The sequence below is a fragment of the Strix uralensis genome, chromosome 1 (genome assembly GCF_047716275.1).
Source record: "Strix uralensis isolate ZFMK-TIS-50842 chromosome 1, bStrUra1, whole genome shotgun sequence".
NCBI classification, from domain to species: domain Eukaryota; kingdom Metazoa; phylum Chordata; class Aves; order Strigiformes; family Strigidae; genus Strix; species Strix uralensis.
The window spans coordinates 2250513-2358539 of NC_133972.1; the positions used below are offsets into that span (position 1 = coordinate 2250513).

Sequence of the window (108027 nt, forward strand, 5' to 3'; positions counted from 1 at the left end):
CTCCTAGACCCTTATCAGGGTCTCACTCTCCCCTCTTCATGGCTGGGCAGAGGCAGACCCAGGACTAGGACCCTCAGACGTACTTGGGGTGATTAACAGAATCCACGCAGGCATTTTTCATTGACTTTAGTAGCAGCTGCTCAACCCCTTATATTATATCATCACGGTGGATGACTGATTACATAATAGAACCAAACAAGTATGCATAGGCTTCATTAAAAATCCCTTGAATGGGGTGGAAGTCCCGAGCCACTGAAATGTTTCAAGCCTGACCCCAGATTTGAATGAAGGGGTACACTTCCAGCCCATCTCAGCTGATTGTAGCTTCACCTCCTTGACTCATGGTGGACTTCACATCATCAGACTGTGCTCATCTAAGAGCTCATCATCTAGTATGATCTTATCAGCTAAAGTCAGAGGAAAAACTGGGGTAGACCCAGAGGGCAATTTAACAAACAGAGCTTAGATACCATTCTAGGCTATAGTGAATCACCTTCTGGACCTGTTTGTTTCTTGCCATTGATCCTAGCAGAAAACTAGATAAATAACTTAGACTAGATGACATGGCCAGATGAAATAAATTCCAGTGCTGCAGTCAAACTCTGTATGTTCACCTTGAGAAGCAATTGCTCAGCAAATGCCTAGTTCATTTTTTTTTTTTTCCCCCATGCTTCCCAAAGAGATTCACCTGATAGTGATGTTGGGCTTGGTTCTGGTTCAAAAGCAGAAACGGTGGATGTTAGAATGCTGTGGATGGGCTGGGGTCAGTGTCCAGCTCCCTTGCACGGAAGCCAAATTCTTCAACCCATTTCTTCACTGGTACGGTATAAAAGAAGGGGTTTGAAACTGCCTTGCTTAAAAACATTAGGGTAAAATTAGTTGTGGGTGTGACCCTGCTGAAGTCAATGGATTGTCAGGGACTGTGACCTGCAATGATTTGCATCTTCGCTGTTGGGGCACCATTCTCTGACAGAAGTACCTCGTGGGAGGTGTCTAACATCTTGCTGTGACTGCTAGCACTGCATCATATTAAGTAAATCAGACATATCTTCCCTTGTCCCATCTTTTCCAATTCATCAATGTCTTCCACCACATATGTGGTTTTCTTCAGTGTTTGCTTTCTTGACAGCTTGTATTTGAATATTGGTTATTGTGGCAATTCCCCCCTGCAGTGGCTTCCTTCTCTATTTGCCATAATGATCAGATTTTCCTTTTCTCCCAGACTGTATTACAAAAATCAGTCATGCATCCATTAATCGGTCCATCTTTCTCTCAGTTTTTAGTGGTCTATTGCTTTCTACCAGTTGGTGTGTGGCCATCCATTGGGTGAAAAATTTACATGTAAGATATGATTGTTTGGTTTTCTCCCCACTTCTGTTTTTGTCTCTCTTGATCTCTTTCTCTCTCCTTCTCTCCCTTCTGCACCTCTGCTCTCATTTCATTGCAGCTTCTTCTGCAGAGCGTTGATAGAAGTACCTCCATGAATAAGCAAATCTTGCTTGAACCCTTAGGCACAGCCCTGAGACAAGTGGGTGATACATAAACTGCACCAGCCTAGGAGTAGTCCCAGGAGACACCATGACTCAGAGTCAACCCTTGGAGGCATCATTTCTTCCTGTTTTCTCTCTGATGGGATTAAGCTCTGTTTGTTCCCTGCCTCTTCTGTGTACTCCCTCCTTTAGTTCCCGGGAATAAACTGACATGCAGGGACAGAAGAGCACTCTGATTTCTCTACATAGACATGCAGGTGTGAACTAGCCAACAGCCATGAAAAGACTCTTATGGGTCACTGGGACTTAGATCATACCACGTTTCCCTTCCTGTACTGAAGAGGAAGAAAAAGGATCAATTCATTGTCCTTTTCCTAAGACAGGAGCCCAAGGTATGGGTAAGGTAAAGAGGACACAGGACAAGTGCATCTGAGGCTAAATGGGCTACAACTCTGCTTGATTCACCGTTTATGCCAGTATTGACCAGGAATAACTCAAGCAGAGTTACAGTGCTGTAAATACTGAGGTGACGGGCTGAGATTAACGCCAGGTACCCACTTGGCTGAAGGAAGCTCTGATGCTCGTGGAGGCGGTGAGAGCTGTTTCTGTAAACTGGTAGTCCTGATCTGAAATCAGAAGTTGAGCAGCATGCAAAGATGGGTAGTCAGAGGTGAACAGCAGAGATGGGCCAGTGCTGCAAAGTTGGGATTTGACTCTGTGTCCAAACTTGCCTAAACTCTGGGCTGGTTCAGAGTCTGGCTTTTGTGCATTTTAATCTGTGACACTTTTAGGGAAGAGAATGGCTGTAGAAATTAGGTGCAGAACAAAATTTGACTTGAGTCTGAAACTATTCCAGCTTGTGGGGGGTGATGGTAGTGGGTTGGTTCACCGTCATGGAAATTAACGAATTAACAGGTGACAAACAGTCCTTCAGAGTCATGATCCTGACAGGTGTGTGGTCTAAGGCTTTTGCTAAGTGCCCAGGGGGAAGCCTGCATGAGGTGCAGAGAGTGGATGGACTAAGTGCACTTTCCACTGTTGGTGACAGCATTCTCTAACGAAGTGGGAGGGGTAAATACTTTCCTTCTTCTCTACGGGAACAAGCTGGGATGCTGAGGAGCTGGATGTCCCAGTAGCAAGTGTCCAACCCCAGAAGACTCGCTCTCCACCACATGTTTTCAAGGAAGACTCATTGGCTGAGCCACATACCAGGGCACAGCTAGAGCAACATCTCTATTCGTGGGACTGTCTCCTTCTCAATGCATACACCAAGTCCTCTTCACTTCATGTATCAGGCACTGAACTTTTCTGTACCGTGCACATCATCTGTGTGCCAACAGGGCATCAGCAGTTTTCTCTCTTTCTCTCCTTCTCCTTCTCCCTCCCTCCCTCTCTCTAGGTGTCACAGAATTCTGTGTCAAATCTGGCAGAAGCTACTATGCTAAAAAGTTCATGCATAGAGCCTGCCCACTCTACAGCTCTATTATACATTTGTAGACTTCTCTGGTTCCAGGGCAAAAGCAAAGGAGTATTTGTATTATTTTTTTAAAAAATTATTAATTTATCTGCTTTTATTTCTTTTGGTGCTGTTGTTGTTGCTCATATTATACAGAGTCTGGCCATTTGGGCATGTAGATAGATCTCAGAAAGCTTAGTGCTGCTGTCCAACACAACCTCTGCCTGGCTGAGGGAAAAGGAGATACTTAGGAAGATGCAAGTCTTTCAAAGGACACTTAATCACACGAGTCACTTCAAGTGGGTGAGAGCAGAGTAAATCCATGCTTTTGCTAATGCTCTTCTTTCCAGCTCTGTGTTGTTCACTGGTTGAAAAACTGCTCTCTCCTACAGGAGACATTGTTGGGGCATAACTTGTGTGACTGCCAGGTGTACCTCGGGATAGCCCAGAAGTCATTAGACCTATTCTATCCAACCAGTTTTAGCCTTTTTTAAAGTTTTTATTATTTTAATATCAAAAAAGTAGACTTCTCTCATGTCTGCAACCTCGGAGGAAGTAGGCTCAAATCCGTTTCTCCACTTGGAGCCCAGTGAAGGGTTTTGCCTGCTTTATTTGCACGTGTGGACATCGTAGACTCGTATGCACTCCTGGCAGCGGACGTAGCAGCACCAGTGGAAGATACAGTGGCACTTCTCTTTCCGTTTCTCAGTCCTTGTGTTGTGCCCACGGCCGCAGCACAAAAGGTCGCAACCATCAATCCCATGGGAAGTGACATTACAGATCCTGTCACGTGTCCCAAAGGAACCTGTCTCAGGGTTGGGCTCACAAAAGTTTGGTGAGTTCTCATAGTAAACTAGGTCCTTCTCAGTTGGGGCTTTGAAGAAGTTGTATTTGGGCCTTAGGGTCTCAACCCAGCCACGGGATTCTCGATGTTTTTCCACCACCATCTCAGAAGCGCTGTCATACTTGTCCTTGAGGTAGTCACCGATGACCCTGAAGTCTGGCTGAGACCACCAGCAGGTCTTCACTTCGCAGCTGCCTGAGAGGCCATGACATTTGCACTTAAGATGCATGAGTTCAATAATAGACTGAAAAAGAGGAGAGGAAAGGCAAAGAAGAAGGAAGACATTAGCCTATATTCAAAGCACATATTGCATTCTGCTATTTAGCCAGGATTTCCTAAAGAATTGCAGTGTTTTCATAGATATATTCACACACTTGTGAACAAAAGCCACCTTATCTTCCAGTCAATGCCCTGCACAGATGCTGGTCTAAGGCAGATAAAACCTCTGTAACTTTATTGTTTTCAGTGACTATCTCTGATTCCCACCCCAACTTTAAGCATCTAGCAAGTGCTTTCACTAAAGGCTGAAGAGATTTCTGTGCATACTAACTTTTATCTTATCAATGTTCATGTGTGAATATTACATTAGGTCATTCAAGAACACAGTTCAGACACATCTAGGCAGAGAAGCAAAAAACACACAAACCTACTAAAACAATGTCTTCGTAAATGAAATGTGTATTTATTCCACTGGAAATTAAAGAAATATGAATAATCCTAACCGTCTAGCACAGAATTCCATCTTTTACATATGTTTCATGTTTACTTAAGCAAACAAGGTTCTAGCCTTGCTGCAGCTATGTTCAGAAACCTAAAAAGTAATGTATTTTTATTTTAAAGCCAGGCTCATGATTTTTCTAAAGCCATTTCAAAGAAAAAGAATAGCAGCCCAACTTTTGATTTTGAAAGGCTCAGACTTCAACATAAAACACTGTCCTGGAATAAATGGAAAAGTGATTACTGATCCCAGAAGTCTGCTATTTGCTTTTACCTCTTATTAAATTAGTCTAAAGGTTTCTAGAGGTGCTGCCCTCCAGTATTCTGAGGTGGGAGACAGCCTTATGCAACTTACTTGATAATCTGCTTTTCAGACTGATCAGCAAATTTCCAGGTACATGAACAGACTAGTGCCAGCCTGAGTCTAAAAGATTTGCCATGAATCAGCACCTTGGTGTTCACCAGGTGCTTTCCTGTGTTATTTACAGAGTATCACCCGCCGCAAAGGAGGTTGTAATTAGCGATCAGAGAGAACCACAAAATGTTTGGTTCATATAATCATGCCGAACTTAATCAAAGTTTCTGGCAGAGTCGTAGGGTTTGAGTTCATATGGGAACTAGTATGAAACATTGTCTATGTCTCAGGTTCAGCTGGAAACGCTTGAGTATGGAGGCCTGGAAGAGCTGTCCTATGAGTGCTGGAACGGTGATGATGGAAAACACTAGTGCTTTATAGAACAATAGAATTTCAGTTAATGGTGTGACATCTGTTCTCTAATCTTTGACATCTGTAAAACATCTGAAAATAACTCAGTGTCAATAACAAGACTTACAGTAAAAAGACCTCTGCAGGCCTGTGATCACAGGGATGCTTGTTCAAAGCTCAGTTTTTCCAAGGAATCTCACTTTAAGGTAAATCCCTCCTTTCCACTCTACCCAGATTCTCCACAGTCCTATTTGTATCATTATTTATCCCAGCAATTGCCACCAGCAATGCATGATACCTTGGGGTACCTGGGATAATTTGGGCCAGTGCTGGAGGAAACCACATTATTGCCTGTAGTCATCTACATTGAAGAAAATGTATTGTTTCTGGTGATATTCCATTTTGAAAGTTGTATTCCCTATTTCAGACCAGCTCTCCTGCGGTGTGAGGTGGAATAACTCCACTGGAGTTTGATGGTGTCTGCCTGAGGAACTGAGACCGAAGTCCTAGCCTGCCTGAGGACAGTTGTTTCCTAGAAGAGTACTACTGTGGTGGCTTTGTTATAGCTCACTGCACAGTCCTATGTCCTGCTAGACATGTGTAAGGCCTTCTGCTGAGGGAACAAGGCCACGTTAATTTATTCTGATAACAGTGAGATATCTTTCCTCCACTGAGGGATAAGCTATCTCAAGTTTACTATATGAGAAAAAATGCTGTTATCTCAGAAAAGCTGCAGCATGGTCTCCATTAGCAAGAGCTCTGTGGTTCAGTTTCACAAATTGTTTCCCATAGATTACATTCTTCTGGTACTGAAGGGCTATTCTTGAGATGAAAAAGAGAATGTCCTCTTTCTAGGATTGTTCCACCTTATGGAAAAGATTCACTGTGTATGAGACAGTCACTGTGATGAGATTTTGTGCTTTCTGTTCCCTGATACATTTTGGTCCATGACTGAGCTGAAAACACAGTAGCTGGCTTTGGGGCATGGTCCAAGTTTAATCAGGAGGTACCAGTCATATTCCCTTTTATTTTCTTTAAATATCCCCTGGGAAATAGAACAGTGTTGAGAAGAGGGGTGGTGGGAAATACTGTCCTGCTCTTCCCCACCCTCAAGCCTACGGAGCAAGGTGGTGATCGCAGGGAAATGGACAGCTGCGCTCAAACTAGGACTTGGTTGCCTAAACACATGCATCTAATGCCATTTGTGAACTCCAGGGCTGTCTAAGACATCAGTCCCAAGGTGGCGGAGGACCTGCAGGAGCCACACAGTCTTTCCCAGTAACAGCCCAAGGACAGACTGGCTACTTCAGGGTATCTCAGTTTATATTAAAATGCAATTGCTTAAGCAGCTGAATCCTCTACATAAACCCTGGTCCATCTCTCTTAACTTCAGATGTCTACAGTACAGACGTCTCTGGCTGTACAGCTCACCTTCTTCCTACAGCCAATGGAGGGGAACGGGCACAGTTAGAACATCATTGACTGAGCTATTTCAAATGGTTCCTTCAAGCTGGGATGAAATCCCAGCCTAGACCTGTCTGTCTTGATCCGTTCTCTGTAAAAGATGTCTGGACAACTGACTCCAAGGTAGACATTTACATCTGGGTGGGTGAATTTACTTGTAGGTTTCATAGATCAGGTACATCCCTGACAAGAACTTTCATAAGGCAGGTATCATCATTTCATGATGTAAAACTGCCCAGATTTATGTTTCGTTTTTCCCCTCAGTTCCCTCCCACCGTTTATCATGGCAGGTAAGAAAAGATTAAAGGGAGATTGGAAAAGGTGAAACTAAATGTCCTTACGGTCCTTCCAGCTTCGTTGTTGTGCCTGTTCATGGCAGACCGAGCATCTGGTCTGTTCTCTCGGGCATCCGCAAACTCCCGAGACACCATGCTCCCAAACTCCACGTCCTCGCTGCAGCCCCCCCATTTCCAGCCTTCCCCGGGAGAGCCTTTGTGACGGGTGTCACAGCCGCAGATGGTGGCCGAGCCCTCGGCACAGGATCTGGTCACTGCGAAAGCCACTCCAGCAGAGGCAATGGCATGGACAAAGGCTGATTCCCTGGTAGCTGTGGAAGAGAGAAATCAATGAATAGTGGCCAGTGAAGGGACCACGCATGGCTTTGATCAGCCCCGTGAACACCTTCTCTCAAAGGCATGGCAGAAGACCAGGAAAATCTCCTCTTCCCTATGGTCTGCCTTGGACCTCCTCCAAAGATGTTTTCCTATACTAGGAAATAAGCTCCTGTGCAGACAGGACCAGGCTTGATTCAAAGTCAGCCAGGAAGTTTTGACTAAGGTCATCCTAAGGTCTTAGGATAGGGTCACGTCAGAACAAAAAGCAGTGCAAACCTGAGTTTCAGGGGGCATATGGAATGGCAATGCACCGCATAGCTGCACCCTGAGCTGCTGTCTTGGCTTCAGATGCACGGAATTTGGGCTATGTTCCCATAACATGGAAAATGCAGGTCTACACTTAATGACAGCCTCCACCCTTAGTGGTGGGACCAGCAACCGGTAAAGCACCTCCTCCTCCTCGACTGAGAGAGCTGCTGATGTCTGGAAGGTGGGAAAATGCCAGGATGCCCAGATACTCCTTAATCCTCATTATGTAAACTAAGCATTATCCCCATCCTGTGGCCACTTTCTTTTTCCTAGGCTGTCTAGCTCACTTAAAGACAGTGCTCAACATATGGCATCTTGTATCTATCCAAAGTTTTGCTCACTTATCTAATTAAGGGCCCTGTCAAGGGGACTGGAAATGAACTTTCGTTTTCTGCCCATTGCCTCAGGATGCTGGGTGGAATCAGACAAAAGATGTCATGGTTAGGGACTGAGGAGCCTTACTCTCTGTGAAGACCTTCCTTCATAGCCTTTCATCCTAGCTGGAGATGGGTGGGGAAGGGCAACTCAGCATTATGCTGGCTTTCCTGTATGACAGTGTTTTTTCTACACTGTGTCAAAATGAAAACCAAACATTTCAAACTGCTTTGAAAATGGGGAATATACCAAAATACGAGTTTTTATTCCCCCCCCCCCTCAGTTTTAGTCTCATTATGTTTCTTCACTCACTAGAAATGACCCTAGAGTTCAACATCACACCTCAGAAAACACCATTGCAATGCTTTTTGACTTCAGAAAAATGGCATTTTTGTCATGAACAGGGCTATTCTTAAACGCTTGAGGCAATGCTAAGATGTCACAATGATTCTGATAACTGGCCTCCCTTAACATCCTATCCCATTCCCCACAAGAGCTCACCTTGTGCCTTAGCCAAGAAAGCATGTTGTCTCTGACACCTTTCAGATGATTAGGCTAGGACAGTGTTGAAATATGAATGGATCCATAAAGGCAGAAGGTCAGGTTTTCAGTTGATGCAACTTCACCAGCTTCTCCTGAGCTTTGCATCAGCTGATGAGATGCCTACTCAAAACCGCTCAAACCTTCTCTGCACCGTATTTTGCTGATCTGAGCTTTCCCTGGGCATTTTGGCTTAATCTTTAGATGCTTCCAGGCTTTACTAATGCAAAGAGAGTTTAATATGCCAAACAAAAAAGCCAACATGTTCTTGGGGAGAAATCAAAGCTGCATGCTTGCAGAGCAGTCCCAGCGGGATTGAAGGCTTAAGCAAGAACTTGTGCAGCACTGCTACACTTTGGGAAGACTACCAAACACAACAATATGCAAATCAAATAATGTGCATGAACTTACAAGCCGAAGATATGAGCAATGTTCTGGAACATGTTGTCAATGCGCATCGTGAGGTTAGTAAGTCACTGAGGGCTAGAACCAAAAAAGGAAAATGCAGGAACCCTCAGTTCCACAATGTGATTTTGAAAAACCCTTATTCAGCATCTGTCCAGCCTAGAGGATCTCAGCTTCCTGCAAATGGTGACCATGTAGTTTCTGAGCTGTGTGAAAGTTTAGCTTTTGAGCTTGAACAGATGAATTCAGTTCTAACAGGACTGGGAACTTGATATCTCACACTTGCCTAAGCCCAGGTGGGATCCAAAAACCAAATTTTGGGGGTGGGGATCTTTGTATGATGTCTCCAAGGACACTGATGACCAGACCTGGGGTCTGTGAAAGGCAAAGGCTTCTCATAGAAGCCAGTTAGATAAGTTGGTAGGATGAATGCCATTACCCTCTGGCAGGGAGGTAGAAGGTATAATACCTGACCAGAGGATAGCTAACACACCTTCCACTTCCTCCCATTGTGGCCTAATCTTGAAACCTTTTGATATGCTGCTGTGCCATGGACAGGAGAGGAAGATGATAATAATTCTTTCTCTTCTTGTTCTTGTTCTTGTTCTTGTTCTTGTTCTTCCTCTTCCTCTTCTTCTTCTTCTTCTTCTTCTTCTTCTTCTTCTTCTTCTTCTTCTTCTTCTTCTTCTTCTTCTTCTTCTTCTTCTTCTTCTTCTTCTTCTTCTTCTTCTTCTTCTTCCTCTTCTTCTTCCCCCTTCTGTCTCACAGCTGTAATGGCTAAAGCACGTTGCTTGGATAGGTTAGCTCTCATGTCTTGGGAACCACCCCTTCCTCTGCTCAGGAGGAGAGACCTGATCCAAGGCCTTTGGCTATTTGGGAAGGTGCTGTAGGTGCTGAACTGATGTTTGCAAATGCCATGGAGAGTCCCTGTGCCTTGCCATGCTGGGACTGAAAAGAAAGCATCTACAGCCATGGTGTTTGTGCAGAAAACCTTCTCCTGAGTGGGTATGAGAGCGATGGCCTTGGCTTAGGAGTCCACAGGTCATGGATCCCACCTGGGCTTCAGCAGGAGCCATTAGCTCAGAACAGAGGTGCTTCTCTGTGCATACAGGTGCAGAGCTCACCAAACCACAAGGGAGCTTCAGGCAATGCAGCCAGAGGGTCTGCAGAATTTGTGCATTTGCCAGGACTTGGTCGTAGCTAAACAAGATATTACAGGACAGCTTTGGTTGTAGATACCCATTCCTAAACCCCAGACCTGTTACCTAAACTCTTCACTGTTGCTAGATATTGCAGAAAACCTACAGCTCCAGGAGGGTATTGATAGGATTTGCCTTAAGGAACACCCATTATACTCAGCTCTTCTCTTCCCAGAAAGATCCCAATGCCTTTTACAGCCTGTATAGGCTGTAATCACTCCCCTGCTTTTGAAATGCAGCCACCCCTGGGGTGGAGTGCAGCCACCACTTAACAGCACACAACAGGAAGCAAATAGCATTGTATCTGATTGTAACTACCTGGGGAATGTAGGCAGGCAGAGCAAAGAACCTGAGATCTGGCCCCGGGCACTGAGGTTAGGAGTTTGTCTCTTGAGAAAGTTGCAGCTGATCTCTTAATGACTCCATGAAATTAGGGCACTGGGTTTACATCTCCTACCCCTAACTTAAGGCACCGAGTTCAATATTGACGCAGATGGAAGAGCGCCATCGCGTGAATCACGTCCTGCCACCTCCTAAGTTATAGGACTGTCCTCCAATTACTGAGCAGACCTGACCCTGCTGAGCTCTGAAGAGCTCCTCAGGTAGCCGGAGGCGGTGTGGCTGCAGGAATGGAGAAGGAGTGTATAGAGATACAGATAAGCAGAAGGAAAGCATGCACTTGTAATGGAAATGAGGGGTTATTAAGGTGCCATATAAAAATGCAAGAGACTTAGCAAAGATAACAGGAAAGTGCAGTATATTTGTCAGGTCGCCTCATTCCTCTCTGGGTGGTTCTGGTAGCAGGAGACAAGCAGCTCGTTAGGACTTGAAGAGAGTTTCTGGAAAGTCATCTGGCAAGAGAAGGTTAATAGGGACTAATACCTCACAGGGATGTTGACTTAAGAGCATTTTAACCACTTTGTTTTCAGTGCAGCACTAGGTCACCAAAGCTCTGGCTTCAGCTTGTTTAATTCCTGCCTGCTCCCGAATTTCCCTGCAGGGCTTAGAGACTTGGGCGGCTGGCACTTCAAGGTACTCTGTTCTGGACCCTTTTGTGGGGGTTGGCTGTCAGTGTAAAAAGTGCTGAGACTTACAGAGGGTCTTTAGGGATGCTTTATAGACGGCCCCTAATACAGAGCTCTCCAAGTCACTGGTCACTTCTGGAAACTGTTTCCGAAGGAGCCCGGCCTATGAAGCTGAGAGACCGAATGTCCTGTGCAGAACACCTCTGACCACCCTGTCTAAGCAGCAGAAACATCTTGGGATGCAAAAACACATGGCTGAGCAGTATCAATATGAGAATTCAGGGGCCTGAGGATGAGGGCATTTTTATGTGAATTTGGGCAAATCCTTTAGTCAGCCTGTGCTTCTGCTTCCTTATCCATATACCTGAGGACAATCCTGCTTATCTCCTCAGGAGCCTGCAATGCTAAATTCAGTGATGTCTTCAGAATTCTGGGTAGAAGGTGTTGGAGCTGAGCAGAGGGTCCTCAAGTTGTGGGATGAGGAAGGCAAATGAATAACTGCATGAATATATGAAACCTGTTCTCAAGTGTTCTTCTGTCCAGACAGTGACTTATTTTCCCTAAATCTTCTTCTGCATGACTAAATGATTAACCCCAGGTCAGGTAGATATCCCTGATAGATATGTGGAAGGAAGGACTACAGTAATGTAGAAGGATGAACATAATGGTTTATTTTGGTCTTAAAAAGCTACAGTCCCTTTTAACCACTTTTTACCATAGTATTGAGCCCTGTTGTTCCCACTCTTGACACCCTAAATCTTTCCTTCCTCCCTGCACAGTGGCCTGGTGGGAACAACAAGTTCCTGGGACAGGGCAACACAACCCACCTTCAGATGTGTTGAGAGATGAAGTTGCAAGTCTTGTGTCCTGGTCCACAGCTTGAAGAACTAAGGGGTATTTTAGAAAGGGGGCACTGCTGTTTCCACTGATTGCTCTTTAAAAGAAAGCAGTGAGATCTGTGCAGTCTTGGAAGGAAGGAAGGAAGGAAGGAAGGAAGGAAGGAAGGAAGGAAGGAAGGAAGGAAGGAAGGAAGGAAGGAAGGAAGGAAGGAAGGAAGGAAGGAAGGAAGGAAGGAAGGAAGGAAGGAAGGAAGGAAGGAAAGAAAGAAGGAAAGAAGGAAAGAAGGAAAGAAAGAAAGAAAGAAAGAAAGAAAGAAAGAAAGAAAGAAAGAAAGAAAGAAAGAAAGAAAGAAAGAAAGAAAGAAAGAGAGAAAGAAAGAGAGAAAGAGAGAGAGAGAGAGAGAGAGAAAGAGAGAAAGAGAGAAAGAGAGAAAGAGAGAAAGAGAGAAAGAAAGAGAAAGAGAGAAAGAGAGAAAAAGAAAGAAAGAGAGCAAGAGAGCAAGAGAGCAAGAAAGAAAGAAAGACACTGCAATGGTGTGGCTGCAAGGTGTTTCTGACACCACAGCCTTCTTGAGTGCTCTTGGGAGAGTCACCTAGGAAGCAGGGTAAAATGGAGAAAATATCATAGCAGGACTGTGGGAAGGAGACATGCTGTTTTCTCTGAGCTTTGTTTTTCAAAGTTAAAAGACAAGAGAAAGCTAGCTGTTGTTTCAGCTACTTCAGACACCAGACACCCATCTCTGAGGGGTGGAAGTTGTAAAGTCTTTCCAACACTTGTCTAGTCGGGCATGTACCCAGGGAGTGTGAGAAAGGGTTTCAATTCCCTCCTTGGCTTGAGGGGATACAAACCCACAACTGTCATGCTAGGATTTGCACAACAGTTGACACTACATTGACTCTGGATTAAAAAAAAAGAAATAAATCTAAATAAACCTCAAGAACCAAGAAACTGGAAATAAAACTGGGGGCAGACTAGTACTTCTGGTATTTGGAGCCAGCACAGCCCTGACTCTTACACTGGGGGCTTGTCCTAACAGCTCAGTTTCCCCCTGATTACTATGGTTGGGGTTCTTCTTGCAGGTTAGACATCATGGGGATTGCAGGGGAGGAAGGCGTTGTCCAATGGAGGAAGATGGTGAGGAATATGTGAAGTGAGCTTTGAGAATTTTGGAAACCCAGTCTTTGACTCAGGTGAGGTAAATTTTATTTTTGACTATAGCATAAAGAGGACTACCCAACTGCTATCAGCACACTGTGGTCTCCTTGAATCCATCAAGAGAGTCACATTACTTAGATGCGGGAGGAGAGCTGTGCTATTCCCTTGTGGGGAGGGTCAACCATGAACACCTCCATGGTGAAAACTAAGCCAGAAGGGTTTGAATGAAAGGCCAATGTTGCACCACTTTGGATGAGAAAGAAGGATGCCAGAAAGACTAATACCAAATGCTCCTCACCATGGATGCAGGGGCTGAAGCACTGATGGTGTAAAAGTCAGTGCCTGCTCCTTATTTGCAACTACACTGAAGCCAAGGCTGGAGGAAAGCCTCAGCTCTGAAGGGTACCTCTCAGAGCTACTTTGAGCCCAAGCTTCATCAGTTGCTAAGTTGATGGTGACCCCCCCCCAGAGAAGTGGGATTCTTTAGGCTCACACTGACAGCCTTGCAGGCACAACTACTTTCTGAACAGCAGAAGTGAAATCCAATGGGACTGGTGAGTCAGAGCTCACAGAAGCTGCAAAAATATGCAGGCATCACTACTGGTTTATACTAACATGAATGGCCTGCTGGCCCTGAAATCTGTGAGCAGGGTAAGCAAGGACCACCTGCAGCAATGCAGCCTTTCTTGTCCCAGATACCAGCAGAAGGTACTCCAGTCCCTCAGCCCAGCTGGCCTCTGTGCTAAACTTGCCAACCACTAGATCTCTCGGAGCCAAGAACTGAGGGTTCAGGACATGGGGATGATGCCCCCGCCTTATGATGCTCTTTGCACTAAAGGGGGTTTATAAGAAAGATGGGGACAGACGTTTTAGTAGGGCTTGTTGTGATAGGACGAAGGATAATGGTTTTAAACTAAAAGAGGGTAGATTCAGACTAGATATAAAGAAGACATTTTTTACAATGAGGGTGGTGAGACACTGGAACAGGTAGCCCAGAGAGGTAGATGCCCCATCCCTGGAAACGTTCAAGGTCACATTGGATGGGGCTCTGAACAACCTGATCTAGCTGAATATGTCTCTGTTCATTGCAGGAGGGTTGGACTAGGTGTCCTTTAGAGGTCTCTTCCTACCCAAACCACATCTGGTTCTGAAAAATGAAGGGTCACATCTCATAGCACAGGGCATGTTTCTCCCCAGGGAAAGGAGGAGGGAATGTGGGAAAAAAATGTTAAAAGATTTTGTGGGTTTTTTTTATGATCACAAAGAAGGAAATCATTTGCCAATCAGAACTATTAAATATTGGCACGGCACCAGGTGAAGACGGAGAACAGGGAACCCCTTGGCACATGCCAGCTGACAGATCCATCTATGGTGCAGAGACAGTGCCCAACTGCTGGAGGGGAAAAAGCATTGTTCCCATCATAGAGGAGGAGGAGGATCACAGTGGTGTCACGGCTGCTGAGAGCCTGACATTGCTTGTGGGGAAAACACTGGGAACGTTGGAAACAAAATATTGGCGCTCACAGACTTGGAGGCAGGCGAGCTTCAGTTTCAGCACATTCCTCTCGATTGTAGCAATAGAGGATCCCATCTCAGATAAACCAACTGAAAGGGCTTTACATAAGCTGTCTGGCTCAGCCTCAAGCTTCCTTCAACTCGTCTCTGGAGAGGCCCTTGTTTCCAGTGTTCATATTTCCCCTGGCCCATCCTCACCAACCTCATCATGTTGGTTTCCTGCAACAGCATCTTTTGGCCTGACACTGAAGGCTCTCCAATTACCCCCTTACTTCTCAAAAGGGGATTCTTGTACCATGCTTGTTGTTTGCTTTCAAAGATTCACCTTCTACCCATTAGGAAAGGTGGAGAAGAGCAAGCTGTGGCCTTGGATGCTCTCAACACAAGGATTACAAAGGGAGGGGACAAGTCAGGCTTCCTGGTGGGAGGGTGAATCATTCCACAGAGCACATTCCTAAACTTCACAACACCTATTCTTACTAGGTATATTGGAAAATGCTTTCCAAAGTCCAAACTTCAGGAAGAGATCCTGAGTTTCTTTAAAGCTTTCATTTCTTTACTTGGTGTCACTCCCAAGTCTAAACAGAAGCAGCCAAGTGTCCCGACTCTGATTTTCTTCTCAATCACAGCAGTATCAGACAGAAAGTCCTTGTTGTTACTCTGAGAGGACTCTGGAGACTTTAATAAGATCAGAGTCTGGTGGCTGCCTTACATGACAGAGGAGAGGGGCAAAAGGGAGGACTTTTCTCCTCACCCAGTACTGCATGATGCCTTATTACCCTAGGAATGATGCTTATGCTTGGATCATTCGTTTTCCATATGGCCTTCCATAAGAACATCAGTACCTCAAGCTGCCTCTGTGCTGAGCTGTGTGGACATGGCTACTTTCTTATCAGCACCTCATCTGGGCTTATATCCATTATAGGTCTTGGCAGTACCCCCAGGACTTTCCAGAGCAACTCTGCATTGCACAGAGAAGACATGTCCAGAGCTATATAATCTTGTCCAGAAGATCATGATTGCATGGGATCCTTTGGACAAGAGTGGAGCCTAAATGATTGTCTGGGATCCCTTGGATGCAGAAGGATCACTCAGTCCATTCCTCAAAGGTCTGTTTGTAAGACTACAGTCTCAGTGTAGATTCGAAGAATGACCTGAATGGTTTGGAGACATAGACCAGTGAAACCCAAAAGCCTGGTGCTGTTTCCTGTTGTGTAGGCTTCTCTCAGGTCCCCCAGTCTTTAGCAGCATTTCCCAAGTGGCTTTATCTCCAAGTCTGAGGAAGCCTGTTTTGCAGAAACAGCAGTTCTTGGGGGCTGCAGGTAATTGAGGCTTTCAGGTCTAACCCTGGAATGGGGTGGGGGTGGCTCCAAGAGCAGATGTAGCAGTGGGAGAAATGCAGCTTCGGAGCACCCACACTGCAGCCGGTGATGCGAGCCAGGAGCTGTCCCCATGAATCCGGGCTCTGCATGACACCACAGCCTATGCCCTTCTTCACAGAGAGCCATGCCAACTCCATGCCCAGCTGATTCTGCACTGTTTCTCACCAAAATCCAGCTCCGGGGTTTGTTTGACTTTTTTATCCTTTTAAAAATCAGGCCCCTAAATGCAAAGACTTATGCAAATGCAAAGCATAATAACAAGAAGCTAACCACACTTTTGCATATCTTAAAGGAAAGGTTAGGTTTGGGTCCCATCTGTGTTTTGAACGAAGTTCTGATTGAGTTCTTGTTTCCTCTGAACCAGCGTGCTAGTGTCAACACATCCCTGGGAAGATGAAAGGCCCTAAAAAGACATTTGATCAGATTAGCTGTGATTCAGATCATTGGAGGGAAATTATTAAATGGGCAATTCCTGCCAGGGAACATGAAGGCGATACAGATAAGAGAGAATGTTGGATTGAAGGAGATTGGATTAACAGTTTGTAAAATCCTGAAGGGCAAGTTCCCCTAAAACATCTGAAAGATGGGTTTTTTCTTTTTTTTTTTTTCCTTCTTTTTTTTTTTTTACTTTTTTTCTGCTGGTTGCTTATGATTATTGTTGCACCCAGCACAACAGACCTGCAACCTCCAGCGCAGTGCTTGCACTTCCAAACCTTTCATGCTCTACCTGAAACAGGTAGAGCCAGATTGTCAGACGCTGGAGCAGCCCGGGAGCCTTGTGCAGGGCTCTGGGAGCAGGGCCGTTGCTCCCTGCCACCCTCCCAGCCCTTGTGTGAGCCGAGAGTGGGTTGAGGGCTGGCATGCTCTCGCTAATTAGCTACTGTCAAAATAACCCCAGGTCTACTGTCAAAATAACCCCAGGTGATTGCAGGTAAACAGACCCCCAAGATAGGCAAATCAGCAGGACAGTCTGGTATCAGTAACCCAAGTCTGATACCTGCAAAGCAAACATCCCTCTATCTCTCTCTCTATCGCCCTATCTCTCTGTCAATCTAATCATTACCATGTATGTCTCCCTACCTACCCTGCTTAATGCAAGCACGTTTTATCTGTCTTTCTGTTGGCTTGGTCATGTGTGAAACACTCGGCGTCTGATCCCCTCCTCCCACCATCCCGTAAATGCCTCCTTCTGAATATTTCATTGCTGTCTCGAGTCCTGAAACAGCATGGTCCTCCCGGCCCTTCGAACCGCCCCAAATTACCCCGACCCCTCATCTCCCCAATGGCCCCATGTCCCTGGGACGCTCTAGACAAAAGGACGCTGTGTGCCAATTGAGGGTTATTAGCAGAGATACAGCGTGCTCATTGTGGCAGGACCAAGTCCTTAATGAAAGGATAAGGTGGAAAAGGAGCAGGGAAGGACTGGGGTGAAATTGTCCAGGGTGCCTCCCAGGTTAAAGGATCATCAGGGTCCTTTCTGGACTCAAAAAAAAAAAAAAAAAAAGGCAAGAAAAAAAAGGCAAGCCCCAAAGACTTCTATGCAAAACAACCCCTCTGGTCAATAGGATACAGGGAAGAAAAAAAAATAATAACTGTATTCTGTTATCAGAAGCAACATGGTTGAACAAAAGGATCGCCTTCGCCCACCTGAGAATGGAATGTGAGGCTCCATTTCGCTGCTCTGATCGTATTTGACAGCCCCCCTCGAGACTGCCTGGTTGGTATGGCAAATCGTCCTTATTACCTGCTGGGGTGAATGAATCCCCCTTTGTGCTGGCACTGTCACGCTGCATTAGGTTGACAATGGCCTGAGATATTTTATATGAAATTTGCCCTCACTTGTGATTAGCCAGCACCAACTAAGTCATAGCAACCTAGAACTATGCATTGGCCGGGCCCCGTTGTCGGCCGAAAGGGAAATCCCTATTCAAATGGTTTAATAAAACAATCTAAAGGGCGTGTGAATCGTGAAAAGCATTTTCACTTTTCTCTTTAGCTTAATCTCATGGTCGCTGGGATATTGTGCTCTGAGCAGACCCCAGCAGGGTGTGGGCTAAGGTCCCCCATCAACTTCTTTTACAGCCTCCTTTTCTGCGAGTTAATGATATACCGGTGTGATTGCCTCCCGCAGCAAGAAGAAACACGCATTTGATGAAAAGGATGGACCTCCTAACACATCCTAAATGGCAACAATTTCTCATCCAAAGGTCACAGGTCATAACCTGGATTTTGAATCACCACCCAGATCTTTTTCAAAGCCCTGCTAAAGCTGGGGGATTCTGCAAGGCCGTTTTACACACAGACACACACACACACACCCCAAGACACTGCGTTATCTCCAGAAGTTCCTGCTCTGCTTGAGTGCTGAGTTTAGTGTTTGGAAACAATTGGATTTTCCCCTAGTTTTGGGCTACAGTTTGCTGCTTTTCACGTCCTCTCAACCCTGGGTTGCAACACAGGAAAAAGCACAAGATGGAGGTGGGCAATGCAAAGATGCATGGTCTCTCTGCAAGCCACCTCCTGAGCATCCCCAGAGGGTCACCCAGAGCTCAGCAGCACCCAGGGTACAAGCAGGACCCTTGGCTGAATCAGCAGCTGGCCATTCATCCAAAACCTGTCACACTCCCATCCCTGAGCATCACCTCCAGCAAGGTTCAAGGTCTGCAAACTCTCCCTGCTCTCTTGCAGATGTGGAAAAGCCTCCCCAGTGCTGACCCCCTCAATAAGCAAGATCTCCCATGCACGCCAAGATGCAGCCGCAGAGATCTGGCTGTGGAGTGGGAGGAGGGGGAAGGAGAAGTGCAGGGTTCCCCTTTTGCATTTTTGCTCCTCTTCCTTGCCCAGGCTGGGAAGCAGAGGAAGGCAGTGGCAGTGGGTGCAGGGTCTCCACAAGACTAGCTGAAAGCCGGGTGCTCATCTTAACGTTTACCTAAACAGAGAAACACTTTGAGTCTGCAAAATGAGGCTGGAAATCCCCGGGGAAACAAGCTCCCTCATGAACCTCCCACAGCCGAGCTTCCAAGCGCAAATGAAAGGGGAAAGCAGCAACAGGGACCTGTTTTGTTTTCACCACTTTCCTTTCCTATTCTGCATTTCCCCCTTTCCCATCATGAAGCCTTGGGCCAGGTGGGGGGTTCCTCTGTCGGTTGTACGTCAATATTCTCGCTTGATTTTTTCCCACCAGAGCTCAGCAAGAAGAGCAAGGCTGCAGGGAACACGCACAATGAAAGCAGCCCGGGCTCTCACGAGGGATCCTTTTTGCTTTCAAAATCCACATTAGCCTCTCCTAAAAGGTGTTCACACGAGCTGTGGTATGTTTCCATTGCAGTTCTCCACATAATTGTAATCTATGTGGGGCAAGGAGTGATTTTGTTATTATGTGCTTGTACAGTATTTAGCACAATGGGGCCCTGATCTCTGCTTGGGGCCTCAGAGTCCCCTGTAATACAAATAATTAACCATAATAGAGCTGGGAAAAATATCTTAATAAAACCATGGAATCAATTTGAGGCAATTAAGCAATTTTTCTGCTTGCAGAAGTTTTTGCTTTACAGGCTCAGTTTGGAGAAGGGAGGGGGTTTTGGGTGCTGGGGGAACTGCAGGAAACTGCTCATCCCCCTGAAGTAGGCTTTGGCAATCTTTTTTTTTTTTTTTTTTTTTTTTGTTGTTTCTGTGGGTTTCAGTTTCATCCAGTTGGGGAGGCAGAAAATTTTTATGCAGCTCCCAAAGCACAAAAGCCACTTTTTATAAATAGCTTTTTATAAATAGGAAGCATGGTTTGGAGGCTGGATCTGTGGTTCCTGAGGGAGAAGGGGCTCAGTCCTAAACAGCATGACTTTTGAACAGCTCATCTGCCCTGCCTCTGCCCCAGCTGCCCACCTGTGAAATGGAGAACAATCATTATCTTCCTGCTTTCTAATCCCAAGTACTTGAGGATGCAGCTAGCTGCTAAAGCAGTAGGGATTGCAGATCTATTTAGACAGTAAGGAGTTTCAAAGCCGTGGACACAGACTGGATGATTTACAAGCAATTAGAAGTCAGCAGATAAGCTTTGGATGACAGATACTCTGATTATAGTTGAAGCTCTTGTATAATTTGCAAAGGGAAAAGGGAGCTAAATATATTGAACGCTTGTCTAAAGTTGTATTCAGTTCTGTACTTGTCCATCACGGAGGGAGTGCATGTGAGGACTACAGCAAGGAGCACATCTTCTAAGGGTGGGCAAACTAACAAATCTACTGGCTCACTCAACCAAAACAGTAGCTCAAGAGCTGAACTACACCACCCTTTTCTGAAGGAAACAGCTATACCCTCCATAAACGCATCTGTGGGCCAAGGGCGTGCAGACCCCACACTTTGTCATACATAGATCTTTTCTGACCAAGTCTTTGCAGGAACTCTTCTTACCAACAGTCATGTTCTAAGCGGCATTCCCTTAAATCTTTTAGTCCTAGGAAGACACAATCAGAATAATCACAACAGAAAAAACGAAAAAGATATCCCTCCGTACACCATTGTGCATTGACAGTATGGCTAAGGCAAGTCTGTGAACTGCTGATCAGCCTGGTGTTGGTCCCAGACATGGATAAATGAGTCCTAGAACTTAAAAATTGAAGAAAAAGATCTGCACCACAATGATTTCAAAGTACACCTCACCCTCTACTGCATGTATGTCCTAATAATGGTTCAGTTTAGCTGCCACAAAGAGTTAGCCTGTTTTCCTACCGGACTGAAAATGTCATCAGTTTGATTTGGGAAGCCAAGAAAAAACATGCAAGGTGAATACTTGGCTAGGAGACCACCTGGTGATCTGTCAGACCCAGAGTAAGAGAGAGAGCTTGAGTTCTTGGTGAATATAAGAGCACAGAAATTAACTAAATGGATGTTTTCCATCAGCTTCAATGTCAAGTGATACACTGGGGTTAAAAAATAATAATATCAACAATAAAATAGCCATAATTTGTATCTACTTGTGATTTAAAACAGTGAAGCTCTCACACACACAAACAGCGAAGCTCTCACACACACAAACAGCATCTACCTTGCCCCCACCAAATCGGCTTCTTGTCATGGACAACCATCCACCCATGTGCCTGTGCCCACACTAGTGAAGTGGGTGACATGCAGTTCCCATCCTGCTGTGTGGGCAACTGCCACATGTTCTTACTGCAGGGATAAGGAGCCAGCTCAAGGAGTGAGCTGTCTTCAACTGGAACATCCAACCTGGGTTAGGAGAATGGTCTGGGTTTTCTTATGCCCACCAAGAAGGTCTCAGACATGCCGATTTCTGTTCCTCACTGACCCACGTAGATTTTTGAACCAGTGACCCCAAAACAATTTCGAAATTGTGGATAGATGCTGTCAAGACTCAGTTCTGCTGCTGCACGATCCCTCCCATAATCAGAACTGCAGCACAGTTGTTGCAGCATGAGATACCTACTTGACCTCAAAAAAAAAAGCCCTGCTGTTGAAGAAAAGGATACCAAACAACTCCAGACGACTTTCTCAACCAGTCATCATTTGTATTCATAAGACAAGCCAAGTTCATTAATCTTATGCGTACCTTATTTTGCCCAGGTTTCTTAAGCTCGAATAACACCCACCTACCTAATTACAGAGATGCAGTTTTCTCGCCCAGCCCCGTGCCATACACTTGTCAGCCCTCGTGGCAAGCAGAGCTGGAAGTGTGCAGAGATGCCCTCTCCTATGGAGATGATCTCTTCCAGTCTGAACTGCACATGGGTTTTGCCCTCCCAGGCAAGGAAAATGGTGGGAACCCAGAATGTGAATAACCTCCAGGTAGGGATTGGAGTCTCTCTGAAGAGAGATGGGGGCTGTGAGCGAGTGGGAAAAAGAGGCAAGTGCTGTGGGTTTTGATCCAGCTTCGATCTCTGTCTCAGGGCTCACCCATTTCGAGACAAATGATAACATATCCTTTGATGAAGCATTCCCTTCCTCAGGCTATATGTCATTATGGTGTTTTTGCTTCTTCTCTTTCACATTGTGGGGCTTTTCCAGAGCTTTGCCAACCTGATAGCAAGAAAACTGGCAATATACTTCTCATTCTTGCTGCTTTTAATTCACCAAATGCCTGTTTGCTCTTATGTCAACCCTACCTTCTTATTTGACAACTGGACATGATGTTATTCCTGATTTTGCATCTGCTGTTCTGCTACAGGTTCTTAAAGAGCATCCACACCCCATGGCTATGGGTGTGTGCACTCAAGAGTTGGTGGGAACAACTCATGGCTCCTTATCCAGCATATTAACTTGGAGGGGAGGAAGGGTGATGACCTGTTCTGCCTACACGGTCTTTGGTGACTTTAGTGGGAGTGGAAGGTATTTGCCAAATGCTGGAGGAACCTAGTACCTTAAGGGTTTACTGACAGTGCACATCGCTTTCATCCCTGCCTATCTTACAGCAACAAAATCAAAGCTACGCATCCTGTAGTCTCTTGGGATGGGAACTGCTAAAGATTCCTCTCTTGTTGTTAAATGTAAGCTCCCTCGGTGACAACACTGCTGCTGCCCTATGTAATGAGTGGGGATAGATGATATGTGAAGTGCAGAAAAAAAAAAAGAAGAACCAAGAACCCTTAGGAAATGTCTTTGAAAATCAGTTACTGAATAAATTGGGTAAATTAAAAAGTATATTTTGGCCACCAGCAGAACAACATGTGGCCTGATTCTCCTCTTGGCCTGATGCAAATCAGAATAACCTTTATCTCATTCACTGGAAGTAGCAGAAAAGTTAAGTCAGCGTAATTAGGGGTGCATCTTGGTATAGGAGTATTTTTTTCCTACAGAACGCTTACTTTTTCTAAGGAGACACCTCACTTCTTGTTATTTTGCATGAAACTGATATCTAGATGCACTGGCAGGTTCAACCTCTGTTCCAGAAAACCTTAAAATCATAGATATCAGACTTGGACCTCGCACCCTTCTGCCCAAAGGCAGGATCCACTCTGCCTAAACTATCCCTGACAGATGTTTGTCTAACCTGTTCTCAAAAACCTCCCAGGTCGGAGCTTCCACCCCTTCCCGAGGCAATTTATCCTCATGCTTCACTACTCTTACCGTTAGACCGCTCTTCCTAAAGTCTAGTCCCAGTCCCCTGGCTGCAATTGATGTGGACATGGGGGAGAACTTGTCAAATTAACCTGGGCAAACCAAAGGAGGAGGTGGAAGTGCAAGGAAGAGAGGAAAACAAAGTAATGCTGTGAAGTTGCATAGCAGATCAGTGGCAGAGCTGGAAATAGAGCTCAGTTCCCTTGAGTCCGTGACTTATGCCTGCGTAAACGAGGGAGTCCTTACCTTATTAATCCCACTGGGTACCTCGCTTTTCTTCTGGCCTTTTTTTCTGTGCTCCCTCTTCGCACTCGCTTCCATCTCTCATGTTAATTTTCCTTGCCTTTCAGCATCTCACATGTGCCCTCAGAGGGAGAGGCTGTTGTAACATACGCAGTCTTTGACTGATTCATCCCTTTGCTTATTCATGACTAACACTCATGCTATTTGTCTAACTATTTCGCTTGATGTACATTTAATATGTAAAAGTTTAATTAAAGTGTTATTCATAAAAAAATATCTGGGCCAATTTAATATTTTTTTTTTTTTTAAATACCCAAAGGGAATATTTCAATTAGGGACTAAATGCCAGAAAACACTGTCAGATTTTTTCCCCCATCTCTAATCAAAGCAGCAGGTTTTGATATTACAAAGAAAAAGCCACCAAAACCACAACAATATTTACAGGAATTCACTCTGCAGGTGCAGAGATCAGTCCTGAGAGAAGCTGAGAACTTCCAGCTCTCGATGGAAACCCGTGGAAGTTACTCTGAGGAGAAGCCAACTACATACCCAGAGCCAGCTCCTTACCTAGTGGATCAGAACTAATGCTCTGATTGGAGAATCTGCTGAATCTTTCTAATCAGCTTGGTCCTGCAACCTTTAATCATGCAAATGGCTCACGTCTTCAGTGCAGTTCCAGACTTGCCAGCAAAAGGCTTGTAGGACTGAGTATGGCAAGGGGAATTGGGATCTGTACTGGCACAACAAAGTTTCTGACGGTTATGGGCCTGAAAATGCATCCCTTCTATTAGATGCTTCTCCCACATTAGCTGGGAGGGGTAAAAGCTCTTGGGCTTGCATATTACATGGCCCAACAAGTCTCTTTAGTGGACGTCATTCAGGAGCTTAGCGGATATATTAGTATTTCCTGCTTCCAGATAGGCAGGGACTACCAAAATGAAAGAGTTAGATGGAAACTGTGGCCCCAAAAACCACAGCAAACATCTGAATTTGTTTATCCTAAGAGGACCAACTTGGTTTGGGTCTTGGGAAAAGGCCGAGTTCAAATCACCCAATCTTCAGTTTAACATCATCCAGACCTGATTTACAACCTTGGTCAGAAAGTCTTGTCTCCAGCAATTTCAGGTAACTGTAATAGTGGTTCAGTTCAAAAGTCTGCCCAGGACAACACCCCACAACAAGGCTAGGTGTGTTATATGCAGTGCACAGTGGGTGGTATAATAGTGAGGACACAGAAGTCTTGCGTGACTTCTGGTGCTCACAGCGTGCAACACCAGTCAGTGCTGATGGTGACCCTTGGCCTCCCTACTCCTTCCCAATCTCCTGTCATCCACCACAAGCCACGAAAACTTGTGCTCCCTAATACTCCTAGTGCTCCCTATCAAACTTAAGACTTTCAGCATGAAATAGGAAAGCCTCAAGAGCAGTAACGACCAGAATGTCACCCACATCCCAAGTGGACTTCACTCCATAGCTGACATCTACTTATAGGTTTTTGAGACCTTTTCAAGGGTTTTCAAGACTTGTGAAAGTTTTGAAAGGCCTTACTGTCATTCCAAGGCAAAGGAGCTGCAGAAACCTCAGAATTTTCTTCAAACTGAAGTACCTATTTCCTACCTACACCAAAGAAGTCACAGTTGCATGCCAAAAACAAGGCCAAGGGAAATGCTGTGTGTCACATGTAAGGAGCGATTCCCAAACTCTCTAGCAGAAGGCTGTGGATGAGTCATGAGATTAATTCTCCAGGAAGATCTCCAAGCCCATTTAATCCAAGTCTTCATTTCAAGCATTTTTATGAGGTTGTTGCAAAGTCAATTATGTCTTCAGAGGAAGATAGTAGGGTACCTGAAGTATGTGTTGGTGTGTGATTTACCTCCATGAAGCAGTAGCCTTGCAGTGCACGTGTAGGAGCTGTTAGATATGCTAATATGCAAACACAGGCATCATCTTGAAATCTTAAAAAAGGATTAGAGAACATGAGTCCTCATTTAGTTTTCCAGAACAGCAGCAGAGATAAATCTGGCTGCTCCTTTTCAGGGTGTTAAAGGGGGATTTCCTGGTGGGTGGATCTCCTCAGTGGGGTATTATTGTATTGACAGTGGGGCAGGAAGGAATGGATTAAGCAACAGGCAATGGGATATGGAGCCGTTGCATGTGCTGACAATAGATATAAACTGGGGAGAGTGGAAAGCTCTCAGTGGGCTATAGGAAATCAGGTTTGGTTCCTGGCTTATTCCTGGAGACCACGCTGTTGCTCTTGAACTGAGCATTACTCTTCAGAAAATCAGCCATGGCTCCCATGCTGGGTATGTATGTCACCAGTGGCCAGTGATAGGGCTCAGGTGTTGTGGACGCTGCTGGACCTCCTGGTGTGGAAAGCAGTCAACCAGTTGGAACTGTTGAAGTTGGATCGCCCGTATACTACCCAATCCTATCCTGCAGTGGAGCAATGCCAATCCTGGTAAGAAATGTTATCTCCTGCCCATAAATCACTCCCAGGTCCCACCATCCTTTTGGCTTTCTTGAATATGTGCAATTTTTCTACTATGTTTCTTGGTTATGGTGAAGATTTTGTCATGTTTTTCACCTAATTTGCATGTTTGGTCTTCTATTCTGGATAAGCACAGGTGCTATGGGCATCATCATCAACTTTGGTGCTAATTTTGGAGGCTGTTGGAAGACTGCAGAGAGTTCAGGAACTGAGAGCAGACCTGAGCAAAGCAGAGCTGAGAATGGGTTTCCACTTCACCCTGAGATGTCATTTCATTTGAAGCGGAGAGATTTTGGAAAGGCACTGCATGGATTCTTCAAATTTCAGGGCCTGCATTTGCCCTTATTTTCATGCTAAATGCAACATGCCAGTCTCCAAAGCTCCAAGTCCTGTTGACTAAATACATTTAACTTAAGAAGCAAAATGCCCGTGATCTGCAGATTCCCACAGTCTCACCGAGCTGCTTGGAGATCAAGCACAGAAACGATGAACTCCAAGCTGGTAAGCCCTACACAAAGAAGACACATACTTCACTCAGGTTGGTTAACCTCAGTTGGCTAAGTTGGGTTAAAACAGTTTTTAAGGCAAGACAATTTGTGTATTAGTTCAGGTGAGCAGCTTAAGTTCAAGCAGGTTTGGGTATTAGCTTGGGTGAGTAGCTTAAGTTCAAGGTGTTAGAGCAGCAGTGGCTCCCCAGCAGCTCCTGAATCACATGTGGCTCTCCAGTGGTTTGCATATGGTCCTTTGCTCTGGTTACGGCACGTGGTTGGTTAGCAGTAGGGCTATGCTGCGTGGGGGATAGAAGCCCAATATCACTGGGCTGTATTACTCTGGGATGTGGCTTGCTTGCCCAGGCCAGCTTCAGAGGGCCACTGTCACCCTCTGAGGTAGTCCTGGTACACTGCTACCCCGAACTCTCTGCTGTATGTCACATGTGACTCATAGAGTGAAGAAGATCCACCATCCCACACTGAGGCTCATCCCAAACTGTCTGATCCCAATCAGCATCAAGCTTAGCTCTTCTGTCATTTTAAACCAGGCTAACTGTCTCAGTTGCCCAGTCTGAATTAAGATCACCCTTCTTCTGGCAGGGTTGATGGAACCAAAGAAAAGTCTAAAACATCAGGAGACACAAACGCCACAAAAGAAGGTGCAGCCCTGGAATAACAAACTAGCAGTCAGTTCCAAGCCTCTCAGCTATCAGAAGACCCAGTCCTAGCAAGAAAATCCCAATACACTTCCAGCATTTGGTCAACCACATTATTGGTCAACCCCATAAAAAAGGCAAATACGTGCAGTTAATAGTTCAGAGTACTCGATGCAGTGACCTCACTGAATTGCAACACCTGTGATTACAGCCTCTTTTCCAGTAATGCTGTAATGCTGATGCATGTACTTTTAAATTGGATCTATCCTGCTCTGCAGACTTTGAATAACCATTATTCTGTAGCCAACACCAGTGTACAAGGCTTACATCAGAGTTGTAATGGTGACTATAGTCGTTAGAGCAGAGTATCATCCATTTCTAAAATATCTTCATGAAAAGTCAGGTTGAACATGGAGATGTGTTTGGATTCCTTAAAAATAAAACAACAAACCAACCCACAAACCAAACATCTTTTTCACTTTTCCTTCTCTGTTCTTTTTGAAAAAACACTGACATAAATCAGTGGATTTAAAGATTTCAGGGAAGCCACCGTAGCCTTAACATGAATAACGAACAAATGAATTAATGATTGATGGGACAGGAATATTCTGAAGGTTAGCAGTTAGCTTTGGTTGAAGTGAGGAAGATTTAGGGAGAGTTTTTAACTCTTACGTTTGATTATTCTTACATATTGATTATTGATTTTTGATATATTTACTGAAGCCTTGGGACAAACACTGGAAACATGGAACTGAAAACCTAGATGGTGCTTTTCTGCTGGCTGAAAATTTCAAAAGCTTCAGCATCCATCTGGCCTCTTGAGAACCAACACAAGAAGGCAAGACTCCATTGTCTTGCTCAATGGAAGTATAAAGTATTTTATGAGAAGAAATTTGTATCCTCTTCAACCCTTTCCTGGTCCACAGGGATCGATGACATGATATGGGGATGTGTTTGGACGAGGATCATTATTAATAAAGCCATAAACAGAACTTTACAACCTATTATTTGCCAGGGTCTGGCCTTCAGAAGCTCACTAAATCATCTCTGGTGTGTTCAGGCACAAGTGATGTCCACATGAGCTTTTGGTTGAGTAGACACTGTGCTCAGGTGAGCTAAATACAGAGAATATTCTTCATTTCAGATGCTGGGCACAGATGATCATTCTATTACAAATCTCACTACAGTACCGCTGTGCTGGGCACAGACTGAACATCCAGCATAGACTGGCTGCACTCCACAGACCTCCCATCTACCTCTCTCAAGATACATATATGACTTCATCTGTCAAGGAATCTATATCTGAAATGCAGTTAGAAAAGCAGACTGAAAATGTTCTATGAACAGAAATATCTCTCTCCACCAAAACCAACAGCACTAAAATACTTTCCCACCTTTTGTTTCTTCTCTAAGAAGTATCTGTGAAATTTCCTGTTGGAGCATCTTCATGACAGGGCTCAGTGTTTATAACCGGAGAGAATAAGTCACAGATTTGGGGCCTATCTATTACAGCTCTCATTTTATAGAGCTGTAAGGCTATTTTATGAATTTAGAGGGGTCCTTAGGAGACCACTGCTAATACGTCGTTCTCAGTTCATCTGGATTTAGGCAGCCTGTCAGAATGAAGGGGTTTGGAGAGTATGTCATGCCTAAGGCTAGTAGTGAGGGCCAAAAAATCAGATTACCCTATTATGGGAAATTCTGTTTTGTTTTATTTTTAAGAGCTGAAAATCAGATGGAAAATATGAGTCTGAATTTTTCCATACGATAAAAGACAGGCAAAATAAGATATTTTAGGCTGTGGAAGTATTTTATCTTGTTAATGTCAGAATTTTTTGTTTGACAAGATAAAATCATTCAGCTTCAGTAATATAAAAACCCCTCCAATATTTTATAAAATATTGAAGGTACAGCAGTGTACTTCTTTGATGGTTTAATGACTTTCTATTTTGATGTAAGATCATGTTCAAAATAAAAAGAAGTAAAATAGCTTCTTTTCAAGAACTCAGATGCAACTATCTGAAATGTGCAAAACAAAACAAGAAAGCCAAAGCTGTGCATTTTTGCCTTGAAATTGAGGGGGTCCTGCAAAACATCTCCATTTTGATGCAGCTTCCTTTTCTGATGGAAAACTGGCCCAGAAAATAAATAAGTACATTTTTGACAAGATATAATATCTTCTAAGCTGGATCCTGCATGCCTAGCCTAAGGGGTCTCCAAGTTTTTTATGGCTCCGGGTGAACAGAAATATCTCCTTGTGCCCTCCCCACCCATTCACACTCCCACAACATCCCTGTGGCAACAGCTTCCCTGGGAAAGTAGCATGATTAGAAAAGGATAAACCATAATTATTAGCTATCATTTAATGTGATTTAGCACCTGGAAATAATGGAGAGGAAATTGTGCCAGATGCTTAGTCAACAAACTGCAGTCTACCAGGAAGCGTTCCATGAAGCATTACTGTCCTGTCTATCAAACTTGAGAGCAACAGTCATAAGTAGGCCAATAAAACTACCTAAATTATGTTGCAAGAGCTGCCGGGCCCTACATATGACCTACTTTGGTATCACTTCCTTTGAAGTATTCAATTGTTTCTGTGGTGCACTCTGCGAGAAATGGAGATTCAGAGGAAGCAGGACCTGCTCCACTGTCTCTATCACAGTCAAAAGCAGAGCCAGAACCAGAACCAGAAGCTCTTTACTGCCTTTCTCCCCATCACTGGTCCAGGCTGGGTCTGGAGAAGCCAGTCAAACCACACGTATGCTTTGTAAAATGTTTTTGTTCTCTAGGAAGAGTGAGATGAGTCAAGATGAAATAAAAAGTGAAAGACACTCTCCATTCCTCCCCCCGTGACCTGTACCTCAAACCATGTGGACAGATTTCTGTTTCCCAGGATCTGGTGGGCTCTCTGGCTTTCTGTCTGTGCTTTGCCATCAGGTTTTAGGGTCACCTACAGCCAAAGCTCCAGAGCCTCCCTGAGGTTCACCATGTTGCCTTTTACTTCCTAAAAAAGCCTCCTTAGACCAAAAAGAACCACAACAGTTTCCTTCAAGTCCTTCCCTAAAGTATATCCATCCTGTGACATATCTATAGCCCTCTTTTATGGGCCCCTCTGCTGTAGGCAACGCTCACCAGAAGCACCTCAGTGACCCATGGGAGCACACTGAAGCAGGAGACCCTGCGTTTCCCTGCTTAATGTCTTGGGGGTCTATTCCACACAGTCCTCGGCTACCTCAGCTTCATCCATCTCATGCTGTTTTTCCAAAAAATGCCAGTTCTGTGTAGCACCTCTGGCTATCCTGGAGTGGTGGAAGTCCTGACCTACTTCAGCTGAGTGCTGCCCCCCATGAAGCTCTCTGATTCTGTGACTTTGCACCTCCCAAGACTTCGGAGCCCCCAAAAACCTGCTTTCCTCATGCTCCTGCTTTTTCTTCACTGCTCAGCCTTAAGCCAATTGTGCCCTAATCATTCCTATGAGCACATAGTTCGCATGCACAACAGAAATACAAACACAGTCACAACAATCCTTTTGAACCATTCCTTCTCCTGGTGTCTGACCCCTGCCTCTTTGTTAATCCTACGGATCTTCCTGGATGATGAATCCTTCCTTTGAAGGAGGTGCTCCGTGAAAGATGGGGCTGAGGAAGCAAGGAACGAGACAAGTGGATCCATCAAGGCGCACACTTCCTCCTGCAGCAGACCTTAGCAGGGAGCACGCTAACCTAACTCCTGCCAAAAAGTGCCTCGGCTCTCTGCCCTGTCTGCTCTGCAGGAGACAGCCCCGTTCCCCTGCTGTGCAAGCCCATAGTTCAGAAAGAAGCATGCAGGGCATCTTTATATGCCCTGTTTTTCCTCTTGTTGCCCTGTCATATCTGCTTGGGGAGGGATAGGAGGAAATTCTCTGCTTGTTATACATCCAACCAGATGATCCCACAGCCCCTTCTGGCCTTAAAATCCCCCTGTCTATTCAGCACTGCCAGCTCATAACACATCTCACAGGGAAGAAAAGCCACATTCATGGGCTTGGATCCCTCTTTGTCAGAAGACTTTCCTTGTTTTGGTTGTTTGGTACATAGGAGCGCGAGCAAACACACGTCTAGCTCCTCAGCTGGCAAAACCCACCCTTGCGGACCTGGGGACGGTGCACCCCAGCTCAGGACCCATCCCATAGCAGTACTTAGGGGTGAAACCCACCCTGTCCCCCTTCCCCCCAGCGCCCGGATGAAGGTGACCAAGCCTCCGCCGTCCCCACTTCCCTCCCTGGCTCCTGTCCATGCGTGCGTGTGTTTGTGCCGCCGGTTGTGCGCCAAGGGCCCATTTGGGGCCGGGATTCTCCCGGGACAAAGGGATGCTAATCAGCTCCCTCTACTGTTCCCTTTTGTCTAGGACTAGCTCCCACGCTTGGACTTGGCACTCTGGGATGCGGCAGAGGGAGCTCCTTGTTGCAACCAGGCTGAGCCCAGTTGGGGAATGCAATATACCCAGCAGGGAAAGCGGAGGAAGGGGAGGGGAGGGGGAAGGAAATAAATCTATAACACCGTGCAGCCCACTCTCTGCCAGCCCATTGCATTGTGCACGCCGCCCGAGGCAGAAGTTTCCAGTGCCTCCTGCTGCCGGGAGAGACGTCACCGGTTTTGTAGCCATGGGCTGTCTTGTTCCTTCTCCCCTCCCTGATCCCCCGTCTAATGTTTTAGTCGCCAGAAAAAAACTCCATGTCAAGGTTGACAGATGAGAGTTGGTGCAGTGGGAGGTAGAGGGAGCACAGAAAGCAAACAGGATCGTCTCTTGGCATTGTTGCATTTTCTTTTCACCGTCACTGCTCTCCCAGGTTTGCAGCCTGCGTCTGGGTGTTGGCTGTTTACAGCTGTTTACATGGGCTGTCTCATCTCCAGAGAACTGTACAGATGCACAAGAGCCTGATCTTTATCCTGGGATCACTTTGCAGGTGGAGAGGTGATGAGGTCAGGGCCTTTCACTAAGAAACTCAGAAAACCCTTAAGCCCACCAAACCCAGGCCACACGCAGCCTCCAGTTGCAGTGGGAGTGGGGAGGCAAATGCAGCCAGATGTGATGCTAACTATAGTCTTCTGGGTGCTCTCCTACTGTACCACAGGGCTGCCCAGTGCTCGCCCTTGAACACCTCTGAAGTCGTAAGAGGCTGAAGCGACCCCTTCTGATGGTGACCTGGCCCTACCAGCAGCTCTAGCAGTAAGAGAAGGACCTCCTCTACCACCTCACTGGTATCCTGCTCCCAGAGGCTGAGGGACTGACACGTTGACAAGCTTCCCCAGCATCTCTGTTTGTTGCCATTGCAACCTGCAGCTCTTGACAAGGCTCAGTGGAAGCTGCTAATCTCCCAGTCCTGATGTGGGCTACAAACCAGAGATGTGGCTACAGCTCATCTAGATCTCCCCAAACTGCATTTCCCCCCACGATGCTGCTGCCTGTACTGAGTTAGCTACATAAAAGCCAGTTCAAGAAATGCTGCGATCATGAATATGGGCTGTTCTCTACCAGTGGGCGGGAACATGGACTCAGGCAGGGAAGCCTTACGCTGGCACTTACAACTGTCTCACCCTCTGCAGTAATCCCCAGCTCCAAGCTCAATTTACACTGTCACTAAACACAACTGATGCTTCTGTCCTGAACCAGGATCTGCACCTTTTTCTCAGCAGCATTGACAAATCTCTGGCCTACAGCATTTATACATCTTGACGGCTGAGCGGAGCTTGCATAGTCACATTTTCAATCCTGATCCTTCCAGTTTCCTTCCCCATAGTTACAGGGTAGAGTTTGTAGATCTCCGTTGTTGATACCAGGGCAGCTGCCCAAATTGCCATTAGCGGAGAGGTAGACGGGGTGTGGTTGGAAATCAGATCCTCTTGGGAAGAGTTTCATGAGAGAGCAGAGAGTACCTCCTACATGTAACTAACCTCCTGGATGGATCAGTATCTTGTGGCTTTCTGCTCATGTCTTACTTTATTGCAGAAGTGGAGAAGTCTGATCAAGAGCAGGGAAAGGGGGGGGAAGAATTTGGCACAGAGACAGTTGAGATGCCAGAGTGTCATCAGGAAAATATGATGAGGTCGGCTAAACATATTAATTTTAAATCATGGAAGACGTTATGAGATGGTGTTATACCTGAAATAGCAAGGGACTGACTGTATGCTGTGGTCCAGGACATCCTTTTCAGTGCCATGCTCTTGCATTAGTAAAATGGCCTCTCCAACAGAGGTTGGATGTCAGGACCACTTTCTAACAGGAGAAAGAGGAAGGATGGGAACTGTTTGCCCCCAAACTGGGCCTCTAAGAAGTACACATGGAAGTATGAGCCTGTAGCCCTAGGCTCCCTCTATAGTCAATGGAGAGAAATAAACATCTTGGTATGATTCATGTTATCCTGAGATAGGTGTCTAAGATAGGTCAGATGAATTGCTCTCTGGAGATGCCGATTGCTCTCCACTGACTACAAAGGGAGCCTGGGGTGACTAGCTCAGACCTTGACAACTAACTTTGGTAGATGAGATCAGGCCTATCAGAAAGCCTGTGGAACGATATTGTTACGACACAGCAAGAAAAAAATACAGAGAAGACTTGTATCTCCGAGGTATTATAACTGAATTTAAGTCTTGTTCTGTTCTTGCTAAACCCAGGGAAAAGCTCACACGGATTTCAATAGACACAAGACAAGCTTTCTCATCCACAGTAGTAACAGCAACAGAAGAGAACCCATGAACACAGCTATGTTTTGGCTTTATTGAGAGAGACAAGAGATGGGGCTTATCCCCAAAAGGTCTGGAGTCCAAAATAAGCCTAGCTGCAAAATAAGCCTAGTCCAAAATAAACCTAGTTGCAAAGGTAAGACTGCTCATCATCCCATATGAAACTGGATGTGACCTGAATCCCACATCTCTCATGAGCTGGACAAATGCCTGCTCTGCCTTTCACATGTTTCTTGGGAGCAGGAGTCTTCTCATCAAGAGCTGGTCTCCCTGGATTCCCTCAGTGATTGATGGAGAGATGTAGAAACTTCAGGATGTGAATAATTTAATCCTAACTGTCTAGAATACATCAGGTGAATCATGCCCTGGAGGACCCCAGCATCAAATGAAACTCCCTCAACCTGTTTCGCTGCTTGACATAATGGACACAAACTTTTGCTGACCCACTGGTCTTCTGCAGGCCTCAATTTTAACTTTTTATAAAATGTAATTAACAAGCAAGATGCTCTGTTCTAGAACAGTTATTCTGAATCTAGCAAAGAAAAATAAAGTGGCTGGTTGTCAACACCAGAGCCATGTCGCATTAGAAATGAGGAGACTAGTAAAAGGTAGATAGATTGTCTCTTGGTGCTATGTCAAGGCAAGATGTCCTTTGGCAATAGATGTCATAGTCAAATCCAGATTTAGGTTTCATTCCAGAAGTCTTGAGGTGAAATTCTCCAGTCTGCATTGTGCAAGAAGTCTGCTTTGATAACCTGACAGTCCTGACAGGCTATAAACATGCAGTGTGAGCAGTACTGTGAGAAGGAAAGAGGCATCTGAGATCCAGAGATCTCATGTTTCTACCAATGACACACTGTTATTGCTGCCCCTTTCCACTGCATTTGGTATCATTTTCTGAAGGACACTCTGCCATGTCTATAAGACAGTGTCATCTGGAGGAACATCATGAGTGAAGGTAATAAAAATTCTTTAGGCTTCACAGATAAGATGACAGGGAGATACCATCCCATCCCACCCCATCCCATCCCATCCCATCCCATCCCATCCCATCCCATCCCATCCCATCCCATCCCATCCCATCCCATCCCATCCCACCCTGATTTGAGTTGGAAGTGTTGGAAGGCAATGCATCTACCCAGTTTAATAATGAAGTAATCAAGTGGTCTCAAATACTCCCTATTTCATTCCGTGCTCATGCTGGTAACTGCACAAACAGGAGATGAATCAAAAAGGACATCTCTTTGCTGGACAGGAATGGGGTTAACCCAGGGGGGCACGAACAGTGGGTCACTCCAATGCTTTTGTGGCTCTCATCAGTTGCCTTCTAGCAGGGGCAATGACCAATGATTATTTCCGGAATTAATTTATGCCTCCAAGCCTCTGCATCACCCATTAGGCTCTCATTTGTCCAGTGGGGAATTTGATATATGTCCTCAGAGGGCACATCCGACGGGCGCAGACACTTGACAAAGCAACGGGACGTGCACGCACCCGCCCCAGCTCGTTCAAACCCCCTCGCACGCCAGCAAATGCCCCGATGTACAAAAAGGGACGGTGTGGCTTCCCAAGGTTGCATGAGTGTTAAACTCTAATAAACAAGACCCATCGGTGAAAGCTGAAAGAATCTGAGCCCTCCCCAACAAAGCATTTAATCCAGTTTGGCGTAACCTTTGACATTATTAGGGATCGCAGTGACCCTAATCCAATCAGATTGATTAACTAAAGCGGAGACCCCATAAGCTGACCCCCCTCTGGCCTCTGCTATTTAGTCCTGACCAAACAGTGGGAGAGACGTGCCGTATTTACACCACAATGGGTCCGCGCTGAGAACCTGTTTCATTACAGAGCGACTTAAACTCCCATTACTCCATCAATGTATCATTCTTCAATAGTTCATTAAAAGCTGCTCCTCCACAATAACTATTAACCATTTCTCAGTCCAGCTGGCAGGTTTAAAGCCTCAGCCAGTCTTTAGCAGAAGGAGGTGGGAGTGAGTGAAAGAAATAGATAGACAAGGGCTCCCTTTTTAAATTTAAACGAACTGGGGGCTTAAATAGTTTGAGGTAATTTACTTTTATTGAATAGGGGAGGAGAGGGAGGAAACTTTTATTTTGACTTAATTATGTGCTGAGGTCCTTTAAAGACACAGGGCCGTGATAAGCTTTTATTGTACTACTTCTCTTGAGATTGGTTCATATTTCTGCCCAGAGGAGTTTCAAAGAGAGCTTGCATGGCATTGAGAAACTATAAAATGCACCACAACTTAAACATGAACAGTGTCTTCAGTGCACAAAAGCTAAAACCAGGGCAAAACACAGGATTCCCAATATGTAGCACTTAAGTTTGAGATGGAAAATGCCTGTTAGATTGTGCCATTCCATTTCTGTTGTCAGTGATGGCATGTCCCTCTACTACATCCTCCAAAGTTTTATGCTGTATATTCTTAAAGGCAACTCAAAAATCTTCCCTTGTCATTGGGAAACTGAAAGATACTGCAGCTGCCTTACAAACTGCCAAACCTCTCAGGTAAGTGGCTGGGCATGAGCTGTGGCTAAGGTGATCAGTTAAGGCTGTGTGGCTACAACCATGGCCTGCTCCGCTGTCTCATACAATACAGGTGAAGTAACAAATGAGAACAAATGTTTTCCTCTAGAAATTCCTCTGTTAGAAAACTTCAAGTGAGGGGTTCTATCTGCTGTCCAGTAGTTGAGATTTGAACTTCTGGGAGACTAGAAATTACTTGAACTGTAGCCTCTTATATATGTCTGATAAACAGATAGGTAGGTTTAGCTAGGGGGAAAGAGATCAGACTCGCTTCTTTTTCCATATAAACATCCTGTTCTCTGCATTCCCAATAGTCTAGGGTACCCGAGACACCTTTTTCCCAGTGCTTTGCAAGAAAGTGGCACCTATCTGACTGTTTTTCCATGGAGCTGCACAGCTTCTTATACTCTCCAAGACCACAAAGGAGGAGTAAAATACCTGTTCCAACAGCCCTGTAGTAATTTCACCTCCTGCTAATTCCTGAATCATTCCCCATATAGGTAGCACAGCATAGCGAGGCAGGTGACTCTGTTCCCTTTGAATAGGGAACATTTATTGCACAGTCAAGGACCTGCAAAACAGATTATTCAAATAACTGCGTGGTATGGGGTATTTCTGCTATTCATATGTGCCGAATGACATACGAAGAGCTGGAGGGACATAGGGTCAATTCTGTCAAGTATTGCCTCCAAATAGCAGTAGGTCTGGATCCCTGAACATCACCACTCCCTTGTAGCTGAGCTCATGAATACCATTGCTGTTTAATATGTGATTCATTAAGCCTGGCTATGGAAATGTTAAAAAAACGCCCCCATAAGTAGAGTTGTAGCTAAGACATGTGGGATTTCTTTCATAAACAGGCTGATGGGGAAAAAGAGTCTGATTTTAGATGAGATATCAGAATATGGCTCTTAACAGGACTAGAGTCTGGTGACAGTTTGACACTGCTGAATCACAACTCAAGCAAAGCCCTGAATTAGCAATGAGATACAAAATCAGCAAGGGCAGCCCAGACAGTGAGACAGCCTCAGTGAGTTTTGGGCCTAGAAAGTATTTCCTGAAGGCATTAAAATCCATCCTTTTCAATGAAAGAATTGCAGATAGTCATGTAAGGCAGAAGGGAGTGACTACACTGGTTTGTGCTGAGGGAGGATGTGGTCCCTGTTGACTCAAATGAGAAGCTGCAGTTAGATCTTAAGTGACTTAAAATCAAAGCTGCAAAATAGAGTTTTGCTTGCTTGCTTACTTTCTTATTCTCCTTTTCTCCTTCTCTCTTTCTAGGTAGGAGCTCAAATATGTTCCTACCCTGGGGGATCTGCCGCACAAGAATGCGACTGAGCTGTTTTTTTTCTCCCCCCTCCTGCTGTAGGTGAAGTAAAACTGAAGGGTGGTTTGATTCTCCCTCAAGGAACAACATTCTTCAGTTATGAAATCGTCCCAGCCTTCTTTCCCTCCCTGAGCCTGGCTACTGAAAGCCTGCCGTCTCAAGCAGGGACAGACCCTTGGTGTCGACACCATTGTGAGATAAGAGGGTTTGGCAGCTTGTGGGATTGGGGATCCTTCGGTCAGCAAGGAGGTAAGGATCGCTTTCCTCATGCACAGGGTATAATTGCTACAGGAGACGTGGAGTATCTAATCCGAGACCATCTGGGAGCACGAGGTGCTCCATGTGTCCTTGAGGACATCCAGCCTCGTGATGAGGCAAAGACATTGGGTTATCTGGTTCACTTACTGTCTGTGCCCAGTGAATGATCTTGGGCAAGTCATGTTGGGCTTCTATGTATGGGAAAAATACTCAGTTTGGCTGTACTGGTGTAATTCAACTGCTGTAGTCATCCAGGAGTGATGTACCCAGAACGGGTACTTTAATCGCATGCAAAACGTGGTATGACACTTTGATATGGGCTTAAGTGCATCACACTGCAGATCTTACAGGCATAATTATTTTGGGATGATCTCTTGCTACTAAACCCAAATAATGACACTAGCTTTAATATGGTGCTCCCCAACTCTAACAGCGTAACCCCACCAGCTGAAACCACCCATTCTCCTGATGGGTGCATGTAAAATGCCTGTTCTGTCTGGTGGAGGCCCTGCCATGATACAAATCAAGGCTTTGCTCTCTCTTGGCTGCCCTATTCTTCAAAATTCTTGCAAGAGGAAATGCTCAAGTCTCAGAATCTGAGTAATGCAACAGGGGAAGAACAAACAAAACCCTGATCTCCAGATGGCAAGCAGTGGAAGAATGTGCCCCAAGGTGGGTGTAGATCAGCTACATACACCAACTCAGGAGATTCCCTGAAACTATCCCAGATGCTCCCTCCTCTCTCATACGAGGTCAAACAGTGCTACTCCACTATTCAGACTGTCAGGAACCTGTAACTGTTACTGTTTTGCAAAAACAAAGAAAGAGAGAAAGAAAGAAAGAAAGAGAGAAAGAAAGAGAAAGAGAGAAAGAGAGAAAGAAAGAGAGAAAGAGAGAAAGAGAGAAAGAGAGAAAGAGGAAAGAAAGAAAGAGAGAGAAAGAGAAAGAAAGAAAGAAAGAAAGAAAGAAAGAAAGAAAGAAAGAAAGAAAGAAAGAAAGAAAGAAAGAAAGAAAGAAAGAAAGAAAGAAAGAAAGAAAGAAAGAAAGAAAGAAAGAAAGAAAGAAAGAAAGAAAGAAAGAAAGAAAGGAAGGAAGGAAGGAAGGAAGGAAGGAAGGAAGGAAGGAAGGAAGGAAGGAAGGAAGGAAGGAAGGAAGGAAGGAAGGAAGGAAGGAAGGAAGGAAGGAAGGAAGGAAGGAAGGAAGGAAGGAAGGAAGGAAGGAAGGAAGGAAGGAAGGAAGGAAGGAAGGAAGGAAGGAAGGAAGGATTTTCAATCCTCTTCTGCTGGTGCTCTCCTAAGAGAAAGCAGCGATATTCCTGCACAGCTCTGCACAGAGCATCTGGACTTACCATCAGGGCAGGAATCAAATGCAAAGTGAGTCTACCTCTTGGATGAACCCCTTTGTGCTAAAGGGAAAGGCTGAGCTTGACCCAGACTTACTGAGACTGGCAGGAGCAGACTAGACTTCAAAAGGCATACTACAAGGGCAAAGAAGGATAAAACAGTTCTTACGGGCTAAAATAGGCTCCTGCCAACTTATAGGGGATAAGTTACAGATACTCAGATTTAGCCAAGTGCTTAAACCCCACTGCATTCAATGGCTTAGGGCAAAACATTTCTAAGAGCTCCCACTTATAGCAATGGGTGCTGTGTCAGAATTAGTTGCCTGAAATAGCACTCTGTCTTAATTTTCCGATGAAAACAGAATCATTAATTGAAGGCGAGTTCCTCAGGCCTTTGCTCTTCATTGTATCCCATTACGGTATCAAAAGTGATGTGAACTGATAAGTCCAGCAGCTAGGAACCATCCCCAACAGCTCATCATTTCCCCTCTGCAATCATTAAGAGCTGAAAATACGGCATGAAATGCCATGGGGTTAGAAAAGGAGCCAGACGTCCAGCTTGACCACTGAAAACACAATAATAATCCTTTGTGTTCCTTCCAAGGGGCATAGGATCATAGGATATTTCATGTTGAAAGGGGCCCTGGGAGGTCTCTAGTCCAACCTCCTGCTTCAAGCAGGGTCAGAGATGACCTCACTCTCTACACACTGCCGCATGGGGCACTTCCCAGTTCTCTGGGTCACCTATACAATCCCAGTAGAGGTTTGAGATAGAAATAGTGTTTACCTGTGCTTGGACATTGGCTGTACAACGGAGATGGTGGATAACCACCCTCCTTACACTGGTGAGGCACACATGTACTTGCTATCCCTATAAGAAAGATTAATTATCTTCTTGTCTCTACAAAAGACATTCAGGGTCAGGTTTGAACTGCTTGCATAGGGTCCTGGGCCAACAAAATTTTCCCTGACTGCATCACATGCCTTCTTTACCAAGCTCAAGTCTTATCTCCAGCCCATTTTACATGACACTTTATCAGAAACAAATGAGTTCACAGTAGGTTTCTCAAGATCTCTGCTGCTACTCCACCATGAATGTTGCTGTTGCCAAGCCCGTAGCACTGCACTCACCTTTATCTAGCACAGGCCCAAAGATGGCTAAGCTGTCGTTGACAGTCGTGCAGTTCCACCTCCTCCCTCGAAATTGGTGTTGGCATTCCTGGATTCCAATCTTTACCCCTTCTGCTACGCTGGGCATGATCTCCACATAGTTCCGACAGAAGCGTAGCTGCTTGGGTACCAGCCCTGGGATGCTCCCACAGAGGATGGGCTGAGTCCCCAAGGAGGAATACTGGTGACCAATTGCTAAGGACCTAGAAAAAAAAAAAACAAGGAAAAAGACATGCTGTCAGGCTGTCTTTCACCTTTGAACCTGGTTCACAAGCATGGGGACAGAAAATCAGTATCTTAAGTTCCACTGCATTCCCCTCTCCAGAAAATGTCCTTTCCACTGTCATCCCTCCCCAAAACAACATCATCTCTCTCCTGAAGTTCCTTACAGGCCCAGCAAGGCAAGCAGTTCTACATTTAATATCTCCCTTCCCTTTTCTTTGTCCTCTCAAAGCCTTAATCCATCACTGTGCTGCTTCTTCCCAAAGATGCTCAGCTCATACAGCTAGTTTCCTTTGTAACCAGAGGGTCTAACCTGTATTTATTTGAAAGCCAAGCAGGTAGGTTTTATAGGAAATTTTGGCCGTTGAGGAGGCCCAGGGATTAGATAGTCAAAAGCACTTTCAGAGCTACACAAAGTAATAACATCAACAGCAGAAGACACCATGTTCCAAGTCTTTGGAAGGGGAACACCAAAACTTGACCACCATCACATAATTCAGCAGTGTGTTCTATAGATTTGCACCTTATCAGGTAACTTCTGTGCACCGAAACGGACCCTAAAGACTCAAGCAGTTTGGACTTTGAGAACTTAAAATACTCAACTCTGAGCTAAACGTTGTGGGAGCGCTACATAGGCTCACTACCATAAACAGTTAAATTTTTGGTGCTATAGAGGAAAGGGGATGGAAATGTAGCCCTGCTGGAACAGAAACATCTTGGGGAAAAACTCTCCTATGGCTTAGTATGGGTCCAATATCAATGCGGTTCTCCCGTGTGAACAGTACTCATGGTACTAGAAACACTTACGCACAGGTGCGTGAGAGTTGGGAGCCATGCCTGGCATACTGGTAACATCCCTGAAAGATGGTCTAGAAAATATTTTCTACCATTTAGCAAAGCATTTCCACACCTGCTTAATCCAAGCATGTGCTTTGCAAAGCTTGATACTGGGGCTTTCTACTCAGTTTGAAGTGTTTCAAAAATAAATTATTAAAATGGCTGTCAGTGTCCCTCTGGATATTAGTTTAACACAGTTTTCGCTTTACTTTCAGACCAGTTTCAATTCGGGAATTTCAAAAGTAAGGCTGTATTTTCACAAAACAATGCCAGCTTTGCTGTACTGCCACAGGGATGTGGAAAGCCTGCTTTGACCATCAGTCTGTGAACTGCTTTGGTTAAAGTGAGGAGAGTGTAATAAAAAAACCTAAAAATCCCCAACAAAACTTGAGTGCAAATTCTGTGCTCAGCAAATGGAAATCTGTTGAAAGGAGTGTCCATGAACCATTATGTTGGTTGAAGCCTTAGCAACAAACAAGTAAGCTATGCAGAGAGATCAGCAGATATGTAGCTAATTAGATAGATTTTTAAAGTGTTTTTAACAGTGCTTCTAACAATAACCTTGATTACTAAAACTGAAGGGATTTTTAGAGTATAATTTCCTTTTCTTCTAATTAAATCTCTTGATTGACTTTTCTGCTCAGAAATAATGACAGAGGCCTGCCTGGGCAGTGTGTATTTCTGTTTACATTCATTTTTGCTATGTGGTTTTCATTTGGGAACAGCCTGGTGTGTTTGAATTATCAACAGGGCAGTCAGGGAATATGCCTTCACTCTCTTTTGCTTTGACTGAAAAAAAGCACAAGAATTCTATCATCGCTGGAGTTCACAAGAAAATTAGCTTGACTTTAGCACCTCTCTACCTAGGATAAAAAATATTTTAAAGTGTCTGTTCTTTTTACGGGAGAAGGGTCCTTGCAGCCAGTTAGCTCCTTTCCTGGTGGGTACCTGGTCAAGAGGGGACAGAAGAGAAAAGGACATGGACATTCAGGTGGTCAGGTACCACATCTCAGTGGCTTTGTTAACTGTGCATAGACTAGGCTTTACAAATCAGTCCTTTCCAGGCAAGTGAGACATAGGGACATCAATTTCTGGATCCCAAATAACTCTAGGTAGGAGTCTAGAACCGAGGTAATCAGCTCAGCCAAGAATGTGCCCTCCAGTAAATGAACTTTAGGTGGACAAGATAGAAGGTGCTGGGGAAAGCAAAGGATTTTCAGCTCACTTCCTAAACTTAGATGCCTCTTTCCACCTCAGTTGCCCTTTTGGGAGAAGATCAATCTCTCTTAATATTAGAGGACAATTCATCCTGCCCCAGGGAGGGAAGATGAGACAAACAGCATGAACTGCCCTCTCTTCCCATTGCATTAAAAGAGGGAGGAAGACAGCTCATACTGACCAGGGACTGTGTTCATCTCACCTTACCTTCTGATGTCTGCAGCATGGACATCTCCAGCTGATCTACTCACCTTAGCCTGCTTTTGTAATCAGTCAGTGGAGAGAAACAGGCACTTCTAGGGCACGATTCATCTGCCCCATTTTAGACATCTGCTTTGGGATGAGGTGAATCATGGCCTTGCCTCCATTGACTGTATTGACTAGACTATCAAGACAGCCTGGGTGACAGGTTGAGTGGGATATGTCTGCACTGTAAAAGTCTCCAGATGAATCATGCCATGATACCTAACAATTGGGATGGTTAAATTCCTTGAAAAAAATCCCACCCAGGAGAGCGAAGTGCTGTGTTGAAGCCCATGCGAAGAGCTCAGCTGTAGGAAGGAGGCAAGTTCCTGCAGGAGCCTGCAGGAACCCACAGGAGAAGACCAAGAAGAGGACCCAGTTAACTTGTTTTCCCTAAGTGGCTTGATGTGGGTTTTCTTCAGCTTTAGATTAATTCAGGGAACAGCTAGTGGCAGAAAAGCACCTGTGAAATGGAGCCCATGCCAAGCCGAAGTGTGTTTTCACTTTGATTGTACTGTGTACATTTTTGTTTCAAAGTTATATACAAAACACTGGATCACAGTTTCTGGGCTAAAGACACCTTCTAAAACACTGTTTCAGGCTTCAGAGGAATTGTTGAGTTGCCCCTGTGGCCTTGATGGGAAGGGGGAGTCTTAGGGTGCCACATCTCCAAATCTCAAGCCGTTCAACCCCCTGAGGAGTGGGAGCTAGGAGGTATTCAGAGATGCTAACTTTAGGCTCGGGAGCCAGGTGGTCCTTATCTGTACAAACAGTGGGTAATAATAGATGTCTTCATTCAAGCCTCCAGAGAAGAACACTAACTTTGTTGCTCTGACTCCTCTTTCAGAGAATAGTTCAGTCACTCACTATAAAAGGAGTCCAGGATGGCTACTTGCAGTGTCTAAAGTTAACTTTGGTGGAAACATCTGCATCAACTAGAGTCACCAACATCCTTCTCAAAGCTTTCTGAAGTGCCCCATCCAGTTCCCACCAAAGACAAAGTATCCACTGAGTTAGAATCAACCTGCCGTAGGCTCCATCCATCATGTTATGAAGCCAGGAGGACTTTCTTGAGCTATTTCAACAGGACCTGGATGAACCTTTAGGATTCCAGTCTCATAAACTTTCATTTATGTGAACAGCCAAACTCATGTCTGTGTCTATGTTTCTTGTTGGTTACTACAGTGGTAGAGTGAAAACACCAGTCATAGGAGTTCATAGGTTGATGCCCTCAACTATTCATTTCCGTTGCTGGGAAGATCATCTAAGATTAGGAAAAAACCCAACAACAAACCCATGTAGAAATACTTTTAATTGCTTTTCACACTGCTCCCTTCTCAATACAGTAGGGAAACAGTCACACCTTGCTTTGATCTATGTTACAGTCTGGGAAGTTTAATCTGCAAAAGACAATCTCCAGCAAGAGTCTTGTTCTCAAGGCGTCATCAGGCACTGAGACAGTGTAATGTAAATTTGGCATTTCATGGAGGAGTGTGTAGTCACTTGACTTTCAGCTGAAGATATGGGGTGGAATCTCAAAACATCTCTCCATGAACAGTGCCTCTGCTGTTAAACACAGCTAAGCACAGTCCTCTTCCTAGCTCATTTGCAGACTCTGGAGTGTGATAACATCTATCAGAGCACCCTTTTTGGTCTCTACTTTGCTTTCAGCTTCCAGGTGTAAACACTTTCTCCCTCTCTCTAAAGTCAATTTATCTTTAGGAGAACCAAGTTCTTCTAGCTTCCTGTCATATTTACTGATCATGAGATACGAACCTTATGAACCTTCTGACCCTCCCCCAAAAACCAACAACAACCCAACAACCAAAACCTTTAGAAAACATTGGGAAAGTCTATAAAGATCAGAATCTCAGTTCAGTGTTACTCAACTCTCTAGTAGCTCCCATCATTCATTTTTCTCACTATTTCCAATGAATAAACCCGTCTTTTGCATTTTCCACTCTCCCGCGATCTGCTTCTAAACTGTCTTCTGCACATGGTGATTTTGAAAATGTGCTGTTGAGAAATGGGCCAAGTGCCATCTACTGCAGTCTAACCAGGCATCATCTTCAAATTTCTCAAGGACCAACACTTCCTGGACGCATTGAGACCAACCTCTTCTTTTTCACTGTAGAATTCGTGAAGCACTCAAGTTTACAAAAACATGCATCCCCAGAACAGGTACAGCTCAAGTTTGAAACAAGGAAAAGGGTCAAAGAGCTGTTCATTTCAAACCAATTAGCTTTTTCTTCCCATTAGCTCAGGAGGAGTCATGAAAACACTATTCTGTATGTCCACAGCCAAAGTTCTTGGCTTATCTTTAAGCCTTGCATGCCCTGAAGTGTTTAATTCAACCTTCAGTGAGAACTTTTCTTTGCCAACACACCTAGAGAGCTCTTCATTTCCCTTATCTCAATTTATCTGCTCCTTCAGCAGAGCCGTTGTAAATAAGTACCTGGCCACCTTCTTAATAAATTACATGTACCCTCCCTTTTGGAATGGACACCCCAGCCAGTCTATGAGGAAGAAATATGCAGGAAATATATGCTCATAGCTTTTTCAGAAAAAGAGGAGGCTTCAGTTCTTGATGACCTTGCTGTACAGCACCACTCTACTGACATTTCAAGGTCCCTACCTTCTCAGTATGGCTGTCAAAAGTCCTTGACACATCAATAGCAGCATGTAGAGGTGCATTCACCTACTTGCCTCTTCCTGAATTCTGTTATTCTTGAACTCTGTAGGAGCTCTGTTTTGTTATTCATCTTGGAGAGGCCTTTTGCTGGCTCCAAGTGTGGCTGAGAACTTCCTCAGTGGACGTCCTTCTGGGGTCCCCGACACAAGTAAAATAACTGCATTTATTAACGTCGTACAGCAAGAGTGTAAGTTGCCTAATGACCCAGGATAAGACCCAGAGAGCACTTAAGTCCCCACTGAGTATTGAGAACTGCAATAGCAGTGACTTCGCTCCCTTTCCCTTACACAGATGCAAGGTGGCAGCCAGTCCTGCTGCAGAAGTTAAGTCAAGGGATGTCCATCTGCTTGTGTTTGCTTGCAGATGACCTAGGTTTTCTTCCACACTGCTCCCTTTCTATGGGATCCCCTAACAGGAGGATGTCACACCTCCTCCAAATCCTTTCTCATAATCTGTTCAGATCTCCAGAGGTTCGCCTCACTCTCTTTTCCTTTCTCACTCATTTTCTCTGCCTCTTGATAGTGCCACATCTAACTCTTTGGAGATGAACCTCAGCCACACTATGGAGAAGGGGACAAGTTGTGCAGACTGACTATCTAAGAAAGATGCATGATCAGAACACAGCCTTGGTATTATGACACTAAAATATGGAAATGAAGAAGGTGGCTGGAGAATTCTTCATAGGTCCTGTCAGGCTATACGGAAAGCCCAGCAAGGGTTGACTCACATCTCCTACTAGGACAGAAGGGCTCACTGGGAAGCTGCCTGCAAGTGATAAGTGGGCAGCCCTTACTCCATCCCTCTCTGGTGCCCTCCCCATAATCCCCCATGGGCTGCTAAAGTTGAGCAGCATGAACTTCATGGATCTGATAATGCCTGAAAACACATGTGGGGAGAACTGAGATACAAGGAGGCTGTGAAATAGAGACAGTTGTGAATGGCCGATGGCACCTGAATGTTCGGGAGACTCATGGGGTAGGATCCATAAGTCAGCCTTGATTCAGTTGCCACAGATCCTCACCACACAGGGCTGGCATACATGACTGAAGAGCAATGGTGCCCACCTAACATGGACAACTGGAAGCTGGGAAGGAAACTCTAGAGCACCTCAACCAGAGCAAGGGACCAGACATAGGAGATGCAGTTGAGCCTGCTGTGTCTTCTTTTAACACTCCTAGAGCACACATCAATTCCCAGTCTCCATGAAACTCTTCTGTAGAGTTGAACTACCAGCCTAGAAGCCAGGTGGGTGGGCAGGCAGAAAAAAATCTGCATTCATTTAATGGCATTTTTTTTCACAGAAAAGCACCAATATTCTAGTATATGTTGTGATTATTTTTCTGTTTTTTCTAAGAAAATGAAATAAAACCCGGAGAAATTTTAGAACGGAAAGTAAAGAAATGGAACTTGCCAAACCCCATCATTTTAAATGGAAAATAAAATAATTCTGCTAACTAACGTCCCTCCTGGATGGAGGTGATTTTCTTCTATGACATTAAAACTATCCCAAATCCAAGCAATGACAAAATTTGGACAATAATGACATTTTTAATTTTAATTAATGTATTAGCTGAAAATATGAAAACCACGTTAGCATCGCTCAGCAAAACAATAAGTTTAGCTCTAGAAGACACGAATCAAGTGATATTTTTTCAGTTTGAGGGTGGGTTTTGATTATGTATTGCCCAGTAATAATCAAACCCAGGCCTAAACAATCTAACACTAATTACAGAAGTGACATATTTTAATTCAGAAATTTTGAGTGTCTGTGACATTGATTGCAGAGGGCCCTTCAACTTTTGGTCTCTGAGCACCTGGCTGTTGACAGACTATTCCTAAGAGGTGCACAAAAGAACTAAGAAATCTAAGCCTGTTAGACCGATCAAATTCATTGTGCAGGTATCTGTCTTTCCAGACTTTTTCGCTTCCAGTCTGGAAGAAAAAAAAGACTGAAACGTACTGGATTAACTGTTCTTTCCACTTATCTTGTTAGATATCTCTTCTTTCACCTTAAAGTAGAGCACAAGAGCCATATTTAAAATTTTTTCTTTTCTAGCCCAGAAAGTATGAACACAATTTTGCGTCTGGGTCCGATCCTGCAAACATGCAGGCATGGAGGTAACTTTTCTCCCATGAATAATTCCCTCACCCTTGCCCCGCATTAATAATAATGATGGTGATGATGATGCAGCATTGTATTTCTCTAGCACCTTTCATCAGAGGATCTCTGAGCGTGGGACTCATCTCACCCAACTTTGACCATTTAAAAGTTAGGCATCTTGGCCAAGTTAGCCGTCTACTAGAGTCTGTGGAGCAAGATCAGCATCTCCAGAGGGCAATTCAGCCCATCCTAAGATAGGTGACTCAGATGGGTGGGCTGAATCACTGGAGATGCCTAGGAGGCGACACTAGCTGTGGAAAAGTGATGAGCATAAACTAGACACCTTGTTTTTAGCAAACTACAGATAGGGACCAGGAATATCACCTTTTTTTTGATGAATCTCAGAAATCCCTGGGGGGCTGGTAAAAGGACACCAGGGAAAGTCATTGTTGAGAGATAGATGGCAGCTATCTTTAACATGGACCACGGCAGCTTATTTATAACACCCAGCAGTAGTTCGGGTCTGGATTTGGAAAATAACATACTCAATGGCAACTTTGAGTGGATGCTAAAATATGGAGTGTAATTATCTGAGTTGAGGTTTGGCCAGGACAGTGAATTCCCACAGGAACTAAGGCACACCGCAACACTCAGCACCTTCCACTCTAAGTGAAAGATATTTCTTTGACTTTGTCTTCCCTTAGGATCTACAGAACAGAATAGAAGAGGAAAGAATATGAGTATTAACAACCCGGTTCCTTGCAAAAAGTCTCAGGAACTCTTTAATTACCCTAGGCAATTAACCCCTCTGTTACACATGTAATCTGAAAAATAACCCATCCAGTAGAATAATGGCCCCTCAAACCATGTTTTCAAGCCTAGCTCCAGGACACAGTGACCCTGATATTGTTTCCGCACCACATCCTACATCTGGGTTTCTCCCTGGAGGTCTCCCTGCTGAGATCTGCTCTCCATCCAGCTCCATTTATCTTGTAAGATTTGCCAGGATCACGGTACAGGGTATTAGAGATGTATAAGCCTTAACATTTTAATCTGCCACCTACACTGCAGTTTATGAGAGCTGTAAATCTCGTGGTTATAATGAACTCATCTAATGATATTGCTGATGGATAAATTTACCTGGGATGAGGAACAACAGTTACTTGCAAATGAAAGAAGAGTAATTTAAAGTTTCATGTAAACACCTTTGCTGTCTTACTTCTGACTTCTCCCAGCCTAACCCCTGTCAGGGTTTCATGACAAATGGAAAGAATGTATATATATGTGTTTGCAATGAGACAACTGACTGGCCTGCCAGAGAACCTGCCTCTTTCTACCCAGGATAATGCTTCTATATCTTGGGCATTGACATCAAGTTTTAGACAAAAATAGATCAAATTTTCTGGGTCAGGTGTGCTAAATTAGGGGAACGGAGGGAAGAGAGAAGGCAACATATTAAGACATGAAAAATGCATACAGTGTTTAAAGATATTTAGACTCCTGCTATGAATTTCAATAATAATTGGGAGCGTGGCTAATCCTCCTAGTTTCCCCCTATCCCCAAAGCATTCCATCTTGAAACCTTTTTAAATGATCAGCAATATAAATTATATATTGTGGTTTCAAACCACTCATTAATGCTCATCCCCCTGAACTGAGGTCTGTTCTGGGCTATGTCAGTGCTAAATACCTTGGAGGACTGGGCTCAGAGACCTCAGATCCTTGCGAAGATTGGATTTGGACTTCTAAATTGCTTAAGTGCTTAAGTGCTTGGGGGAATTTTGTCCTGAAACTCCTTAGTGATGAAGCCAATTTTGAAATGAGAACCATGGATAGAAAGCTCCGTTGTTGTGGTGTTTAGGTAACTATCAGAACAACAGGACTTTCACTGTCCACTGTTCCAATACAGCAAGCTACTTATATTTCTCACCTTTTCCTCCAATAATGTAATTTGAATATGCATTTGGTCATGCTAAACACACGCACATACCCTCACTCAGTTGAGAACACACACACACACACACACACACACACGTCTGCGAGTTACTTCTTTGGCTTTCACTGAGTCATCAGGCTCACCAAATGTGTGAACTCACGCTATAATGTTCTCCCAGAAAAATAACAAATTGATTTCATTTTTACAGGCTACAGCATGCTATATAATTGGAGACACTGCCTTGTCAACTCAGACCGGTCTGACCCGACCAGAGACATTGCTTACAGCTGTTTACGGAGCCATAAAGTTTCCTCCTCTTTGTTTTTCCTTCCTTTTGCACTCTCTCTCTCTTCTTTTCTTCCCTTTCTCCCTCCAATGAATCCTACAGCTACTTTTGGTTCTGGTCATAAAATACTGTTAAGGAAAATTCAGGAAGCCTTGATTTAGAAAAGCACTTCAGTCTATGCTTCAAGGTAACACTGTAATCAATGGGACTTAAGCACATATTTAAAAATGAGCATGTGTTTAAGGACTTTTATTGTGCCAAGACAGACAGGAAGGTACTTTCTGTTACACTTATGTGTGCTTTTTTTTTTTTTTTTAATTATCGATACCAAATTAGCAGTTTTGATTGAGCAATCACAGGCACTGTTTCCTTTTTAGACCCAGAGCACAGCTCCAGTTGTATCAGGCATTTTGCTGCTTCTCATTGTCACTGTGTCCAAACCCTGATCCTATGAGGAAGAGCAAACTCCTACACTAGTTTATCTACTTTACTGAAACTGCCAGTTAAGACTGGGCACAATTTTTTTTTTTTTTTTCATGACTCTATTTCCCATAAAAATACATATATATAAAAAAATCCACCCTGAAATCTTCTGAGTACTTTTCACGTATCTATGTAGTTTGCCACGTTTGCCAAACACTCAGAATAAGTTTAATTTTTCTGACCATTCTAAAAATACAGTTTTATAGAGGGTGGTTTTGGATACAATTTTACTTTGTGTAAAAACCTTTTATGTTTACCTTAAAATACTCAGAATCTCAAAATTTAAGTGAAATGTTTTGATTTCTGTGGAAAAAGAATTTCTGATCAAATGCTTTGATTTTCCAGCCATGAAGAAGATGCTTCTATTTTGAACTACTGAACTGAAAAATAGAAAAAGATCCCAAATTCGAAACTGCTTTTCATCTATCAAAATACCATTGAAGTACTTTGCAATAAATTATGGTTATGCTTCCTTTCATATCATCCATTCATCACAGAATCTGCTCCTCCTTTGGTCTGAAATGTCACAAGACTCATCTCATTCAATCCCTCTGGAAGCCTCAAGGACTGATCAATACTGAATCAACTGTTCCGAAGTCATGCATAGATATGAATACAACTTTGAGGATCATTCCTGTACACAAGATGGACTTGGGACTAAGGAGAATATTTATCTGCACCTTGGTCCAAATATATATGGGAAAGGAACATGACAGCTGGTCAGGGAAGAACTTCAGAAAAATACCTTGAAGACTCTTAGGGCTGTATTTTTCTTTTTAGAAAAAAATGGAAAGCAGCAGAGAGAAGAGACCTCCTTAACTTCCCTTCCTTCTGTTTTGGAAGGGTTGCAGCAAAAGATGACCTGTCATTAGACAACAGAGAATCCACATGGAGGAAGGCCATGAGGAACCTCCAACCCAAAAGGAAGTCAACTTTTACTTAGAGATGAACTCTTGCAAGACTGCCATGAGACAAAAGCTTTTTTTTTTTTTTTTGCTTATAAAACTATTTTTTAAAATGAAAAGGCAATTTCTGCTGCAACAGAACAACTGGATTTTTTTTTTTTTTTTTTTTGGTGAAGAAACTACTTTGCATGGGAAAAAATCCTCATGGCTCCTTGACATGTTTCAGCTAGATCTCAGTAAAATTAAGGAGGTACAGACTGATGAGTCGCTCAAAGGTACAGGAAAAATGCCAGTGTATGTCCTGGCATTTGTATACACTTGAGAGAGAAAAAATCTCTCTCAAAGATTGTCTCTCACAGCAGAAAGAATAGCAACAGAAATAAAACCTGATGCAGAAAAAGAAGAGAAAGATTAAATTTGCTTTACAGCACTGGCTTCCACGATTGTTTGAGGGTATCTTCCCTCTCCTGAAATGGATGTATTGGGTCTCCTTCAGCCCAAAATTTACTCTGATATGAATGGAACAGGCAGGAATGTTTCAGCCATAAGGCAGCTTAATTTTCTCGGACTGCTAAGCAAAACCCTTCCATTTCCTACATCTATGGCAATGACCTGATGTTAAGCCATGGTTTTGTAATCTGTTTTTGAGATAGGAAGCCCTATATATATGTAATGTGAATCTATTCACAATCAGTTTGTTTTTCTTAGCCATCTTCTGTGGACTCTTAAATAATACACCACCCACTTCAAGGGTCTCCAGACCTCTTGGTTGAAAAAAGGTGATTTAGGTGAAAAGCTCTTTCTGTCTTTCGAGTGATCAAGCAACAGACCCCGCCTGACTTCCTGCAGCACGGCTGGAGAATTACAGCACCATGTGTGCATCACTAGACAACTCAGAGAAGGAACAAGATTTCTTCTCCAGGCTTCTCTCCCTAAACTTGCTGGAGTTTGGTGTTTGCACACCAGCAGTCATGGCTCAAAGAGTTTCTTCTCCAGGTGACTCAGCAGATGCAGTGCCTTGATTTTCCTCAGAAAAACATAACTGTTCTCCAGCCTAGTAACTTCTCAGTGTGACTGGTGACTCAGTGCCTGGCTGAGAAAAGGCTGGTGGTGGTCAGGCTGATGAACGGGGAAGAAACTCAGGTGAGAGAGGAAGTGTGTAGGAGGGGTAGGATTTGGAGGAAAGAAAGTGGGTAGGGAGTTATCCCTGGAACAGGAGACACTAATCCAAATCTCTGACATGGAGGATGAAATAAGATGCTGGGTGAAGAGCAACTAACCTCAGCAATGGGCTTGTTTTCCCTGGTTGGTGAGGGTAAAGGACCCCTCAGTGCTCAGGGCAAGGACCCTCTCACAGAAGGACTCTCAGAGGGTGGCAGCAGCCAGGAGCTGTACCTGCAGACCTCTCTGCGCAGCATCAGAGCTTTAATGATTTCTTTCTGAAAGTGGCTGGGGAAATGTACACAGGCTGCCAGATAGTGATCAGCTCACAGAGGGGTGATCACTATTAGGCAAAGATACCAGCTTTGACATGCAGTGAGGGAAACAGCCAAGAATTTGAGAAAGCAATCCCAGCTTTCTGCTACACGTTCCTCTGCCAAGATACCTCCTGTGTTTACTTTAGAAACCAGAGACAAGGCCTCCTCTTCATAATAATAATAATAAAGCTGCAGGGTCACTCGACTTAGCAGATGGATTCCTTCCAGCTTGGATTTCTCCTCGTTTACCTGAAGAACTGATGTATTTGGGGGATTATGCAATGTTAATAATTAGGTTTCACAGGAGATCTGAGCCGTGACAATAGGAGGCTGTGGGAAGGAAGCTCCACTGGAGAAGATAAAATCAACTCGTGGATCTCATGTGGAACTTGTGGACTTTGCTTGGGTCTAAGGAGCCTGAGTAGTCACAGGGACCACGCAGCCCTCTGCAGCAGGAGCCCACTGCTTGCCAGCAAGCTGCTCTCATTCATGCAACAGAAGCAGCTCCCTCTCGCCAAAGAGCCGCAGCAGCAATCAGCCAGACTGATCACTCACACTTTTGGGCTTTCCCATGCTCATAGATCCTAAATATCTAGTGGTGCCTATCGTAGCAGGGAAAGAGACAGAAAGTCTGCAGGAATATTCCCTTGCATTCTATTAGTAGTGAATCAAAGCCTTAAGCTCTGGATGTGATTGTGCTGAAATCCTCAAAAGCCTAAGCCCTTTCCAAAGCTTTTTGTGTGTTTTTGCAATTTTCTTCCATGGTGCACAGGTAGCATACAGAACACTAAACCTGTTCCGTTGTTGGGTTTAACCTGCTAAGGTTTTATTTTTTACTTTAAAAAACCAAAATGTTTTGTTGCAGTACAAATAGCTTATTTTCCACATTGAAACAACTTCTAGCATTATAATTTTTCACTATAGTCCTGCATGCATTAGAACATTGAAAATTAGACATCTGAAGGAAATATTTTGACTGGTCAGAAATATTTAACTGAACAAACCACTCAGAATTTTAGCAAGTTTTTTTGATTAAGAAATAAAGACATTTCCAACTGGAAATTGCCTGGAAAAGAGAAATTTCCGTTTTCAAGGATTTTTACAGGAAGAACATAATAAGTGGTATACAGATGTTACAACTACTGTCTTAGAAGGCCCTGTACAACTCTGAGTTTTACTACAATGCTCAACTAATTAATTAATGGAACTCAGTTTCACAAATTATTATCAAAATCCAGAGCTTAGCAGGAATAAAAAGGGATCAGCTATTTTACACAAAGCAGGAACACCTGGAGTTTTGACAGCACAAAGGTTTCTGAGCACTTAATCTACAGGACATTAGCCCATTTATAACCAACCAGGAAAGCAAAGAGGAAGCTTTCTTTGGAAGGAACAGTCTATTCCTTAACTGCAGGGCTGAAAATGGCAATGGAAGCAAAACCATGAACACAAGCACATGTTTACCCTTGATGCCACCATCAGATGTTTTCTGCCTTCTATTCCCTTCCCTTCCTGCATGTGCCCACGCAGAGACACACCTATTGACACATCCCTGTCTGTGGAGGCACAATTTAAAATTTCTCTGCTCTAGTGCACCCAAGCATTGACCAGAAACATGGAGTGCCCTCAAGGAACTCTTTACTACATCTTTTTTTTTTTTTTATACTAATACTAATAATATTTGGAAATCAGAAGCTCAGAATACTTGAATGGCCTTGAATGATTGGCTGGTACCTCCATTTGTGAAGAGAGAAGTGGAGCTTCCCATAATTACAGGTTGATAGAAAATCTGCTTAATTACTTCTCAAGTTCTGGAGAATTGCAAAATGACAAGTAACTTTAAATACGCACTTATATACTTGCCTATTTTCAAAAAAATGTTTGGGGAAAAAAGGAAGGCATAAAATAAAAGCACCTCTGCTATGAAGACAGGCTGAGAGAGTTGGGGGTGTCAGCCTGGAGAAGAGAAGGCTCTGGGGAGACCTTATAGCGGCCTTCCAGTGCTTAAAGGGGGCCTGCAGAAAGATGGGAACGGACTCTATCTCAGGGAGTGTAGGCACAAGATGAGGGTTAATTATTTTAAACTGAAAGAGGGCAGATTCAGAGTAGATATAAGGAAGAAACTTTTTCCCGTGAGGGTGGTGGGACACTGGAACAGGTTGTCCAGAGCAGCTGTGGCTGCCCCCTCCCTGGAAGGGTTCAAAGCCAGGTTGGACGGGGCTTTGGGCAACCTGGTCTAGTGGAAGGTGTCTCTGCCCGGGGCAGGGGGGTTGGAATTGGATGATCTTTTAGGTCCTTTCCAACCCAAACCATTCTATGATTCTATGAACTAGATGGGTCAAATTTCCAAAACCTGGGAAGGTATTTCAAGACATGGCAGGGTCAGTTTGGTTGACTGCACACTGGCATCTTACACCTTTCCAGCTATGCTTGGGGATCATACCTGTCTCCCAGCTGCCACACCAAAAGGGCACAGGTCTTCTTCTGTAGGATCTGAGTGATAACTCCCAGCCCCACTTGGGTGTCTTGGGTACCATGGAAAATCTATGACAGGGTGCCTTGACATGGCCCGCTCAGCTGGGTGGGATTCAGCTCAATACCTTGTAGAAGGCTACAGCATACACCTGAGCTAGTCATCCTACATTTCCATGTGTCCAATGGAAAGAAAAGGGCACAATTAGGACACAAGTAATTGCCCTAGTGTAGGTGCCTGTTTCAATATGAAGTTAAGTCATGTGCTGGACTCCACTGGCTATAGAAGAGTTATACCTCAGGCGTGAATTATGGACACTGTAGGTGTTTAGTTAGATGAAACCCACCTTGAACTCAGGATTATGTGGTCAGGTGATAAACAGGAGGTTTGTATTCACCTGTACCAACCCCTTTGGTCAAAGAAAGACCTGGTTCTGGAGGAGCTGCAGAGAGACTTGCTGAGAGGAGAAGGGGAGTTGCAGTGGGGTAGGAACCCCCTTCATGAGAAGTACGATAAGTACAGGAACAGAGACCCAAATCCAGTGATTTCCACTGTAGCTCAAGCCAGGACAGGGGGATTCTCACAAGGGCCACAAAATTCAGATCTGAAATTGAGCACCGTTCCCTTCATTTGCCTCCTTGTGAGATAGCTTTCCTCAACTGGGGCAGGAGAACTGGTGAGAGGCAATAACAAAGGTCTGGGAATTCTGCCTAGTTTATCTTCAGCAGCATTGTAATATTATTGATTCATCAATGTATATACCTTCCAAGCTAGGCCACCCATTAGCTGGTCTCCTCTATACCACTGGCTATTGCTGAATCATCTCCATCAGAAAGGTGCCCAGTCTTGATCCAGAGATATCCAGAGATAGGGAACTACCAGTTCCCCTGGGGACGTGCTAATCACCCTCGTTGGTAAGAGCTGCTGAAGCCAATCACTTGTGGCAGCAGTGGCAATCATAGACCATGGTGCAGAGACTTGTGCAAAAGGAATATGGCTTTCCAGATGTGGGCCTTGCAGGTGCTAATTTTGACTCCACTGAAATCAGTGAGACCTGAATCCTGTCTAGAATAGAAAGCAAGAAGGGGAAGAGAGTCAGTCCCCCATAATTTTTAATCTGGTTTGGCTTTACTTCCTTAAAAATAATAATAAGAGGTTTCACCCACTCCCTACAAGAGATCATTTATTCTGTCTGCTGAAAAATGAGTTTGCAAGAAAATATGTTGGATCTCTCCTGGAAGTGCTTCTGCTGGGTATTCACTTTAATGAGGGTGATCTCACCAACTGAAGAGGTAGCTGGTGGTGGAGAGGAGGGAAAGGTTTGCACTGTTTAAGGAGGCTCGTGAGGGAGGACGTAGACCTGACTCCCCTCCACCCCATGCCGCTTTCCTCTCAGCTCCCCACCACGCTAACCTCCTTTTACTTTCAGAGCAGCTAGCTGTTGCTGCTGCTGCTGATGTTATTGACACATATTTCAAACAAGCCCGTGCAAGGGACTTGAGACACATTACATTGCACACGGTGCCCCGGGCCACAGATTTGCCTCCTTACACCGACAGCACGTTTTGCTTCATAAAGAATGTGCAGGCCTTCACCTCCAGCTATTTATCCGGTGTGCTCAGAAGAAATGAGAGGGAGAACACCCGACATGCCCATGTTGGCTGTTAACCCTGTACTACATACCCCATAAGTGGCCAAACATTGACCTCTCTCTGCATGAGATCTGGGCCACTGCCTGCTGATGAGCCTGGACGGATGCCTGCAGTCCATTCCTCATCTTTCTGTGCACCTGCATTTAGGAAAAGGGCTTCTTGCACCTCTTTGTAACTTCACCAATGCATTCATACAACTCCTAGCACATGCTTCATCACTGAGCACAGCCAGGGCTCCCAGACTAGTATCATCCCACACTGGAAGAGGAAGACTATCTGGTGAATAAAAGTTGCTGATACACACCTCTTTCCAGGATCAGAATAATCTTCCCTTGCTGTTAGCAACATTTTTTTCCCTCCTTTCTCTAAATCTTTCCATCATTGTTATTATAATGATAATAACAATAATTATTACTATTATGCCTTGAACTTGAGTCTAAGATTAGGGTTCCCATTGTGTTAAGAGGTTGATGGAAGAATGTCAAGCAGCCGATTCCTGCTGTAGAAAGCTCATTGTCTGCATTCAGGCAGAACATGAAGGGGTGAACGAAACAGAGAAAAAGGGCCAGGAATGAGGTAGGATGAGAAGAAGCAGTAAGTAGAAAATGAAGAGCAATGAGCAGAATAGCAGGAGTCAGCACTGGTGTCTTGCCTAAGCAAACCCCGCTCCTTCTCTGTGTACACACATGTCAAATCTCGGCAGGGAGAAGGGGAATGCTCCCTTAATTTACCAGCTGCAGAAATGTGGATTTTTTTGACACGGCAGTGGGAGAGCCCTTAGCAGCTGCACACAGGTCTGATTGCTGCCATTGCCTCTTCAGTGGTAGAGCTCTGCTCCAAGTACATCAAATGCTCAGAAAAAAGCTTCCTCTGTGACAAAATCACGGCAGAGAGATTTCCACCACAAAAGCCCTACATTGCTCTTACCCTGAGAAAAGATATATACAGTCATGTCCCTTTTGGGGGCTGGAAAGCTGCCAGGGATCTGGGGTAAGGAGTTGCTAACATCGTGCCATACTAATAATTCTTCATTTCACCCACCTTTTTTTCTGTCTCTTTAGATTAGATTTGAAGCGCTTCAGGGCAGGGACTGTCTCTCGCTATATGTACATACAGTGCTTAGGACAAGGAGCCTTTCGACTTCCTTGGAACTGCCAACTGCTAATGTATTGCAATTAATAAATAATTGAAAAGATCTTGAAAGGTGAGATGTGAAATGACAACGGACTGACTGAGAGGGGCTGGCAGGGTTCTAAAATTTTTTGAAAGCTTTTTGTTTTGGTAAATGGTAAAAAAAATGCATACATTTCCTGGCTGTATAGAGGATAAAGCAATTAATTCCTCTACCTGGACTGTGACAGGAGCACTGAACTACAGCCTAAGTCAGGGAGGGTAAAGGAAAAGTCTGTTCAGGTGGAGTGACATGAGAAGTTTAGGTAAAGTGAATGTAATTCCCTAAGTGAATACCTTTGCTCTTACAAAAAAAATGACAATGTTGGTGAAATCCCATGGTTAAAAATCATCCATCAGCTCATAGCACTGCCCATGAATCTCAGACTCACTCCATTGCTACATGCGCTAGTGCTAAGAACATGAGAATGACCAATAAATGTTTAATGTATTGCTAGAGAATATACAGGAATATTCACACACACAAACATACATTTATAGTCCCTAATACTATATTAACCATATGTAGATAAACAAAGAGATAAAGAATGAAGGGAATCCAGGATACTTCTGGATAACTGCTGTTAACATTTGTAATAAATCTCTAAGTGATGATGGAAAACAAGAGAATGCCAAATAGGTTAGGAATCTACTGTGTTGTTAAAGAGCAAATGGATAACTGTAAATCTGTTATCTGGCCCAAAAGGGAAATGGATGATACAAGACTGAACCCATAGAGAATGAAAGAGTTGTAATATAATTAGTGGTAGTAACCACAGTTATATGGAAAATTAATTTCATGCAATTTTTAAATGAGATTGTTAAACATAGGTGATAAAAGTAATTCTGTTGATATAGCATTGTCAGAATATAAAGAAAAAGAGTGAATAAAGAATTCAAAGTGGTAATATATAGGGTCAATATGGTACAGAATAAATAGATGCACAGCTGACAGCTCTCCAGTATCATTCTGCTAGGCAATCATTATCAGATGGAGCTGTTTCTAAATGAAACTCTCTGAGATCACCTCAGTGCTATTTAACTTTCTTACCAACAGTCCAAAATACTCTCTATCACATCATTATTGAAAAACTGTGTAGGATATTGAAGCACCAGAGGAGAGTGAAGGATATGGACAGGGCAGCAACACAAAGTGAGGGATGAGGATGTGTCCACCTAAAGGCACCTTGATGCCCCAGATGCCAAGCCAGCCTTGCAGGAGTGACATAAGCTGTGTTGAGACTCCAAGAGGATGCAGGGATTTGGGTACTGACCCCCGTGATGTGAATGCTGAACACAACAGGGCTGGCTAGGAGAGCGAAGACAGAGGAGGAGAGTGTAACTCCTGCATGCAGCAGGAGTGCTACACTACCAAGATACCACATCCAGATGTACTGAAAAGCTGGAGAAGGCCCGGAGAAGCAGGAAGACACCTAAGTTTGAGAGGAATGACTGATTCATACCATCTGCAGTCCATAGCTGCTACATCATTCCTGCCTTTATAGATAACAAAGAAAGTGGACACAGAGTTGAAGCCAGTCACACACAGGAGATGTTTTGAATATTACCAAAGCTTCTTGCTGGTGACTCAGAGAGAGCTAGAGTTTTGACCTGAGTTATTCATTACTTTCTTGATCTTGGATGCCATGATATGCACTGATAAGTTCCTCTAAGGTCTAAGAACAGTGGTCTGTATAAGAACTACAGGAATTTTAGGAAAAGCCACCTTGAACAGCTTTCTAAATGCTCTAGCTCAAACACAAGTTATTAGACCTGATAAAGGAGTGACCAGGTGTAGGTCTCAGACATAATGGTCATAATGGTCCCGAACAGACAGAATCATACCAAGATTTCCTTGAAGGCTTCCCACCCAAGTAGTGATTCAACCTCCTTATTGTTTTAGGTAAAGACTCTGACACGATCAGGCCCAAGACGATCCATGGCTTCGGGCCATAAAGTCCCCTATCATCAAGTGCTATAAAATTCTCTGATCAGAGGAGCATTTACCACAAGCCCTCAAAGGGCTGAGTACCAAGATCTGACTTAGACAATGGGATGTAATATATCTACAACCATATAAATAGCTAGTTGGATGAGAGCTGGATAAGATCATGGCTTTACAATGCTGCCCCTCCTGCTTTTAACCCATCCCAGCGTTGGCTGAAACCAGGATGTGGCAAGCCTCAAAGGGATTTATGCCTTGAAATTACCAGCCTTCTTCAGCCTTACAGGAATAAGGATGTTGATTCTCACCAGCAAATTGCTCCCACTCAGCACTGATTTTTCTCGTTGATCCTTTTAGCACCACCTTTTTGTTTAGAGCATCTAATCACTTATCAGCAAAGGTCTTAAACTAACATCTCCCTTGTGGCCCTTTCATTCCATTGTCCTGCAGCATCCTGCTCAAGAAAGGGTTTTGCACCCCAGACTCTCCCTGTAAGTGATACTCTACTCAGTTTGGGTCATCATTGTGAAAGGCACCCTGTGCCAGCAGAAGAAAAGGAATCACCTTGCTGCAATTTCTATGCTGCTTGCTGTGACAGGACAGAAATGTGTCTTCGGTACCCAGAATTTGGTTGGCGCCAGAGCTCTGGGAACAGACTGGAAGGCGTGGGTTGTTTTTGGATGAATCATGTTTTTAATCATCAAACACTGCCAATCAGAACTGCAGCAGATTTCACCCCCCCCCCCTTTTTTTTTTTTTTTTTATTTTACCTTAAGAATTATAAATTCAGACTCAAAACTCTGGATTACACACAGATAGGAACTTCACAAGCACTGACTAACAAAACCTCAGAGCCCTCTTGTTTCCTCAGAGCCCTCTTGTTTGAGATGGACAACCTTCAACAACAAAAGATTAGGTTATTTATGAACCTGTCCTTAATGGAGCTGACATTAGATTTGAGATAATAACCCTTCCAGCGTGCACAAGGATCAATTATCTCAGTGACTAACTTTAATTAGGAGAGAAGATGGCATAGTTATTAAGGCATGGGTAGAGGACTGTGGGTTCAATACCTCATTGCACAAAAGATCCCCTGTGGACTTGAGGCAAATCAGGCATTTTGGTTTGCCTCAATTTCCCATCTGTGAAGTGGGAATAATATTACCATACACATTCATGAAAATAGCCATGTATTTAAGGAATTAAAGACAAAGGCCATTAACACTTAAATGATGGATTATTAATAAATGAGCCATATTGCAGTGGTAAACTGAGTCTCATGCCAGCCATAGGAACACAGGAACAGAAGATGGATCACTGAATGTATTTTCTTCTAGAACGGCTGCAAAGATGCACATCCTGTCTCTGCCTATAACCAGATGTTTAACAGTATGATAGAGTATGCAAACCTGACTTGCAAGTCACTGTAGCACCTGCGAACACTGTTTTGGGTGGGAGAGGCTTCACTTCTATTTCTATGTAGGAATCCCCCTTACCTCATCCATAAAGTTTTCTCCTTGTAGTCTTCAGAGCAACACCAAGTGCAGTTGTTTGCTATGGTTCCAGTAAAGCCTTGTCTGATCACTAGTGGATTTTTGTTTTCAAACTTTCAACCCACTTTACTAGATAGGGGAGATGGTGGGAAGCTGGAAATTTTCTTCTCTCACTCCTAAGTCAATTACATTTGTTCCCAATTTACCCAATGCCCCAATTGAGCTATTGATCGATGAGACGTGAGCAAGTATGTAAGGACAGGCTGTCTTAGGTGTTTAAACATGTGGCTGCGTTTGGCTGAACCAAACTTTTCATAAGGATTAGATTTAATGCAATAAAAGTGAGTAATCCCATGCATGACCCAGGTTTTCCTGTGTTAGATGCTGTAACACTCGACCCGACCCTGAAGAAATTGCTGTTGTGTTTTAAATGAAGACTTTCAGAATTTAAAAGCATGAAAATTTTCAAATGTTTAAAAAAAAAACCCCAAAACAACCCAAAACAACAAATCACAAAAACCCCTTTCAGGTAAAACTTTCAATAAATCTATGTTCAGCTCTACTTTACCAACCACAATCACCCATTTATGGATTTAATTAAAAATTTGTTTACTGAGGGTACTATTTCTTCACATCAGTTACTAAGTCAGCAAAGATCTATGGGGATACTTTAGAAGTCATGGACAAAAGTGGGCACATCATGCACTCACATTAGATGGAAGGCTTGATCCATAGCCCGATCCATGGAGTCCAAAGATTACTTCTGAGTAGAGATCTCCAATAAAGAGACCTCTAGGAAACCTCTGCCCCTGCAGCTGGTTGAAGCTGACTTAAAGGAGAGCCCAAATAGAAACATGATTCTGAAGCCTGAGTTAGGAAATGAGAGTACCAAGGTGGAATGTTTATGTCTTTGCACAATGGATATTTTAACTGACATGTTTTCACCTATTCTTTCTATTACAACATCTTCTTGAATGATGGCCAACAGGCCAAATTCAGCCTGCAAAGCACAAGTAGATAGGAAGCTCAGATGAACCAAGAGAAGAAGCAGCTCGCTAAGATCTGGTACTCACAGAGCTGAAGGCAAAAGTCCTGACCAGACACTGACCTTCAAGACAATCACACAAATACAAGGCAGATGAGTCCTGAGCTCTCATATTCACTTTAACTCCCCTCAAGCACTGTTGCCTGTGGCCTGCATACTTTCAGTGTCTTCTTGTATCAGGTCCCCTTCAAAACCAATTGAGAGCTTCTGTTTCTATTTAATTTAAAGGTTACAGGAGAAGAAAGCATTGGGGCAGCCAGGTCAAGCATTGTAGTTTTGGAGAATGTCAATCTTCAGGTTGCTTTTTCATCTATTTCTTCTCTTTTTGACAGAGAGAGGTAAGGAATCATGTGATCAAGCTGTCCCTTGGGATTCAGGTGGCCACAACTGTCATATACACTGTCCCAGGAGAAGCAGGTCCAGAACAGACTGTCCTCATCTGACCCAGGAACTCAGTTCCTAAAGAACAGTAAATGAAAGCCATTTTGCATGTTCCGTTCTGAGTGAAAGCAGTATTTCCTAGCAAGAGCTGGCTTCAGAGCTTTATTAGGGCCTCAGATAAAATGAAGCAGGATCTATCTTGGTCATATTTTTACACCCTGAGTCCCATGTATAGCTTGTCCCAGCTAACTGCTCTTGGGTACCCATACAGTGTAGACAAGATCAACTTAGCACACAATCGATATTCAGGGATTTGATCAAAGTGAGGAGATAAGAATCACAAAGGCCAACTTTATGGCTCTGTTGCTGATAAGGTGACAGAGCAGGGACTAATCTAGATACTAGCATAATTGATAATAACCTTGGAGCTTCTCAGAGTTGTTTAATGACCCAGGAATCTGGGGAATGTTGTTGCATGGCAGAACTCCTGCCATGTGCCTAACTCAATCTCTACCTCGGGCTGTGAGAGGAGGCATTAGGTCAGTTAGATTGGATTGATAGGCCAATCCTGAGCGAAAGGATTGCTTCAGACACAAATGTTGGGTGTCTCAGATCTTGGCTTCTGGTGCCCCCCAGATCCTGGAATACAACATCACAAAGGTGAAGAAAAAAGAATATATATCTTGGATAATTCAGCAACTGGGAGGTAATCCAAATTCATTAGGCAAATTTGCTTCTACGAGCTAGGAACCTGCATGTCACGCCTCAGCCTGGAATCAATCATATTTCAGTAGCTATGGTAAAATATGCAAACAGTGACTTCCAGCTGAGACAAGTTCAGCACAGCTTGGCCAACGAGGTGGAGGCTCCGTTTTTGACTCACCTAATAGAGTTACAGCCTAAGGACCATGAGGGTCTCTGTGCAGCGTGCACATGAGCCATGAAGTCCAGCCAATGCTGGGAGAAGGGGTGGGGAGGATCCGCTCATGTATTTGGCCGCCAGCTGGATGGGAAGTATGAGATTCTGCTCCTGAGCTTGTCTCAGCTGGAAGGAACTCACCGCAGACATAATTCATCCAGACTCTGTCCTCTGCAGCTTTCTGTATAAATCTCATCCCAAGGCATTTTGGAGCAGTACATAATGTAACATGACAACACTGCTGAAATCCAGTGATCTGTATCAGCTCTGAGGGAAGACAGATCCTCAGGTGGTGTCAAACAACAGCAGTCCTGGACCTCCAGAAAACTAGGACTCAGGTCCTTAAAGACATTTAGCAGCCAGTCTATCTCTAAAGCTACTTACCCCTCTTTGACTGTTATGACAAAAACCTTCTTCCTACCAGCTGTATACCTGTGTATTTACACAGTGATCTAAGTATTGATGGCAACTCCACAACTAATAACATACTGTAACTTCAGCACAGTCTCGGGGACCCCAAAGATGAGTTTGTAAAACATATTCCCTTCTTCTATCTCTATCTTGTTAAGTCAGTCAATAAACTCTGACTCTCTGCACCATATATGTGCATTCCTTTGGCCATTTTATATGTCCTGTGAGGAGCCTCTTTTTTAACACCAACCCTTTGACTGCATGAGCATGCTAGTCGCCCAACTTTTCAATAGGGTGCTAAAGAGAGTAGCACAGTGCTTAAATAATGTTGATCCTGAGAGTCTTTTTACATTTGCCCTTTACACACTCTGTAAGACTGGAAAGTTGAGAAAATGTCCATCTCTCACTGAGGGTATGTCCAAAGGAGGGGAATATCTAAGTTCTACTCTAGCAAGCAGCAGAAGACCACTCCTTCACTTCATCTTCACTTATGAAAATCTAAAGTAAAGCATCGACCTTATCTTAGGGTCTCTGACATATTATTATTTGTTGTCATACACTCCACAGTTTCTCAAATACTCATTTGCAGCTCAGGTAGGACCCATCTTACCTAACAAAAGCCGTCTAAAATGTAGATATCTAGTCTCACCTACTCATTGAGTTCCTACTAGATTTGACATAAGGAAAGGTACTTTCAGGGGACAATTCAACCTGCCACATCTGAGTTATGATAACCTCAGTGAGAAAAATCCCATTTGTGGAATCATAGAATCATCAAATGGTTTGGGTTGGAAGGGACTTTTAAAGGTCATCTAGTCCACCCCCCCTGCAATAAGCAGGGACATCTTCCACTAGACCAGGTTGCTCAAAGTCCCGTCCAACCTGATCTTGAATGTTTCCAGGGACTGAGCTTCTACCACCTCTCTGGGCAACCTGTGCCAGCACCTCACCACCCTCATCATAAAAAATGTCTTTCTTATATCATCAGATTCTACCCTCTTTTAGTTTAAAACCATTACCCCTTGTCTCATCACAAGAGGCCCTGCTAAAAAGTTTGTCCCCATCTTTCTTACAGGCCCCTTTTAAGTACTGAAAGGCTTCAATAATGTCTCCCCTGAGCCTTCTCTTCTCCAGGCTGAACAACCCCAACTCTCTCAGCTCATCCTCACAGGACAGGTGTTCCATCCCTCTGACCACTTTCGTGGCCCTCCTCTGGACCCCCTCCAACAGGTTCATGTCTTTCCTGTGCTGAGGACCCCAGAGCTGGATGCAATATTCTAGGTGGGGTCTCATGACAGCGGAGTAGAGGGGGAGAATCCCCTCCTTTGACCTGCTGGCCACACTTCTCTTGATGCAGCCCAGGATACGTTTGGCTTTCTGGGCTGTGAGCGCACATTGCTGGCTCATGTCCAGCTTTTCATCCACCAACACTCCCAAGTCCTTCTCCCCAGGGCTGCTCTCAACCCACTCATCCCCCAGCCTGTGTTGATATTGGGATGCAGGTGCAGGACCTTGCACTTGGCCTTGCTGAACCTTATGAGGTTCACATCGGCCCACTTCTCGAGCTTGTCCAGGTCCCTCTGGATGGCATCCAATCGCTCAGGTGCATCAGCTACACCACATCTGCAAACTTGCTGAGGGTGCCCTCAGTCCCGCTGTCTATGTCATTGATGAAGATATTAACAGCACTGGTCCCAGTACGGACCCCTGAGGGACACCACTTGTCACCAATCTCCATCTGGACATTGAGCCATTGACCGCTACCCTCTGGATGTGACCTCATCCACCGAACAGTCCACCCATCAAATCCATATCTCTCCAATTTAGAGAGAAGGATGTTGTGGGGCACCAAGTACAGTTACTTATTGGACTGGAAGATATGTTTAATGATTAACACTGTGAAGGCACACAAACATGGTCACAGCAAATTTTTGAAGTTAATGTGAAATTAGGATTTTACACACTTTGTTACACCTAGTACACAAAGTCACAAATTGGCAATGTCACCATTTTATATCTATATATGTGAAAGTCCGAGTCCTCGGGTTGAGTACACAGATTAATGCCTAGAGATTCCATACAGCCATATCCTGAATTCCAGCTCTTCAGTAACCTCTTCTGTGTCTTTGGATATCTGCAACAGCTTCACTAAAGTCAGGGGAGCTGTGGTGATTCACGCTAGCTGAAGATAAGCCCTCACTGAATTCCATTAAAAAAATTACTGATTTACTTTGGTTCCACCCAGCCGTAAAATAGAAACCTCCATCACACATTCCCCATGGTCTTGCTGGGGATCATGCTGAATAAGTGAAATGATGATACTTCCATCATTTTAAAAACACTCCTCTATACTCTGACAAGTTGCTTTCCCTATCTAACTGGTATCCCCTTTTCTTTCTTTCTCCTACTTATCCCCACTGGTACCCTGTGAAATAATTCCTCCTTGCTTTCCTTTACTATATACACCTGACAAATGCTTGAGAGCTATTATCATATCGTTATTTGGACTGGATTAGTACTTGCTAATCTTTGTTCATCAGCACCAGTCCTTCCAGCCCTCTGGCTCTTTGAATACCCTCCAGTTTGTCAATAACTTCCTGGCATGAGCATGGGATGAAATACAATAGTCCAGGTGCACTTGCTCTGGAGCCATATCATCATATCTACTCAATTCAAGGGCTCAGTGCACTGGATCATGTGGATTCTTCTTTCCTGTCACCTTGCATTTCACACTTAGGCTGAAGGATGCATGCCTGTGCATAGCTGATCTGTTCATGTCTATCTGTGTGAAGTTGTGCAGGTTGACATGGCAACGCTTCTCATAAATGTGGAGGTAGGGGCTCTACCTCCCTCTGTTTACTCACCAAGGTGACGAGAGGCAAGGTATGGGCACACAGTGAATCAGACCAAGTAATTGGCAAGTTTCTGCCTGCCAGCAGAGCTGCTGCAACTGTCCATATGAGTGCTCTTAGCCTACATCAGCTGGGAGACATATAGGCTTTAGTCTCTTCCTTTGACATTAGATTAAGTTGAGGTCATGTATAGGTGCTGCAGTGCTGCTGATGGCTGGTAACGTGTCGAGCCAGAGCAACTATACTGCAATTAGTCATCTGAGGATGATGCATTTTTTTACCACAAAGGAAGTTAAATGCTAAAATAACCCACCTGTCTTTAGCTTTAGTGCAGCTGCTGTGGTAGTAAATTCAAGATTATCCTATGCAACACCACAGCTTATCCTTCTAGGTAAGACTAACATCTTAATTTTCTTCCTCAACAGTAATCAATCACAAGATCTAAATCAGTAATACTGGATTACTCTTGAAAGTGAAAAGTATTTGTAGTTAATTTGAAATTGGTGACTGGGACTAGATTATTAGTTTCTGGAAACTGTGGTCTTCCTTCATCATCACACATCTACTGGCAAAATGCATTTCTACTTCCCTGAAGACAGGCTAAACCTGATCCAAATTAACCAAACCAAAACACAGGAGGTGGTTAATTCTTTTCTCTTATATTTCAACTTACTGACTCCATGATCATTGACTCCCAACATGTCCTGTTAGAGTCAAGAGCTCCATGGCCAGGCTAGCAGACCTCTCAACTATCATTCCCATTACCAAGATAAATGTTCATTTCTGTACATAATGTAGATAACATTATTTTACATACCACTTTTAGTCATGAAACAGACATTCTGTAACAAGCCTGCTAACAGCTGCTTTTTGGGAGAAATTTTATGTGCCTGCTTGAAATTATCTTGGTATTTTTTTTCCTTAGTTTATAACACTAATTCTATTACTTAAGCATAGGTGTGTTTAGTACCATTTGAGGTGTTTTACAGAATCCTCCTGGCTTCAGCCTGCCTTTCTAAAGCATGTGGATACCTCAGATGACATAAAGCATCCCAAATGGCACTAAACAATTCTCCGCACATAACTATATTGAACCTTAAATCTCCACTAACTGTAATGGAACTCAGAAAACTAGCTAGGTATTGATGTCCGTATTGTAGAAACTCAAATGAAAATATCTGAATCTGAAGCTCAGGAACCAATTCAATTGCCTAAACATTTCCGTATGAAAGACCCTATACAAGATACCTACACAAGATATGATATGGGACCTATGGGAGACCTATACCCTTCTGGAGCAACACATGGACTCCAGGGAAACCTCAAATGTCTTCAGACACCTCTGTTTAGACAAATGTATCAAACTCTCAGTGAGGATTATTACTGTTCAGTTTGAAAATTCACTGTGTGCAGCACAGGACTAAAGTCTTCCTTCTTTTCTTTGCTTAGGATTGTACCAAAAATAAGGAATCACAAAACTGAGATTACAGAAAGGATTATCTGTGTTAGGGAAAGGAAACTTGTGGCATTGTACAGGCTACTGAAAGACACCGATTTTTTTTAAAAAATTGCTTGCTCGGGTCATTATTTCTACAACTCTCAGCCTCTCCATTCATCTCTTGCGGGCTCAGGTACCCAACTACCTTGGAATTTGACCAATTCTATTATTCTGGGCTGCATGAAGGCAGGAATTGCATGCTGCAGAGTATCTGCAGTTCTCTGAATTATCATATACACCTATAGAACATGTATAGATATCATTAATGATTTACCTACGTGGGACATCATTGTGTAGCTACCTGGATTGTAAATATATTAAGTGCTACCTGTTCCTCACATACCCTGAAATACAAATAGGCGACAGTACGTGCATTTGAATGATCTACAGTAGAATGTCTCAAAAGTAACTCGTTCTTCTTTTAGGGCATAGTTTCTGAGATAAGCTTGTGGGATTAGTAGATATGACACAGGATTTTGGGGACACCTGGCCCTTTTGGAGGGGCAGGTGGAGGCCCCTCGGGTGCACTAGACCCTTACGGCCTGCAACAAAATTGATCCCTTGGTGTGCACTGGGAGGTAGGATTCATTTGTCCGGCTGGTGACATCTGCAAGGTAGTGATCTACATCTGAGCAAGTCATCCAAATTTCCTTTTCAGCAATTGAGAGAAATATGCCATTTTCGGGCACAGTTCAATGTGTTTTCATGTAATTTTTTTTCTAAATCTTTAGGGTGAGAAAAATATCTCACTATAATCATCTATTTCTCCTCTTTATCAACTATAAAGGAGACAGAAAAAGATGTCTCTGTTGCAGGTGTCTGAACATGGATGTCCTAGACTGTGTCCTGAAGGAATCAGTATGCAGACACCATTGAACAATAAATTCAAATCTCCACTTAGGGCTCAATCTCATGGTCAAGCAAGTGAAGCTCAAATTACTATGTGCTAGTTGACCCACAGCAATCCTACATATGTGGATTCCTAGCCTACAGCAAATGCTAGTGAATGTGATTTAAATTAACCCTTTTTTATTGTGGGTAAGCAAAGTCTAATTACCTCACTTGCTGCAGGCTAGCAGTGAGCACACAGACGGCTAGCAAGGGTCAGCTGATGTGTGGTAACTTGTTGCACCGCAGAAACTCGATCATGAGTTTAATTTGCTATAACTTCCACACATAGGCAAACCCTTAGACCTGGATTCTAATATCTTTTAAAGCCTCAGGCAGTACAAAATTGAGTAAAAGTTGTATTAAGGAGAGGGAGCAGTCATACCAATACCCCTCTCTGCCGGGAGGTGCTACGACACGGTGGGTGTCAGTCTGTATTCCTCCAAAAACTTCCATTTTGCACAAATGAAGTATTTAAGTGGTAACAATAAACCAGCTTAAATTCCTGAATCTTTTTCTGGCTTAAAACATTAAGAGCTACTTTAAACAAATAGAACAAATCTGTTTCAATGGAGGCAGCCAGCATCCCTTGTACCAGAGCCATGCTTAATAGAAAACAATAAAATGCATTTATTTCTTAGAAATAAATTAAGATATAAATAAGTTAATAGTAGTCTTGCTTCTGAGCCAGGAAACAACAAATAGAGGACACCAAAGGTCCTTAGTCATAGGTACTGTGACAATCCAGCTAGCTCTAAGTCAGAAACACAACTTCTTTGCTGTTAGAAGAGACCTTCCCCCCCCCCCCCCCCTCATCCCATCTATGCTGTTTGCTGCCCAGGTAGAAGATAGACATGGTCAGCAGCAATCTCAACATAAGAGACCTGATCACCTCACCAAGCCCAGGACAGAATACAGAAACGCTTGTTTCCCAGACCTCCAGTGGTCCATAGGACACTCTTGAAATGACTTAGTAGGGGACAAACTTCCAACCAGATACTTGGATTATACGAGGTTTTTTTTACATCAAGCAGTGAAAAGGAAACCAGTGACAGTTCACTGAAACCAGCCAAATTCAGCTCAGAGGTAGACCTGAAGTATGGTGAAGTTGATGAATGCCCAACTGGCCAGCTCCACCAAGAGAAAGGATGGATTCCTCCTCCCTTCTGACAGCCTCAAGATCACAACTGAAAGCTCTTCCTGAAAACACATTGCAGTCCAATACAAGTTGTTTGGATCAGTAGGGGGAAGTATGTTGAAATCTTCATTGTCATCTTAAGAAATGAGCCCGTAGAGCCTTACATTCCAGGCCCACTTTCAAATGGGTCTGGGTATCAATCACTTAATGCTGAAGTTTCTCAAGTTGGGACTCAGTTCACGGACTGAGACATATATACATAGACGTCTGCATACAGAATTGTCCAATAGAGCTACTTCTGGCTTTACTGAATCCACTGCACACACAGTATTCTGCAAATAAATCTTGTCTGTTCAGGACTGCAGGTGTCCCCAGTCACCTCCAGGACCAAGCTTTCAGTATTTATAAGAAAGCCCTGGAAACATAGACCAGTATTATGCTAAAGAGATGAGCTTGCTACTCCCACCATTCCCTCTGGCTTCCTAAATAATGCATATGTGTGGATTGCACTGTACTGACAAATGAAAGAGTTTCTTAAACCCGAGGTGAAACATGATGCAAAGAGCAGGAAAGTGAAGGGAAAGGTGTTCAGACGTTGTAAATTTACAGGAAAGTAGATGAATGTTTCAATTAGAGAAAAATTACGTCAATTTTGTTTAAATTTTGCAAAGATGAAACTTTGCATTTACTCAGAAATTCAATAGTTACCATTTTTGCTATAACGGTACAAATAGGATAATCATCATAAAAACAAAATGCCGTGGGACTTTGGAGACCGGACCTGTAGTCTGCAAAGCCACATTAGTTGCAATGACATCTCTTATTTGCTCGGGGTGCTCTGAGGAAATCTCCCCGTTTCCAGGTTGCCTCATCTGAATACACATCCACCAAAGCCTAATGAAATGTCGAAGTTTACGCTTATGAAATCAGTCTGAAGACAGAGACTTTCTCACTGTAGAGGTTTGAAGCAAAGCAAGAAGGAAGCTTCCAGAGATTCATAGCTTGGTTAAAAACTTCCCTGGAGTCAGGGTTGCTATAGAGTTAGCACAATTAGACTTTGAAAAGACATGTATGTACTAGTAAATTGCTCAAAGTCATAACACTGTGCAAGCAGCTTCCGTAGCTTCTTCAGCCACAATGACCTCACATTTCATCTCTGCACTGTAATACTGTTGGTGTGATATTTGTCAGCTAAGGTCCCCATCCTCTAGGCTATAGAGCTGTGCCAGTTCACACCATTTCAGCTTTCAACAGGTTCTCAAGGCTGCAGGACTTTGATAGTTTTGCAAAAAACTCTTGATTCACCGGGGCTGAATTCTCATGCATGCTCATGGCAGAAGCCAATGCTCACACCAAAGCTGGTCACCTGGAATAGAGTTCATCTCATCTCTTTGTAGCCACCTAAAAGTTAGGAATGCAGTTAATGATATTCCTAGGCCCCCTCTGTCCTCATAACAGGGAGATCAAGGCAAGTTGCTCTGTCCTAAGACAGGTGTCTAGGATAGGTGGCCTGAATTGCCTTCTGGGGGAATTAGTCCCTACAAAAGCCTACATGAAAGCCATCAATCAGATGTTTAATTTTTAGATGGCAGAAACTTGTTAAGATGAATTTCACCCTTCTCATGAGCCATATACACACACACACAAAATTCAACAGCGAGTTCAGAGGGAGAGGTTTTTAAATCACCTTTCAGCATGGTTAGCATGCACTGTTGGCAACTCAGCTTAATATTTCTCCAAAACATCGTCAAAGTTACACTGAGCCATTGGCCAGTAACAAACCATTGGTTGCCCTCTGAAGGGTACAGTGGTGGAAAATTGCTTCTATTTTCTCTACAAAGCTCTTGGTGTCCCCATTGCAGCCATAAATGGATTAGCACTTTGCACACCAGGCTGGTAACAATGCTCCAGCCCTATAGAAAAATGTGAATTAGTGGACCTGAGGCCAGTGACCCTTTCCTAGAGTGGCCAGAACCAGCTGCTCTAGAAGAAAATTTAAGTACCCTACACAGGACATTTGTGGACATTGTTTCCTTGCATGAATCTTATTCTGGTCTTCAATAACCAGATGTCATCTTAAACCCAGATATAAAACACCCAAAATACTTGTTGTCATTAACTATGACAATCCTAAATATTTATAATATCTGTAAATATTGCCTTGAAAAATTCTATTGAAAAACACTCTTGAGCCTTGTTAAGATTTTGGACTGATTAACATCCTGTTGTTCACCCCAAAACTAAAAACTGACAAGTTCTGCTTCTACCTCAGGACAGAATATAAAACTCACTTTTCACGGGAAGGGAGGTAATTTTCATTTCGTTCTGATGCCTTTTTGGTATTGGAAGTAGGCCTGCCTTCCCATTCAGTTTTCATTTTTTAATGGCAAGCTTTTTCTTTCTCCTGGAGTAACTCTGCAACACAGTGTCTACTTCATTTTGTTTATGCACTTAAATTAGAAAAGTTATGCTGTTTGCACCAGAGAGGATTTGGGTCTTTTACCTCTTATCTCCAGGCAAAATCACCAAGGAAGGTCAACGACTTGACAAACACTTAAGGTTTCTCATCAGCCACTCTTAAAGTAGGGATAAAAACCTTCCAGACACCAACTGGCATCACATCAATGACATTTTTTAGTGTGTTCAGGCACTCTGTCATACCTCCCAACTTCAGCTGTCTAAAAGGTAGGTGTTTAGGCTGTTTCTAGAGTGGATGAAGAAAGATAGGCAACTCCAGACAGTGATTCACCACATCCACTAAAAAGATACCTATCTCAGGAAGGTTGAATCCCCTTCAGAAGATTCCCATCTTTCTAGAGGGAGGTAAGAAGATTAGCTCAGATAGTTAATCATTACATGGCTAGCATTAAGTGAGTGAAATCCATCCACAGCTCTCTTAGGGGAGTGTGCTGTCACCCAGTAGAGTACAGATACAACTCCTTGTATGCTTGGAAAGAGAAGGTGCCCTCAAACTTTCTGAGAAAGCACTGTTTTCGAAACAGAGTTGTCCTCAGTTGGTGGAACACTTCCTCAAGGATGAATTGGATCTTCCCAATCTAACTTGAAAGGAGATGTCTCAAGATAGCTTGAGTCAGACAGCCTTTGAGATCATCATGAGACAAGGTCCCAGCCCATAAACAAGTAGGGGTTTTTTGACCGGAGCATTGAGTCCAGATCCTGGAATATTTTAAAGGCATTTTCTCCTGTTCAGCCACTTGGGCTCATGAACAGCTATGCTCAGCCTGCTCCTAGGCAAAGTCACCTATCTCTGCAACCCTGGAAGGCTCCCAGACCCACATGCCAAGAAATGAAATCGAGGTCTTCTCTTCAGAGCTGCTGCCTTCCTTTATGGCTATTTCCCAGGCCTATGGGAAATGCAGGAAAAAGTGCTGAGCACCCAGTGACCTCAAGGCAACCTGCAAACACTGCTCATCTCACAACCACACCACCTTTTCTCCACATGGCTAAATAGTGTTTTATGTGCCTAACTTCATATCTCCACATGTTTAAACCTCTTCAGGGCTCAGGGGCTGGCTGTAAGAAACAGGGATATTAACATTATGTCAGTGCCCAGAAGGTCTCTGACTACAAGGCAAGCAATGCTCGTAAGGCATCAGTAGACTGTCTGCCCACACTGGCTAAAGCTGGCCGCAAGGATTTCAGGTGGAACTGTTCTCTGCCAAAAGAGTGCAGTGGAGTCAAGCTCAGCAAATTATTCCTGGCAAACCAAAAATACACTAAAATAATTATAATTGGAAATGTAGAAATGGAAGATTGTGGGGGCTTGTAAAATAGAAGAGTTCGATTTATTTTCTTTCAGGATGTATTCTCAAGGGTACTGAGGTTAGAGGCATAGACCCAAGTTACTGGGAGTCAAATCAGGGTGTGATCCATGTGAACACCCATGTGAACGTTGTTACCCCCTGGTATATATGAGCCATCTTCTATTTATTGCAGGGTAAGAGCATTCGCACAGGCAGTTACCACAGAAATCCTGGCATCTTATTAGTTCACACCCTAACTTACCTCGTGGTAATTTGTTCATGTGCCCATCCCCTAAGGTGCCATTCCCAAGAGAAGTTAGAGGACACAATGTCCCCTTTATACTCATAGTCAGCAACTTAGTGGTTATGGCACTTACCCATGGTATGGAAAAAGGAGCTTCATAAGTTTCCTCTGCTTGATTTGAAGCAGGGTTTTAAATCCAAGTTTCTTAAATCTCAGTAGCACACTCTAGCCAACAAATTATCCTGTTCCACAGAACTACCAAATCAATTATTCACAGTGATTGAGTCTTGGCCAACATTGGGGATTCAGCCAGAAGCCTCTGGACCTCAGAGCAGAAGCTCTCAACACCTGTAGTATCTGAGACCTGGGTGCAGATCAGGATAGGTAGTATATGGGTGGATTTTGCAAATGCTGAAGCCCATTAGGATACACACAGAAGTTCTGCAATTCTGCCTTTGCATGCCCCAAACCCCCATCCAGCTCCTAGCAAAATTTTGCTGCATGTTGTCAGATATATACAAGCCTTAACTGGGCCTTCTCTCTCCTGCAATGGGATAGGAGATGGGACTGAGAGATATGCCTGTAATTTACATATATTATTACTGTATGTCCCTGATAGCATGTATAATAATGTGCTATGTATCAGCTCTACATAGGAAAGACTCTCCCTGCTCTTGGGATTGATCTTAACCTGTGTGACCCAGCTTGGTGCTTGTGCATAAAAAACTGCCTGGATATTTAAGGATAAACACAAGGCAAAGCAGCCTTTCCTGGCCCAGAATCAAAGTATGAAGCAACTTGCAGGATCAAGACCTAAAGGAGCTCAGAGTCTAAGACATGAGACAAAGAGATTGCTCCACAATATGCTGAAGTCAAGGGAAGATTTCCCTTGAGTTCAAACTTCTTTTGGAGTAGAAGCTAAAGCTGAGGAGAGGGATATATGCAAGTACCTGTCAATGAATATATGCATGTACCTGTCAATGCATATTCATACATATACCTAGGTGTATGTATTATATATGTATATAACCATCTTCCTTCATAATAGGTACTTTTCTAAAGAATCCTCAAAGTAGTCATTAACTAGACTTTTCTGGGAGACGCCACTGGGAGCTGCTAACATCACTCCACCAAGGAAGTGGGCGCATTTCTGCAGCTGTCTCGCTCCTGTGCTCACAAAACACAAGCTGAAGGTTCTCATAAACCCTTCGTCGCTCTCATTCACTCTGTCTTGTGACCCTCTACCAAAATGTCTGCAATGCACAGCTATGCTGCGAGGTGCCTCCCAGGTGAGGAAAACGTGGTATGAGTTGTCCTGGTATGAGAGGCAAGCTGTGGCTGGGAACCATGGACCTTCCAAGAATTGGAGCCCTCCACCCTTCCACCTTGAACCTAACGAGAAGGTTCATTCACTTCATCTCTTCCTCAGTCATACAATGCAATATGTCTATCAATAGATTCATCACAGGGCCCACATTCTCCATGTTCTCCTTCCTCCCACAACTCACATAGTTAAAATGAGAAGGAAAGGAGAAGAAACAGAAGACAAATTGATTTTTAAAAAGTAAATAGAGCAAGCAATAATTCTGTGGGAACTGAAACTCATGAGCACTGACTTCTCTGTCCTCCTGTCTGGATTTCTGATATCTGGGGAACATTGTATACACACACGTATGCAATGCACACACACGTGCAGGCTTACTGACATGCACACACACTGCAGCCTCTCCCTCTGGGAGGGCACTAGTCACAACTCTCCTCTACTTAACTGCCCATTTTTGTGAGACTTATGGGTATCCAGTAACTCTGAGAAACTACCAAACCAACCTCCTCGGGTCAGTAGGTTCAATCGTCATTATGGGGACAAACAGACAAGCAGCAGGATTGCTTAAGCCTTGGTTCGTGCAGAAACCAGCTGTAAGAAGAGATGGAGTAGGGGAGTGATGTATCCGAGAGCCCTTCCATGAGGCCCTCCCTGCCCCTGGCCTGACAGCCCCTCTGGGGCCACAGAGCCCATGCTCTGAAGGACATCAGTCCCTTTGCAGAAGCTCTCCCCTTACAGTTGCAGGTCTGCATTTTAAACACACTTTGGAAGGGGCTGCATTTCACAGAGAAGGGAGCCAACACTTGCTGAAAATTACACAAATTACACCTGAGGTGTCTGCATCTATTCTCACCTAATATTAATAATAAAGTCTAATTTAGCATAGTGGTGCCTAAGGCTAAGTTCATGCCTAACTTAGCACCCAGACAGTTTTAATAGCAAAACCTACTTAGAGACCTGAAATTTAGCCAGTTTAGAGGGATGTTCAATCACTTCTCTCACTCTTCCATTATATTGATGCCACCATATTTTCTGGCATCAAAGAAAATCCTAGGCATCTTTCCTGACATCTTTAAGATCAAGGAAATTTAAGATAAGACAAACTCTTCATCATTCACAGTAACAGAAACAGTCTGGGAATTTGAGGACTAGACAGCACAAGTGTGTGAATAAATTTGTACAGATCTTATCAGCAAGGTCAGCAGAATCTTGAAAATCCCAGCCTCAGGAGAAGACAATCTGAGTTGGTGACTTGTTGCAGTGATTTCAGAATTGTTATTGACCTTGAGGGTGGTCTCTGTCACAGTACCTCCACTTGGCAACTCGTTACTGGTTAAAAAAATCAGTCCAGATGACCATTTCTTTGATGAATAATGCTTCTGCAAGAACAGGTGTTTTTTTTTTTTTTTTTGAATCAGCCTTTTAGTTGTAGGCTAGCATCACAGAAAACCAAAAGGGATAGATGTTTGCAGAAATGCAAATTCCTTGTCCAAGGGGTCCCACAGCTGTGGGCAGGATGAACATAAGGATTTGGGCATGATGGAGTTAGAACATTTGACCTAACTTTGTTCATCCAGAAGTCAGGTGCCCAACTAGTCAACTTGGTTCTCTTGATCACCGACATAGAGAGATCAGCTGGTACAATGAGAGTCATTGCATCCAAAGATTGACATCAAAGATAGGTCTGATGAATCACAGTGAGGAAGTGTCAGACTTCATTCATTGACTAGAAAGAGAGCTTAGATGACTACCTCAGATGAGATGTCCAGCTCTGAGATGGAGTATGACAAATCCTGCCCAGCGTGGCTGCAATGCGTAAGCATTATGTATGTCTCTACAATAGTGAACAAACTTAAACTCTTCACTCATGGTCTCTGTTGTACTGACTCATGTGTGTCCAGCTGCCCTGGCTGTTATCCTCACCCCAAGTGAGGTTTTCTTTGAAACAGTGAGTCAAAGGCAAGTCCAGCACAGCTTTTCTTCCTGTACCTCAGCCTCTGCTCAATGACCCTATACCGTCCACTGAAATGGGATGTGTACAGCCTGCCTCTGCTAGAGACTGTAGGAAACAGCCTTGTTTTCCAGCTTTCTGGTTGTCATCTGTCCAGGTCACCAAGCTATTTGTTTAGGCTTGCAGAGGGCAGAGAAGGAATATGACCAGAGATCTCATGTCCTAAGGATGTGCTTTAGCCCTTGAGCTATCTTTTTCCCCTGGTTTATTCCAGAGTCTGCAGTTCATTAGATAGCCAATGTCTTGCATATTGACCTACCCTTCTTGTACTAGAGATGGGCAAAACTGTGCTCTGGCATGCGAGAATCCAAACACGAGCCTGTATCTTCCTATTTCTGCAGGTTGTGTGCAGGACAGAATTTCTCAATTTATTCTGTCTGAGTACCAGTGTCAGAGGCAACAGGAGCCACCACTAGCACCACTGCTGGTGGCAGACACCACCACTGTATCTGTGGCTGCAAATATATGCTAGACTATATAACCTTTGAATTAGTTTCTGTACTACAGTTTGGAGACTCTTCTGGTAAACATGACAGTTTACTTGTAATTTTAGTAGAGCTGTTAGAAAGCTGTACTAACAACACACTGCCTTGTGTTACAGCTGAGCTTGAACCTTTCATTCACCAGGAGACTGAGACTACGTATTGCATCAGCAGGACAGATGGACTCAACGCCAGTTTCTGTCACAGACTTCCCATATGCCTGTGGGCAAGTTGCAACAAGGATTCCAGTGGCTACTGAATTAGCATTTCGCTGTCTGATTCCCAATCTTCTGCTAATGTATCTTATCGGTTCTCTTTCAGCTCAGTTGTTTGCCCCATCTGTCTGGACCCTATACTCTTTCAGGCAAAACTAGTTCTTACCATACCCTTAGTCTTCTGTTGTAAGCGACTTCTAGGTTTTGCAATCAACCCACTAATATCCATGACCTGTCCTGTTAGAAGAAGGCTGTGATCCAGTAAGTTCCTTTGTTATCCAGATGATATTCTTGTTAGCAATGACTCAGTGCTAACTACCTCCTATATCCATTACTTCTTCACAATTCTGATTTAGGTATATTTAATCCAGCCTGGGGCACGTGAGGATGGATGAGATGATTTCTGGATCGAATGATTTAATGATGGTAGAAGCTGTTATACCTATTACTGCAAACCCACAGTGGGATACACCTCAACTAACCTAAGGTGTCTAACAGACAGCTCAATGTGTGCTACTTCTGTTCTCTCTGCGGCATGTGAGGAGAAACAAGCACTTCAATAAAATCCACTTTTCCTCACATTCGGAATGAGCTAAGGGTATTCATGGACCGGTCACTGCAATCCACTGACAAGGGGCAGCTCAATAAAATCAGTTAATTGATCAAGTTGCAGCAATGCAGTAAGTCTAAGGAATAAAGCAAGAATTATGTGTCTAAATAGTCTTACATTTCACTTCTTCTGTCCTGTTCCACTTAGCCTCTTATTGTTTTGTCTGAGCACTTCCACTATAAAATCTTTCCAGACGAATCAGCTGCCTTTTTTTTTTTTTTTTAATTTTTTTTTTTTTTGCTTTGAATACACTCCTAAAGGCTTGGAGCATCTAGGATTTTTATGATCTACCTAGACATGTAGAACACTGAAAGAGGGCACTGTCATTGGAAGATCCTTTTGAAAATCCTCATGGGTGTTGCTGTAGATCTTTAGTGGCTGAATTACGTTTAAAAACCCATCACTTGAAGTCCTGGTGTTGCATTCCACAATGTATGGAAGAGCTGAGCAAAAATCCATATCTCAGAAGGGTGTTTGAAGGGAATTCTTATGAAGTATCAATTTCTTGCATATTCTTCCATGGGAAGAGCAGTCCAGATGCATTTGGCATGAAATAATTAGCCTTACTGATCCAGACCAGGAGAGCTGGGTACCTCATTAGATCCTGCATACCACAGGAGTGCTGCCTCTCCTTGTGGATTGTCTTTGTAATGGTGGTGGAGAGCCGTCCTAAAGGCTTTGAGAACAATACCCTTCTGAACATGTGTAGATGTTAGAAAGATGGACTACAGGTGTTTGGAAGTGTGTGCTGATATAGTCTATTATTTCCTGGCAGTGAGGGATCCAGGGATTGGGAAGCTCAGTCCAGCCTAGCCTATTCACCAACTGTCTTGAATCTTGCCGATTTTTTTCAAGGCCTGGATACACTCCCATTTACAAATAGTGTAAATCTACAGAGAAAGAAAGTGGCAGCCTTATCTCCAGGGCCTGAAAGCTGTTTTGCTGCAGCATTAGCAGAGGTGTGGTGTGGAAGGAGATATCTTTGTCTGACCTAGTTATCCAGGGTCCTCTTGCAGGTGATGGTAAGAAAACTGACACAGCTGGGATGTGATTCTTCTCATCTGAAAGTAAACGTCTAACATGCATCAGATAAGTTGCATCTTAGTTCTCACCAATAGCTCTAAAGGAAACTTGGCTAGTGACTGCTAAAGCTTCAAGATGATTGGAGGCGTAGAAACCAAACCTGGATCTCCCCAGAGCCACCATTAACCATATTTTTATGCCTCTAAAGGAACTGTGGGTCTCCCAGTAAATTCTACAAATCTTATCTGATGCCCCATGGTCTTTCCCCAGTCTTTACTGGGCTTTGAATGGGGTCCTACCTGTCCAGCAAGACCTTAGACTGTCCCATTTTTTCCTGGCTACCGTAAGCTCATAAAAAAATGGAAAGGCTCCCTTAAGTGTGTCCCTCAGCCTGCAAAGGATTTAGAGCTGCTTTCTGTCATGCCACACAACACTGTCTAGCAACAGGCTCTATTGTTGTTATTCTGGGGGCAGAGGGACAAACTGAATGGTAGGCTTGGCAACTGTTCAAGGAGTTTCATTCCTGCCTTCCCACTCCTTAGTAAATATCTCTATTAGACAAGGTGCACCCTTTTAGAAGCAGAAGAAACTCCTGCTCTGCTCAGTGCTGTTTGGCTTCATTTCACAGGCTTGGCTACAGCAGAGATGGGCTCTGCCTTTTCTTGCTGCTCCATCCCACAATGTGAATTCTGTTGAATAACAGTGACTTCCTTGGAAACCTGAATGTGCGTAACCTCTGACATAAAACTGCATCTTCTAAGAGAGATGTAGAGGAAGTACGAAGTGGGAAGTGCAATTAAGAGATATAGACTGGGAAAAGAGAACACGTTTTGATTTCAGAGAACTGAAAGTAAAACAAAGTCAGAGGAATTCTCTGAAATGCAGATACAACTCTTGCATTAATAAGAGTGACCGTGTCCCCTGCTGAGATAACTGTCATGATAGGGAAGCAAGAAAGCCATTTTATATATATTTTTTAAAGCTTTGAGTTAAAGTTCTATTACAAACTTGAGCCAATGGCTTGTGCATGTGGTTGGAGAATGGTGGGAGACTCTGGGTGTGTTTGAGGATAAGGAGCATGAGGAAGATATATTTGTGCTCTGGAGTGTGTTGGGTTTAAATATGTTACAGAGAAACCTGCAAAACATTCAAGCTGCTTAGGCTATGCTGAGACATGACAAAATATAGGATGGGGTGAATTTGTTGAGGAGAAGGGTGGCCTAGAGGCTTTTAGTACCAGACTGGATGGCATGCACATTCCTGCAATAGCATACCATGGCTGCACCCATCCCAATACACCAATGAGCACTGTGCACTAAAGAACTTATTAAAATACAGTAAAATGGTACAGAAAAAGTCCATGACTTGATTTTAGCCATGTGAAATCATGCCAGGCAATGGGAATATTTTAACAGCTAGGAAATAGGCAAATGACCAAACTCTCAAAGAGGATTCCCTGTCTTGTGTATTGCCTAACTAATCCTAGATGACCATGGTGGAGATACTTTTGAACTGGTTGCCTTAACTCCTCCATAGTCGCAGAGGATTTAACCAGTCAAGCTCAGTCGAATGATTGAGATGTGAATTGCACCATAAGAAAGTGCCCGTTTATGCCCATCGATGAAAGGAGCCAAGAGTCTTGAATGGAGACATTGAAATTGCACACATGTAATGTGCAAAATGAATTCCACCCCAAGACTTTGTTCAGTTGCCTGCAGATAGGCATCAAGTGCCACTGAGATGCTCTGGGGTTTTCTTGACTGGCCTCCGTCTGCTGCTGAGAAAAGAGTGTCATCAGTGGAATGCATAAAATCCCTGCCAGGCTTGTGAGGATAACCAGGACACCATATGGCATTTTAATTGGGAGTAAAATCTGTGCATGGGCATCTGATGGGAACCCAGGCATCTTCTTTTTTGGACTAGATGTCTTTCCTGGAAGACATGCTTAAACCGACCACTAGGATTGATGCATGGTGACCAAGAGAGTTTCCATAACCTGTGATAGACATGAGGCCAGGCCAGAAATGTGAGAGTCTACCATGATCTGAGCTCAAGGAACCCCTGAGGCACTCTCTAAGCCTTCTAGGAAAACCCACTGCAACACACTTTGAGCCTACAGAGCCCCATGGAAGAGGAGAAATGGCCATCCCAAGCACCTGGGATGCCTTGTGAGGCCTGCGATGTGAGAAGGGAACCAGCCCACAAGCTATGACGTGACCTTGTTGATGAAGCCTGAGAGTGTTCAAAGACGCAGCAAGAGAAAAGCATTTCACACCAATAGAGTATGGAGGAATATCCATGTTGGAAAAGAGTAACAGCAGCCCTGCTAAGAATTAACACTATACCAATATAAAGCATAACTGACTATTATTTACACCAGAACAGAAACTGTGATGAGGAGACCAAAGGCACCTCAAACTCCTTTGATGGCCCAGGCTCTACAAATGCAAAGCACTCTCTGGGTATCAGCAACATCCAAGTGGGAAGGGGGCTGTGAATATGCAGGTGACAAACAAGGAAAAGAGACAAACAACATCTTTGTGATGCATAACGCTCTCCCCTGGTTTACAGGCTGTTTTTAAAAGCAGTGCCCTATGTTAGGAGTTCAGAACAAGGGAGTTAATGTATTGGTTCTTTTTCCTTTTCCTTGTTTTTTGCAAGCACCAGTAGAATTTGGAATAGACTGAGGAACTGATGAATTTTTACATATTGTGCTAAGATGGTAACAGGACTTAAAGCAAACCTTGCCACTTTTAAAGGGATAGGAGGGGTGAAAAGAGTTATGAATGGCCCAGGCTAGATGGAAACAGTTGGCATAGACAGTGTCAGGAACAGCTTTTCTGCAAGAGCAACACTTGGCCTGATCCAGCAAAGCCCTGCCGGGTACATTATAGAAGGGCTCCTGCCCTTACAGACTTTCCTGAGTATTCATCTCCTTTCAGTATTAAGCCTCACTGAACGGGCTTGGCTCTTACGGACCCTGGGCCTTCATTGGGCTTTCAGTGGTGTCAGCAAAGCAGAGATGGGTTTAGTGAGACAGGATGGGAATAGCTCTTGCTGCAGCTTTGGGGCTGTGCCCCATCCAGCCTTAGCTGAGCATGTGGACAAGATATACATGCTCTGGCTAATGCTTCTTCCCCTGCTATCTTCTCTTCCTTTCTTCTGTATTTCAGTGGTTTTAACTGGCACCATCACCCCAGCACCTGCCACCACCTGACTGGGCAGAAAGCACCAAGCTCCACATCACCAGAAGATGTCTATTTCGAGCCTTGAAAGCCCTTCTTCTTTGCAGCAATGGTCTTCAGACCTCCTGCATGTTCCATCTCTTCTCTTCCCAGCTGCACTCTTTGACCCTACAGGGTTTCCTTTGGGATCCAGAGCAAGATCGTGAGTCCAGTTCTGCTCCAGTAAGGAAATTTCAACGTGGAAGTTGGTGGGAGCATGACTGGTTCATCCCTGCTCGCAGGAGACCCTGGGGATAAGACTGTGTGCTCAGCGCACAGCCAGCTGCATTCACCATACTGCTTACAGGTCAGCTGTCCAAACGGAGCATCCATGACTCAGAGCCCGGAGGATTGCCCCTGTGTCACACTTGTGCATGCCTGTTAAGTGCTGTCATTATGTCCAATAAAACTCTTTGAAATGAGGCCGGGCTATCTGAATCATGCACTCGAGGAACAGGAACGCAAGCACAACTGCTGACCAAGGGAGAAGCAAGAACATCAACCCATGGTTGTCCCATTGGTATTTTTTCTTGTGCTTTCATACATGCAAAGCAAAACCATCTGCTCCTCCAAGGTCTAGCACAGAACAACCACCTTCCTCTGCTGCTTTGCACCCGTGCTAAGCACTGGTGATACGGGAAGAGGTGCAGAGACCAGCAGTCCCCGTCTGGAAAAGCAGTAGCATTGCAGCAGGGCTGGAATTGAGTTGGCTCACCCCAGTTGCAGGAAGCAGAATGCAAGCAGGAAAGGGTTGCCATAGATTTGGGATGGAGACACCAGTGAGTCAGGCTCATATCCCCTGGTACAATCAGCAATCCTTGACTCTTCTTTCCTAGGAGAGACCACAGACTCACAGCAAAAGTCAAGGCTCCTCCAGCCTGGCCCTTTAGAGGGAACAGTCGAAAAGACATTTTGGCCAAAAGAAAGCACAACTATGGCCATGCCTCTGTTCCAACTACTCTACCTATGTCAGGCCTGGCTGTACAGATGAGTCTGGAAGAAAAACACCAGGTGCACAAGTGAAATCGCTCAGCTAGGAGCTCAAAGAGGAGAACAGGACCCATCTATTTCATTAATGTCTACTGACCCTGAAGCAGACACTTCCTTACCCTGCCCTGGTGCTGTTCACTGCAATAGCACCCAAGGACATGGAGCCTGTGTAGAAAGATCTTTAGAAGGAAGAAAAGACCTGCCTTCCCTCAGCGAACTGGACAACCAAGTGTCTCGGTGCTACACCCATCCCTGCTGCAGACTCATTGCAAGGTCCACGGCAGGGCCTTTAAATTCTTCTGTCTATGCTTACCCCCCCTGCAAAATAGGAATAAAAACCATTCTCTCCCTTCCTGGGCACACATCAGAGCTTAAGCCATGTTAGTAGGTTCTCAAAGGTTTTCAGGTGAGAAATCTTAGAGGTGTTCATATGCCTGTAAAGGACATAATTTGCCACTGGGGCTACCCAAAAAGGGCTGAGGAGCAAAATTATTCACTTTTCCTTATCTTAGTTAGGAAAGGCTTGCTTGTTTGAAGCAATACCTCAGTTCAAAGCTTTGAATATCAAGTTGCTGGTTTTCAGGTTAACTTATCTCAAAAAATCCTCTTAAAATTGAAAGAAAAAATCAATTAATACATAACAGGACAACACAATTTAAAAAAATGAGTCTAAAATCCGAGTAGATGAGGGCTCTTTTTGAGCTCACACTATGGTCTCTGGGAGAGTCCCAGCTGTCCCTGTGTTTGAAACAGGGGCTTCTTGCTAGGACCTTGCAAAATTTTCAGTTCCTGATGCGAGAAAGGCTTCTTGTGTGATCTTGGTTCAGTCATTTCATCTCACCAGCACAGCTCCTCCATGCCTGGACTATTCCAGGAGCAACATAAATACTATTAGAGTCTGTTTCTCCAGTCCCACCATGAAAAAGTGGAGATGGGGAAATATTTCCCTTATCCTTTGCACACTATACCCTATGCATGGACCAGGCAAGGACTGTTTCTTACCACTTACATCTACACAGCAAGATCCCCTCGACCCAGCTGCCCTCTATCCCCATTGCTGCTTGGGTGCAAATCACCCATGCTGTGCTCTGGAAAATCCAAGCTAGTGGGCAAGTTGGTATCTGAGAATAGGCTAAAACATCAATCCATGATTATACGCTGCCTGGCAAAACAGGGCCATGTAAGATACTGTTGTAACATAGATACATGTATATAAAGACAATTCCCAAGCCTTGGGGCAAGGGTGGGATAGGGCTGCATGTACAGAGATGCCACCGCATACAGCTGAAGTGCAGCCACCTCTGCAGAGGGGCACAGCGGCTGTTTAACGTCACACCGCAACCTGCTGCAGTAGCAGAGGCAACGAGGATGAGTGCCATCACCTCGGAAATGTCAAAATCCTCAACTCTGGATATGATTATCATGGATATGATTAACCAATCATGCAGAGAAGTGGGTAGATGCAATTTGTATTTCCGAGCTCTAGAGATTGTTTTAGGAGCTCTGGTGCCAACGCACATGGCTCGTGCTGTCCCTTGGGTGACCTTCCATGGCTCTGCCTCTCTCCTGGCTAATGAGGGATGATCATCTCTCACTTAACGCAGCTGATCTCTGCCAAACCTAAGCTTTGCTTTCTCAAGTGCGGAGCCTGCCAAGACTCAGCTTGGTTCTCCAGGATTTGCAACAAAAGGAGAATCAGGTTTCTCATGCGATCCAGAACCTGGCCCGGCTTTCACCCACCCCCAGTGTAAATCGCAGGCTGTTCCATCCATCCTGAGGGGGACAGATCCCAGGAGAGACCTGAACCAGAGCACAAGCTGGGACTTCATCCGTGCACTGCTCTTATTGCAGTGATGCCATCAAACTCTGACAGGGACACGTTCAGGTGTTGCACCTGCGTATTGCTGGAGTGATGCCACTGGGTTACTTGTCTTTCTGTTGGCAAGGCTCCCTCCCACCCTGCTCCCATGCACTTACATTTCCTGAATTGCAAAAAAACAAAGATGGAAAGATCTCTTAGATCACTTTCTCCCACCCTCATGGGCTGCAAAGTGGTTACTGCAGGACATCACAGGCTTTGGCCAGGTTCATCCTACATGGATGAGTAAACCAATAGAGCTTCTGTGACCAGTCTTGGGGAATAAGCAATAAGAAGCCAAGAGCAAACACAGGTCACAGCCAGGAAAATATTCCTAACACGCATCCCTCATGTTTGCTTTCCAAATACCAGCCTGGCATCTTCAGTAACACTACGTTCGCTCGGCATTAGTGGTTATGCTTCATCTCCTTGCCCAGTTCATTATGGGGCTGAACTTCACCCCACCCCACTTTGGATGTGGTATGGGTGTTACAGAGAGCAGCAGAGGAGACAGAAGCTCCACCACAGCCAATGGGACAGAGGAAGGGACACGCACTGCTGCCCAAAGCGATGCCACCACGTGAGGTCCCAGACAGTGCCTATCTCCTCCCTGCTCCAGCCCCTCGCTTTAACTATCTGCATCCCTCAACATGCACCAGGCTGCCTTGCACCCCAGGAAGAATGACATTTGAGGTGCCAGCTAGCAGGTTTCTCCCATGGTGAAGAGGCCTGCCTGTACTTTTAATTCAGCCCAGTGATCCCCTCTGGCGACCACCTCCCCTAGGACAAGCCTCCTGGGCAACAGGAGGTTAAGATCCCCAGCACTGAAGCTCTGTGTTCATTTTTATTGCTGATTTTTCTTCCTGAACCAAACCCTTCTCCCTTCTGAATCATTTCTGCAATCTGGCTGTCCTCAGACCAAGTCAGGTCTCATGCCACCGATTAAAAAATCAAATAAAATGCTTTTTCCATTCCATGTGAGGTTAGCCAGCCAGCCGAGGCAGTGCATGTTAGCTGGAAAAAGTTTTAATTTTGTTCGTGCTGCTACTGTGACTCTGCAAGGTTACATCTAATCCTCCCCCACCCATGGATTCTGCTTCTGAATTTTCTAAGTCATCCTTCGCTCCCTCCAGTCCCTTTTCCTTTTTTAAAAACAAACCAAAAAATGAGCAGCACTAACATTTGGGGGAAAAAAAAAAAAAGGCACATTTTTGCTCTTAATCTGGCCTCCTGGGTGTGGAAGAGCCTGTTGCAACTACCAGTAGCTCCTTTAGGTTGAACAACGCAATGCTGTGGGAGAAGGTCCTGTGGGGTTACTGTGCTATAATAAATCATGCCAACATGTCCCTAGAAACTTGCCACATCAGTCCCAATGGGAAACAGTGCCCTTTTCTTTTGTTATTTTTAAGTAATTATTTTTACAGCTTATTTCATCCCTCTTTGTAAATACGTTATTTAGAAATTTTCTATTTTTAAGCAGCTCCCGTAGCTTTCCCCCAGTCATCACTGAAAGGACGTGGACAGACCATGAGAGCATCACTGCTCCGAGGGATCTTTTCCCTTTTGCCCCACTGCACTTTTTCTGTAGATACCATGCAATTGGGTCTGTGCAGAGCCCACCCAGAACTGCATGGCCTGATTTTAAACAGGAGCCTCTATGCCATGGTGGGAACAGCAATTTAAACAGCTCAGCCAAGTCAGGAGCTCTATTTAGAGGTAGACAGAAAGTTCAGTAACAGACCCATGCCCACTTGCTCCCCCTAACAAACGCACACTTGATGTTTCCCCTAATTTCTTCCCTCTGGGAGAATAATTAACCAAAACCTACAGGAGAGAGTTGCTCCTCAGTTCCTGCTTCTGCTCAAATTGCCTTGAAGCTGAACGCAGTGTAAGTATCCATAGCCCTGTGTGCTTTAGGATGAGTTTACGCTTTAACTAGAAACTATTATTTGCGAGGGGCACAATTTGGGGATGGTAAATTACAGATTTTCTGCTGTAAGCAGTCCAGTTGCTACGAGGGAATATAGGGGAGGCTTTAAACAGAGATGGTTTGTTGCTTGCACTACCAGTTTAAAAAAAAAAAAATCCTGGCCCTCTGCAGTCCGTTCAAAAAAGAAAAAAAAAAAAAAACAAAACAAAACCAACAACCAACAACAAACCCGTGCAAAAAGAAAGGAACAAAATTAAATTAAAATAGAATAAAGAAGATGATTGATTTGCTGATTCAGCTGGTTTGGAAGCAGGCTGTCCTTGACTAGGAGAAAAGAAAAGGCGCTGCTGGTACTGGGATGTGCACGGGTGTGTCCAGGGGACCCCTGTGCCACCCTCCAGCCCCCGAGGAGTCGCAGGGCTGTCCCCCAGCTCCAGCCATCGGGGTGCCCATGGTTTTATAACTTGCTTGAGGATAAAGAGGGAAAGGAGGGGTGGGGGGCGAGGGGGAATTTAAGCAGCCAATATAACAGCACCCGGTCTCTCCTCCGACTCCCCCACCCCAATCAAAACCTCCTTTGCATTTCCATGGCCTAAGGGGGCTTTGCTCTCTTTGCGAAAGAAACGTCTAAAAACCGCTGGTTGGCACCGGGGAAGGATGGAAGGGGAAGGAAAAAAAAAAAAAAAAAACGCAAAAAACCACCCCCAAACCCCCAAAAGTCGCCGCTGCAGTCCTCCTTCACACACCTGATGCCCCAGCTTGGAAAAAACCCCTCCTGCCCCTCTCTCCACCGCCTCCTGCCCGGGCTTTTCCCACTCGCCCGCACCTCCGGGAGCGGGGAGCCGGGAGCGGGGCTGGGGGGGCCGGGGCCGCGCTGCCCTCCTCTCCCCTCGGTGGGTGACAAGGGAATATTTATGTTGGTATTAGAGGAATGCGTTTCCTTCTCCAATCAGGAATGCAACCAGAGTTTTTAATTATAAGTTAGATGGTGGCTGGGAATAAAAGATTGCTTTTTAATGACTCCCGTCCAGGTGCTCTTTCTGCCTGTCTTCCCAAGAACACATTTGCATTTTATTGCTTTTCTCCCATCCCAACGAATTCCCTGCTTTCAGACATACCTGAAATAGTTGAAGAGGCTGCCTTCAACACCCTCACCTCTGCACCGCCGGGCAGCGCGGCCGCGGGCGGAGGGAGCGCTCCCGCGGGCCCCGTTCGCCTCCGCCCGTGTGGATCGCACCTGACCCCCCGCTACTGCCCCTCGTCACATGGGGGGGGGGGGGGGGGGGGGGCAGAGAGTAAATGCACTTTCAAAAAAATTAATTGTTATTTTTATATTAGCATTTTTTTTTTTGGGGGGGGGGGGGGGGGTGGTTGCACGCTTCGGAGTTATTTACAGCACCGCCCCGGGTGCGGAGCAGCCCGCCTTCCCCTCCGCGGTCGCGGAGCTGGCAGCTCCCTTCCCAGGCAGCTCCGCACCCGCGCAGCCGGTGTCAGAACGCGAAGCCCAACCGGCTTTGCCTGCGCCTCCGCGCACCGCTCAACCCCGCGCGGCTCTGCTCCGCGCTTCCTACGCGCTCGGCCGAGAGCTGCCTGCGGAGCAGGAGCCTTCCTGCGCTAGGGCTTCCCTGAGCCCAATTACCTCCGCGGGGTAATTAGAGCAGATCCTGCAGTTACATGCCTAGCCCAACACCATTTGCTTTTTGTGGGGGAGAGAGAGAAAAGCCTCTTAAAGGCGTAGGGTGCAAAGCGCGGAAAAAAAAAAAAAAAAAAAAAAAAAAGAAAGAAAAAAAAAAAAAAGAAAGGAGCTGCAGCCCGGCCAAAAAACTGCGTTATCCCGGGGGAACGGGGGTGCGCAGGTCCCCGCCGATTTTGCGCGGGACAGCTCCGCGGCCGCGCCGGGCACATCTCCCCCAGCGCCGTCTCTGCTCCCTGCTCTGCCTTTCCATAACCAGCCCAGGTTGTTCAGCCTCCTCTCACCTCCTTTCTCTTTCTTCCCCCCCCTTTTTTTTTTTTCCTTCCCCTAAATATTCCCTTAAAGCGAATGGGGGGGGGGGGGGGGGGGGAAGTTTTCATCCTTTCCCCCAATCCTTCCACCTGACTAGGTCGAAATCACCTTGAAATGCTCATGTCAGCTTGTATCATTATCTCTTTAATTCAGGCAGCGCCTTTTGTTCTTCACAGGAGAGGATCAAAGCACTTAAAAAAAAAAAATAACTTTCCGATCGCTCTCGCTCGCTCTCTCTCTTTTACAGTAGGAGAAGGAGAGATCAGGTATAACCCAGTCAAAATAAACAAAGTGAATGCATAAATAAAAGAGGTGAAATGCAGGTCCTAAGAACTTGCTGGCGCTGGAACAATCCCACCTCTTTAGCTGAGTGGCAACGAAAGGAGAATTTCAAGTCATCTTAAGCGCAGGGGTTGCAGAGAAAACAGAGGAGGGGAAAAATAAATGAAAATGAGAGAAAAAAAAAAAAGAAGAATAAAACTTACCACCAGATTGGGTAACTTGACAGAGCCTGACTCAACCCACAAAGAAACAGGAAATATCCAAAAGAGGCCATTGATGAAAAGTTGTCTTTCTTTTTTTTTTTTTTTTTAACCAGAGTTGCCAAAAACCTTCCTTTCTTCTGAGGCAGGATGATTATTTTAATAATAATAATAACAATAATTTAAAAAAAAAAAGTCAAATGAAGTGAACTCAACCCGACCAGGTAAATCCTCTCTTGCTTCCTCTACTACTCTCAAGGAAAAAAAAAATCTCAGAGAGGTAAAAAACTCTTCTCTCAGCCAAGACACTGAAGGCAAATATTAAAAAAAAAAAAAAAAAAGTTTGAAGTAGCTCTCTTAAAAAGGACCCAATCAGCACTTATTGCCAAAGGGAGAATTCTGATGCTTTGGCTTGTTCTGTCAATCAGGAGCGCGAAGTCAGGAATGAGCTAATTGCAAGGAGATAGTGTTTTAATACTCATTAGGGGGCACGTTGGCCCACAAGCCAAGGGATAAAATGTAGTTTTAAAAAGGGGAAGGAAGATTTAGGGGGTTTAAATAGACAGGGGGGACCCCTGTGGATTTGGGTAGCTATAACAACCTGCCCGGATTTCACTCCCTGGGTCGAAGCTACTAAAATGCAAAAAAAAAAAAAAAAAAAAAAAGTGTGAAGATTTTTTTTTTTAATTATTATTTTCTTGATTTGCCTCCTGTTGCCATTCTGTCCTTCTTCTCAGATCCCCATTTCCTCACGGTGATGGTCGGGACACATTTAAACTAACTTTCTAGAAACTTTCAGCTGGTTCTTTTTTTTTTTTTTTTTTTTTTTTCCTCCTTTTTTCCTTAAAAAAAAAAAAGAGGATTTACACCCAGACATGCACGCGCACACAGAGACATGCACACCCCCACAGACACGCACACCCCTTCCCCAGCGGTCCAACCAGCCAGATATCCAAGAGCTCTACTGAAAACATCTGCTAAGAAATCAACTTGTTCCATGCAAATCTCAATAAGGCTCATCCAGATCATCACAATTTGCAGGAGTCCCGGCCCCGGACTTTGCGAAGGCACTGCTGCAAACGACTTCATCCACCAGATCCACCCCACAGGGCACTAGTAATTGATCTCTTTTTTAATTTCTTTCTCTACATATTGTAACAATTTCTTTCCTTTCAGTGGCGGTGGTGGGGGGTGAGTTGGGGTGGATCGTGCGGTTCCAAAAATCTGCAGGTTTTCGGTGGGGTGGAAATAAAAAAAAAATCTCATGGTTAGTATTATTATAAAGATGTAGCTCCTCAAGACTGGGTACACAGTTAGATTTGCTGCTCCTCTGGAACATATTGTTTAAAGCTTGCTGTATCTGTGAGCAAGTGTCACCCAGCTGACAGGCTTTCCCCTTACCCTGGGTCATTTGAAAGGGGCTGGAGAGGTGAAAACAAGGGGATGGAGGCACTGGATGAACTGGGAGATATTTTCTTCCTGGAATAACAGCGATGATTCTCTTTTATGTGATTTTTTTTTTTTTCCCTGGTTGTTGTGGTTGCTGCCTGTTGCTTTTTTTGCTGATTTTTGTCACTTTTTTTTTTTTTTTTTTTTAGGAAAGAGAGAGAACTGGATGAGATTTTATTTATATATTTGACTTTATTTTATCTGTGAATCAGAAAATTTCTGTGGCTCGCATGGAACAAAGAGAGGTACAATTTTTAATGGCTTTTTTGGAGGAAGGCTTGCAACTTTGCATTAGCTCAAATCAAAATGTGGGTTTTTTTCTCATTAAGAATTGCATATATATTTTCCCTTAGTCGGGAATATTTCTATTTACACACACGGAGCTTTATATGCATATATATAAAGATATGTTTGTGTTTAGCTAGATGGAGAGATATATTCATTCTAGTGAAATTATACTAGAAATGCAGTTCATTCGGGGATATTTAAATCATTGGGAATTTGGCAGGGGTCGGGCCCTGATTATTTTCTTTAGGGTTGGATGACAAGTGATTGCAAATGTGAGCTCTGGCAAGTGCTCCGAGATCTAATCGCCCTGTGTAGCCAAGCTCGAGTTGATCTAAGCAGCTTCTTGCTTGCTTCCAGAGGAGGGATGGATGCTCTCTCCGGCTCTCCCAGCAAATACCCGTGGTGTCGATGCTGCAATTATATGGAGTGTATTAAATCCAACTCCTCCCTGACTTCAGCAGTTCTCCCACCCCAGAGGAGCCAAAGAGACTGGAGAGGGGGAAGGGAGTTTTATTGCATAAGGTAGGATGAGGAAAAGGAGGAGGGTGGTGGTGTGTGAAAAATCATCTTAAGGACTTTCCCTCTGTATTAGAGAAAATCCCATCCAATTATAGCATTACTGGAAAGAACCAAACACTGAGACTTTCAAAAGGAGGGGATTTCTCTGTCTTTTCAAGTGAAATTGCTCACACTGCAGACTGGAACACACACACACACACACACACATACACACAGACCCTCAGACACCAGCGCCCGTCTGGGTGGGGGGGTCCCAGCAAACCAGGGATGAAGGGGGGGGAAGGGGCAGGACATACATCCCTTCCAGGGGTCCAGCTAATCTCCCCTCCTTTTGTCCCTGGGGAGAGATTTAAACATCCTCCAAAGCCTCTGCTCCTCCCACCAGGAAGCACCAGGCAACTTTACCTGAAGGTACAAATTCAGCCACTCTCCCTTTTCCTCTTTGCTTTGCAGCTGCTGCTTGGGGAGGATGGAGATAATCCTCTTCGTCATAGGCACACACACACACACACAAGCAGGATCGTATTGATTTCTTCAGCAGGCAGCATTGCCACTTACTCTGATGCCAACCGCTTTTAATTACACTGATAAAAAGCTAGTTGGATGTATAATAGCTATTCCCATTGCTAGGAACACTACTGAGGTTAGTTAACTATTAGTAATGTTACCATTTGTCCTGGGTTCAACCCAAAACACCATTGAACCAGAGTCCTTTAAGGGCCAGATTTTGCAGCCCATTAGAATCAGTTAAAAAGGCTGCCATGGGCTTTATGGATGTGCCACTTCTAGCATTTGGCTGCCCAAACATGCAGTGTTTTCTCCCAAAAGTTGCTTAACGTCCAAACTTGACTAAGCTCATCCATGCTGGTCCATCGCTTTCCATCCCTCTCCCAGATATTTGGACATGCATTTAGACATGCGCTTTGCAATGGGCGGTGCCTGGTGGGGTGACAGCAGCGTGGCTTTGGCTTCTTCACTCTTGCCATTGCTCATCAGTGCCCAGGGAGAAGCTCTGAGGGAAGTCCAGGTTGCAGGGTTGTGAATCCTCAAGTGGTAGACACCAAGTCTCAGTCCTGGGGGAGCTGCGCTCTGCCCCACACAGATATTCCCCAGTGCCCATCCTTACACCAGAAAAAGAAAATACCGGTTTTGGTTCATGACTTCCCCATGAGGTGAAGGTCCATCATTCTGACTGTCAAAAGAGAGAATAAAGTCTTGACCATGCTTGCAGCTGTGGGGCCAATTCATCAGCCCCCATAAGCCTGCTACAAAAGGAGGTGGGTGTCTTCCGTTATCAAGCTGGCATAGGGAAAAGGGGATGGGGGGACATGCGGCAGGCCTCATCATCATGGGATTGGAATGCCTTATGAAGGCATTGTGGGCTGGTCCTGTCTTGCTTACTCATGGGGATGGCCTAGTTGGCATCTTCAGCTCTGGAGTGTGTAAATAGAGCTGGATTTAGAAGCATGACTGCTTCATGGTGCAGTTAGTCACGAGAGGGAACAGCTGCACTCGCCCATGTTCAAAAAAACGCACAACCAGGGTGTTTCCACCCCAGAGAAATCTATGTGAAGAGATCAGGGACAGGGGAAGGCGGTTTGGAGGGATACAGGCAGACAAGAAGGCAGGCAGACTGGTGCAATGCAGCCTGTCACACTTCTCAAATATTCTGTGTGTAACTTCCCTTGCCCTCCTTCCCCCTCTGCCCTACATGGAGAAGATTCGTTATGGCTGCAGGATGGGAAGATCATCCTCACTGAGAGCAAACCCAGAGCCAGCGCTCCTTGTGGGGTGGAAGGTTTTGCTTATTTTTGGTGAAAGACTCTGGACAGTGGTCTCCATGTTTGGGTATAGCCACCATGGCAGCATGAGAAAGACATGGCCTATTATTCCTTCCATGCCAAGAAGCTCACACCGTGGCACATTGTGGTAATGGGAGGACCAGTAAAACCCCACCAGGCAGCTTTTTAACCAGCCCTGGTGAGGAACCTAAATAGCATGTAGAAGCTGGTACAGATACCTGGAGACTAAGATATCAAAACATGCCATGAGCACTAAAACTCCTCCCTTCACTGATGCTTGGAAAATATATAAATGCTGGGATCTTAGATGCCTGGGCACTGGGCTGCTGGAGGTCTGGCTTTGCCATGGGCCTGTTTACTTGTGGCATGTCATTCTGCTTTCCTCTTTCATTTTGCCTCTGTGCCTTTTAAGGTCCCTGAAGACTGAGATCCATGTCATCCATGTCATCTTGACCAGGAGACACAGCAGTACAAATAACGACAAGGTAGGTTAATATTGATCTCATCAGCTGTGGAGAACAAGGCAGAAGATGAGTAACGGCTGGCTCATGATGTGATTCAGTGGCAGAACTGAATTTTGCTGCTAAGCTCGTGTCCCCTCTTCAAGACAGGTCTGTCTGCGGCCAGCTGGTTTTACTGTAGAATGGTCACTGCTGTCCAAAAGTGGAGGTTGGTCCAATGCTGGAGATAGAGAGGGTTTTTAGAAACGTGCAAAATATACTAATAGCATGGATTTCACCTTGCCTGACTACAGCAGTCCAAATCGTATTGACACAACGCTGGCTGCCTCCATGATCAATGGTGCAGTGGAGACCTGAGCAACTCAGCCCACTGTAGATGCTAGTCTATGGTAGGTGAGGTGAATTGCTTCTGGAGTTGCATTTCTCTGTCTTTGGGATCTAGTTTAGACTTGGTGCCTAATCTCCAGATGGTTGAAGTTAGATGAGATATCTGCAGGCCATTGCCTCTACTCTGGGCTCTAAAGAGGTACTGATAGTAATGAACAAATCAGGAGCACATTTGCGGTGAGTTTCTCAGCTCTTTAGGCTTCAAGGGGATGTCCTCAACTGCAAGGGAACAGCAAACCTTTGACACTGCTTAAGACACCTTTAGTATGACTGTCACCTGCCCAGGTTATTCTATGCCAATGGCAGACTGGGATTTTGGCTGCTCCTGGATTTCCATCAAAATATTTCTATATAAAGGTGTTATCTTCCAATCACAGCGCTCATAAGAGAAATTAAGGATAGCTGAAAGTATAAGATGTCACCAGGGATGTCACCAGGAGGACAGGAAGGATTAGATACATGGCATGGCTTTCAGTTTAACGGAGGCAGAGCACCCAAAGAGCTGCACTGCAATGTGCCAGACCTTTTGCAGAGTAGAGAAGATCTGTAACGGGTGATGATCCTTTCCTTTGTACTTTTGTATATAGTCTCTTCTGTCACCTCACCTTGGGTGAAAAAAATGTTATTTTGAGGGGAGTTCCTCTCTCATACTGTGTGTGCCTCCAGTTATTACCTGCAGGCACTGGTGATGACTGTTTCTTCCATACCAGGCTCTGAAGAGCTCCTTTAGAAAGACAGTAGGTCGTATGGCCAGGCCTTGAACCGGTGGTGGGGGCTCTGCTCTTGCCTTTGGCACCTTGCCACCAGTCTGTGATGTGGCTTTGTGAGAGCGACTTCACTGGCCTATGTCATGTCCCAGCTGGGTTGGTCTCCCTGAGATGGTCACTTCTTTAGGACGGTCCACCTCTCCTGCTAGGGCTTCAATGACAACAAGACTCAAAGTGAAACCTAGGGCTCTCTGACACCTCTTCTTGTTCTCCTTCCTTCCATCTCCTGTCCCTCAGCTGGCTGTCCCCTGGCCACCAGGGATCAAGCAGGCACCTGCCTTGCCTGTCTTCTGCAGGAGAGGTAGGACTCTCACTGGTGTAACTTTGGCCCACCTAGTGGTACAGCAGGAGAACGAACGTGGAGAGAAAATAGCACGGACCAAAAATACAGCCAGTGCACAGGGATCTGCAGCACCAGGGCTCTGGTTTCCTTTCCCCACCGCAGAAGAGTTGGCAGAGCCAAGATGGGGAAAGGGCTTCTCTCTATGTCCCTGGTGGGGCCATAAGGATATCAGAGAGGCCTGGTGGGCAGAAGGATGGTCGGGTCTTGGCTTGGAAGGTGGGAGGATAAACTGTGGGTGCTACTTCTTCCCTTGCCTCCTCCATGCATGCTCAGAAGGGACCAGTGCTCTGGGACAGTGCCACCGTGCAGCTATTTCCTTGTCACCTGCACACTCAACAGCACAGGGTAGGTGGGGACACCAGCACCACTGGTCCTGGCCTTCTGCCCTGGGGAAGAGTAGATACACAAGGCAGGCAAAATATCTTCTGAGAGGGATGTTGGCATTTAGAAATAACATAGTCTGCACCCAAATCTCCTCTAATAAATGACAACGGAAGGGAACTGAACGTGTGTATCCAGTTTTAGTAGCAGTAGCAGCCAAGAAGTCAGTGCCGTGTCTATGTTCGGATAAACATTTCCTTGCATTGTCTCTTCCTCCTAAAGCCACTGAGTTGGTTACCTTCAACCATCTGCTCCAGAACCTCTCACAACCCCTTGGGTTGTGGCAAGAGGAATCAGTGTTCTGCTCGGTAGGTCCATTTGCTGACAGCGAAGAAGACTTTTCCAGGTGGCCTCCACCAGCAGATGCCTTGGTTGTTGCAAAGTCACTTTGTGGAGACCATCCTCTGACAAATCAGGGCTGTGAACGATAAGTCGGCATCTTCCTCTCGGGATGACATTTGAGGAAAACCGATTTATTTTGAAGGCAAACTGACCATTTGAAGGCAAACTTAACTCTCTGAGTACATAAGGAGCAGTCCTGCTTTTCTGGCACCTTGAGACCTCCAGATTCATAGAGGAAATGACCCAAAATAGGACCTGAAGGATCTGATCAGTGTAAGTTTCCCCCTAAGGACGCTAATTCAATAAATGTCTACATAACCTGAGCTCTACATGTGTAATGTGTGTTTGCTCATGTGGAATTTCTCTAGGCCAGATTCAGATTAAAAACCTATTAATCAGCAGTGGAAGCTGATAATCTCTAGGTGCCCAAATCTGCTATTATGTGTACAAATAACCATTCAGAGGATGGTGCAGGCTTAGATGCTAATAGCTGAGCACAATTGAGTCTTTCCAAAAGAGTAATAATAATCACCTGCTTTCTTTGAGAGAAACATTTTAGGGTCTGGTACTATGGCTCCTGGGGGCAAATCCTGCATCCCTTTCTGGACACATCCATCTTACCAAGTCTCAGCATCTAAAATGGGGATGAAAACTTGTTAATGGTACACATCCAAAGCGAGCTCATGTCCTTGGAAGTAAAGTGCCTTTGATGGGTGGAATAAAATGTCTTTTTGGGGTCCTTGTTTTCTACTGTCTTGTAACTACTGCCTAGACATCTACCTTCACCTATGTGCCCACATCAAGAAAGCTAAAGTCAAGTGAGGTAGTTCTCAGCATTAATAGTCAGTACTGCAATGAGCGTCAACACAGGTGCAATATTGCTGGTCTCGGAAGGAAACCACAGGAGCAGAACGAGGCTTTTTGGGAAGATTCCTTCCAAATTCACACTCAGAACAAGGACTGACTTTAAAATTGTAATTTCTGTACTCTGCTCCATCCATCTCTCTTTATAGAAGTGATTTTTTTTGAGGATATATATTGGATTAAAGGGGGGGGGGGAAGAGAGGAAACCCAAGTATTGTGAGACAGAAAGATGAAAACCAGAAACAGTTATTTACTAAATCATCGATGCACTGATGTTGACATTTTCTAATCCCATTCTAACATACAATTCGAATAACCCCTTTTCAAAGGGCTAGCCACACTCCCGCTCAAGGTGCAAACAAAAGAAAAAAATTAAAATTGAAACCAGAATTTTATCCTCTTGTGAGTTCACTCGTAACGCCACTCTTTGAAACCCCAGTGATACTATCACTCAAGATGAATGGTGGGATTCGGTCTTGTGCTTGCAAATCAATACGCGTTTTAAACAGGGATTACTCTACGCTGCGGACAAGCACTGGACTGAAAAACTACCCAGTCTGGAGTGTTTTGTCTTCAGCCACAGAGCAAGATAATTAAGGTACATTAACACCAGTAGCTAGGAACCTAGGGTACAATTTGAAAGCATAGGAGCATCTGCTAGACTTGCACTCCTGTTACTGTCTAGTATTGCAATAGCGCCCTGGTCAAGGTCTCCTTTTTTAATGTGTTTCAAAAGTGCAGAGCATCAAGATTTTTTAGATTACTTGATTGTCTGGCATCGGGTTTATTTTAAAACACCTTAATGTGAAATATCACAATAGCAAAGTCGTCATGATACGTTGGACTGGGTACCAGCCCTCCACAGTATCCGAGAGGGGAACATGGTGGGCTGATGATCTGGGCCAGAGCTTTGCCATGCGGTGGGAAATAATGAAATAAGAAACGATCTTCCTCATGCACACCAAAAATCACTGTCACTGTCAAGGGTGGACAGGGCTGGATGGGGGATTGCCTGGTGTTTTTCTGTAGGAGACTCTCATGCTGAAAGAAGATGCTTCTTGCAAAAGTAGTGGGAAGAAAAGATCTGCCTGCGCTCAGGGGAGGAAAAAGGACAGATCTGGCTGAGAGAGTTAAGGAAAAAGCACAACCTCCCCCCTCAAAACTCCACCAAGGTGTTAAAACCTCAGTCAAGTGAGGTGTTGACAAGGAATCCAAGCTGATAAATAAACAGAAAGGAGCTCTCCCTTGCAAAGCCTGAATGACAAAGAGAGAAAACTAGGCATTGGAGAGTGTCCCTTACCATTTTCATCACAAAAGCTGATGGTGGGGGGGGAGGTTTTAACACTGCAACAAGTCTGACTTTCTCTCCCTTTCTCTCTCCTTTTTTTTTTTTTTTTTTTTCTCTTTTTCTTTCCCCCTTCCCCTCCCTCTTATAAACAGAGGACAAGAGGTCATAGCCCCAGGGTTTAAAGAGACACTTCTCCTCCTTCCAGGGAGGGTGGATGTTCTTTTAGCCTGTTTACAAATTAGTCAAAGTTATGATGTCTTAATGCAGTTGCCGGGTGGCCACCTGTCCCAGACTTTCTTCTGGCGCATTTACTTCATGTGCAGGAGTGACACCTGCAGATGGTTTCTTGCCCAGCATCCAAGTCTATGTGTCAAAATGGGGCAAAACGCCACAAGTCAGGTTCTTTGTGCCTGCTTTGCTCCGGTGTAAACAATGATGAAGATCCATGTATGGGTCTGCAAAGTCCACAGGATGCTTTGAGGAAGGGCTGTGCTCCCAGACAGGGTGACTGATGTATGTTGGGTGCTGTACGGACCCAAGAGACACCCTAGGGAGGGATTTCTGCCAGGGAATTGAGAGCGTGGTGATGTATGGGAGCAAAAGCAGGGGCTACATCACTCTGGCTTGCTCTCAAACTCGTGTTTGTGGGGCGAAAATTAAGCCCAGATCCTCCCATTCTTCACACTGCTTTAAAAGGTTGTTGCCAAGCCCTGGGCATGAAGCAAAGTGGCTTAAGCATCAAGTAGATCGGTGAGAATTGGTGCGAATGATGCTTGGTGTCCCCTGTACCCTCCCCCTTCCTATGTAGGCTCTCTGGTGCTTAATAAAGGTTGAGCTCACATTGCAGCCCTTTTCTCCCAGGGGGAAAGGAGGGAAATGCAGTAATAAGGTCTTTCTTCCCTACCTGTACACTTATTTTCATACAACTTAATTTCTCTGAAACTTTTATCTTTCTGCCAAATTGGGCTGGGATTGGCTGAGGGGTTCAGAAGTTGGAGGGGAGGAAATGAGTGGATAGAGACACACAACATAATCAGCTAAACCAAGTTTCCCAAGGAAACCAGACTTCAAATGCATTACAGCGCTTTACAAGTCTTGCAGGAGCTGCTTACAAATCCCAGTCATGAGCCAGAACACCCCAGTGCCAGGCACTGTATGAACATATTCCTCAACACAATCCTTTCCCCAGGCCAGTGCTCAGGAGTTTAAAACAAGAAGTTTAAGGCATGTAATGCTGGCAAGCACCCGTTTTTCAATATGAATGTAGAACAACTCCCTTAATGTGGGTTGTGTTTGGCTGAATTCTGCAAGAGAGCAGAGCTGGGCTCTGCTGGAGTTGTTTTTTTCATGGGAATGGCAAGGAAATCACAGGGCTTGAAGAACTTTGCCTCCTAACAGCCCTACTTGGCTTCAATCCTACCCAGAAATCCTGTTGGCTCTGTGGAGCAAGAAGGGAGTCAAATTTGCAAGGCTTTGCCCCATTGGCAGCTGTGCATTTTTTTATTTTTTTTTTTTCCAAAGAAAAAAGGAGTTATTCTCTGTATCCATGACAGGTAGAAAAAGTGCTTAGCTCTTCACAGGGCACAGGGTCACCCATATGCTTTTGCCCTGCTGGTGTCACACCAGGGATGAGCTGGTCCAGTTTCTGGAAAATGCTTTTACCTCCTACGGCAAGTGTTAAACCCTGGAGCATGCAGTGGGACCCACTACACAGATTATTTCTCTTTTTAGGCAGTTTGTTGAGCTCCAGTTGGTTCCTTATTGCCCTGACTTACTGGCTTCAGGCAGTACTTCCCAGGAACTGGTGGACTGAAGGGGAGAGGTACCTTGTGTCCGCAGCCCTGTGGCAGGTAGAGACTGCATCTGCTCCTGTCTCTGGGTCATGGTGGCAATACTGCCTGCCCTGGAGAGGAGGCAGATCTTCAGCCACCTCCTGCTAGGAAAGCCCTGAAAATAGCTCATGGCTGCTGAGCCCTGTTTTGAGATGTTTCCTCATCCTTTCCTCACCTTCTCTCTCCCTCAGTGGACTCCTCAGAGCTAAAGCTGTACAAGTCTGAACATGTAAATTCAGAAGATGTCAAGTAATAAACCATTGGCACTCCAGACATCAGGAGTCAGCTCTTTCTGCCTCTCCTTCTCCCAGAGCTTGTAAGGTTTTAAGGAATCAAATATGTTTAGAGTCATGAGTGACTTTCTAGTTTCTGATCTCTTGAAATGGGCAGGGAAGGTGGTTTCTGAAATATTTTGCACACCATGAAACTTGATGTATGCTTGCACAAAGTACCATGACTCCAGAAGCTGGTGTGCTGAGAAGAAAACCAATACCCATCAAACATTGAGATATACGGTACTTAATTTGGAGATACAGACATTTGGGGAAATAGTGCATGAAATGGAGAAAGTGACAGATATATTTGGATAGGGTAGGTAAGACTGGTCATAAAGAATGCAAATTTTTGGAAACATTTTTATTTTTGAATCAAATTCTATTTGCATGCAGCTCCCATAATTTCTTTGCAATTCTAACATCTCCTTGAAGCTCTTTTGAAGACCTGGGGGCGAGGGTCAATTGGAACAAGTCCCCACCAGCTCAGTGTGGCCAGTTAAGGGAAGGTGTGGGGGACCTACCGGTGGGAGAGGACAAAAAGCCATGCTGTCCAAATTGACTCTTTGCCACGCCTCCCCAGCCAAAGTCTGCCTGACACTTCTTGCACAGTTTTGAACATGGCAAACTCTGGACCTCCCTCGGTTACAAGGAACAGAAGGGCGTTCTAATCTCAGTTAAGCAGCTGGAAAATGCCCTAAAGCAAAGGCCCCAGTGACCTTGTTTAGAGCTACCGAGGGTATTTCCCAGTGTAAGGTTACAGATGAAGAAAGGGCATCAGCGGCTCTTCAAAGGAGAAATAGGTTACAAGGGTAGGTTAAAACCTTTCTCCTATTCTAGTATAGGGTTTGCAGGAAATGAGAGGTCTCTTGGACCTGTGTGCGTTGAGAAATGTAATGTTGCCTTGGATGGTTAGAGGAAATACACGCTCATGAACTTTGTACCATCAAATACCACAGCACGTCATCTGAACCTGCTTTAAACTCAGACGTTTAAGGTTTACCTGATAACCCTTCTCAATGCTGTTGTCCATCATGGACAATATGATGAAGCGGGGCCATCATTGTTCAGGCACTGCAGTTTATCACCGATGGCATCCTTAAATAGATACAACATCACATCTCCTCCCTGGGACCATGGGCAACATCCAACAGAGGGTAAAAATGCTTCTCAAGCATTTTCAAGCTTTCTAATCATCTAGGATGTAAAATGGTGGCTTTTCACCTCCTTTAGACTGAGGATTACTGCAACACCATGGACTATGAACTATGGGATAGATTTCTCAGGGTCCAGGGAGAGCATGGCTCATGGAGAAACCAGCAGCTCTCCAGAAGAAAAAAACATAACAAATGCAGAAAGAAAACACTGAACTCTGCTGAGGGAGATGGAAAGATGAAAAGATGGGAAGAACAGGGAAAGGGAAAGGTAAAAGCATGTGGACAGGAGGGAAGACATTAGTTTCTGTTAGAGAAGGTGGAGGAAGAAGAAACCGTCCAAGTCAAACATATTGGTTAAAAAATATCTTATGGACAATGGCAACAAAGTGGTAAAATATCTAGTGATGGTTTAGGCTAATTGGAGTTTGATTAGCATTGGGCAAGTGAGACTGGCTGATAGCATCCAGTGCACGCAGCAGGTGATGTTGCCTTTGAAGAACCTAAGGTGGTCACCCTGCAGGGCTTCTCCATGGACTGCCACTGCTCAAAAGAAAGCTGCTGTCCTCGATGGACAGCTCCCTGTGCAGGAATGATCTTAAAAAAAAAAAAAAAAAAAAAAGAGAAAGGGAGTCAGATGATATCTAGGAAGAAAGTGGGAATAATACTGGGAGTACTTCATGAGATTACCTAAATATGAAAACTGTATTCAGCTCCAGTCACCCTCTGTTAAAATAGGAAAAATAAAAAAGACAGAAGAGGAGCAGATTAGGGTTTCATTGCTGAGAGGCAGTGAGTAAGAGATGTACAACATAATGAACAGGATAGAAATCAGTCAAGAAACTATAATTTGTTCTGACTCACGTTACCAGGCTAATGGAGTTAAAAGCAACAAAATTAAAACCAGTAAAAGCAGACGCTTTTAAATACATAACTAATGATTAAACGAGGAACTCACTGCCACAAGACAGCACAGGCATTTAGCAGGATTCAAATTAAAATAAATCCCAGAAGAAACAAAAAAGCAGTTTTATGCTCTGATAAATCAAATAATTCCAGATTATGTTCTAGAGAAGTGTCATAACAACACCTCCATCATGGCTTGGCACTTCTGCTTTGGCCTCTCTAGAGGTCCCTTGAGGATGTTCCACCTTGACTTGCATCGGATCTGGTTTCTTTGTGGTTCCCAAAGTGACGGTACTTGATCACAGATACAGATTAAATGAAGGTGAGCTTGAAAATAAATTTCCCTTTCTTCCCCCTACACCCATCATACCAGTACATGACCATTTGTTGACTACAAGGGATAATTGTAGAATATTAAAGGATATTAGATTTAAAATTAAAAATCCCATCCCAGATGAGCACCCGCTCTCCTATGCCCATCCAGCATGTACCCCCAGTGAGGTCCGTGTTCTCAACTCCTATTAAAAGCTTGTGGATCTAATCACTCTCCAAAAATTACACTAAAACAATTTCTTCAGCCATCTGAACCCTTTATACAGTTAGAAAATGAACAAGACCAGATCAGCCAATCCCTTTTTTGTTTTGTTTTTAAGAACTGTATTTCTTGGTGGGATTTGGACAAGAAAATGCGTCACCATCTTGAAAATCACCTTGAGACGTATCTTGCAAAAGACCCAAATTTTCTCATTGTTATTAGGATAGGTCCTTACAGTCCCGACCACCATGACAGTCTTACTCTGTGGGACAGATTTGGGGTGTTTTTTACTATAGCTATTTGGATTGTGATGATTTTTTTAAAACTCCATCTCAGGTTTTCAAGAAAAATTGGAGAATGGGATTATGGTCTATAGTTGTCAAAAAACCATATTTTTAAGAAATTGTTTTCCTTTCTCAGGGTTGTCTGTATGGTATCAGCCACCACCATGGGCTTGCCCCTTGCAGAGGAGAGATGCCCTCAGATGGGGAGCAGGCCCCTTCCTTACTTGACCTCCTCTCCATCCCCCAAGGTGCTTCAGACAACACAGTGGACAACACCTTCTCTTCTCCCAGGACTTGCGCTGTCAGAGAATCTGAGATGCCCACTCGAGGTCACAGAGGAATCCCTCTCCTTGTAGAGCTGGAAAGACCTGTGCTAGACACCAACCTGAGGACAATCTCAGGAGAGGACATACCCAGGCTCCACCAATGTTCTGTATTCAAACAGAAAGGCAAAGCATCGTGTTCAGATGTGTCTTCATCATCTCAGATCCAGCTCTTCAAAGATATTAGAGTGGTGGTTAACCAAGGGGAGATATGTTCCTCTGTGTCCTGAGGCCCAGATTCTCAAAGGTTTTGTTACATCAGGAGATAAATATATGTGGCAAGAATGCAACCATTGGGCCAAACATAACTGACCAGACTAGTCATCTACCTCAATAGCCATCTACAAAATGTGCCCAATTAAGGGCTCTTCTGGGGAATCATCTTGTGGGAGACTGCTCACACACAGCGGTAATGAGTTGCTTTCTGCCTGGGAACGAGAATGCTTCTCACCTTGTCACAATGTTATTTTTTTTTTTTTTCCCATTTGCTGTAATATTGCCTATGCTTTTGTAATGAGGATAAATGTGTAATCCATTTTGCTATTGAAATAAATGATTGTCAGTTGTCTTGCCTCAGTATCATGCAGCAGTGAGCTCCACTGGTGAACGATGCATGGCAAAACTTAAGCTTACTTCAGAAGTCTTGGAGCATCTCAGACACAGTGTCTGGAACAGCACTGTAACCTTTTAGTCAACGGTTCCCAAACTGTTAGCCACAAGCATGTCCTGAATGTGACTACAAATGTGGGATTTACAATGGGAAAAAGGGGTCACCAGAAGAATATTCTGCTACCTCCCTTGCTATTAGTGTAAGACAATGATTGGGGGATTCCCACAGGTTTTGAGCAGCGCCAGCCGTGCTGAAGTCCATGGCTTTCAATTCCTGTGCTGGCGAGAGGCTAGCCAAAACGTCAGGCCTGTGTGAAGGGGATGTGAACCCATGTGTGCCAAGGAAACAAGATTGTACAGGGATGTGGTTGAACTCTGTGTCTCCTGTGCCGGCAGAGAGGCTGAACAGGCTCAGACCATGCTATTTCATCTGCTGTCAGAGCCCCTGGAGCTACAGATCTAAATATCTGCCAGGATCGCTGTGTCCTGTGTCCATCCATACTACAGCACTAAGTGGACTGCAGTCGGTAGCTGTTGCTGCTACTGGTGGTATCCATGACTAGACGAAGGAGTGCAGAGCCCCCCAGCTCTGACTTGCTGGGACACATTGATCCAAAATTGCTCTTAACCGCTGAAGAAGCAGCTTCTCTTTTTCAGTCGGTAGCTTATCCCGGTGGGCTACCAGTCTGTCCCCGCAGCCCACCAAAATGTCCTTGCTGAGAATCTTTGTTCCAAGTGACACTGATTCCATCTCACCCTTGGACAGCCCTCAGCTGCCAAATGTAAACAGTCACTGCCATCTAGTGACCACGTACAAGCTCACAGCTCCTGCAAAACTTCCTGAGGGCCACTTGCAAGGGGACCTGGGAAAGGAGTCGACCAGTCAGCTTCAGTCAAAGACCTATAAGCCCATGTGTAGGTACATGTGAGGCTAATTTAAGGCTTCACCTGGAGACAGCATTCCATTGTCCATTGGTTTGACATTTCTTGAGCAAGTGGGAAGGGAAAATATGCTTCGCTGAAGTGTCCTTAATAGCTACTATCTCTGGGGACTTCAACAAGCTGCTCATATCCTCAGAAAAAGCTGTCCTATCCATTGAGAGGGTGATTTTGGGGGGATTTATGCACCTATGGTTTTTCAGCTGCTGTAGTCACCCCTTCAGCTCAAGCTAGAGCTGAGCCACAAAGGCGCATCCAACAGTTTCACTTAGCAGAGCACTGAAGTAATTAAATTAATTGATAGTGTTGTCTTCTGCAGTGCAACAGGGACCCACTTCTAGGAAGGACTGTGATTTAAGGGGTCTGCTTGCCAGCTATTCATCCTCAGCTTTCCATAAGATGAGTTACTTCAAGATGGTCCCGAGTTACATCTCAGAGCCAAAATTTCAGCCTCACTCTCAGTGAATTAGCAAAATGGGACTGAAATTACAATTAGCCTCTGGATCGTTCATGGGGAAAGTCGAAGCGACTCTGTGTTATTGCTCTCCATCGCACTGTCTCTGAGAAGCCCAAAATCGAGCTAGCACAACATTGTATGATCACATAATATTGCACAGACAAGGAGAAGAGGTGGATTTCCAGCTCTTCCAGGCATGGACAATCTTTTATTCTATAGCTCCACACAGCCTAGCAAAATGCAGATGTAATATGATGCTAAGTGTGGTGACAACACAAAAAATGTCAGTACATCTTCTGGAGACCTCCCTGTCCGAAGTGACCCTAAAATCTAGTGTTGTGCGTTGGCCAGCCAGCTTTGTCCAGGCTGTGTGCTGCCTGCCTGCCGGTGCTGGGCTGGGAAAGGTCTCATTTACCAGAAGATGGCACTGGTTCTCCATGGAGCCGCATGTGGGAAAGGTGAATCCCCACCCTGCCCAACAGCTCCTTCTCCTCAGCTTGGGTTAAAGCCCTTCCCTAAGACACTCCCTCCCGGGGATCCTGTGGGTTGTCGGCTTATCAGGAACACAGGGCAGCTTTATTCCCGCCTGGCCAAAGCCCAGGTCCTGGAGATTCACATCTCTTCCTATGTAACAAATGCAGAACTTGCAGGGTGGATTCTCTGCTTGTGAACATATTAAAAAGCCATCTCTTTTTATTTCCTGTACTGTTTCACTCCCTCATCCCAAAGCCTTTCTTTCTTAAGAAGATAAAGTGCCTGAAATAAGTGTATTCAGCTTGGCAAGGACAAGGACTATTTCAGGTTAATTGCTACTTATCACTTGCAGCTAAGTGGCACCACAGGAGGTGTACATCTGCTCATTCCAATGGTGACCCCATGCTTGGAGGAGCCCACAGAGATCATGGGAGAAGCAGGAGGCTGAGGGTCATTATCCAGTGGCAGATGAGCAGTTTTGCATAATTTCAGCGTGAAGGTCACTGCTCTAGATCAGTTTTGTGGCCAACAGATGGGGCCATTTCCACACCTACTATCTTCAGGACCACCAA

At 44.4% G+C, this 108027-nt stretch overlaps 1 protein-coding gene across 1 annotated transcript; it reads right to left on the reverse strand.

Moving 5' to 3' along the window:
• Positions 1-3554: 3554 nt before the first annotated feature.
• On the reverse strand, positions 3555-91873 carry WNT3A (Wnt family member 3A). Its single transcript, XM_074890974.1, has 4 exons — positions 90783-91873; positions 40313-40554; positions 7019-7284; positions 3555-4034 (listed from the first exon to the last, which is right to left on the reverse strand). The coding sequence occupies exons 1-4, from the start codon at positions 90851-90853 to the stop codon at positions 3555-3557; spliced, it is 1059 nt and encodes a 352-aa protein (XP_074747075.1). The 5' UTR covers positions 90854-91873.
• Positions 91874-108027: the final 16154 nt, after the last annotated feature.

What these genes read in the sequence shown, in the direction of transcription:
- WNT3A (XM_074890974.1), bottom strand. Translation starts at nt 90,853, where the DNA reads ATGGCCTCTTTTGGATATTTCCTGTTTCTTTGTGGGTTGAGTCAGGCT. An exon ending in TGGGCCTGTGCTAGATAAAG is followed by an intron (nt 7,285 to 40,312) that starts GTGAGTGCAGTG and finishes TCTCTTCCACAG; the next exon opens with CTACCAGGGAATCAGCCTTT. An exon ending in ACAACGAAGCTGGAAGGACC is followed by an intron (nt 4,035 to 7,018) that starts GTAAGGACATTT and finishes CCTCTTTTTCAG; the next exon opens with TCTATTATTGAACTCATGCA.